This window comes from Rattus norvegicus, chromosome 16 (genome assembly GCF_021556685.1).
Source record: "Rattus norvegicus strain SHRSP/BbbUtx chromosome 16, alternate assembly SHRSP_T2T, whole genome shotgun sequence".
NCBI classification, from domain to species: domain Eukaryota; kingdom Metazoa; phylum Chordata; class Mammalia; order Rodentia; family Muridae; genus Rattus; species Rattus norvegicus.
The window spans coordinates 24,346,918-24,491,096 of NC_141549.1; the positions used below are offsets into that span (position 1 = coordinate 24,346,918).

The 144,179-nt window shown below is 40.4% G+C and overlaps 1 protein-coding gene across 1 annotated transcript; it reads right to left on the bottom strand.

Moving 5' to 3' along the window:
- Nucleotides 1-14,281: 14,281 nt before the first annotated feature.
- LOC134482475 (mucin-16-like) lies at nucleotides 14,282-66,678 on the bottom strand. Its single transcript, XM_087589590.1, has 13 exons — nucleotides 66,284-66,678; nucleotides 61,679-61,793; nucleotides 60,777-60,950; nucleotides 59,660-59,766; nucleotides 57,613-57,665; nucleotides 38,650-38,686; nucleotides 36,422-36,483; nucleotides 33,603-33,636; nucleotides 33,103-33,145; nucleotides 31,250-31,378; nucleotides 15,389-20,328; nucleotides 14,964-15,286; nucleotides 14,282-14,404 (listed from the first exon to the last, which is right to left on the bottom strand). The coding sequence occupies exons 1-13, from the start codon at nucleotides 66,538-66,540 to the stop codon at nucleotides 14,382-14,384; spliced, it is 6,297 nt and encodes a 2,098-aa protein (XP_087445716.1). The 5' UTR covers nucleotides 66,541-66,678; the 3' UTR covers nucleotides 14,282-14,381.
- Between the last annotated feature and the right edge of the window lie 77,501 nt (nucleotides 66,679-144,179).

Sequence of the window (144,179 nt, forward strand, 5' to 3'; positions counted from 1 at the left end):
CTAAAAAGACACAGCCTGACAAGCAGGATGTGAAATTAGGACCAAATCTATGAAAAATAGGAATGGAAGAAGTTTCCCAGAGTAAAGGCACAGAAAATATCCTCAACAACATCATAGAAGAAAACATCCCAAACTTCAAGAAAAAGATGCCTATCTACACACAAGAAGCTTAAAGTACAAATAATACTTTATTGTGCCAGAAAAGAAAATCCTCCAGCTACATAATAACCAAAACATTAAATCCACCAAAAAAGAGAGAAAATTGAAAAGCGGCAAGGAGAAAGAGGCAAGTAACATATTACATATAAAGGCAAACCAATCAGAAATATACCGAACTTCTCAACAGAGAATTAAAAGCCAGAAGTGCCAATGAGATGTCTTCTAGACCCTAAGAGACTACAACTGTCAGCCCAGACTACAACACTTAACAAAATTTTCAAACAACATACATGGAGTAAAAAGATATTTTGTGACAAAACCAAATACAAACTATATCTTTCTACTAATCCATACCTACCAGGGATGCTACAAGCAAAACTCCAAGACAAGTAGAGTAACTGAACTCAACAAAACAGAAGAAATTAATAATCACACAGCAAAACCAATAGAAGAGAAAGACATGCAAACCAACATCAAAATAATAAGTAAAAGCAATCGTTAGTCATTAATACCTCTGAACAGGAACAGATTCACTTGCCAAACAAAAAGACAGGGTCTAAGAGAGCAGATGTATAAACAGAATCTATCGTTCTGTTGCATATCGAAACGGAACTCAGCCACAAAGATAAAAACTACCACAAAATAAAGGGCTGAACAAAAGGACTGAAAAGCAAATGGACCCAAGACACAAGCTGAAGCAGTCAATCTAATAACTTGTAAAATAGACCTTCGATCAGAAATAATCAAAAGAGATGGGAAAGGACACTGCATACAAATCAAAGGAAAATACACCAACATGATGTCTCAATTCTGAACAATGCCTGAGATGCAAGGGCATCCTGCTTCATAAAAGAAACATTTACTAATTTGGCTAAAGCTTAAACCACACCTCAAACCTCACAAATTAAGAGTAGGGGGCATCAACCACATATTATCACTATTATGACCAAAGGACATGTCACCAAAAGAGAAACTAAACTGAAAAATTATGCAACTCATAGATAGCATGGACCAAATGGACCTAACAGATATCTACAGAACCTTTCACACAAATAAAAAATATGTACCGTCTCAGCATCTCATGGAATGTTCTCCAAAATTGAACATATATAGATACAGATCTACATCAACAGATAAAAGAAAAGGGAAAAAAAGAACCAACAACAATCCCCCCAAAAAACTCTTGCATCTAATAAGGTCACCATGGACTAAAGCTGGACTACATCAACAAGAAAACAACAGAAAGCATACAATCTGATAGAAACTGAACAATGCTATGCTTGGTGACCACTGGTGCAAGAAGAAATCGAAGACTTTCTAGAATTCAATGAAAATGAAGGCACAAAACATCCCAACTTAGGGAACACAATAAAAGCAGTGCAAAAGGAAAGTTCATAGCACTATGTCCCTTCATAAAATGGAGCAATTTCATAAAAGCAGCTAAACATCAAATCTGAAATATTGAAAAAAAGAAGCAAACAGGCTCAAGAGAAGATGGTATGAAAATTAAACATAGAAACATGGCAAACAATACAGAGAACAAAACCAAGGGCTGCTTACTCAAACCCACTGACATGTGATTTGACACCCATCACAAAACAAGGTGACAAACTCAAGTGAGAGTAAATGCTGGCAGGATGTGGAGCAAAGGGAAGTCTACTCCATCACTGGTGGGTGTCAACAACAACTGGATATCAATTGGGTGGTTTCTCAGAAAACTGAGAATAGTTCTACCTCCAGGGCCAGCTATAACTCTCCTGGGTGTAGTCAGAAAGATGTCACACGATACCAAAGAACCACATCTTAAACTATGTTCTAGTAGCTTTGCTCATACCAACCAGAAACTGGAAACAACCTAGATGTCCCTCTACTGAACAATGGATAAAGGAAAAGATGTGTACCTACACGATGGCATACTATGCAGCCATTAAGAACAAGGGCAGCATGAATTATACAGTCAAAGCAATGGAACGTGAGAACATCATCCTGAGTCCCAACAGGACATGTGTGGTATGTACTCACTTATAGATGGTTATTGGCCAAAAAGTGCAGGTACCATAGAACTATCCACAGACTCAGAAAAGCTACACAAGAAGGAATGCACAAGTGAGGATGCCTGAATCTCACTTAAATGAGTGTACAAAGCAGTCCTAAGAGGAAGTCGGAGGGAGTGAACTGGATAGAGAAGAGATACAGAGGGGTAGGGAGGGGTTCAGAATCAGGTGTGGGGAAGGAAGAGGAGTGATGGGTGGAAGGTTCTGAAAATGAATGGAAATCTGCAACTGACAAGGGTGAAGAGCAGGGGGCATCTCTGATGAGACAGAGACCTAGAATCATTGAGGCACCCAAGAAAAAACTGGGATGACCTTAGCTGTGACTGACCACGTTGGGGATATGGCACCCATAATTTATTTTGTCTACCAAAAATATTGCAAGTCCAAGGTTAGAGCAGAGACTGAGAGTATGGCCAACCAAGAGCAGCCCAAATTGAGACCAATCTCATGAGCAGGTACCAATCCCTGACATTATTAATGATATTCTTTAATGTTTGCAGGCATGAGCAAGCTGTCATCTGAGAGGCTCCATCCAGCATCTCACTTGGACACATAGATACAGATACCCACAGCCAAACAGTGGAGGGAACATGGGAATCTCTGTGGAAGAATACAGGAAAGTACTGAGTACCCAAAATGGGATAGCAATTCCACAGGAAAACCAACAGAGTAAACTAACCAGGACCCTTGAGGCTCTTAGGCTAGGGACCACCAACCAAAGTACATACGTGGGCTGGGCCTAGGCCTCCCCGACCTACATAGCAGACATGCATCTTGGTCATCATGTGGGTCCAAAGAACTGGAGCGAGGGCTATCCCAAAAGCTATTGCATATCCTTGGGATATGTTGTTCTAACTCGGCTGATTCGTCGGGACTCAATGGGAAAGGAAGCACCTAGCCTTGCAGACACGTCAAGTGCAAGTCTCCTACCCACTCAGGGGAGAAGGAGTGGGAGATGGAGGAAGGATTGTGTAAAAGGAGTGACCAGGAGACAATCGATGAGCTGAATTTAAAGTGAATAAGTAAAGAAAAATTATATTAAGTAAGAATAATAATTTATAGACCTGAGATATGGGTCAGCATTTAAGCACACGTGGTGCTCTTCCAGAGGACTACAGTTCAGTTCTCAGTCCCGTCTCTAAAACTCTTACTCCAACTCTATGAGAATGACTACTTCTGGCTTCATAGGTCACATGTACACATACTTTTTTTTTTTTTATTAACTTGAGTATTTCTTACTTACATTTCGAATGTTATTCCCTTTCCCGGTATCCGGGCCAACATCCCCCTAACCCCTCCTCCTCCCCTTCTTTATGGGTGTTCCCCTCACCATCCTCCCCCCATTGCCGCCCTCCCCCCAACAATCACGTTTACTGGGGGTTCAGTCTTAGCAGAACCCAGGGCTTCCCCTTACACTGGTGATCTTACTAGGATATTCAATGCTACCCATGAGGTCAGAGTCCAGGGTCAGTCCATGTATAGTCTTTAGGTAGTGGCTTTGTCCCTGGAAGCTCTGGTTGCTTGGCATTGTTGTTCATATGGGGTCTCGAGCACCTTCAAGCTCTTCCAGTTCTTTCTCTGATTCCTTCAATGAGGGTCCTATTCTCAGTTCAGTGCTTTGCTGCTGGCATTCGCTTCTGTATTTGCTGTATTCTGGCTGTGTCTCTCAGGAGAGATCTACATCCAGCGCCTGTTGGCCTGCACTTCTTTGCTTCATCCCTCTTGTTTAATTGGGTGGCTGTATATGTATGGGCCACATGTGGGGCAGGCTCTGAATGGGTGTTCCTTCTCTCTCTCTTTTAATCTTTGCCTCTCTATTCCCTGCCAAGGGTATTCTTGTTCCCCTTTTAAAGAAGGAGTGAAGCATTCACATTTTGATCATCCGTCTTGAGTTTCATGTGTTCTAGGCATCTAGGGTAATTCAAGCATTTGGGTTAATAGCCACTTATCAATGAGTGCATACCATGTGTGTTTTTCTGTGATTGGGTTACCTCACTCAGGATGATATTTTCCAGGTCCAACCATTTGCCCCTTGAATTTCATAAAGGCATTGTTTTTGATAGGTAAGTAATATTCCATTGTGTAGATGTACCACATTTTCTGTATCCATTCCTCTGTTGAAGGGCATCTGGGTTCTTTCCAGCTCCTGGCTATTATAAATAAGGCTGCTATGGGCTGGAGAGTTGGCTCAGCAGTTAAGAGCACTGTCTGCTCTTCCAGAGGTCCTGAGTTCGATTCCCAGCAACCACATTGTGGCTCATAACCATCTGAAATGGGATCCGATGCCCTCTTCTGTGTGTCTGAAGACAGCTACAGTGTACTCATATAAATAAAATAAATCTTAAAAAAATAAATTTTTAAAATGAAAAAAGACAATGTGGGATACCATTCACCTACTAAGGACAAAGATAATGAATTTTGCTGGTGAATGAATAGAACTTGAGAGTATCTTCCTGAGTGACATAACCCAGACCCAAAAGACATGGATGGTGTATACTCACTTCTAAGTGGATATTAGCAATAAAGTACAGGATATCACTACTATACTCAGGACCAAAAGAAGATGAGCAAGAAAGAACCAAGAGAGGATTTTGAATCTACTCTAGAACATACTGTAAAATAGTCAGAGGAGGCAGAGGAAGGAAGGAACTAGGTGGGAGTGGGTAAATTTGGGACAATTGAGTGTTTCAGGATCGGGTCTGGGGAGATACAGAGGAGATGGCTTGACAGCCATGAAAATGAATGGATAGCTGCAGCTGGTAGGGGTGGGGTTATGGAAAAATTTTACTTGATCATCCCATTAGATGCTGATAAAGCCATATAAAAACAAACACCCCTTCATGTTAAAAGTCTTAGAGACCTCAGTGATCAAATTTGCATACCTAAACCAGCCAATAGACAATAACAACTTAAATGCAGAGAAACTTAAAACCAGAGAGTAAGCAAAGCTGCCCACATACAAAGGAGACCTCGCAAAATCTACCAAAGTACACCTACACCAAAGGTGATAAACCCTTACAGAAAAGTGTCTGGATACAAGATTAACTCCGAAAACCAGCAGCCCTCCCTCATACAATAGTTAAAAGAGATAAGAAAAAATTCAGCCAAGCAAAACCCTTCACAGTAACCACAGGGAACATTAAATAGCCCAGTACAACTCTAATCAAGCTACTTAAAGTCCTGTCTGTCAAAAACATTATGTCTCTGAAAAAGGAATTAACAGGACATCTGAAGATGGAAAGGTCTCCTATGCTACAGATGGATAGGATTAACAAGGTGAAAATGGCCATCTTATAAAAAGCATCATCACATTCACTGCACTTCCCATCAAAATTGCAAGACAGTTATTTACAGACCTTGAAAGAGCAATTCTTTCAAAAAAAAAAAACCCAAGATCGCTAAGACATAGATAGATAGATAGATAGATAGATAGATAGATAGATAGATAGATAGATAGAGTTAGATATCGATATAGATATAGATCTTGAATAATAAAATAATTCTTGGAGGTATCACCATCCCTGATCTCAAGACATATCACAATGCAATCATAACAAAAGTTGTATAGAATTAGTACAGAAACAAAAAGTTGATAGGTGGAATCAAATCAAAGAAAAGACACACATATCTACCAACACATGATTATGACAAAGAAGGCAAAACCATACAATGGGGGAAAAATGAAAGTATCTTCAACAAATGATGCAGGTGTAACTGGATGTCTGCATGAAGAAGAATGCAAATAGATGAGTATTTTTCACCCTGCACAAAACTCAAGTTCACATGGATGAAAGACCTCAGCATTGAAGCAGAAACATTAATATCCTTGGAACATTAGTACAGTAGACAATTTCCTAAACAGAACACCAATGTCCCAGCCTCTAAGACCAACAACTGATAAATGGGGACTCATGAAACTGAAAACCTTCTGTAAAGCAAAGGAAACCATTAAAGGACAAAACAGAAGCCTACGCATTGGGAAAAGATCTTCACCAGTCCTGCACTTGAAAGAGAAATTATGGTCAAATTATATATAAAAACCCAAGGAGTTAGACACCAATAAACCAATTGGAAAGTGAGGTAAAGTGGTAGATGGAGAATTCTCAACAGAGGAATCTCAGGAGGCAGAGAAATAGTAAATGTTCTTTCTTCAGTCATCACTGAATGCAAATAAAAAGAACTCTTAGATTCCATCCTACCCCAGTCAGAATGGCTAAAATAGAAAACACAAGTGACAGCACATGCTGGCAAGGATATTGAGCAAAGGAAACACTCCTCCATTGTTGGTGGGAGGACACATTTACAACCCCCTTTGAAAAGAAACTTGACAGTTTTTTTTCTAAAAATTAAGAATGGATGGGATTGGCAAACATCATAATGGATGAGGTAACTGAAACCGAGAAGGACAGGCATGGTATGTACTCACTTAAAGGTGAGGACCTTAGCAGCCATAAATTACAGAATAACCAGGCCACAGTGCACAGACCTAAAGAAGCTAAGTAATGAGGGCCCAAGGGAAGATGCGTGAATCTCACTCAGGAGAGAAAATGAAATAGATATCAGGATTCAATTGAGGGAGGGAAATTTGTGGGGGATGGGGAGGGGAACTAAGGTGCAGAGCAGGTGTTGTGTGGGAGCTGGGACAGAAGATACCAGTGGAGAGGCATCTCTGTGGTGAAACAAAGACCAGGAACCATGGGGGCTCTTAGCAGTCTATCTATGGAGCTGAGACTCGCGGAGCCTACTAGCAGCAGGTGATATGCAGCTTTCAGTGGTCATCTTCTGTACACAGGGGAGACTTCCAGGAGAAGGAGGAGAACACCAAAGCACTTAGAAAAACATCAACCCAAAATTTATCCTACCAGCAAGATAGGCAGGTTAAAATGGAACGGACATTAAGGAGATACCAAACCAATAACTGGACCAACTTGAGACCCACCCTGTGGAAGAGAGCCAATCTTTGACTCCATTAATGATATTTTGCTATGCTTGCAGACAGAAACCTTGGCTAATTGTTCTGAGAGTCTTCATCAAGCCCTGGATAGAAACAGATGTGCACACCCACAGCCAAATAAATATCAGGTGGAGGTTGGGGCGTCTTGTGAAAGAGTTGGGTGAAGGATATTGAATTCGAAGGAGGACAGTGCCATTGAAGGTTCAGAAACACAACAAGAAAACCTACAGATTAACCAACAGGGGACCATGAGGGCTCACAGTGACTGAACCACCAATCAAAGAGCACGAAAGGATGCACATAGACCCCATATTCACAGGTAGCAGACGTGCAGCTTCATGTGCTCTTCATGTGGACTCCTGGTTTACTGAACTGAGGGCAGGTTCACATTCTGTTCACATTTGGATTCCTTTCTGCTAGCTGGGCTGCCTTGTGTGGTCACAGTAGGAGAGGAGCTAAAATGTCTGCACTATTTTATCTAGGGTGAATAAGACCAGCTACAATATAGTAAATTTATATATGATATAAAAATCTTACCTTTGTTAAATCTGACATGCTTCACTTTTTTTTTTATGTGCTGGTCTTCTTGCACTGTGGCATAGATTTTAAAGTTATGGTTATCGTACTATTCATAAGAAAAACATTTAGCGAGCATTTGAAGCCCTTTATATTTGAGTCCCCTGTGTCTTAGTTTAGATGTTTACAAACATTCTTTTTTGAAACCGGATCTCACTATGTAGCCATGCTGGTCTGAAACCCACCCCATAGACCATGTTGGACTTAACTCACAAAGGTCTATGTGTCTCCTACCTCCCACAGTCTGGGATGTAATTCATGGAACTACAGGTCTAGGCAAATAATCTTTAATTCATTTTTCAGCAAATGATTATGATTATTGACTGGTATCCTCCCGAATTTCACAAGAGAAAACATGAGGCATGGTTAAGTTTTAAATAGAGCACAAACTAAAAGGCTCGAGAAAGCATACACACAATCTTTCCCTCTTTCCCTCCCTTCCTCCCTCCCTCCCTCCCTCCCTCCCTCCCTCCCTCCCTCCCTTCCTCCCACTTAAAAACTCTAATGACAAGATTTGCCTTGCTCAGGGATGTATGGCAGTAGACTCTTAGGGAACACTAGGAGGAAAGATTCCAGGTCTGCAAGGAGATAAGAACTCCAGAGGACAAACAACAGAGTGAAATAACCTGGACACCTGGGGTTCTCAGAGACTGAACCACCAACCACAGAACATACACGGGCTGGACTCACACCTTCCCACTCATATGTAGCAGAAGAGTAGCTGGATTTTCATATAGGTCCCAGTCAACTGGGATGGGGCCTATCAAAAAGCTGTTCCTTATACATGGGATACCTCCTTCTAGCTGAGCTGCCTTGTCTGACCTTGGAGAGAGAGGAAGTGTCTACCCTTGCAGAGACTTGAAGTGCCTGGGTGTGGGGATATATAGGGGATCCATGACTGCTCAGAGGTGAAGGGGAAGGGGAACCGGAAAGGACTGTAGAATAGGGAGACTGAGACAGGGTCAGTGAGTTTGATGTAAAGTGAATAAGAAAAAATAAAATTAAATATTTCAAAGAGCATTAAAGTTTTGAAATGAGAGTGAGCTCTCTCTAGAAAGGCTCACCTTAAAGCACAGATCTGTTGTCTGGAAATAATGGCTCAACATAAACAATAGGTAAACATGTGTACTAAACAGGGAATTTCAGCATAAACAATTTTATTTCATATGGAAAGGAATATAGCTTTGTAAGATCATTTTGTAGAGCTAAACATTAACAAAGTCTAGGACAAGATTTGTAATTCTACAATACCAGAATATGTGGAAGGAAATGAACTATTTATATATCCACATTGAAAGCTCCATCTGAAATATGACACAAAAATGTCTTGGACTGCAGTATCAAGAACATTGCTGGTTCATTACAGGATGAAAGTTTACAGAAAACCTCCTAGCAAAAGGTAGTTTTCTGCTGCATTGGACATTTCAAAACTCAAACAGATCATTAGGAAACACTATTTATTACCTGTGATTATGTATGTATAATTCTAAACATGTGGCTTATGCTGTCATTTTTAGAGTCAGAAATTATAAAATTTCAGACTCAGGGACTGAGGGTGTTTATTCATGGTAGAACATGTGCCAATGACACACATGACCTTTAATTCAGTGGCAAACTGTGTCAAAATAAAAAATACTGAAGTGGACCAACAGCTGATCTAGCTTATTCTTTGTCTTGGTTCATGACTCACGAACTGAACTACTGAACTATGTAGTAATCCTGGTACTGCTGTTCTTTTGTTGTGTTGGAACAGTCTCCGTATTTCCTGTGTCATAAGCTTTCTAAATATTTGTCTCTGAATTTTTCAAATCATTTAATATCATTTTAATATTCATACTTAAGTAATTGTCACCATCAAAAACAACACTAAGATGGTAGGGAAGGGAGAGGTAGCAATGAATATCCTAGTAAGAGCACCAGTGGAAGGGGAAGCCCTGGGTCCTGCTAAGACTGAACCCCCAGTGAACTAGACTGGTAGGGGGAGGGCGGCAATGGGGGGAAGGTTGGGAGGGGAACACCCATAAGGAAGGGGAGGGGGGAGGGGGATGCTTGCCCGGATACCAGGAAAGGGAATAACACTCGAAATGTATATAAGAAATACTCAAGTTAAAAAAAAAAAAAAAAAAGAACCTATTCTGCATACAGGCAACATCCTTTAGGATAACCCATGCTGTAATTGTTTGGGACTCACACAAAGATCAAGCTGCACATCTCCTACCTATGTGTGTTGAGGCTTAGGACCAGCCTCTGTATGTTCTTTGGTTGGTGGTTCAGTCTCTAAGAGCCCTAAGAGTCCAGGTCAGTTGATTTTGTTAGTCTTCCTGTGGCGTTCTTATCGTCTGAGGGACTGCAATCCTTCCACTTATTTTTCCATGACAGTCTTCAATATCCATCCAATTTTAGCTGGGAGTGTTCATCTAAGTCAGCTTCTGGGTGAACCCTCTCATGGGACAGCCTATGCTAGACTCTGTCTGCAAGCATAACAGGATATCATTAATAGTGTCAGGGACTGTTGCTTGACAATGTGATGGGTTTCAAGTTGGGTAGGCTAGTGGTTGGCTTTTCCCTCAGTCTCTCCTCCAGTGTCCCGCGCGAGCTCGCCAGCAAGAATACATGGGAACACACGAATTCTTACTGCAGCTAAACATTTTTTGAATCTTAAGGAGAGGCCCGGGACGCCGGCAGGGCGCGGCTTATACACACCCTAGCGCGGCACATCCACACCTGATTGGTCGCTTACCCAAGATCTCATTAGGCACGCCCCGGAGTGGGCAAAGACCTGGCATGAAGGCACTCTTGCACATACACACACAGTTAACTTCCTGAAAGGAAGTTGGCTGGCGCGGCGGAGGCCAGCGCCATCTTGTGGTGGCGAATGTTATTGCGGCCCTCTACACTCCAGCCCTGTTCCTTCCTTGACTGTAGACAGGAAAATAATTGGATGTAAAGTTTTGTGGTTGGGTCGATGTTCGAATTGCTCCAGTGGGCTTGCTGTGTAGCTAGAAGAGCCAGTCACCCCAGGTTCTGTATCCCCAAGGCTATGATTCACAACCTCCAGTGATTCTTGTGTGCCTCCCCTATCCCATTCTCTGTCTCTCTCTCTGAGGTTGTACCCTCACTCAACACCCTTACAAGTTACAGATCTCCATGTAAGGTTTGTATGTAAGGTTGTGGACATGACCTGTGGATGATTAACAGACTATGGCAATTTTTTATGCGTGATTGACAGGCTGTGAAAATTTCTTCTGGATGACAGAGAGTTGAGAGTTGCTTGTAGATGACTGACAGGACAAGGAGGTTTCCAGTGGATGATTGACAGGACTTAGGCAATTCTTATTGATGATTGCCAGGCTGTGGGATTTCCCTATGGATAATTGACAGACTATGGAGGGTTTGCGGACAGATTTTTTGATAAGCTGTGTGTCTTGTGGATGAGTGACAGGCTGTGGGTCTTAGGCTGGATGATTGACACAATGTAGACATGACCTACGGATGCAGTTTTCAGACCACGTGTATCTATGTAAATTCTTACCAACAAATGAACAAGGAAACCCCCAGTCACTAGTACTTTGATTTTTTTTTCATTTCCAAATTTCATTTTTTATGCCCAAGAGTAATGTTTCTGTATTTGCTTCCATCAGGATCACAACATGCTTCTTAGGTAATAGATAAAGTATCAATGGTAACACAGGGACTAAAAGGTAGCAAAGCAGGACTTCACGCTTTATGGTAAAATGGTCAGTGTGTGCCTGGACTTACACCAAAATTGGTAAATATCACTATGAGGTGAGAAACAATGGCACCCCAGCTCCTGGATTTTAGATTCAAAATGGTTTAAGCAAAATGAAATGAGGGTCCCAAAGACCAGGGTTCATTTCATAATATTTAAATTTATGAACTGTAAGGATCTTGACTGGCTAAAGAAACAAAAAGGTGTAAGAATGGGACAATCTTGAGAAATAGTAGAATGGGGATTCTACACAGTACATGTGGGAAGTTACATGTGGGGAGTAAATGGACTGACAGAATGAAAAACTCCAGTTCATCAAGTCGGAGTATTTAAAGAATATGTTCAATAAACAGAGGAATATTTTGGAATTAGAATGCATAATTTATTATTTATATGAAACTGCAGCTTAAAGACTAATTAATTAAGCCTTTAGAACTACAAGATGATCAAGAAGCATGTGGACAATGGAATGTCTACTACTGTGCTACTGGTTCTCCTTCCTAAGCTAGTACAGCCTAAAAATAGGAAATAAGGGATAGAGACTGGGGTGCTTGGTAAAACTCAATTGGCAAAACACTTGTCCTAAAAACCTCATTGCAGATGTGGGTATAATGGGGTCCCCAAAACTTACTTTCCTGCAAGTATGAAGATAATTTTGCTCCAAGACAGAAAATCAAACACACTAGGGATTTGAGTGAGTGAACAGTCTCCAAAATGGAGGGACCAGGGGTGGAACGAAAATGAGGGTTGATGGCCTGAATTCAGTCCCTAGAACCCACAGTCTAGCAGAACAGAACTGTCAAGTGGCATTGTCCTTTGGCCCAAACACAGTAATCCACGTGTGGGGGGTAAAGTGAGAGAAAGACAATATCAGTCTCTATCTTTCATATGTGGATCAATGCACAAACAAGATGTACACATGTACACAATGTGAGTACTGGGGTTCAGGGTCATAGATCCAATTCAAAATGTCTTTGACCCATCTGCAAACACAGGTCACATTGGAGTAAAATGTTCTTAGTGAATTTTTTTTTACGTAAACTAGACAGTGTATTGAAATTTCATAAGATTTTATGATAAAATTTACCATGTTGAGATATATATATATATATATATATATATATATATATATATATATATATATATATATATATATCTTTAGAGATGGATGGGCTGTTAAGAGTTCTAGTTTTGATTGTAGAGCTCTCAGTTTTAATTGCTAGCACATTGCTGGTCACTCACAACTATCTGTAACTCCAATTCCAGGGGAACCAGTACTGAATTCTATCACACATACTGCATAGAAAATGCAGTACAGCAAAAAATCTCCTACATATAAATCTAATCAATTTAACGATATAAAAAGAAAACAAAATGCAATTTCTTTAACTTAAACATGTTAAAGTGCTCAATAGATGAGCTCTAAAAGAAACATTGGAAAAGTATTTATGACTTAATTCAATGATTTTGTTTTCTTATAGAAGGCCTAGGATTGGCTTTCTTTAGTTATACAGGCCTCTTATGCCTAGGAGCCCTAAATAGGAATGCAATCCAGTGGGGCTCAGTGAAAAGGAAGGTAAGCATGACCCTTCCCTCTCAGGAGGCAGCCCATAAAATACAGGATGCCCATGATAGACTCTACAGACCCAAGAAGGTAGAAAAAGAAGGGCACAAGAAAGGATATTTGAGAATATAGAATGGTCATGGAAGGCATATGGATGGATGAAAGGAGCTGATTAAGAAAGGAGATAGAAAGGGATAGGGTCAGGCAGGGTTCAGTGTGGGAAGGAGGAGGGAACCATGATAATGAATGGAGATCTGTAACTTGTAAGGGTGTTGAGTGAGGGTACAACCTCAGAGAGAGAGACAGAGAATGGGATAGGGGAGGCACACATGAATCAGTGGAGGTTGTAAATCATAGCCTTGGGGATACAGAGCCTGGGGTGACTGGCTCTTCTAGCTACGCAGGAAGCCCACTGGAGCAATTCGAACATCAACCCAACCACAAAACTTTAAATCCAATTTTTTCCTGTCTACAGTCAATGAAGGAACAGGGCTGGAGGAGAGACTGAGGGAAAAGCCAACCACCAGCCTACCCAACTTGAAACCCATCACATTGTCAAGCAACAGTCCCTGACACTATTAATGATATCCTGTTATGCTTGCAGACAGAGTCTAGCATAGGCTGTCCCATGAGAGGGTTCACCCAGAAGCTGACTTAGATGAACACTCCCAGCTAAAATTGGATGGATATTGAAGACTGTCATGGAAAAATAAGTGGAAGGATTGCAGTCCCTCAGAGGATAAGAACGCCACAGGAAGACTAACAAAATCAACTGACCTGGACTCTTAGGGCTCTTAGAGACTGAACCACCAACCAAAGAACATACAGAGGCTGGTCCTAAGCCTCCACACACATAGGTATGAGATGTGCAGCTTGATCTTTGTGTGAGTCCCAAACAATTACAGCATGGGTTATCCTAAAGGATGTTGCCTGTATGCAGAATAGGTTCTTCTAGCTAGATTGTGTCCTCTGGACTCAGTGGGAGAGGAAGGGATTAGTCTCACAGAGACTTCATGTTCCGGGGTGGGAAGATAACCAAATGGCCCCTACCCACTGAGAGGAGAAGGAGAGTGGGGCACAAGGGAACAATTATGGGAGAGGCTGACAGGGAGGGGGCAGTGAGCAGGATGTAAAGTAAATAAGTAAATATTAAAATTGAAAATAATTGAAAAAAGTTTCCAGGAAGCATCACATGGCACAACTGAGACTCCAATGAAACAATCAATTTTTACTTCAGTCTACAATCAGATTGAACATTTTATTTTAAAATTTATATATATGATCAATTCTCCCACACAGACTGTGTTTTGATATTCCAATCGATTCTGGAGGAGCATCAAGGGTCTAGGGAGCAGGAGCCGCAGCCACTAGAAGAAAAAGAAGAATTATCAACAGTATCATCAGGCACATCACTGGTGATATTGTCATGCCCAGCATCAACAACATCAGTATCATTATCATCTGGATCAATGTAGAGAGAAACAGTGAGAAGGTGGATGCTTCTCTTGTTATTTTTAATCTCAGAAGTTGCTTCTTTTGGAATGTTGCGGTCAAAGGCTATGCTAACTTCAGAAGTCAGAGTTCAGAATGACAGCGATAAATAGACAATAACATTTAACAGGAAGTTTTCCCGGCTTAGTCATTCAGGAAACACATGTTTTCACTGGAAGTGACAATAATCTCCTCATTCTAGAATAGGAAACATCCAAGTAGGAAAAAATATTACCTGGTCAGTTGTATTTCTCTAAACTGGATTTGTTACATTATAAAAATTATTTTCTATAAATTGAGAAAAAATAAATTTTTCAGGTTCTAGGTTATGCGTAAATAGCCCTATAGAAGTATGAAATTTATTAACAAAAGAGACCTAGGTTTCTACTAAATCAATCTTAATCTATTTTAAGCTACTATTTTAGTTTAACTTACCTGGTCCGACTCTCTTGTTAGTGGGAGCTCCTTGGCCATTTTCTTCATGCCATGCTTGTTGAATTTGGATTTTCATCCATGTTATGATGGATAAAAGTGAGGATATAAGCCATATGAAGAGCAAAAAAGTTATGCGTGGTATCTCTGTTGCCCGAAGATATCCACTCTCCCTGAGAAGGTTCAAGCTGTGGTTTATTGGTTCAGCTCGTGCGGAAGCATGAAAAATATCCTCAGCACCCTGAGTAGCAGGCAGACCTTCTTCTACGTCAGGGGTAAAAGAAGATTCCTCATCTGAAGTAGCAGAATCAAATATTTCTTCTTCACTAAGGGATATCAAAAGAGTCAGGTTAGTCATTTGAATGGAGTCAAGGGAATAACAAGTGCAGGAACCAGGAGTGGGCTCTGGGTCAGCATGGGGTTTGTACCTTGTACTCTCCTTGTAAAGAGGTAAATCAACAACATAATCCAATCCAATGTGACTAGCTGGTCCTGAGTCATGACTCTCAACTAACACACTACTGTCAGCAGCACATGTAACAGACAGCCGAGGTTCAAGAGCAGCCAGACAGTCAGCAACAATGGCAGGATCTGTAGGCTCAGCATCAATAGCAGCCATACTGTCAGCAGGGTGGGTGGACATACTGGACTCAGGCTGAACAGCAGGCAGACAGTCAGCAGTACTGGAGCAATTAGTATGTTCAGGCTCAACAGCAGTCAGAATGTCAGCATGGTGGGTGGCCATAGTTGGCTCTGGCTCAGCAGAGTCCAGACAGTCAGCAGCTTTGGTGGAATTAGTCGGCTCAGGCTCAACAGCTGCCAAACTGTCAGCAGGCTGGGTGGACATGGTTGTCTCAGACCCAACAGCAGCCTGACAGTCAGCGGCATTGGTAGAAATAGTCGTATCAGGCTCAAGGTCGTCCAGACAGTCAGCAGCAATGTTGGAATTAGGCAGCTCAGGCTCATCAACTGCCATACTGTCAGCAGGGTGGGTGGATTTGGTTGATTCGGGATCAACAGCACCCAGAAAGTCAGCAGCTTTGGTGGAATTAGTCAGTGAAGGCTCAATAGCTACCAAACTGTCAGCAGGGTGTGGGGACATAGATGACTCAGGCTGAACAGAATCCAGACAGTCAGCAGGGTGGTTTGACTTAGTTAGCTCAGGCTGAACAGTAGCCAGACAATCAGCAGCTTTGGTGGAAAAAGTAGGCTCAGGCTCAACAGATGCCAAAGTGTCAGCAGGCTGGGTGGACATGGTTGGCTCAGCCTTGAGAGAAGCCAGACAGTCAGCAGCTTTATTGGCATGAGACAGCTCATGCTCAAGAGCAGCCAGACTGTCAGAACGGTGGGTGGGCATAGCTGGCTCTTGTTCAATAGAGTCCAGACCGTCAGCAGCATTGGTGGAATTATTATGTTCAGGCTCAACAGCTGCCAAACTGTCAGCAGGCTGGGTGGACTTGGTTGTCTCAGTCCCAACAGAAGCCAGACAATCAGTAGCATTGGTGGAATTAATCAGCTCAGCCTTGAGAGAAGCCAGACAGCCAGCATATTTGTTGGCATGAGACAGCTCATGGTCAAGAGCAGCCAGACTGTCGGCACGGTGGGTGGACATAGCTGGCTCTGGCTCAACATAGGCCAGGCAGTCAGCAGCACTGGAGGATTTAGTCGACTCAGGCTCAAGAGCAGCCAGACAGTAAGCAGCATTGGTGGAATGTGTAGGCTCAAGCTCATCAGTAGCCATATTGTCAGCAGGGTGGGTGGACATAGTTGTCTCAGTCCCAACAGAAGCCAAACAATCAGTAGCATTGGTAGAATCAATTGACTCTGCCTTCTGAGAAGCCAGACAGTCAGCAGTGTTGTTGGAATTAGTCAGCTCATGCTCAAGAGAAGCCAGACTGTCGGCACGGTGGGTGGACATAGCTGGCTCTGGCTCAACATAGGCCAGACAGTCAGCAGCATTGGAGGATTTAGTGGACTCAGGCTCAAGAGCAGCCAGACAGTAAGCAGCGTTGGTCGAATTTGTAGTCTCAAGCTCATCAGTAGCCATATTATCAGCTGGGTGTGTGGACATAGATGACTCAGGCTGAACAGAGTCCAGACAGTCAGCAGGGTGGGTTGACCTAGTTAGCTCTGGCAGAACAGTAGCCAGACAATCAGCAGCTCTGGTGGAAATTGTAGGCTCAGGCTCAACAGCTGCCGAACTGTCAGCAGGCTGGGTGGACATGGTTGGCTCAGCCTTGAGAGAAGCCAGACAGTCAGCAGCTTTGTTGGCATGAGACAGCTCATGCTCAAGAGCAGCCAGACTGTCGGCACGGTGGGTGGACATAGCTGGCTCTGGCTCAACGGAGTCCAGACTGTCAGCAGCATTGGTAGAATCATTATAGTCAGGCTCATGAGCAATAGGAATATCAGCAAGGTGGGTAGACATGGTTGTCTCAGACCCAACAGAAGCCAGAATATCAGCAGCATTGGAGGAATTAGTCGACTGGGGCTCAAGAGCGGCCAGAAAGTAAGCAGCATTGGTGGAATGTGTAGGCTCAAGCTCATCAGTAGCCATATTGTCAGCAGGGTGGGTGGACATAGTTGTCTCAGTCCCAACAGAAGCCAAACAATCAGTAGCATTGGTAGAATCAATTGACTCAGCCTTCTGAGAAGCCAGACAGTCAGCAGTGTTGTTGGAATTAGTCAGCTCATGCTCAAGAGCAGCCAGACTGTCGGCACGGTAAGTGGGCATAGCTGGCTCTTGTTCAACAGAGTCCAGACCGTCAGCAGTATTGGTGGAATTATTATGTTCAGGCTCAACAGCTGCCAAATTGTCAGCAGGCTGGGTGGACATGGTTGTCTCAGTCCCAACAGAAGCCAGACAATCAGTAGCATTGGTGGAATTAATCAGCTCAGCCTTGAGAGAAGCCAGACAGTCAGCATCTTTGTTGGCATGAGACAGCTCATGCTCAAGAGCAGCTAGACTGTGGGCACGGTGGGTGGACATACCTGGCTCTGGCTCAACATAGGCCAGACAGTCAGCAGCATTGGAGGATTTAGTGGACTCAGGCTCAAGAGCAGCCAGACAGTAAGCAGCGTTGGTCGAATTTGTAGTCTCAAGCTCATCAGTAGCCATATTATCAGCTGGGTGTGTGGACATAGATGACTCAGGCTGAACAGAGTCCAGACAGTCAGCAGGGTGGGTTGACCTAGTTAGCTCTGGCAGAACAGTAGCCAGACAATCAGCAGCTCTGGTGGAAATTGTAGGCTCAGGCTCAACAGCTGCCGAACTGTCAGCAGGCTGGGTGGACATGGTTGGCTCAGCCTTGAGAGAAGCCAGACAGTCAGCAGCTTTGTTGGCATGAGACAGCTCATGCTCAAGAGCAGCCAGACTGTCGGCACGGTGGGTGGACATAGCTGGCTCTGGCTCAACGGAGTCCAGACTGTCAGCAGCATTGGTAGAATCATTATAGTCAGGCTCATGAGCAATAGGAATATCAGCAAGGTGGGTAGACATGGTTGTCTCAGACCCAACAGAAGCCAGAATATCAGCAGCATTGGAGGAATTAGTCGACTGGGGCTCAAGAGCGGCCAGAAAGTAAGCAGCATTGGTGGAATGTGTAGGCTCAAGCTCATCAGTAGCCATATTGTCAGCAGGGTGGGTGGACATAGTTGTCTCAGTCCCAACAGAAGCCAAACAATCAGTAGCATTGGTAGAGTCAATTGACTCAGCCTTCTGAGAAGCCAGACAGTCAGCAGTGTTGTTGGAATTAGTCAGCTCATGCTCAAGAGCAGCCAGACTGTCGGCACGGTAAGTGGGCATAGCTGGCTCTTGTTCAACAGAGTCCAGACCGTCAGCAGTATTGGTGGAATTATTATGTTCAGGCTCAACAGCTGCCAAATTGTCAGCAGGCTGGGTGGACATGGTTGTCTCAGTCCCAACAGAAGCCAGACAATCAGTAGCATTGGTGGAATTAATCAGCTCAGCCTTGAGAGAAGCCAGACAGTCAGCATCTTTGTTGGCATGAGACAGCTCATGCTCAAGAGCAGCCAGACTGTCGGCACGGTGGGTGGACATAGCTGGCTCTGGCTCAACATAGGCCAGACAGTCAGCAGCATTGGAGGATTTAGTCGACTCAGGCTCAAGAGCAGCCAGTGTGTCAGCACGGTGATTGGACATATTTGGCTCTGGTTCCACATCAGGCAGACTGTCAGCAGGGTGGGTGGACATGTTTAGCTCAGGCTCAAGGTCAGCCAGACAGTCAGCAGCTTTGGTAGAAGTATTATGTTCAGGCTCGTCAGCAGTCAGAATGTCAGCAGGGTGGGTGGACATAGTCGGCTCAGGCTCAACAGCTGCCATACTGTCAGCAGGGTTGGTGGACATAGAGGGCTCTGGTGCAACAGCAGCCCGACAGTCAGCGGCATTGGTAGAAATAGTCGGATAAGGCTCAAGGTCAGCCAGACAGTCAGCAGTGTTGTTGGAATTAGTCAGTTCAGGCTCAAGAGCAGCCAGAGTGTCAGCAGGGTGGGTGGACATAGTTGGCTCTGGTTCCACATCAGGCAGACAGTCAGCAGGGTGGGTGGACATAGTTGGCTCTGGTGCAACAGCAGCCTGAAAGTCAGCAGCATTGGTAGAAATAGTCGGATCAGGCTCAAGGTCAGCCAGACAGTCAGCAGTGTTGTTGAAATTGGTCAGCTCAGGCTCAAGAGCAGCCAGAGTGTCAGCAGGGTGGGTGGACATAGTTGGCTCTGGTTCCACATCAGGAAGACTATCAGCAGGGTGGGTGGACATGTTTGGCTCAGGCTCAAGGTCAGCCAGACAGTCAGCAGTGTTGTTTGAATTAGTCAGTTCAGGCTCAAGAGCAGCCAGAGTGTCAGCAGGGTGATTGGACATAGTTGGCTCTGGTTCCACATCAGGCAGACTGTCAGCAGGGTGGGTGGACATGTTTGGCTCAGGCTCAAGGTCAGCCAGACAGTCAGCAGTGTTGTTGAAATTAGTCAGCTCAGGCTCAAGAGCAGCCAGAGTGTCAGCAGGGTGGGTGGACATAGTTGGCTCTGGTTCCACATCAGGCAGACAGTCAGCAGGGTGGGTGGACATAGTTGGCTCTGGTGCAACAGCAGCCTGAAAGTCAGCGGCATTGGTAGAAAAAGTCGGATCAGGCTCAAGGTCAGCCAGACAGTCAGCAGTGTTGTTGGAATTAGTCAGCTCACGCTCAAGAGCAGCCAGACAGTCAGTAGCATTTGTAGAATTTGTCGGGTCAGGCTCGGCAGCATCCAGGCTGTCAGCAGTAGAGGTGGAAGCTTCACAATCAACAGTAGCCTTAGGAATAGAATTTCTATGCTCAGAAGACACAGCATAGAAATTATCTGTTTTATATTTTTCATCCTAAAACGAAAATTAGCAGTGATACTTTTGATTGAAAATTTACTGATTTTATTCATTCTATCACCCTTCTGATAATGTCAGAACCTGGATTCATAGTCCCCAAACTATTTGTGTATTCTGTCGAAATTTAGCACTACATTCAGTGACATTCAGTGAAGTCTGCTTCCTGTCTGCTTGAGTAATTGGCCCAGAGTTTTTTAAAGTCTTTACTGTGGATCTCTTTAGGTTTATACTTAGATTTCTTCTGCTCTTTGCTACCTAAAGTCATTTTTCCTTGTAAGATGGAAATATATAAATAGAAAGGACAAAATGTGACTCTTGGCCTCTGATGTTTTGCTCTACTCTTCCTCTAAATAATGATTTTGTAATATTCTCTTTCCTTCATATTCTATGGTTCATTCTGCACTATTTCTCTCTAAAACTCTCCAAGTAAAAAGGCCACCTCCCTCCCTCCGCCCCTCCCTCCCTCCTCTCTCTCTCTCTCTCTCTCTCTCTCTCTCTCTCTCTCTCTCTCTCTCTCTGTCTTTTTGTACTTTCTGCTGCACTACCCCTCAAGTAGCCACTTTTCTTATTTCTTCGTGAGAGAGTTGGGAATATTCTTTATACCAAATCTTTCTCTGGATAATCACCTTCTCTTTCATGCAATTAAGCATCACTTTTAAACGAGGTGCTTCATTCTATAAACTAAGGTTACATTGATTACTTAGCATTAAGGGTGGGTACTAAGGAAATGTCTACATTCCAGTTTGAGAGATTAAAGGGCTGTGCAAAGGCTGAACCACAGCAATTAGTAGAAATTTGTTTATAAGTAAACAACGCAATCTGGGAGGAGGGCACAGTATCGTCAACTATTCTGTAACATCATGACTATTGCTACACTTACAGGATGTATATTAAGACCTCATCCAGCACCTCTGTGGTGGCTTGAATGTCAACAGCCCCATAGGCTCACATTATGCTTGCTGTGCAGAGCGCTGAATTATTTTCAAAAGGAGTAGGTGGTGGGGCTGTTTTGTAGTAAAACTGTTGCCAGGATGAGGTTTAATATTTCAATAGAGAGACAGAGCTGGAAACAGAGTAGAACAACAGTGCTTTCTTTTGGCATCTGAGACACCGCCAGAACCTGAAGGGACCGACCATATAAACAGTTCTCTGCACCCAAATCCCATGGGAGGGAGAGCTAAACCTTCAGAGAGGCAGACATGCCTGGGAAACCAGAAGAGACTGCACTCTGCACACATTACTGACTCCAGAGGAAAACCAAATGCCATCTGGAACCCTGGTGCACAGAAGCTCCCGGAAAGGGCGGCTCAGAACTTCCTGGTGGCTGCCGCCGCGGAGAGCTCATAAGCAACACCCCATGAGCAACCTTGAGCCTCCGGATCACAGGTAAGACCAACTTTTCTGCTCCAAGTGACCTGCCGGGTCAATTCAGGGCACAGGCCCACAGGAACAGCTGAAGACCTGTAGAAAGGAAAAACTACACGCCCCAAAGCAGAACACTCTGTTCCCATAACTGGCTGAAAGAAAACAGGAAAACAGGTCTACAGCACTCCTGAAAAACAGGCATATAGGACAGTCTAGCCACTGTCAGAAATAGCAGAACAAAGTAACACTAGAGATAATCTGATGGCGAGAGGCAAGCACAGGAACCCAAGCAACAGAAACCAAGACTACATGGCATCATCGGAACCCAATTCTCCCACCAAAGCAAACACGGAATATCCAAACACACCAGAAAAGCAAGATCTAGTTTCAAAATCATATTTGATCATGATGCTGGAGAACTTCCAGAAAGACGTGAATAACTACCTTAGAGAACAAGTAGAAGCCAACAGAGAGGAATCGCAAAAATCCCTAAAAGAATTCCAGGAAAACATAAATAAACAAGTAGAAGCCCATAGAGAGGAGTCACAAAAATCCCTGAAAGAATTCCAGGAAAACACAATCAAACAATTGAAGGAATTGAAAATGGAAATAGGAGCAATCAAGAAAGAACACATGGAAACAACCCTGGATATACAAAACCTAAAGAAGAGACAAGGAGCTGTAGATACGAGCTTCACCAACAGAATACAAGATATGGAAGAGAGAATCTCAGGAGCAGAAGATTCCATAGAAATCATCGACTCAACAGTCAAAGATAATGTAAAGCGGAAAAAGATACTGGTCCAAAACATACAGGAAATCCAGGACTCAATGAGAAGATCAAACCTAAGGATAATAGGTATAGAAGAGAGTGAAGACTCCAAGCTCAAAGGACCAGTAAATATCTTCAACAAAATCATAGAAGAAATCTTCCCTAACCTAAAGAAAGAGATACCCATAAGCATACAAAAAGCCTACAGAACTCCAAATAGATTGGACCAGAAAAGAAACACCTCCCGTCACATAATAGTCAAAACACCAAACGCACAAAATAAAGAAAGAATATTAAAAGCAGTAAGGGAAAAAGATCAAGTAACATAAAGGCAGACCTATCAGAATCACACAGACTTTTCGCCAGAAACTATAAAATCCAGAAGATCCTGGACAGATGTCATACAGAACCTAAGAGAACACAAATGCCAGCCCAGATTACTGTATCCTGCAAAACTCTCAATTAACATAGATGAAGAAACCAAGATATTCCAGGACAAAACCAAATTTACACAATATCTTTCTACAAATCCAGCACTACAAAGGATAATAAATGGTAAAGCCCAACATAAGGAGGCAAGAGATACCCTAGAAGAAGCAAGAAACTAATCGTCTTGGCAATAAACAAAGAGAAGAAAAGCACACAAACTTAACCTCATATCCAAATATGAATATAACAGGAAGCAATAATCACTATTCCTTAATATCTCTCAACATCAATGGCCTCAACTCCCCAATGAAAAGACATAGATTAACAAACTGGATACGCAACGAGGACCCTGCATTCTGCGGCCTACAGGAAACACACCTCAGAGAAAAAGACAGACACTACCTCAGAGTGAAAGGCTGGAAAACAACTTTCTAAGCAAATGGTCAGAAGAAGCAAGCTGGAGTAGCCATTCTAATGTCAAATAAAATCAATTTTCAACCAAAAGTCATCAAAAAAGATAAGGAAGGACACTTTATATTCATCAAAGGAAAAATCCACCAAGATGAACTCTCAATCCTAAATATCTATGCCCCAAATACAAGGGCACCTTCATACATAAAAGAAACCTTACTAAAGCTCAAAACACACATTGCACCTCACACAATAATAGTAGGAGATTTCAACACCCCACTCTCATCAATGGACAGATCATGGAAAAAGAAATTAAACAGAGACCTAGACAGATTAAGAGAAGTCATGAGCCAAATGGACTAACGGATATTTATAGAACATTCTATCCTAAAGCAAAAGGATATACCTTCTTCTCAGCTCCTCATGGTACTTTCTCCAAAACTGACCATATAATTGGTCAAAAAACGGGCCTCAACAGGTACAGAAAGATAGAAATAATCCCATGCATCTTATCAGACCACCATGGCCTAAAGTTGGTCTTCAATAACAATAATGGAAAAATGTCCACATATACGTGGAAATTAAACAATGCTCTATTCAATGATAACCAGGTCAAGGAAGAAATAAAGAAAGAAATTAAAGACTGCTTAGAATTTAATGAAAACGAAGGTACAACATACCCAAACTTATGGGACACAATGAAAGCTGTGCTAAGAGGAAAACTCATACCGCTGAGTGCCTGCAGAAAGAAACAGGAAAGAGCATATGTCAGCAGCTTGACAACACACCTAAACGCTCTAGAACAAAAAGAAGCAAACACACCCAGGAGGAGTAGAAGGCAGGAAATAATCAAACTCAGAGCTGAAATCAACCAAGTGGAAACAAAAAGGAACATAGAAAGAATCAACAGAACCAAAAGTTGGTTCTTTGAGAAAATCAACAAGATAGATAAACCCTTAGCCAGACTAACCAGAGGACACAGAGAGCGTGTCCAAATTAACAAAATCAGAAATGAAAAGGGAGACATAACTACAGATTCAGACGAAATTCAAAAAATCATCAGATCTTAGTATAAAAGCCTGTATTCAACAAAACTTGAAAATCTGCAGGTAATGGAAAATTTCCTAGACAGATACCAGGTACCAAAGTTAAATCAGGAACAGATAAACCAGATAAACAACCCCATAACTCCTAAGGAAATAGAAGCAGTCATTAAAGGTCTCCCAACCAAAAAGGGCCCAGGTCCAGACGGATTCAGTGCAGAATTCTGTCAGACCTTCATAGAAGACCTCATACCAATATTCTCCAAACTATTCCACAAAAATGAAATAAATGGAGCACTACCGAATTCCTTCTATGAAGCCACAATTACTCTTATACCTAAACCACACAAAGACCCAACAAAGAAAGAGAACCTCAGAACAATTTCCCTTATGAATATCGACGCAAGAATACTCAATAAATATCTGGCAAACCAAATCCAAGAGCACATCAAAACAATCATCCACCATGATCAAGTAGGCTTCATCCCAGGCATGCAGGGATGGTTTAATATACGGAAAACCATCAACGTGATCCATTATATAAACAAACTGAAAGAACAAAACCACATGATCATTTCATTAGATGCTGAGAAAGCATTTGACAAAATTCAACACCCCTTCATGATAAAAGTCCTGGAAAGAATAGGAATTCAAGGCCCATACCTAAACCTAGTAAAAGCCATATACAGCAAACCAGTTGCTAACATTAAACTATATGGAGAGAAACTTGAAGCAATCCCACTAAAATCAGGGACTAGACAAGGCTGCCCACTCTCTCCCTACTTATTCAATATAGTTCTTGAAATTCTAGCCAGAGCAATCAGACAACAAATGGAGGTCAAGAGGATACAGATTGGAATAGAAGAAGTCAAAATATCACTATTTGCAGATGATATGATAGTACATTTAAGTGATCCCAAAAGTTCCACCAGAGAACTACTAAAGCTGATCAACAACTTCAGCAAAGTGGCTGGGTATAAAATTAACTCAAATAAATCAGTAGCCTTCCTCTACACAAAAGAGAAAAAGCTGTGAAAGAAATTAGGGAAATAACACCCTTCATAATAGATCCAAATAATATAAAGTACCTCGGTGTGACTTTATCCAAGCAAGTAAAAGATCTGTACAATAAGAACTTCAAGACTCTGAAGAAAGAAATTGAAGAAGACCTCAGAAGATGGAAAGATCTTCCATGCTCATGGATTGGCAGGATTAATATCGTAAAAATGGCCATCTTACCAAAAGCGATCTACAGATTCAATGCAATCCCCATCAAAATACCAATCCAGTTCTTCAAAGAGTTAGAAAGAACAATCTGCAAATTCATCAACAAAAATCCCAAGATAGCTAAAACTATCCTCAACAATAAAAGGACTTCAGGAGGAATCACTATCCCTGAACTCAAGCAGTATTACAGAGCAATAATGATAAAAACTGCATGGTATTGGAACAGAGACAGACAGATAGTCCAATGAAACAGAATTGAAGACCCAGAAATGAACCCACACACCTATGGGCACTTGATTTTTGACAAAGGAGCCAAAACCATCCAATGGAAAAAAGATAGCATTTTCAGCAAATGGTGCTGGTTCAACTGGAGGTCAACATGTAGAAGAATGCAGATTGATCCATGCTTATCACCCTGTACAAAGCTTAAGTCCAAGTGCATAAAGGACCTCCACATCAAACCAGATACACTCAAACTAATAGAAGAAAAACTAGGGAAGCATCTGGAACACATGGGCACTGGAAAAAATTTCCTGAACAAAACACCAATGGCTTATGCTCTAAGATCAAGAATCGACAAATGGGATCTCATAAAATTGCAAAGCTTCTGTAAGGCAAAGGACACTGCGGGTAGGACAAAACGGCCACCAACCGATTGGGAAAAGATCTTTACCAATCCTACAACAGATAGAGGCCTTACATCCAAAATATACAAAGAACTCAAGAAGTTAGACCGAAGCGAGACAAATAACCCTATTAAAAAATTAGGTTCTGAGCTAAACAAAGAATTCACAGCTGAGGAAGGCGAAATGGCTGAGAAACACCTAAAGTAATGTTCAACATCTTTAGTCATAATGGAAATGCAAATCAAAACAACCCTGAGATTTCACCTCACACCAGTGAGAATGGGTAAGATCAAAAACTCAGGTGACCACAAATGCTGTCGAGGATGTGGAGAAAGAGGAACACTCCTCCATTGTTGGTGGGAAAGCAGACTGGTGCAACCATTCTGGAAATCAGTCTGGAGGTTCCTCAGAAAATTGGACATTGAACTGCCTGAGGATCCAGCTATACCTCTCTTGGGCACATACCCAAAAGTTGCCCCGACATATAAAAAAGACACGTGCTCCACTATGTTCATAGCAGCCTTATTTATAATAGCCAGAAGCTGGAAAGAACCCAGATGCCCTTCAACAGAGGAATGGATACAGAAAATGTGGTTCATCTACACAATGGAATATTACTCAGCTATCAAAAACAATGACTTTATGAAATTCATAGGCAAATGGTTGGAACTGGAAAATATCATCCTGAGTGAGGCAACCCAATCAGAGAAAAACACACATGGTATGCACTCATTGATAAGCGGCTATTAGCCCAAATGCTTGAATTACCCTAGATGCATAGAACAAATGAAACTCAAGATGGATGATCAAAATGTGAATGCTTCACTCCTTCTTTAAATGGGGAACAAGAATACCCTTGGCAGGGAATAGAGAGGCAAAGATTAAAACAGACACAGAAGGAACACCCATTCAGAGCCTGCCCCACATGTGGCCCATACATATACAGCCACCCAATTAGACAATATGGATAAAGCGATGAAGTGCATGCCGTCAGGATACGGATGTAGATCTCTCCTGAGAGACACAGCCAGAATACAGCAAATACATAGCCGAATGCCAGCAGCAAACCACTGAACTGAGAACGGGACCCCCGTTGAAGGAATCAGAGAAAGAACTCGAAGAGCTCGAAGGAGCTCGAGACCCCATATGAACAACAATGCCAAGCAACCAGAGCTTCCAGGGACTAAGCCACTACCTAAAGACTATACATGGACTGACCCTGGACTCTGGACTCTGACCTCATAGGTAGCAATAAATATTCTAGTAAGATCACCAGTGGAAGGGGAAGCCCTTGGTCCTGCTAAGACTGAACCCCCAGTGAACGTGATTGTTGGGGGGAGGGCAGCAATGGGGGGAGGATGGGGAGGGGAACACCCATAAAGAAGGGGAGGGGGAGGGATTAGGGGGATGTTGGCCTAGAAACCAGGAAAGGGAATAACACTCGAAATGTAAATAAGAAATACTCAAGGTAATAAAAAAAAGATTTCAATAGACTGGTGTCATTTCCACTAAGTTCTCTCTTTCCTGTGTAGGTCAAGATGTGATCTCTCAGCTGCTGCTTCATCGTCATGCTTGTCTGCCTGAATCATGATGGTGATTTCTGTATCCAATTTAACCAAGAGACCCACTTCACACCATCTCTTTCTTCTAAACATTTTCTTTCCCATGATATTTTTTACAACTATAGAAAGTGACTAACATAAGCATCAGCTAGTTACAATAAGAGTGTATTTAACAGAGTCTGAAGGATTCATTCAAAGCTGTGAAGTGGTGTTACCCAGGGGATTTGGTCACAAAATGTGTTATCAAATTCCATAAAGCTAGCTTAGATAGGATGCCCGGAACACTTGTTGATTTAAATAGATAAATTCAGGAAGTTGGGCTTGTGAATGGGTTTGATGCTGCATTGTAAATGGGAAGCCTCATTGACTCATACTGCATAAGAAATAAGATCTTCACATGTTTGTTCTTCCTTACACCTCAGGGAAACCCATAACATGGCAGTCTACTTTTGACTTTCAGTGCCAGGTTTGAGGATGATTTACGTTTCTTACTTGCAAAACTGACACGTCAAACATTCTCTGCATCAACAAGCAATATATCACAGAGAAGATTCAACAGAACAGGTGAAGGAGGACTGTTGATCAAAGAATAATGTTGAAGAAGCATGCATTTCCTCTTAGTGTTCACACTATTCAAATGGATCATGAGAGAATTTAAGTTCCTTGGATTTCCTGAGAAAGACAGACTTGAATATAGCAAACCATGGGGTATGTTACACACATAGTCATGTTTTCATATGCAATGTGTTACCAGACTGCTTATCACTACCCCATTGAACCATCTGGCTGGCAAATATGCATATACACATGTGTGTGCACTTATACGCATGTATGTATTTCTAACTACATATGTGTACGTGAGAAGATGTGTATACATGCATATATATGCAAGTATATGTATATATGTATATATATGTATATATATTTACTGCTTTTAAAATAAAAGGAGAGAGATTGGTGTATAGCCGTTTAGAATAAAAATGAAATGTAGTAAGTGTGAATTTCTCATTCATGTGATCTTTTTCTTTCAGCCAAACTAGGCATCACCTTTGAAATGTGCCTGTGTCATTGTAAATCCTGCTGGCTGTACTTGTTTATAATGACTTATACCTGGTATTCCGCTAGCATGGGGTAGAGAACTGGTATTAACTAGCTAAGGTCTTTCATTTTTTTATTTTATACTCATTACACCGCATTTGCCATGTAGTCTTGTGGGAAGTCTTGTGTTCATTTGGTTTTATTCAAATTTAACATCAGAAATGATGTATAGTTTTACTTCAGTGACATTTATTCCTTGGAAGAATGGAAACTACCTTTGTCTTAGTTGTCTCTGTAAGATCCCACTGCTGTAATGATATTGTGGATTGTATTCTAATCATGGGCATATAAAATTTAGTTACTATATTTATCACCATTATTTGTACATTCCATAGCATCATAAAATTCTAGTTAGGATAAAATGTGTTTGCATTAGAAATTTTACTTTAGAAAATTCTAATGACTTTTCACTGCAATAGAAGGTGATTGCCGAGTGAATTTCTGTTTATTAAAGTACCTGAGTTCTATGTCTTTGCTAAGGTCTTCCTAGAATAAAAATTACTCAGGTTCATCACCTGTAGTAGTTAATTGGAAACCAAATTGATCTAGGCATAAACGAAGAGCATTTGAGTTAGGTTTCTGTAAATTACAGTTTCTAATGATTCCATTATGTGTAATAATTATATCTGAACTTCCTCTTTCCTAATGATGAAATTAGAGGTCTAGAGGAAGGTAGTTAGCTACGTGTTGACAGTATGCAGTGGAGTAAGGAGTAAGTAGTGTGTGTAAGATCAGCAGACACACCCTTCTGCTTGCTTTGTAACTTCTGAAAGGGGATTTAAACAGGAAAGATGGCTGTTACTTTTGAATTTGTTTCTGTACTTTCTGTGACAAAATATCTGATGGGGAAAACCAGTCACTTATTTCAAGGAAGGAACAGGGAGGCCTGACTTTTGGCAGTACATTGTTGGTTCTCACATGCTGGTAGACCGGGAAGCAGATAACACAGTACTGGTACCACAAGTAGTCATAGCCATTAAAATCTACCACTGAAAACCTTCTGCTAGCAAGGCCAGACCCCAAAAGTTAAACAATCTCCCATCAGTGGCCAAGTGTTCAATCACATGAACTCCCATCTCTTTCTCTGATCCTCCCATGCACTGCTTAGCATTTGTGTTAATGTTAAATAACCCCCCCACACACACACATGCAGAGTTTATCTACTGTTTGTCTGTTAATGCTAACCAAAGCGTAAATCATACTACCAATGTGATAAACCTACTTGGCAGCCTGACTGATAACTTGAATTTGATACCTGAGACTGGAAACAGAGGAAGGGAAAGATTGATTCATACAAGTTATCTTTGGATACCCACAATTCAACTTACATTCTCCTACTCCCCAAATCAATTAAGAACAGGACGTCCTTGAACTGACAGAGACCACCCTGCCTGCTTTATGAGTTCGTGAATTAACTGTGTACACCAACATACCCAGCCACCTGTTGTGGGCACCCTGCCTATAAGTACTTTGGACTTCAATGGGTAAAACTAGAATGCTGAGGTCCTGTCCAGGAAGTTAAGAAATATCAGAAGACTGACTTCTTATTTCCCCTGATGATAATTTTAATCTTTTTGCCTATCAAACATATTAAATCTGTGTGCTGGAAAAGGGGCTGAGGAGTTTAAAACATTCATTGCTCCTCCAGGACACCTGGCTTTGCTTTGTAAAACACATAATATTGGCTGACAAAGTTCTGGAACAACAAGAACAAAGGATGAAATGACCTCTTCTGATTTTTGTGGGAAGCACACGCACATGGTATACAGACAGAATACACGCAAAACATTCACACACCTAAAGTCAGTCAATCCAAAGTAAATGAAGCACAACTATGGTGGTCGCTTTCAAGTTTACTGTACCTATTTCCAGGAGCATGTACTATTTGGTTTCTGTATTTTTATGAGTTCTCCTCAGTGAGTTAAAAACATGCTCATTTTCTGTTTTTTCTTCTGTTTCCATAGTCTAATTTACTATTATTACATTTTATGACAGTGATTCTCAACCTGTCTGTCATACCCTATTGGAGGAGGGCATAGAACAGTCTCACACAGGTTGGCAAAGACCTTCTGAAAATACCAATACGACATTACAGTTGATGATATTATCAATCTGACACTGATGCAGTAGCAACAAAACAGTTGTATGGTTGGGAATCACCACAGCATGAGGAACTGTATTAAAGGTCACAGCATTAGGAAGGTTGAGAAGCACTGCCTAATGCAGTGACTGGCAAGGAGTGAGGATATGGAGAGTGTGAAGGGAATGCTCAAGGCTGATCTTTCTCTACTCGTTCACTACTTGCACTAGAAAGGCATAGGCACAAACACCCATCACTCCCCTTCACAAAAGGAAATAGGTTACTTCTCAAATGAGGGGAATTACCATTATGGATTTTTTTGCTTTCCATACATCAGGTACTGGCTCTCCTCGAGAACACACATAAACTCCAGATTTTCTAAAAATGTTCTGGATCTTCTTAGGTATTATATGGAATTTTCTTCCCGATTCTCCCTGCAATGCAGAGAAGAGAGTTTACTTTTTATTTGGTCTCGAAATTAACTCTATTCTTTTAGGATGCATGCTTTCAAATCAACAATGTTCTTTAGGAATTACAGGATATTGACACATGAAAATCAAAATTATTAAATATACAATATCTTCTTATATGAATATTTACAACTTAATAGGATACCATCAAGAAGTTAAAATATTTATGCTAGCCTAGATTAAGAGAAAATCATTAACTGACAAACTTGACCTTGTTCTTGTTGAGACTAAGCTTAATTCATTATCAGTCAATTATTCTGCTTCTAGTTTAAGATGATTATTAATATTAATGAGGCCCCTTCTAACAGTCTTACTCTTCCATTGTGGGGAATCACAAAATGCACATTTTTCATTTACAAATAAATGGCAATTTAATTGCTAGCACTGTCCATACCATAGAACCGGTGAAACTGCTTTATAGAAACACATTGGTCCACTGAGTCACATTCAAAAATCATTAAATTGCCACTCTTCATTCACACAGCCCCTCACTATAGGGCTATAGGTTATATAGAAACAGGTTTCTTAACCTTGAGCAGCTCACAGTGATAAAGCAGCCTCAGACTGAATATGGAAATATCTAAGTAAAGCACTACAATATTTTAACTGTTTGAATGTGGCCCAAAGAATATAAGTTTATATTATTTTAAAATCCATAAAGAAGAACTTAAATGGAAATATACAGTAATTGACTCCCTGCATCTAAAAATGCTGGATAATTGGGAAAAACACTTGTTGTTTTTCTAGATGAAGAGCTTTCAACATACCCTCATAGAATCAAATAGAAAATGCTCTATTCTCATAAGACAAATTTGATGAACATATTACAAACTGCTACATAGCCACAATTTCTCCTTAGTGTAAATACACATGAAATAGAGAAACCAAGGAGATGCTCTCATACAGAATCCTAAAATAGCAGTGTCCAAAGGTAGATAAAAATTGCATGCATTTTCCTGAGGGTAAAGTCACTTAGGAGATTCATGGATTATAGAAATGTCTGGACTTACTAAGAAGTACTTATTATATATAAGTATACAGTAGCTATCTTCAGACACACCAGGAGAGATCATCAGATCTCATTATAGATGGTCGTCAGTCAACATGTGGTTGCTGGGAATTGGATTCATCAAGACCTCTGGAAGATCAGTCAGTGCTCTTTTTTTTTTTTGTTTTTTTGTTTTTTTTTTTGGTTCTTTCAGTCAGTGCTTTTAACCACTGAGCCATCTCTCCAGCCCAGGAAAACCGATATGGGAGAGGGTGAGGGGGAAGGGATGGGGGCTCATGGACCGGAAACCAGGAAGGGGAAAAACATTGGAAAAGTAAGTAAAGAAATATATCTAATAAAAATTTTTTAAAAAAGAAATATTATGGTCTAGTAACAGTCACATTTTAAAATCAGTCGAACATGTACTCATTTCTGCAAACAATACTTGTCAAACGTCAGACATCTTCTATTGTACGAGGACTGTGCTCAGTCTTCCACTCACTATGTCTTTTGAGTCCATTCTCTTATTGGCCACCACTACCCACAAGGACTTACTGCTCACTTGCAGTTTGTAGAAATCTCCACATCTACAATGTGGACTCCCTTGAGCAATCTTTCCATATAAAACTGGGATAGTTACACTATTGCTGAATTGTAACAAAATTCATAAGAAAATTAAACTCACAAAGAAGAATTTTACCTTCACAGAGGAGGTAGAGCTGACATTATCCACATTCAGACACCTAGGAACAAGAAAGGAGGGCTTGTCAGGGAGCCTTTAGAATAACAGCATGCAACATTCTTCCAACCTTGGTTTTGTGGCTCAATCCCTTCTTCATGAATAAGAAACCCAGGCAAACTAGCCAGTAAACTTCAGGCGATTCTCTCTCACCACCTCCTGCCTCACCATAAGTGCCCCAGGATTCAGATGCACATGAGATCCTCAAGACCTCATGTGGATTCTGAGAATCCAAACTTCCATTCTCACAGACTCATGGCAAGCACTTTATCCACTGAATCATCTCCCTTCCTAAGGATGTTTGTCCATAACTCATGCTGTGTGGGAGATAATTGTTCAGCTTGTGATTATAGAAGAAATAAAGAAGCTGAAATCGTAGTACACAGAGGCAAAGAGAATGTCAGGTTCTGAACATTATACTTTTTACAGATTAATTTATTGTAAAATGCACAGATTCTTACCATGGTGATGTTCCTGTAAGTCTCTTACCAGCTTCTAAAGAGGGAAGCAAAATTTGTCACAAAACAACTACAGGAAACATGACAATAAGTACAAAGGCTAATATTTGTGACCCTATATCCTTTGGCACCATTTATGAAAAGCCTTTAAAGTGAATAATTATTGGTAAATAATAAATATATGCAAAAACCTTTCTTCCCATTTCCTAGTATATTTTAAAGACAAAGAGAAAATTTCATCAAAAGTTACTACTTATAAAAATTGTTGTGCAAATTACCTATGATCCTGATCACTATCAGACACAGAAATTATCATCTTAGCCTGAACTGTTGTCCCATAGTGAAGGGTTAAAAGGACAGCGTCATGTTGCCACTGCTGCTTTTTGCCTCTGGACTAGGGATGTTTGCAGCACTCTAGGTGAGCATGCTCATCTCCTACAGTAGTGAAAGGGGCTGCTACAAAGGTCGACTTGAACTTCCTTCACTGTAGGGGAACATTCATTGCTACCACCGGGAAGCACAGTCTCTGGTGACTGTCGTTGCAGCATAGTCAAATATAGGAGACCCAAAGACCTTTACAAAGTATTTCCAGCTGCAAGTGTGACAAAGCTCTTGAGAGATCAGTGTGTTACTGTAGTCGAGATCTTCTGAAGAAGATGTTAAGGGCCCTCAGATCTAGCATTGACCCCTAGCTCATTTCCAGCAAAAAGAAGTTCAACATCAACTTCCATTGCCGGCCATGGCAAGAGCAACTGGAAAGACTTCCTTAGTAGTTATGCAACATGAATTATTACTCCAGAGAGAAGCATGAAAGAAACTTGCAGATAGAGCAGCAATCTCACATAAAACATTTTAAAAATATATTTCCATATATAAACCGTAGAGTGTCTCAAGTTTCACTCTCTGGATAAAGCCTGTCCTTGAAACATGCTTCAGAGAATGAACAACCCTAGTTCATTTCCTTTACAGTATGTAAAACTCCACTGCACACCCCTTGGCATTGCCCATGACCAGAGCAAGTTTTTGTCCTATCAACAAATGGGCTGAGAAAATGTCTCTATGGTGGACCGTATGCTCAGCATGTGTGGGGCCTCTTTCAGTCCTCGACAACACAAACAAAACTCCAGTGCTGAAATACATTTTTAAAAAAGACACCCACATTATGATAATTCTGTTTCCCTCAGGGTTATGTGAAGAGGGTCATTTAGGTTCCTCTACACTATTCTCTGGCTGGCTCTCTCCAAAGTAGGTATGAGAGATGCTGTGGTGTAGGTTGCTGAAAGGATAAATTCTGTGGTGCTTCTCCCACTGTTGGAATCTAATCTTATTCAGACTCACTCAATGGATCATTCAGTGCTGTGTACTGGAGAATGATGTGGTTTTTCAACCTTCCATCTACTGTGCCAATGTTTTTTTTTTTTTACTGGAAATTATGTCTTGCAGCATATAAAACAAGTATCACTATATCTTTTGCTAATTAATAGAACTACAGGGAAAAGGTGCTGTCAGAGTAGCCCATATGGAGGCTGCTTTCATTGAATGCTAAGAATATCAGTTTTCATTCCCCAGCACTACCTACAAATCTCACACACCATTCACTTCTCCAAAGGTTCCTGAGTGAGCCAGATATTTATAATATCAAGATATTCACATTAAATGGAAGACAACTAAAAATAACTATAAGATAATCTGTGAATTATAAAATAAGTATGATTGAAATATTATGGAGAGAAAAATTCCAGATTATGCTAATGATATTTAGTCTCCAAAACATAATGAAATTAATTGAATACTGTTTTTGGTTTGCTTTTTAATATGATCATATTTTCACACACTGACTCCTATGACATGTAGCAATAATCATATATATAGTATATATGCTAAAACCTGAAATAAAAATGTATTTTATATCAAAGTCAACTTGCTGCTATGTGTCTAGAGAGGACACAAATCATGGAATAGTTTTTTTTTTTTTATCAAAGGTCACTACATGCATCAGTAGTTCGATTTGAATATAGTAGCATTGCAGATGATATAATTTGAATTTGAAATTTCTTAGAAGCTCTGGTTGGTTGGCATTGTTGTTCATATGGGGTCTCAAGCCCCTTCAAGCTCCTTCAGTCCTTTCTCTGATTCCTTCAACAGGGATCCCATCCTCAGTTCAGTGGTTTAATGATGGCATTTGCCTATGTATTTTCTGTAGTCTGGCTTTGCCTCTCAGGAGAGATCTACATCCGGTTCCTGTCGGCCTGCACTTCTTTGCTTCATCCATCTTATCTAGTTTGGTGGTTGTATAAATTTTTAAAAATCCCATAAAAGAAAAAAGGAAAAAAAGAAAAAAAAGAAATACAGGGTAAAAAATGGAGCAGAGAGGAAAGGAAAGGCTGTCCAGTGACCGGCCCAACTTGGGATCTATCCCATGCATAGGCACCAAACCCTGACACTATTACTGATGCCATGTTGTGCTGGCAAACAGGAGCCTAGCATGGCTGTCCGCTAAGAGGCTCTACCAGAAGCTGACTAAGACAGACGCAGAGACAGCCAACCACTGGATTGATGTCTAGAATGCCTATGGAAAAGTTGTGTAAAGAAATAAACTGTAATTCAATAAAAAGAATGCAAATACATAAAACAACTTTAAAAGAAAAAAAGAAATTTCTTAGAAACAATATCTTAAGTAAATCTGAATTCTAAAAATGGTTGCCAGGAAGTGAAGAATGGATATAAATATATTCATATTTGATTTCCTTACTTTCCTAGCACAAACAAAGTTCTTTCTATAGTTAGGGTAGAATCAGTAGAGGACTTACACTTAATCTTACCTGAATTATGCCGGTTAGAGTTTTTCAAAATGGATTTTAGCTGTCCTGGTGGTCTTACTCCACTGTGGTGTATTTTAAGAATGTTATGTTAATATTCATACTAAACATTAATCCAATGCATTGGATTACTTCTTGCTTGATTTTCTAACTTATATTACATTATAAATTGTTTTAAAAAGCTATTCATTTGTTCTTTAACCAGTTGAATATGTCTGGGAATACTTTACTTCCAACTTTTCCCCATGTAGAAGAAAGGGAAGGAAATTAGGCCCAAAAATCAGCCCAATGAAACCATTATACAGATACATATATACACACAACCACCTCTCTAGCTTTTGCTCTCATAGCTATACCGAGTGATATTTTTAATCTATAGATGCAATGGAATTAATCCCCTGACTACATTAATCATAACAGTCTTTGCCCCTGATGCAGTAAGGCACCTATTCCCATGATACTTTGTGAATATTTCACTATCTATGATGGTACCACCCAAGTGGTTTGCTTGTCGAACATCAAATAGATTTCTGTTGCTGCTAGAGCTCTTCAAAACCCACCACTGCATTTGTAATGTTCAAGCTGCTCCTTCTTAACACACGCATGAAGAATCCCGAAGTCACAATCTGCCTGTTTCTGTGCCATTTATCCATTTTTATGAACATAATAAGGTAATAACAGAAACAAAGAACAATAAGACTAATTGCATTGAGACTGTGAAACTGTTTGCACTTCCAAGTATAAGTTAACATGCGTATTTTGCAAGGAGTCTTTGAACAGTTTTAGTATGGAAAAGTTTGAATCTTGATTTTGACATTAGCTTGTATGATTTAGGGAATCTTAAACATGGAGGGAATAAGTCATGTGATAGTATTTATAAAATGATTTCCTGATGCAGAGCCCAAATAAAGAGAACAACATAATTGTCCTCTCTTGTGGAGGTAATTAATCCTAATGAGCACAGAATGAGCTTGAAATACACCTTTTAATTTTCTACCAAACCAGTGTCTAACCTAGCATCCTGGACAGGAATGGATGGGCCTTCACCTGTATGTTCATGTCCAACTGATATGGAAGGCAAAAACCTCCTTTATAGAGAGATAAATAATAGTCACATGGTCACTTAGTTCTATACATTCAGCTAATCTATTGAGATTCAAAGGATCCATTACTGTGGAAAACTGATCATATGAATGGATATTTGATGGGTGGAACTTTCAGGAAGACATGGGTCTTGTGGAATAATTAAAAGGTGAATGACTGGTTCCCATGAGTTCCCATGCCAGGTGCAATCACATGCTCTAGATGTTTCTCTGTCATCCATTTTCACACACTGTCTCCATAGCGGGTTGTTCTGTGGGCCATGCTAGTGTGGCCACATGCCAAGCTAGCCCCAAGCATTCCATAGCCTAGCACCGCTTCCTGTCACAGACTCTTCTCACACTCCCAACAATCCAGTGAAGTCATGACTCAACAAACTGTAACCCAGCAACTGTAACCCAGCAACTGTAACCCAGAGTCATATGTTAATTACTTAATGAACAATACATTTGCACAATCAACTTACAACCAATTGATAAGGACATAAACCACCCACTTAGGTAAGATATAGTTAGTTCATCTAGACACACACAAACCAGTATATATCCATCCCTTAAGAATAGCCATAACAACCTATAAATGTAAAGTGAGAAATGTTAATATCCACCTTCATGGAATCTCAGCCTTTCATTGGATGGACTGCAACTCATGGGTTTCTTCTAAGATATATGATATATGCTACACCTGACAAAAAGTTCCTTTGCCTTCATAGCTGGTGTCAAAGGAGGAAAGAAATGGTTGCCATCTTGTAGTAATGACTGACAACTGAGAATCATCCCACATTATGTACCGTGTCAGAGAGATGAATGCCTGAAATGATAACTATGAGTGTGGGTCTTAGTCCACAAATACAATTTAGTAAGGCTTTGAAAAGCTGAAGAATCTTAAGTGGACATTAACTTGCAGAGTTAATCCTAGCAGGCTCTTTTTAAAAACTGCATAGTTTTTTCTTGGAAATGGCGTGTGAGCATACTTTTCACATTCATATAAAGTACACTGAACAAATTTTAGGCTAAAATTATATTCAGAATACTGTGGGACCTGTAAGACACAAGTCTCAAAGTATACCCAAAAAGAATTTGCTTTTTATCTTTGCACTCCTCTAGTACTAATGTACTGTTAAGCCTTACCAGGACAAAGGCCTTTCATCTTTAAAAAACAAGACTTCTGAAAATAAAAACAAAATGTGTATTATTACAAGTATAGAAGAATATTACAAATAAAATTATGAAACTCATTTTTAGTATCAATGTCTATGAGAACAATCTATTGAGTACTCTAGAGTAAATATTCATTTGTAGCCAATTACGTCACTTAGAACCAATCCATTCCCTGTATATTGCAAATCAAAGATGGCAGTAATTTATCAAACATCAATGTCTAGAAATAAATACCCGTGAACAATTGTGATGATCCTAACTGAACTCTCTCAGAATGACAGAAAACCCCATCCCTACCAGTATAAAAACAATCAACTGTGATTCTTTTTACTCTGGGCTAATGATTCTTGAAAGAATAACAGATTGGGTCTGGTGGCGCACAACATGAATCCCAACACTGAGGAAGCAAAAGCATATGGATCACTGTGATTCCTTAGACAAAGAGAGCTACAATTTAGTGAGACCATATCTTAACCTAACCACTATAAAGAGAAAAACCCAGAGCCCACTTCATGACTCTTGCACCAGTAAACACCCATGGATAAAGAGTTGGCTAAAGGCCAGCATGAGAATACACTCAACAAGAACAAAACAATATAACACACCTAGAGCCCAGCTATCCTACTACATCAAGACCTGGATATGCTAACAAAATCAAAACACAATAAAATGACATTGAATCCAATCTTATGAATATGATAGAGGAATTTAAAGGAGAAATTATCAAATCCCTTAAAATATACAGGAAAATACAATCAAACAGGTGAGCAAAATGAATAAAATATGTCAACACCTGCAAATGATTAAAGAAGCAATAAAGGAAACCCAAAATGATGGAACCTTGGAGACAGAAATACTCCAAAAGAGAACAAGAACAGAAGCACAGCCAACACAATAAAAGAATTGGAAGAGATGATCTCAGGCATACATGATATACTCAAAGAAATTAATACATCAACCAAAGAAAATATCACCTAAAAAGTTACTGACTCAAAATATTCAGGTAGTCTGAGACACTGTGAAATTTTGTACTAAGGATAATAGGAATTGTTCAAAAGTGAAGAGAGTACCAGCTCCAAAGATGAGAACATATGTTCAACAAAATCATAGAAGGAAATTTATACAACATAAAGGAAGAATGCCTATAAACTTAGAGGAACCTTACAGAACGCCAAATTGATTGGTGTTAACAAAAATAAATAATAATCACTCATTCACAAAATGAGAATGGCAGGAATTAACACTCATTTGTTGTTAATATCTCTCAATATCAGTGAACTCATCTTCCCCATTAAAAAGGCACAGCCTGATAGGCTGGATGTGGAATCAGGGCCAAACTTAAGAAAAATAGGAACAGGAGAAGAAGATTCCCAGATTAAAGGCCCAGAAAATATCTTCAACAACATCATAGAAGAAAACATCCCAAACCTCAAGAAAAAGATGCCTACATACACACAAGAAGCTTACACTACAAATAAGAGTTTACTGTGTCAGAAAATAAATCCTCCAGCTACATAATAACCAAAACATTAAATCCCCAAAGCAAAGAGAGAAAATTAAAAAGCCACAAGGAGAAAGAGGCAAGTAACATATTACATATAAAGACAGAACAATCAGAATTATACCAAACTTCTCAACAGAGAATTAAAAGCCAGAAGAGCCAGAGAGATGTCTTACAGACCCTAAGAGACTATAGCTGTCAGCCCAGACTACAATACTTAGCAAAATTTTCAATCAATTTTACTCAAGATGGAGTAAAAAGCTATTCTGTGACAAAACCAAACGCAAACTATATCTTTCTACTAACCCATCACTAATCAGGATGCTACAAGCAAAACTCCAAGACAAGGAGAGTAACTGAACTCAATGAAACACGAGAAACTAATAATCGCATAGTAAAACCAACCAAGAGAAACACATGCAAACCAAAATCAAAATACCAAGTAAAAGCAATCATTAATTATTAATATCTCTGAACAGGAACAGATTCACTTACCAAATAAAAAGACATAGTCTAAGAGAGTAGATGCATAAACAGAATCTATACTTCTGTTGCATATAGAAATGCAACTCAGCCACAAAGATAAACACTGCCACAGAATAAAGGACTGGACAAAACGTCTGTAAAGCAAATGGACCCAAGAGTCAAGCTGCAGCAGCCAATCTAATATCTGGTAAAATAGACTTTCAATGAGAAATAATTAAAAGAGATGGGAAAGGACACTGCATATAAATCAAAGGAAAATCCAACAAGATGATGCTTCAATTCTAAACATCAATGCTTGCGATACAAGTGCATCCTCCTTTACAAAAGAAACATTTACTAATTTTGTTAAAGCTTAAACCACACCTCCAATTCCACACATTAATAGTAGGGGACATCACCTACATATTATCACGTTAATGACCAACAGGCATGTCACCAAAAGAGAAACTAAACTGAAATGTAATGCAACTAGTAGATGGCATGAATCAAATGGACCTAACAGATATCTGTGGTGGTTTGCCCTGAAGTTTCTGTATTTTGATGCTAATTCCACTGCCCCAAGGACAGCTGCCTAGTCTCAGACTCAGAACTCAGATGACTTCACCAGAACCACCTCCCCATTGAATTTGTAAAATACAGGTGAGGGGCAGGTACAGGATAGTAGGAGACCTGACATTGGAGGAGAAGCAAGGATGGGCAGGAGAGAAGCTTGAAGGAAGAGAAGGGGATTAACACAGAGAAGAGGAGAGAGAGGGGGGAGGAGCCATGGCAGGTGATGTTAAGATTCTGCTCTGTGTATTTACAGGTTGTTATCAATCTTCCTAAGGGATGGATGGTACCAGGCCTTGTATGTTTAAGTGGCAACTATACCTTACCAATTGGATCAAAGATTATTGTGTTGTGTGTTCTTTTATGTGAGGGTTTGAGTGTAGGAAAATGTGCGGCTGGGCTGTGTTTCCGCCAAGATATCTAGCAGATATCTTGGGGCACCGAGGTGCGGACCTAGCGGGGTAAAAGACAACTTTTAGTTTTTTATTTTAATATTTTTACAACAACAGATATCTATAGAAGCTGTCACTCAAATAAAAAAATATGTATCTTCTCAGCACCTCATGGAACCTTCTCCAAAATTGAACATGTACAGATACAGATCTACAACAGATACAAGAAAATACAAAAACAACAACAACAACAAAAGAACACCAAAATGCTTTTGTGTCTGATAAGGTCACCATGGACTAAAGTTGGACTATGTCAACAACAAAAACAATGGAAAGCCTACAATCTCATGGAAACTGAACAACTCTATGCTAAGTGACCACTGTTGAAAGAAGAAATCAAAGTCTTTCTAGAATTCAATGAAAGTGAAGGCACAAATCATACAAACTTAGGGAACACAATAAAAGCAGTGCAAAAGGAAAGTTCATAACACTATGTCCCTTCAAAAGAAATGGAGAGATTTCATAATAGCAGCTAATCAGCACATATGCAATATTAAAAATAAAAACAGAAGCTTACACGCTCAAGAGAAGATGGTATGAAAATTAAACATAGAAACATGGGAAACAATACAAAGAATGAACAAAACCAAGAGCTGCTTACTCAAAACCACTCTGACATGTCATTTGACACCCATCACAAAAGCAAAGATGAAAAACTCAAGTGAGAGTGAATGCTGGCAGGTTGTGGAGCAAAGGGAACACTAATCCATCACTGATGGACGTGAAACTTTGAACAACAACTTTGGAAATCAATTGGGTGGTTTCTCACAAAACTGAGAGAAAAAAACTGTTCTACCTCAAGGGCCAGCTATAACGCTCCTGGGTGTGTAGTCATAAAGATGTCACACTGTACCAAAGAAACACTTGTCAAACTATGTTCATAGTAGCTTTGTTCATACTAACCAGAATCTGGAAACAACCTGGATGTCCCTCTACTGAACAATGAATAAAGAAAGTGATGTATGGCTCCCAAACCCCGTGGAAGAACCGGACACTTCCGGTTTTTAGCGGGAGTCCGAATCTCGTGCTCACTGCCTCCAGCTCACTGCTCCCAAACCCCGTGGGAGAGAGAGCTCACCGCCCGGACAGGTGGGCACTCCTGAGACTGCAGAGCAGAAGAGACCACCAACACTGTCCACCCCTGCCCATATACCTGGCCCAAGAGGAACGGTCTCTGGGTTCCCGTAGATAAGGGCACAGGAGCAGCAGGTCCGCTGCATCTGAGACACCGCAGGAACCTGAAGAGACCAGCCAGATAAACGGTTCTCTGCACCCAAATCCTGGGAGAGGGAGAGCTAAACCGTCAGAGAGGCAGACATGCCTGGAAGACCAGAAAAGACTACACTCTGCCCACATCTCTGACTCCAGAGGAAAACACCAAATGCCATCTGGGACTCTGGTGCACGGGGGGCTCCCAGAAAGGGCGGCGCAGGTTCTCCTGGTTGCTGCCCCATGAGCAACACCCCACGAGCAATCTTGAGCCTCGGGACCACAGATAAGACCAACTTTTCTGCTCCAAGTGACCTGCCTGGTGAATTCAGGGCACAGGCCCACAGGAACAGCTGAAGACCTGTAGAGAGGAAAAACTACACGCCCCAAAGCAGAACACTCTGTTCCCATAACTGGCTGAAAGAAAACAGGAAAACAGGTCTACAGCACTCCTGACACACAGGCTTATAGGACAGTCTAGCCACTGTCAGAAATAGCAGAAGAAAGAAACACTAGAGATAATCTGATGGCAAGAGGCAAGCACAGTAACCCTAGCAACAGAAACCAAGACTACATGACATCATCGGATCCCAATTCTCCAACCAAAGCAAACACGGAATATCCAAACATACCAGAAAAGCAAGATCTATTTTCAAAATCATATTTGATCGATACTGGAGGACTTCAAGAAAGACATGAAGAACTCCCTTAGAGAAATGCAGGAAAACATAAATAAACAAGTAGAAGCCTACAGAGAGGAATCACAAAAATCCCTGAAAGGATTCCAGGAAAACACAAACACTTGAAGGAATTAAAAATGGAAATAGAAGCAATCAAGAAAGAACACATGGAAACAACCCTGAATATAGAAAACCAAAAGAAGAGACAAGGAGCTGTAGATACGAGCTTCACCAACAGAATACAAGAGATAGAAGAGAGAATCTCAGGAGCAGAAGATTCTATAGAAAACTATCGACTCAACTGTGAAAGATAATGTAAAGCAGAAAAAGCTACTGGTCCAAAACATACAGGAAATCGAGGACTCAATGAGAAGATCAAACCTAAGGATATAGCTATAGAAGAGAGTGAAGACTCCTAGATCAAAGGACCAGTAAATATTTTCAACAAAATCATAGAAGAAAACGTCCCTAACCTAAAGGAAGAGATACCCATAAGCATACACGAAGCCTACAGAACTCCAAATAGATTGGACCAGAAAAGAAACAGCTCCCGTCACATAATAGTCAAAACACCAAACGCACAAAATAAAGAATATTAAAAGCAGTAAGGGAAAAAGATCAAGTAACATAAAGGCAGACCTATCAGAATCACACCAGAAACTGTGAAAGCCAAAAGATCCTGGACAGATGTCATACAGACCCTAAGAGAACACAAATGCCAGCCCAGGTTACTTTATCCTGCAAAACTCTCAATTAACATAGATGGAGAAACCAAGATATTCCATGACAAAACCAAATTTACACAATATCTTTCTACAAATCCAGCAATACAAAGGATAATAAATGGTAAAGCCCAACATAAGGAGGCAAGCTACACCCTAGAAAAAGCAAGAAACAAATCGTCTTGGCAACAAAACAAAGAGAAGAAAAGTACACAAACATAACCTCACATCCAAATATGAACATAACAGGAAGCAATAATCACTATTCCTGAATATCTCTCAACATCAATGGCCTCAACTCCCCAATAAAAAGACATAGATTAACACACTGGATATGCAATGAGGACCCTGCATTCCCTACAGGAAACACACCTCAGAGACAAAGACAGACTCTACCTCAGAGTAAAAGGCTGGAAATCAACTTTCCAAGCAAATGGTCTGAAGAAGCAAGCTGGAGTAGCCATTCTAATATCAAATAAAATCAATTTCCAACTAAACGTCATCAAAAAAGATAAGGAAGGACACTTCATATTCATCAAAGGAAAAATCCACCAAGATGAACTCTCAATCCTAAATATCTATGCCCCAAATACAAGGGCATCTACATACATAAAAGAAACCTTACTAAAGCTCAAAACACACATTGCACCTCACACAATAATAGTAGGAGATTTCAACACCCCACTCTCATCAATGGACAGATCATGGAAACACTAATTAAACAGAGACGTAGACAGACTAAGAGAAATCATGAACCAAATAGACTTAACAGTTATTTATAGAACATTCTATCCTAAAGCAAAAGGATATACCTTCTTCTCAAGTCCTCATGGTACTTTCTCCAAAATTGACCATATAATTGGTCAAAAAACAGGCCTCAATAGGTACAGAAAGATAGAAATAATCCCATGGGTGCTATCAGACCACCACGGCCTAAATCTGGTCTTCAATAACAATAATGGAAGAATGCCTACTTATACGTGGAAGTTGAACAATGCTCTACTCAATGATAACCTGGTCAAGGAAGAAATAAAGAAAGAAATTAAAGACTTCTTAGATTTAATGAAATCGAAGGTACAACATACCCAAACTTATGGGACACAATGAAAGCTGTGCTAAGAAGAAAACCCATAGCTCTGAGTGCCTGCAGAAAGAAACAGGAAACAGCATATGTCACCAGCTTGACAGCACACCTAAAAGCTCTAGAACAAAAAGAAGTAAATACACCCAGGAGGTGTAGACGGCAGGAAATAATCAAACTCAGAGCTGAAATCAGCCAAGTAGAAACAAATGGACACTAGAAAGAATCAACAGAACCAAAAGATGGTTCTTTGAGACAATCAATAAGATAGATAAACCCTTAGCCAGACTAACTAGAGGACACAGAGAGTGTTTCCAAATTCCAAAATCGGAAATGAAAAGGGAGACATAACTACAGATTCGGACAAAATTAAAAAAATCATCAGATCTTACTATAAAAGCCTATGTTCAACAAAACTTGAAAATCTGCAGGAAATGGACAATTTCATAGACAGATACCAGGTACCGAAGTTAAATCAGGAACAGATAAACCAGTTAAACAACCCCATAACTCCTAAGGAAATAGTAGCAGTCATTAAAGGTCTCCCAACCAAAAAGAGCCCAGGTCCAGACGGGTTCAGTGCAGAATTCTATCAGACCTTCATAGAAGACCTCATACCAATACTATCCAAACTATTCCACAAAATTAAAACAGATGGATCACTACCAAATTCCTTCTATGAAGCCACAATTACTCAAACCACACACAGACCCAACACAGAAAGAGAACTTAGACCAATTTCCCTTATGAATATACACGCAAAAATACTCAATAAAATTCTGGCAAACCGAATCCAAGAGCACATCAAAACAATCATCCACTATGATCAAGTAGGCTTCATCCCAGGCATGCAGGGATGGTTTAATATACGGAAAACCATCAATGTGATCCATTATATAAACAAACTGAAAGAACAAAACCACAAGATCATTTCATTAGACGCTGAGAAAGCATTTGACAAAATTCAAGACCCCTTCATGATAAAAGTCCGGGAAAGAATAGGAATTCAAGGCCCATATACCTAAACATAGTAAAAGCCATATACAGCAAACCAATTGCTAACATTAAACTAAGTGGAGAGAAACTTGAAGCAATCCCACTAAAATCAGGGACTAGACAAGGCTGCCCACTCTCTCCCTACTTATTCAATACAGTTCTTGAAGTTCTAGCCAGAGCAATCAGACAACAAAAGGAGGTCAAGGGGATACAGATTGGAATAGAAGAAGTCAAAATATCACTATTTGCAGATGATATGATAGTACGTTTAAGTGATCCCAAAAGTTCCACCAGAGAACTACTAAAGCTGATAAACAACTTCAGTAAAGTGCCTGGGTATAAAATTAACTCAAATAAATCAGCAGCCTTCCTCTACACAAAAGAGAAACAAGCCGAGAAAGAAATTAGGGAAACGACACCCTTCATAATAGACCCAAATAATATAAAGTACCTCGGCGTGACTTTAACCAAGCAAGTAAAAGATCTGTACAAGAAGAACTTCAAGACTCTGAAGAAAGAAATTGAAGAAGACCTCAGAAGATGGAAAGATCTCCCATGCTCATGGATTGGCAGGATTAATATAGTAAAAATGGTCATCTTACCAAAAGCGATCTACAGATTCAATGCAATCCCCATCAAAATACCAATCCAATTCTTCAAAGAGTTAGACAGAACAATTTGAAAATTCATCTGGAATAACCAAAAACCCAGGATAGCTAAAACTATCCTCAACAATAAAAGGACTTCAGGGGGAATCACTATCCCTGAACTCAAGCAGTATTACAGAGCAATAGTGATAAAAACTGCATGGTATTGGTACAGAGACAGACAGATAGACCAATGGAACAGAACTGAAGACCCAGAAATGAACCCACACACCTAAGGGCACTTGATTTTTGACAAAGGAGCCAAAACCATCCAATGTAAAAAAGATAGCATTTTCAGCAAATGGTGCTGGTTCAACTGGAGGTCAACATGTAGAGGAATGCAGATCAATCCATGCTTATCACCCTGTACAAAGCTTAAGTCCAAGTGGATCAAGGACCTACACATCAAACCAGATACACTCAAACTAATAGAAGAAAAACTAGGGCAGCATCTGGAACACGTGGGCACTGGAAAAAATTTCCTGAACAAAACACCAATGGCTTATGCTCTAAGATCAAGAATCGACAAATGGGATCTCATAAAACTGCAAACCTTCTGTAAGGCAAAGGACACTGTGGTTAGGGCAAAACGGCAACCAACAGAGTGGGAAAAGATCTTTACCAATCCTACAACAGATAGAGGTCTTATATTCAAAATATACAAAGAACGCAAGAAGTTAGACTGCAGGGAGACCAATAACCCTATTAAAAAATGGGGTTCAGAGCTAAACAAAGAATTCACAGCTGAGGAATGTCGAACGGCTGAGAAACACCTAAAGAAATGTTCAACATCTTTAATCATAAGGGAAATGCAAATCAAAACAACCCTCAGATTTCACCTCATACAAGTAAGAGCGGCTAAGATCAAAAACTCAGGTGACAGCAAATGCTGGCGAGGATGTGGAGAGAGAGGAACACTCCTCCATTGTTGGTGGGAAAGCAGACTGGTACAACCATTCTGGAAATCAGTCTGGAGGTTCCTCAGAAAATTGGACATTGACCTGCCTGAGGATCCAGCTATACCTCTCTTGCGCATATACCCAAACGATGCCCCAACATATAAAAAAGACATGTGCTCCACTATGTTCATAGCAGCCTTATTTATAATAGCCAGAAGCTGGAAAGAACCCAGATGCCCTTCAACAGAGGAATGGATACAGAAAATGTGGTACATCTACACAATGGAATATTACTCAGCTATCAAAAACAATACCTTTGTGAAATTCATAGGCAATGGTTGGAACTGGAAAATATCATCTTGAGTGAGCTAGCCCAATCACAGAAAAACACATATGGTATGCACTCATTGATAAGTGGATATTAGCCCAAATGCTTGAATTACCCTAGATGCATAGAACACATGAAACTCAAGATGGATGATCAAAATGTGAATATTTCACTCCTTCTTTAAAAGGGGAACAAGAATACCCTTGGCAGGGAATAGAGAGGCAAGGATTAAAACAGAGACTGAAGGAACACCTATTCAGAGCCTGCCCCACATGTGGCCTATACATATACAGCCACCCAATTAGACAAGATGGAGGAGCAAAGAAGTGTAGGCAGACTGGAGCCGGATGTAGATCTCTCCTGAGAGACACAGCCAGAATCCAGCAAATGCATAGGTGAATGCCAGCACTGAATTGAGAATAGGACCCCCATTGAAGGAATCAGAGAAAGGACTGGAAGAGCTTGAAGGGGCTCGAGACCCCATATGAACAACAATGCCAAGCAACCAGAGCTTCCAGGGACTAAGCCACTACCTAAAGACTATACATGGACTGACCCTGGACTCTGACCTCATAGGTAGCAATGAATAGGCTAGTAAGAGCACCAGTGGAAGGGCAAGTCCTGGGTCCTGCCAAGACTGAATCCCCAGTGAAAGTGATTGTTGGGGGGAGGGCGGCAATGGGGGAGGATGGGGAGGGGAACACCCATAAAGAAGGGAAGTGGGAGGGGTTAGGGGGATTTTGGCCTGGAAACTGGGAAATGGAATAACACTTGAAATGTAAATAAGAAATACATAAGTTAATAAAAAAAAGAAAGTGATGTATACTCTCTTTTTTTTTTCAATTCTATACATTGACCAATGTGTCATTATTTCAATAATATGCTTTTTTTTATTAATGTAAGCTTTTTAATAAAACTTGAAATCTGGGAAAAAAAGTTTAAATCCACTGTAATGACATGTATTCTGTGTTTTTCTACAGTTTACCATACAAAGTTATCCCTTCAACCATTTCCATGGACATAAATATCAATAATTTATCAATTAAATTCAAATTCATTCATTTAATCAATTTCAGGTTAGTTTACCAAATCAACTGCAAGACCTCAACTCAAATATGAGGGATGATTCTACTACAAAAATCATAACTTTTAACAACTTATGGCATCTATAATTTATTATTTGAGTATGTGCTTAGACAATATCCCCTGTAAACTTAGCTTGGCTTAAAACTCATGAACAATATAATGTAGCAGTTTGATCCAGTTCTTCCACACAGCGCCATGCTCCAAGAACTAAGACTCAGACTCAAGATATATTTACAAATACCTTGAGTATATAGTGAGGCTCTTCTCTAACTAGATCACAATTTAGAATAACTGACTATTTTAACCTACATTCTGTAACATGCCCACTTAACCATGTTCAGGTACTATGTGTCTCTCTCCTCACGTCTTCCAAGGTGAATCTCCTGCCGCATTCTATCTCAGAATTATGATTTCTCCCAGATTTTCCACTTCTTATTTACCACCTAAATAATAAGCCATCAGATTTATTATTAACAAGTGCCATAGTCATATCGATATTAGATAATCTCTCAATAATCCCCCTTTGAAGTACAATAAATGTCTCTTTTTCAAATATAAATTGAATAAAATTATAAAAATTATAATAGTTATAAGGTGTGATATATATTTACAATGTCAAGTCCATAGTATGTGGTAATTTAAAAAAATGTCCTATTATCTATCCTATCCTGGTGAGTTCAGAGTTCTGGATCTAAATCACATTTTATCCTAACTTGCATTAACAACCTAACACCATCTTTTTAGGTCTAATAAATCTTCTTAAAAATACCAACTTAAGCTTTTATTGAGACTATGATTATCTTGTATTCAACCCCAAAAGACAACTAAGTAGAAATATTTCCTGATTAAGTAGGAAGTGCAGACAAACACTTTCAAAGTTTTTTTTTTTTTTTTTTTGGAATTGCAAGCTACTTATATTCTAGGTTAAATAGAAAAAGTCATCATTCTTTGGGAAATTTAATAGTTTAACCTCTGGTGATGTTATAAAATGGCATCGATGGTCATTTTTTTTTTCATGGTGGCAGATGCCTTTTTTTTTTGTTTAATTTAGAAAATACTTTATTAGTTTTTTTAATCAAACCCACGTATATAAGACCTTACATATTTAATACAGTGTGTTACCCCTGTACAAATGGAAAAAACTTAAGTTCAACATTTCTAGACCAATATGGCTGTTAATTTCTGTACAGTGCCAACTCAACACAGTAAACGGGGATACTTTTTTCGAAAGTTGACAGCACAGGTAAAGTTTCAAAAAATTCAAATTATATATCTGTATATATATATATATATTTATATTTATATAAAAAGACCAATAATAGCAGTGTGTTATGCATCAACAGCAGCAACAGCTTTTCCAGGTTCTGCAGTCATCTGAACAAAACTGTAGAGACATCCAGCACACTCCATTAAAAAAAAAAAGTAAAAAAACAAAACCCGAGAAAACAGCACAGTTCTGTTACTCTTGTGGTACCTGGCACCATTTTTTTTAAATTAGCTTCTCAATCATCATCTGGAAAGAAAACATTCTGAGCAACATCATTAAAAACAGCTCTGATAAAGCACGGTCACTACTACGTATCATAAAGCAGGTACAAGCTATTTTACATCCACAGAGGTATGATACAGTACTGTCCTACATCTATAATACTAGAGGATACAATTTAAAAGGCATTATTTGAGACTTGATTCTACTTTTTCAGCAGAGGGCCCAAAGGATGGTGTGACACAGCTTTGTAAAGAAACATACTCTAGACAGGATTTCCTTTCACTAGTGGCACACTTCTAAGGATTCATTCTCTCCATGAATGTCAGCTAAAACCGTTATTAAAAAAATGAAATATCCCTAGAACAAAACCGTATAACCACCGGATTCACATGAAGATGACCTAGTGGAGACAAGCTGGACCTCACCTTACCAACAAGCTATCAAATCTGTTATGTTTAAACAGTGAGACCTCCAAGGAAGGAGATGCCAAGTAGTGCTTCAAAGCTTTGGACCACAATCAATCACAGCATCCTTTTCAACAGAAGCAGAAGCTCATCTGAATATGCTCATGGATGCTGACATCCACATTTAATCATCTCCTCACTCATCCAGGAAGAGGGGGAGATCAGTTACTACTGTAATTTATTGTGTTCAACCAAATCACCATGTTACAAAAATAGCAAGCTGCCATAATAAAAAATAAGGCTCCTCTATCCAGCACCAGATAGCATCATTTTACTTTCAAGCCTAGAAATTGCACACTTGTATATAAACCAATCGAAGATGAGGATTGAGAGTTCATCTTGGTGGATTTTTCCTTTGATGAATATGAAGTGTCCTTCCTTATCTTTTTTGATGACTTTTAATTGAAAATTGATTTTATTTGATATTAGAATGGCTACTCCAGCTTGCTTCTCCTGACCATTTGCTTGGAAAGTTCTTTTCCAGCCTTTCACTCTGAGGTAGTGTCTGTCTTTGTCTCTGAGGTGTGTTTCCTGTAGGCAGCAGAATGCAGGGTCCTCATTGCGTATCCAGTTTGTTAATCTATGTCTTTTTATTGGGGAGTTGAGGCCATTGATGTTGAGAGATATTCAGGAATAGTGATTATTGCTTCCTGTTATGTTCATATTTGGATGTGAGGTTATGTTTGTGTGCTTTCATTCTCTTTGTTTTGTTGCCAAGACGATTAGTTTCTTGCTTCTTCTAGGGTATAGCTTGCCTCCTTATGTTGGGCTTTACCCTTTATTATCCTTTGTATTGCTGGATTTGTAGAAAGATATTGTGTAAATTTGGTTTTGTCATGGAATATCTTGGTTTCTCCATCTATGTTAATTGAGAGTTTTGGAGGATACAGTAACCTGGGCTGGCATTGGTGTTCTCTTAGGGTCTGTATGACATCTGTCCAGGATCTTCTGGCCTTCATAGTTTCTGGCGAAAAGTCTGGTGTGATTCTGATAGGTCTGCCTTTATATGTTACTTGACCTTTTTCCCTTACTGCTTTTAATATTCTTTCTTTATTTTGTGCGTTTGGTGTTTTGACAATTATGTGACGGGAGGTGTTTCTTTTCTGGTCCAATCTATTTGGAGTTCTGTAGGCTTCTTGTATGCCTATAGGTATCTCTTGTTTTAGGTTAGGGAAGTTTTCTTCTATGATTTTGTTGAAGATATTTACTCGTCCTTTGAGCTGGGAGTCTTCACTCTCTTCTATACCTATTATCCTTAGGTTTGATCTTCTCATTGAGTCCTGGATTTCCTGTATGTTTTGGACCAGTAGCTTTTTCCGCTTTACATTATCTTTGACAGTTGAGTCAATGATTTCTATGGAATCTTCTGCTCCCGAGATTCTCTCTTCCATCTCTTGTATTCTGTTGGTGAAGCTTGTATCTACAGCTCCTTGTCTTTTCTTTTCATTTTCTATGTCCAGGGTTGTTTCCATGTGTTCTTTCTTGATTGCTTCTATTTCCATTTTTAATTCCTTCAACGGTTTGATTTTGTTTTCCTGGAATGCTTTCAGGGATTTTTGCGATTCCTCTCTGTAGGCTTCTACTTGTTCTCTAAGGGAGTTCTTTATGTCTTTCTTGAAGTCCTCCAGCATCATGATCAAATATGATTTTGAAACTAGATCTTGCTTTTCTGGTGTGTTTGGATATTCCGTGTTTGCTTTGGTGGGAGAATTGGGCTCCGATGATGCCATGTAGTCTTGGTTTCTGTTGCTTGGGTTCCTGCGCTTGCCTCTCGCTATCAGATTATCTCTAGTGTTACTTTGTTCTGCTATTTCTGATCGTGGCTAGACTGTCCTATAAGCCTGTGTGTCAGGAGTGCTGTAGACCTGTTTTCCTGTTTTCTTTCAGCCAGTTATGGGGACAGAGTGTTCTGCTTTCGGGCGTGTAGTTTTTCCTCTCTACAGGTCTTCAGCTGTTCCTGTGGGCCTGTGTCTTGAGTTCACCAGGCAGGTTTCTTGCAGGGGAAAAGTTGGTCCTACCTGCGGTTCCAAGGCTCAAGTTTGCTCGTGGGGTACTGCCTAAGTCCTCTCCGAGGCGGCAGCAACCGGGAACATCTGCGCCGCTCTTTCCGGGAGCCTCCGTGCACCAGGGTTCCAGATGGCGTTTGGTGTTTTCCTCTGGCATCTGGATGTGCACAGAGTGCAGTCTCTTCTGGTTTCCCAGGCGTGTACGCCTCTCTGAAGGTTTAGCTCTCCCTCCCACGGGATTTGGGTGCAGAGAACTGTTTATCCGGTCTGTTTCCTTCAGGTTCCGGCGGTGTCTCAGGCGCAGGGGTCCTGCCGCTCCTGGGCCCTCCCCTATGGGAACCCAGAGGCCTTATACAGTTGCCTCTTGGGCCAGGGATGTGGGCAGGGGTGGGCAGTGTTGGTGGTCTCCTCCGCTCTGCAGCCTCAGGAGTGCCCACCTGATCAGGCCTGATGTATACTTTCAAAATGGCATATTATCCCACTATTACAAACAAAGGCAGAATGAATTTTGCAGGTAAATCAATGGAACTTGAGAATATCCTCCAGAGTCCAAACAGGACATGTGTGTTATGTACTCACTTATAGATGGTTATTGGCCAAAAATACAGACACCATGCTATTATCCACAGACTCAGAAAAGCTACACAAGAAGGAATGCACAAGTGAGGATGCCTGAATCTCACTTAAAGGAGTGCATAAAGCAGTCCTAAGAGGAAGACGGAGGGAGTGAACTGAATAGAGAAGAGATACAGAGGGCTATGGGATGGGTTCGGAATCAGGTGTGGGTAAGGAAGAGGAGAGATGGATGGATGGTCCTGAAAGTGAATGGAAATCTGCAACTGACAAGGGTGAAGTTTTTTTTTTAATGAAAAAAGACAATGTGGGATACTATTCACCTACTAAAGACAAAGACATAATGACCTTTGCAGGTGAATGAATAGAACTTGAGAATATCTTCCTGAGTGACATAACCCAGACCCAAAAGACATGGATGGCGTATACCCACTTCTAAGTGGATATTAGCAATAAAGTACAGGATATCAATACTATACTCAGGACCAAAAGAAGATGAAGAAGAAAGGACCAAGAGAGGATTTTGAATCTAACTTAGAACATACCGGAAAATACTCAGAGGAGGCAGAGGAAGGAAGGAACTAGGTGGGAGTGGGTAGTTTTGAGACAACTGAGTGTTTCAGGATCGGGTCTGGGGAGATACAGGGGAGATGGCTTGACAGCCATGAAAATGAATGGATAGCTGCAGCTGGCAGGGGTGGAGATGTCAAAAAAATTCACTTGGTCATCACATTAGATGCTGATAAAGCCGTTGATAAAATCAAGCACCCCTTCATGTTAAAAGTCTTAGAGACCTCAGTGATCAAATTTGCATACCTGAACCAGCCAATAAACACTAACAACTTATATGCAGAGAAACTTAAAACCAGAGAGTAAGCAAAGCTGCCCACATACAAAAGAGACCTCACAAAATCTACCAAAGTACACCTACACCAAAGGTGATAAACCCTTACAGAAAAGTGTCTGAATACAAGATTAACTCAAAAAACCAGCAGCCCTTCCTCATGCAACAGTTAAAAGGGATAAGAAAAATTTAGTCAAGCAAAACCCTTTACAGTAACCACAGATAACATTAAATAGCCCAGTACAACTCTAATCAAGCTACTTAAAGACCTGCCTGTCAAAAACTTTATGTCTCTGAAAAAGGAATTAACAGGACATCTGAAGATGGAAAGGTCTCCTATACTACAGATGGATAGGATTAACAAGGTGAAAATGGCCATCTTACAAAAAGCATCTTCACAGTCAATGCATTTCTCTTCAAAATTGCAAGACCATTATTTACAGACCTTGAAAGAGCAATTCTTTAAAAAACAAAAAACCCATGATAGCTGATAGATACATAGATGATAGATAGATAGATGATAGATACATAGATAGATAGATAGATAGATAGATAGATAGATGATAGATAGATAGATATCTTGAATAATTAAATAATTTTTGGAGGTATCATCATCCCTGATATCAAGACATATCACAGAGCAATCATAACAAAAGCTGTATAGAATTAGTATAGAAACAAAAAGTTGACCGATGGAATCAAATCAAAGAAAAAACACACATACCTACCAACACATGATTTTGACAAAGGCAAAACCACACAATGGGGAAAATAGGAAAGTTTCTTCAACAAATGGTGCAGGTGTAACTGTATGTCTGCATGAAGAAGAATGCAAATAGATCTGTATTTCTCAACCTGCACAAAACTCAAGTTCATGTGGATGAAAGACCTTGACATTGAAACAGAAACTTCAATATACTGAGGACATCGGTACAGTAGACAATTTCCTGAACAGCACACCACTGTCCCAGCCTCTGAGATCAATGATTGATAAATGGGGACTCACAAAACTTAAAAACCTCTGTAAAGCAAAGGACACCATCAAAAGGACAAAAGAGAAGCCTACATTTTGGGACAAGATCGTCATCAGTCTTACACTTCACAGAGAAATAATGGTTAAAATATATAAAAAGCCCAAAAAGTTAGACAGCAATAAACCAATCTGAATATGGTGTACAGTGGTAAACGAAGCATTCCCAGCCGAGGATGCTCAGGAGTCCGAGAGACATCAAATGCTCATCTTCAGTCATCACTGAATGCAGATCAGAAGGACCCTGAGTCCATCCTACACCAGTCAGAGCAGCCAGAATCAAAACCTCAAGTGACAGCCATGCTGACAAGGATATTGAGCAAAGGGAACATTCCTCCATTGTTGGTGGGAGAGACATTAAAATCCGTTTTCTTTTTTTTTTCTTTTTCTTTTTTTCAGAGCTGGGGACCGAACCCAGGGCCTTGCGCTTGCTAGGCAAGTGCTCTACCGCTGAGCTAAATCTCCAACCCCTAAAATCCCTTTTGAAAAGCAATTTGGCGGGTTTTTTTTCCAAAAATTTTGAAATAGTTTTTACCTTAAGACACAACTATGTCAATCATGGGCATATACCCCAAACTTGCTCCACCATACCACCCAAGCACACTTGCTTAACTATGTTCATAAAACCTCTCCTTGTAATAGCCATGGACAGGAGACAACTGAAAAACTGATTAAGGAAATGTGGTATATTTGCACAATGAAATAATACTCGGCTATGAAAAACATGGAATTTGAGAAAATTGCAGGCAAATGGATGGGATTGGCAAACATCATATTGGATGAGGTAACTGAAACCGAGAAGGACAGGCATGGTATGTACTCACTTAAAGGTGAGGACCTTAGCAGCCATAAATTACAGAATAACCAGGCCACAGTGCACAGACCTAAAGAAGCTAAGTAATGAGGGCCCAAGGGAAGATGCGTGAATCTCACTCAGGAGGGAAAATGAAATAGATATCAGGATTCGATTGAGGGAGGGAAATTTGTAGGATGGGGAGGGGAACTAAGGTGCAGAGCAGGTGTGGTGTGGGAGCTGGGACAGAAGATACCAGTGGAGAGGCATCTCTGTGGTGAAACAAAGACCAGGAACCATGGGGGCTCTTAGCAGTCTATCTGTGGAGCTGAGACTTGCAGATCCTACTAGCAGCAGGTGATATGCAGTTTTCTGTGGTCATCTTCTGTACCAGGGGAGACTTCCAGGAGAAGGAGGAGAACACCAAAGCACTCAGAAAAACATCAACCCAAAATTTATCCTACCACCAAGATATGCAGGTTAAAATGGAACGGACATTAAGGAGATACCAAACCAATAACTGGACCAACTTGAGACCCACCCTGTGGGAGAGAGCCAGTCTTTGACTCCATTAATGATATTTTGCTATGCTTGCAGACAGAAGCTTTGGATAATTCTTCTGAGAGTCTTCATCAAGCCCTGGATAGAAACAGATGTACACACCCACAGCCAAATAAATATCAGGTGGGGGTTGGGGCGTCTTGTGAAAGAGTTGGGGGAAGGATATTGAATTCAAAGGAGGACAGTGCCATTGAAGGTTCAGAAACACAACAAGAAAACCTACAGATTAACCAACAGGGGCCCATGAGGGCTCACAGGGACTGAACCACCTATCAAAGAGCACGTCAGTGCTGCACATAGACCCCATATTCAGAGGTAGCAGACGTGCAGCTTCACGTGCTCTTCATGTGGACTCCTGGTTTACTGAAGTGAGGGCAGGTTCTCATTCTGTTGCCTGCATTTGGATTCCTTTCTGCTAGCTGGGCTGCCTTGTGTGGTCACAGTAGGAGAGGAGCTAAAATGTCCGCACTATTTTATCTAGGGTGAATAAGACCAGCTACAATATAGTAAATTTATATATGATATAAAAAATCTTACCTTCCAAAAATCTTACATGCTTCACTTCTTTTTTATGTGCTGGTGTTCTTGCACTGTGGCATAGATTTATAAGTTATGGTTATTGTACTATTCATAAGAAAAACATTTAGCGAGCATTTGAAGACCTTTATATTTCAGTCCCCAGTATCTTAGTTTAGATGTACACAAACAATGTTTTTTGAAACCGGATCTCACTATGTAGCCATGCTGGTCTGAAACCCACGCCATAGACCATGTTGTACTTAACTCACAAAGGTCTGTGTGTCTCCTACCTCCCACAGTCTGGGATGTAATTCATGGAACTACAGGTCTAGTCAAACAATTTTGAATTTATTTTTCAGCAATTCACTATGACTGTTGACTGGTATCCTTGCGACTTTCTCAAGAGAAAACATGAGGCATGGTTAGCTTTTAAATAGAACACAAACTAAAAGGCTCAAGCATGCATACACACAATCAATCAATCAATCTCTCTCTCTCTGACTCTCTCTCTCTCTGTCTCTCTCTCTGTCTCTCTCTTTCTGTCTCTCTCTCTGTCTCTCTCTGTCTCTCTCTGTCTCTCTCTGTCTCTCTGTCTCTCTCTCTGTCTCTCTCTCTCTCTCTCTCTCTCTCTCTCTCTCTCTCTCTCTCCTCCCTCCCTCTTAAAAACTCTAAAGAGAATATTTGCCTTGCTCAGGGATGTATGGCAGTAGACTCTTAGGGAACACTAGGAGGAAAGATTCCAGGTCTGCAAGGAGATAAGAACTCCAGAGGACAAACAACAGAGTGAAATAACCTGGACGCCTGGGGCTCTCAGAGACTGAACCACCAACCACAGAACATACACGGGCTGGACTCACACCTTCCCACTCATATGTAGCAGAAGAGCAGCTGGATTTTCATATAGGTCCCAGTCAACTGGGATGGGGCCTATCAAAAAGCTGTTCCTTATACATGGGATACCTCCTTCTAGCTGAGCTGCCTTGTCTGACCTTGGAGAGAGAGGAAGTGTCTACCCTTGCAGAGACTTGAAGTGCCAGGGTGTGGGGATACATAGGGGATCCATGACTGCTCAGAGGTGAAGGGGAAGGGGAACCAGAAAGGACTGTGGAATAGGGAGACTGAGACAGGGTCAGTGAGTTTGATGTAAAATGAATAAGAAAAAATAAAATTAAATATTTCAAAGAGCATTAAGTTTTGAAAGGAGAGTGAGCTCTCTCTAGAAAGGCTCACCTTAAAGCACAGATCTGTTGTCTGGAAATAATGGCTCAACATAAACATTAGGTAAACATGTGTACTAAACAGGGAATTTCAGCATAATAATTTTATTTCATATGGAAGGGAATATAGCTTTGTAAGATCAATTTATTTAGAGCTAAACATTCACAAAATCTAGGAGAAGATTTATAATTCTAAAATACCAGAATATGTGGAAGGAAATGAACTATTTATATATCCACATTAAAAGCTCCATCTGAAATGTGACACAAAAATGTCTTGGACTGCAATATCACCAACATTGCTAGTTAATTACAGGATGAAAGTTTACCGAACACCTCCTAGCAAAAGGTAGTTTTCTACTGCATTGGACATTTCAAACAGATCATTAGGAAACACTATTTATTACCTGTGATTATGTAACATATAATTCTAAAGATATGGCTTATACTGTCATTTTTAAGGTCAGAAATTATAAAATTTCAGACTCAGGGACTGGGGGTGTTTATTCATGGTAGAACATTTGCCAATGACACACATGACCTTTAATTCAGTGGCAAACTGTGTCAAAATAAAAAATACTGAAGTGGACCAACAGCTGATCTAGCTTATTCTTTGTCTTGGTTCATGACTCACGAACTGAACTACTGAGCTATGTAGTACTCCTGGTACTGCTGTTCTTTTGTTGTGTTGGAACAGTCTCTTTTCTAGCTCATATTTCGTGTGTAATAAGCTTTCTAAATATTTCTCTGAGTTTTTCAAATCATTTAATATCATATTAATATTCCTGACTTAAGCAATTCTCACCATCAAGAACAACACTAAGATTGTAGAAGAGAAGAAACTGTACCTGTTTGACACTTGCACGGCCTGTGCATCTGCACTCATTGATTCTAAGAAGTTTATCATTTCAGTCTGATTTTCATATGTTGCAAGTTGCAGTGGTGTCAAGCCATACTGTAAAGAAAACAATATTACATTTTATAAAACAACTTGTTTCTCAACTGAAAGTTCATCACAGATTTTGTGAACATAAACACACACTGTACTGAGTCACAAGGCACCATTTTTCCTACAACACCTGCTGTGCTTTCCACACACAGCTCTCTTCTTCCCTTTGACACATCTTTTGTCTACACAACACTGCATATGAACACCAATCCCTTCCAGAATTTTCCCCAAACACTCAATGGTTCCAATCTTCTTAGCTCCAAAAACTAGGACCTCCATGGACACAACCCCAAAATATAAAGTTTGGTATGCCCCTGTTGAAGGAGTGTGCTCAAGAGGTATCTGGAGTAGAGTTTCTCAATCTGCACTCCAAATATATTTCTTTTCTAAACTAAGAATTATCTCCCAAGGGCAATAGCATCTTCTATGAATACCAAAACTTTTGAAAATCATAAAAATGTTTTGTATATTTTCTCAATGATCAGATTTTCTAATTTGCCTGACACCTCTCTCCTTTCCCAGTCTGCCCTCATCCCTGAGCCAAACACACATCAATACCTTCTTAGCAGCAACCCAGTTCTATATATTCTACAATCATTAAACTTGAAATGTATTTCTTTTCCTTGTTGGTGTAGATGTGATGTGATGTGTGTGTGTATGTGTGTATGTGTGTGTGTGTGTCTGTGTGTGTCTGTGTGTGTGTGTGTGTGTGTAATCCTAAAGCCTATAATCTTGAATTTCAAACTTAAAGTCAACGCTGAGACAAAATATGCTATTCTGTGGGTTTTTTGGCACTAATTATAAATACACACACACACAGACACACACACACACACAGACACACACACACACACACACACACACACACACACATATATATATATTTAAAGAGAAAAAGCGTTCCTCTGAACACATTCAGTGACAATGCTTGAGGTTCTGCATGTAGAAAATAGGTCTGAGTGTCCCAGCTAGAAGTAGCTAGAAGTGCATTGGGAATGAAGTTGAATGACCTTTACCTCTGTTTTGGCTTCAATATCTACGTTGTACTCCAGGAGCATCTTTACAATTGCTATGCTGCCCCTGGAAATGGCATGGTGAAAGGCTGTATTCCCACTGTAATCCATCAAATTTGGATTAGCATTGTGCCTGAGCAATACACAAACACAATGTGTGTTGTCCCGCTGCGCAGCCTGTGGAAATTGTACAAAGAAATACATCTTCACTTCAAGGAAGCCAAGGGAAACATTTCTACAATGGCACTGAATAGTTTCTCTGAAATCAGACAGAGTTTTAGTTATTCATATTTTCCCTCCATTTTGACACAAGGTCTTCTTAAATACTCCAGGCTTGACTCATTTAATGATCTCCCCACCACATCTTTTTCCAAGTGGTAGAATTAAGGGGTTCTACCAACCCACCTAGATGTCCTAAGCACTCAGGTCTGTGCTGGTTGGCTGTCACAATGCAGAGATTGCTTGTTTGCTTAGATTTTGTTCTTTTTGCCAATGTGATACATGCTTAATACACCTGGAAAGATCCTCACTTGAGGAATTGGACTGGCCTCTGGGGCACTGTGTGGAACTATTTTTTTTATTTAGACAGAAGTAGGAAAGCCCAAAGTCTTGTGGTAGGGGCATGCCTGAGTTCAAAGTTGTATAAAAAAAAAAGCTGAGCAAACCTGGGTAAAAGCCATGGAAAGCTGCATTCTCCCCTGATCTCTAGTTTAGTTCTTCCCCCCAGTTCCTGATTTGAGTTCCTGACCAGGTTTCCCATGAGGATCAACTGGGATGAATAAATGTAAGCTAAATAACTTTTTCCTCTCCTGAGTAAGTTTTGGTCTGTGTTTTCTCACAACAACAGAAACCAAACAAGGACACCTCTAATCCATTTCATACCAAAACAGATGGCCAATAGCTACCTTAATCAACGGTGTGCAGCCTTCATCATCCTGGATGTTAATGTTGGACTTATTTTCTAATAACAGTGTCACTACATCTGGATGGTTGTGGGCACTCGCATAATGCAGCGATGTCCTGCAAATTGAAAACACATTTAGCAACATCTCTGAATTCCCAGTAAGACTATCATCACCTGTAAGTACTACATAATATGAAGGTGATTTCTATCTGATGGAAGAAAGTAACTACAATGTTCTTATTTATTGAGGTCTACTCGAATGTTCATTTACTGTGCTAGGGATATGGTACATGACTCTTCCTATTTAAGGCAGGTGTTCTATCCTGACCTTCTTCGCTGCTCAAAGCAGCCTGTCTGAATCCTAGAAAAGTTCCCAAATTGATCTCAGCTTGATTTTAAGTCATACTCTAATATCTGGAACTTACTAGTTACTCCTCGGTATTTTCAGGAGCTCCATGACTCCATGTCCCCATCCAAGGGATGAACATTAAACATATCTTAATAGGGGCTACTCTGATGTTTCAGTTCGAATGGGGAAGAAATCTGCTACAACACTACAAGCATTTCCAGCTCCTGAGAGCTCAGCATTTCCTGATCATGGTAATGATTTCTCTTCCTAGTGATAACAAACAGAACTATTCTGTGAGAGAAAAACAGGATTTTATCAGCAGTACACATAAAAAAATTCATATAAAAGAAGTTTACATTTCTTAATCCTCCTATCTTATCCATTGTGGTTACCTTCATTTTCATTCACATTTTACCCTCTCTAAGAATGGAAGGTCATTTATCCTTTTTATTATTTTACAACTATAATTAGCAATACTTTTAGCACTTTACAAAATTAAAGGTAATTATCATGCAACCCATTGTGGCGTACATTAAACAAAATATGTCACAATCGACAGGTAAGTGGCAATTTTACCGGTCACTTGCATCTATGTACATTTTTAACAGTGAACAAAAATGTAAGCCCTCAGTCCTCAATACTTTCTTTTATTTTTATTTTCACATTTCATTTTTTATGCCCATATGTAACACTTCTATACTCGGTATAGAAACCAGGACCTCATGCTTTGCCGTATATTGATCAATGTGCCCATGGACTCACACCAAAATCAGGTAAATATTGCTACAAGGTAATAACTTATGGTGGCATAGCTGCCTTGCTTGAGATTCATAGAGTTTCAGTAAAATGAAAGGAGGGTTCCAAAGAGTAATGTTCATTTCATGTTATATTTAAATTTATACAATGTAAGGAAGCTTGACTGGGCAGAGAAATGAAGTTTTACAAATGGGAAGATCTTGAGAGATATTAGAATGTGTATTCTACACAGGGGATATCTAAGTTACATGTGGGGAATAAATGGACTGACAGAATGAAAAATTACCATTGGACAATTCAGTGTTTTTAAAGAAAATATTCAATGAACAGAAGAATATTTTAAAACTAAACTTCATTCTTGTATTCTTTATATGAAGCTCCACCTTAAAGACTAATTAACATCTTAGAATAACAAAATGATCAAGAAGCATGTGAACTAGGGAAAATATGCTGGTGTGTCATCGATTCCCCTTCAACCATAAAGACAGGATATAAGAATGAGGTGCTAACCTTTAAAAGTCTTGGAAAAATCAGGAATTCAAAGCTTACTATAAACATAGGAAAAGCAATATACAGCAAACCAATAGCCTACATCCAACTAAATTGAGAGAAAGTTGAAGGAATACCACTAAAATCAGGGAGTAGTCAAGGATGCCCCCTTAAACAAATTCAGCAAAGTGGCTGGATACAAAATTAACTCAAACAAATCAGTAGCCTTTCTCTATTCAAAGGATGAATAGGCTAAGAAAGGAATTAGGGAAACAACACCTTCAGAATAATCACAAATAAAATAAAATAACCCAGTGTGACTCTAACCAAGCAAGTGAAAATCCTGTTCGGTAAGAACTTCAAGTCTCTGAAGAAAGAATAGAAGATCTCATAAGATGGAAAGATCTCCCATTCTCACAGATTGGCAGGATTAACATTATAAAATTGGCCATCTGTCCAAAAGCAATCTACTGATTCGACGCAATCTCCATCAAAATTCTAACTCCATTCCCCATGGAGGTAGAAAGAGCGATTTGGAAATTCACTTGCATTAACAAAAAAACAGGATCCTGAGAACTATACTCAACAAGAAAAAAAAAATTCTGGGGGAATCACCCTCCCTAACCTTAAGCTGTATTACAGAGCAATAGTGATAAAAATGTTATGATACTGGTACAGCGATAGGCAAGTAGATCAATGGAATAGAATAGGAGACCCAGAAATGAACCCATACACCTACCTATGGTCACTTGATTTTTAACAAAAGAACTAAAACCATCTAGTGGGTAAAAGATAGCTTTTTCAACAACTGGTGCTGAATCAACTGGCACTCAGCATGTAGACTGCAAATCAAACCTTTCTTATCACCCTGTACACAGTTAAAATCCAAGCAAATCAAGGATCTCCACATAAAACCAGATATACTCAACTTAAAAGAAGAAAACATGGGGAAGAGCCTAGAATACATGAGCCTGGAATACTTGGGAAAATTTCCTGAACAGAACAGCAATAGTTTATTCTCCAAGATCAAGAATCAACAAATGGGACCTCATCAAATTGCAAAGCTTCTGTAAGGCAAAGAGTACTGTCATTAGAAAACAATGGCTACTAACAGATTGGAAAAGATTTTTATGAATCCTACATCTGATAGAAGGCTTACATCCAATATACACATAGAATTCAAGTAGTTGGACTCCAGAGAATCAAATTACTTTATTACAAAAAGGGGAGCAGAGATAAACAAAGAATTCTCAATTGAGGAATATCAAATGGCCAAAAAGAACCTAAAGGACTGGTCAACATCTTTAGTCATCAGAGAAAATGCAAATCAGTACCACCCTGTGATTCAACGCCACACCAGTCACAGTGGCTAAGATCAAAACTCAGGCAACAGAGGTAGGCGAGGATTTGGAGAAGGAGGAACACTCCTCCTTTGTAGGTGGGAGAGCAAGCTGGGACGACTCTGGAAATCTGTTTGGAGGACCCAGCTTTACACACTCCTGTGCATATACACAAAAAGGGCTCCAACATAAAACAAAGAAACATATTCCATTACATTCACAACAGCCTTATTTACAATAGCCAGGAGCTGGAGAGAACCCAGATGTCCGTTCATCTAAAGAGTTCACATGGAAAGACCCCTGGCTTCAACTGCATATGTAGCAGAGGATGGCCTTGTTGGGCACCAATAAGAGGAGAAGCCCGTGGTCCTGCCAAGGCTCTAGCCCCAGTGGAACGGAATGCTAAGGCAGGGAATCCGGAAGGAGTGGGCAAACGGGTGGGGGTGAACCCTCATATAAGAGGAGGAGGGACGATGAGCAAGGAGGTTCATGGTAAGAACCCACACACACACAGAGAAAAAGGAATGAGGGGCTGGGGTAGTTGTTAAAACTCAATTGGTAAAGCATTTGTCCTGAAAACCTGACTGCTGATCTTGGGATAAGGGGATCCGCAAAGCTCATTTGCCTACAAGTGTGAGCATCAGTGTGCTCCAAGACAGTAAATAAAGCACACCATGGACTTGCTTGAGTGGAGTCTCCAGAACAGAGGGACGATGGGCTGGAACCCACAGGGAGGCCTGCTTGCCTGAGCTCAGGCCTTAGAACCCCATGGTGGTACAACATAACTAGCAGTCGACATTGTCTCTGACCACCACACCCTAAGCTCCACACGTGTGGGGCACAGGAAGTGAGATGAGGACAATCTCTGTCCTTCACATGTGTATCGATGTAAAAACAACAGTACAGAAGGTGATTACATGGGAGCATGGTCACAGTTCCAGTTCTAAATGTCTTTGATCCATTATTATTTTATACTATATTATTATATTGTATCATATACATTATATTATATTATACATTATTATATTACATCATATTATGTATTAAGAAAGTCGTCATAGAATCAGGGGGAGTGGGAAGTGGGATGGAAGAGGCAGGACAGGACATAACATTGAAATGTAAATGTATGAACTATCTAATAAAAATGAAAAAACAGAAAACAACAACAACAACAAAGAAGAAAGAAAATCTAGATAGGGGTCTTGGCAATAACAGCTCTAGTTTTGTTTAGTAGAGAACTCAGTTTGATTACTAAGACACACAGGGCAGCTCACAACTGTCTATAGCTGCAGTTCCAGGGGATCCTGCACCAGGTTCTATCACAATGGTACACAGAAAATACACAGAGGCAAAACAACGGTATTTATGTGTGTGAGTGTGTGTGTCTTTTTGTATGTTTACAAAATGTAAGGGTTAACATAAGAATAAAATTATGTAGTTTCATTAAGGCCTAGGAGCTGCTGTTCCACAGTGTGGAGGTCTCATACGACTAAGAGCATTTAGCAGGTATAAAACCCAGGGGTCCCCAGTGAAAATGAGCCTATGTATGACCACTCTCTACCCTCAGATTGTAGCCCTGGAAGTTGATTTGTCTTCCTCCTTAGCCCTGAGTGTCCCTAGCAGTTCCTACCCTCCTCCTTTTACTCCCCTCATCAATTTGAAGCCCCATTACCTGCCCCTCCAATCAGATTCATCCACATGATGATGACACTCATGGATCATACTTTCAATTTTCTCCATGTCCCCAACACAGGCCGCTCTTTGTAATCGACCCACGGGATCATACCCGATCAGATAGAGGGGAAATTTCGTCGTTTTCTTTTGACGCAGGCATCCAAAACCAGGACAGGAGCGCCACAGACGGGTGTACCAGCGTCCCCTTCTGGGGAACTTCAATGCCAGAGCATCATATTCAAAATCTTCCTCCATTATGGAGCTCTAGGGCCGCCCAGGTCCTTCTTACCCTCTCTTCCCTCCCATTTAGCTAATCTCCACCTCCCAAATTATACGATAAGAGTTTGCTAAAATCACCAATTCTTGCCAAAGAAATGTAGGCAAGACCTGCTCGTTCAGGGTTAACTGAACTATACTTCATCACCTAGCAACACAGCTGCACTGGCACCACCATAGTGACATGCTCTGAGCTCACAATGGAGCTGGCTTACGGACTGTACCCTATGCTTATGCTCCATGTGTGCCCCCCTCAGACTCCACTGTTAGGAGCCCAGCCCCCTCAGTGCTTGTTCAAAGCTCTGTCAATGTTGACGCTGAAGTAGATCTATTTGCATGGCCTTCAAAGGGAGTACTGAGGGCAGTTAGGGCAGCCATTGCAATCTGTAACCCTAAGACTGGCCTGATGGACCTAAAAAAATCATCCTGATTTAGCAAACCCAGACCCAAAACAACAAACATTTCATGTGTCTGCTGTTAAGGATGTTAGGTTTTAAGTATCTGATATGAGAACTACAATCTGGATAACCACACAGGATTCCTGACTATCTACTAGGGAACTAGGGGGCAGAAGAATATCTGCCCAGGAAGAGGAAGGAGTGTATAGTGTTGGGAAGAGATAAAGAAAAGCTAGAATAGGAGGGGTTAATGAGAGGGAACCAGGAGAAATGGGTAGAGCCAAAGGGTACACACTTCTACCTCCCTCGCATTTTTCAAGCCCCATTACCCTCCTTTCATATTCATCAACATGATGTTGACTGGAGTTGATCACTCTCTCCAGTGTATCCAGGTCACCTGCAGGCTGCATGTTGGAATGGGCACACAGATTCATACTTGATAAGGAAGAGGGTCAGTTTCTTTTTCTTAACCAAGCACCCACTGCCCTGGCATGCAAGCCTAGGTAAAGTAGGAAATAAGGGGAGGGACAACAAACACTAAAGTCCCTTTGAAAAAATTAAATGGAAATCTGCTACTCTATTAGCTTCCTATATGTATGGAATACATATGGAGCCAAAAACTAACATGACACGAGGCTCCACCTAGACATGTTGTGCCACCAAGTTACAAATCCAGCAACAGGAATGGGTGGCAACCTGTTGAGTCATTACCCAAAGGGTCCTATAGAAAACCTTGACCATCACAAGCCAGTGCCAAGACTATTGGTTGCTCTATACAATCTGATGTTCAGGACTGACTTCTGAAGATAACATTTCTGTCATCACAGGGGGGGATAGGTTGAGCCAGGGTCTAACTAGACTCTTCACACTACTAACCAGAGTTCATAATACTGGAAGGTAACCTGTCTGCTACTGGAGGGCAAAGGTAATCCTCAATATCAGTCAGCTTCAAACCCTGAAACCTACAGTAACACCTACAAAGAAGCTCAAAGGCATCTTCAAATCTAATTATAGGCGATCTAGAACCCTCATATCTTCACAGGCCCAGACATACATATAGTGCACACACAGACACATAGGCAAAACATTCATACATGTGAAAGAAGCATAATCTTTCAATAATAACATGTTTACAGGTATGTAATACACTTATGCAGCAAATTCATCTTTTTCAAGTATATAATCTAGGAGTGCATTCTTACTATGTCATTAAAATTATGCATCCCTTATACTATTGGTTTTAAAAATATTTTAAGTTTGAGAAAACTCTGTGGCCATTAGAAGGTACTCTTTATTCCTCCAGATCCTACCCCCTATCAACTTGTTAGGCACCAGCTCAGCCTATCCCTCTTTAATGACAGAAGTGTTACTTTAAGTATAGGAACTTAAGATCAGGATGTGTAGAGCACACCATAGCCCATGGTGTGCCTGGGTTTCACGGATGCTTTGAGTTAATGAGTAAAGTGGCTGCAATCCAATCTAACATTTGGTCTCATTCGGTTGGTTTTTGGTGTAGATGTTGTCGTCGTTGTTGTTGTTGTCATTGTTGTTGTTGTTGTTGTTGTTGTTGCTGCTGCTGCTGTTGCTTCTGACATTGTTTGATAGATTGATTGGTTTTTTGGTGTCTGTTTTTTTGAGGTTTTTGTTTGTTTAATTGATTCCTTGTGTGAGTGATTGGTTGATTTTCAAGAAAGTTTGTCTCTGCCCACCCCCTTTCTCTCTCTCTCTCTCTCTCTCTCTCTCTCTCTCTCTCTCTCTCTCTCTCTCTCTCTCTCTCTCTCTCTCTGTGTGTGTGTGTGTGTGCTTGAGTGTGTGTAGCTCTGGCTTTCCTGAATCTACCTCTGTAGACCAGGCTGGCCCCAAACTCGTGAAAATCTACATGCCTCTGCCTCCTGAGTGCTGGGATAAAGTTCTATGCCCTCACCGACCAGGTCATTTTGCAAATTTAACATAAATGAAGTCATCTAATATAGAAATATCCCCTTTCTTGGTCATTAAATAATAGCTTCTTTTATCATAAGATAGTGTCAATGCCTCTGTCCATCTCTAGAGACATTGTATCAATATGATAAACTCTGTTTACCCGTTCATCATGCTGGACCATTTGGGGTTCTCTCTTTTGTCTTTTACACTTAGCAGAGCAATTATACATCAATCACAATAAAATGAGCTTCAGACTTGCCCTCAGGACAATGTGATGGAGAAAATACCTCTACTGTGATTCACTTTTCCCAGATTATATCCACATTTTGTAGAGTTGCTTAAACTCAACCAGCATCCTAGCCTCCAAGGCTCCAGTGCTGCTGTTGAGCAGAGTCAGAGAGGATGGAAGAGTGAATTTTGGGGGCATTCCTGTAAAACTAGGTCTTCTGGATGGAACAAATGCTAGCAGTCATGAGTCCAATACAGGGGCCTTTGCTGAAAACACCCCACACATAATGGGGCATCCTAATTCCATCAGGTACTGGAAGGAGCTCCTGAAGTTTTAAAGGGTACCAGTTGAAGACTGGTTTTCACTTGAAAAATACACTAAAAAGCTACTGATGTAATAAAGAGTATAGAAACTTGTGGCTTTCACTTAAAACATTTTAATGGGAAACTCTTTTTTTTTTTATTAACTTGAGTATTTCTTATATACATTTCAAGTGTTATTCCCTTTCCTGGTTTCTGGGTAAACATCCCCCTAATCCCTCCCCCTCCTCTTCTTTATGGGTGTTCCCCTCCCCATCCTCCCCCCCATTGCTGCCCTCCCCCCAACAATATTAGTTCACTGGGGGTTCAGTCTTAGCAGGACCCAGGGCTTCCCCTTCCACTGGTGCTCTTACTAGGATATTCTTAATGGGAAACTCTTAATTAAAAGGCAAACAGTTTAGGTCAACACTCATAGGATGAGTCACTAGGACTAGCAGCAGAGTCCTTGACAAGAGGGAGTCCTACTTAGCAATGTCATGATAAACCCTCACAAATCAGAGGCCCACTGCTCTCCTTGGACTGTTTTACTAACAGTGCTGTGCTGGCTTTCTTTTACAACTTTACAGCGTACGCAGACCAGACTCCATAAATTGTCATGTCTGCAAACGTCATCTTCTGTTCGTGACGTCACTTTATCTCTGAAAAAAACTGAGCTTCACTAAGGATCACCTTGGACATGGATACATCTACTGTCATGGTATTGGCCTGCTGCCTGCCCGATGGCAAAGAAGGACAAATGAGTCACCTCCAGGACACTGCACTCACAGAGACATGGATTCTCCTTGATCAAGGTTCCAATCTCCTGGATTGTGTCATCTGGTAAGTGCGTGAGAAGTATTTGTTCTTTTCACACATAAAATCCTGTTCACCAAAATCAGTGAGTGCACAGTGCACCCTTCAGGTGCAGACCTGACCTATTAGACTGAGAATAAATTTTAACAAACATCCATGCTCAGTGGAATCCAAACATCACATCTGTCTTCCCAAGTGGAGGATATTTATACTCATTAAATTGCAGATATTACTAAAATAGCTAAATACTAAAGGGAAACACAGGGTGGCTGGTGCCATTGTGCCGTCCTTAGGTGATGCTCCCACAGGTCCTCTGAATGCACGAAAGGGAAAGTACTGACCTCTACCTTCATCCACTCAGCAATTCCTTGTTTGAATCCTATTGACTTCTTAGTATTACTTCTCAGATTCCATGTTGTTTTTTCTTCTCTTTTACTAGGGACTTGGTATTATGTCGGTAAGTCACTCACTACAGTAATCTATCACCCCAATCTCTTAGAATCTCTACGTTTATTTGCTATAGAGATAATGAAGTCTTGAGGGAGAGACGTAAAGGAGTCATCCCATTTAAAATGGAGTTACCACCGTCTCTGTACACTTTCCAGGTTGGGGTCTCTGTGTTAGTGTCTATAGCCTACAAGAAGATGATGCTTTTCTAATGAGGGTTCCAAACACAGATCTATAGCTATGACAGTCATTTCATTGATACGGATAAGAGTACTGAGTTTTCCTCTTGGCTCAGGACATACCTACTCTTAGGATTTTGGCTGCTTTAGCAGTTTCAGGCCTGGCTTCCATCACATAGAGTGTGTCTGAAATAGAATCAGGAAAGAGAATTATTTCCATAATATGTGTTCCACTACTGTACCAGAACATCCAAGAGCCAGTAACTGGTTTACTTTGCAGTATTTGTAGCTTTGGGATAACCATGTTTGCATTTCTGTTCTGAAATCATGCAGACTACTTTACGTATCATGAATGCTACTTGGTAGGTGTGAAGCTTAATAGATAAGGTTTTTCTTGTGTTTATAGAGTAAATATACTTATTTTTTATAGGAATCTATTAAGATTTTTACGAATGGTAGAGGCATCATTTTCAGCTAAATGATGATGATCATTGATTTATGCCATGTTTTAAATTTCAGGAGGTATGATTTATGAATGGATGTTTTTATTCTCTGTGCTATAGGAGTAATGTTCAGGAAGTACCATTCTGCACAGCGAAGTCAAACATATTTCCTATTTTCTCATCTGCCACATCTGTGGTATGAAGTCTTATGTTTTGTTCCATGATGCATGTGGCATTGACTTTTGTGCTTGTTCTGTGTAATGGACCAAGTTTCTGTCTTCTCCATGAAGCTGTCTCTATTCATCAGTATAATTTGTTAACGTGCTGTCAATTCCCCATATACCATGGATTTATTTTTAATTTTTATTTTTTAATTAATTAGTTAATTAATATGTACTTTCCTTCAATCTCTTCTCCAAATTTTGGCTTCATATTTCCTGCTATAAATATTTTTGTTTCCCCTTCTAAGAAATACTGACACATAGACATTTTGGTTGTCCTTCTTCTTGAGCTTTATGTGATCTGTGGATTGCACCTTGGCTCATCTGAGCTTCAGGGCTACTATTCACTTATCAGTGAGTGCACACCATCTGTGTTATTTTCTGGGGTCACCTCACTCAAGATGATATTTTCTAGTTCCATCCTTTTGCCTATGAATTTCATGAAGTCATTTCTTTTTAATAGCTGAGTAGTACTGCGTTTGTGTAATTGTACCACATTCTCTGTATCCATTCTTTTGTTGATGGACTTCTGGGGTCTTTCCAGCTTCTAGCTATTAAAAATAAGGCTGCCATGGACTTACTGGAGCATGTTTGTCTGTTATATGTTGGAGCATCTATTGGCTCTATGCCCAGAAATGGGTATACCTGGGTCCTCAGGTAGTACTATGTCCAATTTTCTGAGGAAACCCCCAGCTGAATACCAGAGCAGTTGTACCAGCTCGCTATCCAAGTAACAGTGGAGGAGTGTTCTGCTTTCTCCACATTCTTGTCAGAATCTGTGGTCACCTGAGTTTTGTTCCTAGCCACTCTGAGGGGTGTGATGTAGAATCTCAGCATTGTTTTGATTTGCATTCCCCTAATGACTAAGGTTGTTGAAGAACATTTCTACAGGTACTTTTCAGTTATTCGATATTCCTCAGCTGAGATTTCTCTGTTTAGTTCTATATCCATTTCTCTAATAGGATTATTTGGCTCTCTGGAGTCTAAGTTCTTGAGTTCTTAGTACATATTGGATATTAGACCTCTATTGAATGTAGGAGAGGTGAAGACCTTTTCCCAATCTCTTGGTTGCCGTTTTGTCCTAAAGACAGTATCCTTTGCCTTGGAGAAGCTTTGCAATATTATGAGGTCCCATTTGAAAGTCCTTGAGCAGAAGCCATTGGTGTTTCTTTTCAGGAAAATTTCCGCAGAGTCCCTACGTTCGAGGCTTTTCTCCACAGTTTCCCCTATGGCTTTGAGTGTTTTCTTTTTATGTGGATGTCCTTGATCCACTTGCCCTTGAGCTTTGCACTAGGGAAGAAGATCAATTTGCATTCTTCTGGGTGCGAACTTCCAGTTGATCCAGCAACAATTATTGAAAAAGCTATCTTTTTTCTACTGTAAGGTTATATTTCATTTGTCAAACATCAAGGGACCATAGGAGTATTTGTTCATTTCTGTGTCCTCAATTCTATTACATTGATCTACCTGCTTGTCTCTGTTTTAATACCATACAGTTTTAAAACTATTGCTCTGTAATACAGCTTGAGGTCAAGGATGGTGATTCTATCTTTTATTGTTATTATTTCTTTATGTTGAGGATAGTTTTCTCTATCCTTGTTTTTTTTTTTTTGTTGTTATTCCAAGTGAATTTCCAAATTCATCTTTCTGACTCTATGAAGGATTGAATTGGAATTTTGATAGATTGTATTGAATCAGTAGATTGCTATCAGCAAGATAGCCATTTTTTATTTATTTACTTTTATACTTCAGATTTCATTCCCCTCCCAATCCACCCCCTGACAGTCCCACATCTCAATATTGCATACCTCCTCCCCCTACCCCTTGTCTCCTCCACAAGGATATCCCCAGCCCAGCAACTCCACCATATGTATAAGCTTCCTGGAGCCTCTAGTCTCTTGAAGGGTAGACATCTGCTTTACCTGAACCCAGACAGGGGTGTTCAATGACTCATGGCTGTCTGTGTACAAATTTATGGACAGATGTTTAATTATGTTTCCCAACCTATGAGCCTTTGAATATTGTTGCAGATTTCATTATTGCTTTACCGCTATGGTGTAATAACTCCAAATCTGTGCCGGTGAGGGCTCAAGCTGCGCTAATGTTGATAACTGTGCTGACCTACATGGCTCCTTTATATTGACCTGTTAAATTAATGATGGATTTCTAAATGTCTTTAAAGAATCGTGTTAGTATTCTTAGGGGGTTGCACAGATTATCTAGATAAATTTTTGTGTTATGGCCACTGTCTTACGTAGGACTTTAGTTGTGTGAACAGACACCATGGCCAAGGCAACTCTTAAAAGGACACCATTTCATTAGGGCTGGTTTACAGCCTCAGAGGTTCAGACCTGTTATCATCACAGCAGGATCACTGCAGCCACCAATCAGACATGGTGAAGGAGGATCTGAGAGCTGTAGATCTTCATCTGGATGACCCTGCAGAATACTGCCTTCTAGGCAGCTAGGGTGAGTGTGTTAAACCCCTTACACACAGTCACACACCTACTCCAACAGGGCCACACCTACTCCAACAGACCATGCTTCTAATAGTGCCACCTCTGAGCCAAGGAAATATAAACCATCACATCCAACTCCACCATATTAATCCTTCTGACCTAGGAGCATGGGGCCTTTCCATGTTACTGTATCTTCTTCTGTTAATTTACATTACGTTTAGAGTTTTTACTGTACAAGTCATTCAATTCCTTGGTTATATTTAATCTATAATATCTGTGAGAATCTGTTAGTTTGCTTATTTGCAGAGTGTGCTGGGTATTTGGATTTAAGAAACTAACTTGGTTTGATGCATTCCTTTTCCTCTAATACAATGCTGAACAATTGAATAGCTGCAGGGGAATTTTGGTGGAGGCTTTAGAGACTTTTGTGTATATCAACCACCCAGGCCTAAATAAAGTGACATTGGCTTCATTCTTTCAAGGGTGTACATCTATCTCATTCACTTGTGCTCTTATTCTAGCTAAGACTTCAATGATTTTATTGAACAGGGGAAGATCAAATATATTTTTCACATTTCTGATTTCGGATTTAGTGTGAATGCTTGGGCATATATATTTTAGAATGATATTTGCTGTGTACCATTCTTATCTTGTCTTTATTATATTGAACTGTATCCTGGGTCTGATGGTTTATATGTGTGAAGCCCAGGGAATAGCAATATTAGAAGTTGTGACCCTGTTGGAATAGGCATGTCACTGTGGGTGTGGGCTTTAAGACCCTGATCTTAGCTGCATGGCTGTCAGTCTTAAACTAACAGCCTTCACGTAAACATGTAGACTACTCAGCTATCAAAAAACAATGACTTTATGAAATTCAAAGGCAAGTGGATGGAACTGGAAAATATCCTGAGTGAGGTAACCCAATCACAGAAAAACACACATGGTATGTATGCACTCATTGATAAGTAGATATTAGCCCAAATGCTTGAATTACCCTAGATGCATAGAACACATGAAATTCAAGAGGGATGACCAAAATGTGAATGCTTCACTCCTTCTTTAAAAGGGGAACAAGAATACCCTTGGGAGGGAATAGGGATGCAAAGTTTAGAACAGAGGCTGAAGGAACACCCATTCAGAGCCTGCCCCACATGTGGCCCATATGTATACAGCCACCAAACGAGATAAGATGGATGAAGCAAAGAGGTGCAGGCCGACAGGAACCGGACGTAGGTCTCTCCTGAGAGACACAGCCAGAATACGGCAAATACATAGGTGAATACCAGCAGCAAATCACTAAACTGAGAATGTAACCCCCGTTGAAGGAATCAGAGAAAGGACTGAAAGAGATTGAAGGGGATGAGACCCCATATGAACAGCAATGCCAACCAACCAGAGCTTCCAGGGACTAAGCCACTACCCAAAGACTATACATGGACTGATTCTGAGCTCCAACTGCATAGGTAGCAATGAATAGCCTAGTAAGAGCACCAGTGGAAGGGGAAGCCCTTGGTCCTGCCATGACTGAACCCCCAGTGAACATGACTATTGGGGGGAGGGCAGTAAAAGGGGAAGATGGGGAGGGTAACACCCATATAGTAGCGGAAGGGGAGTGGTTGGGGGATTTGGCCCAGAAACCGGCAAAGGGAATAACAGTTGAAATTTAAATAAGAAATACCCAAGTTAATAAAGATGGAGGAAAAATACTGAATAAAAAAAAGAAATGTAAACCATTGAGGCACGTTGTAAACCTGTCACTAGAATTCATTAATTAAATATTAATTCTATGTGCATATTGTTTAAACATCGGTGTTTCTTTCAATGGTAAACTGTGATCATATTCAAAATAAGGCATTTTTATCATTTTTCTGACGTTTCTTTTTGCTATTGTCAATATAATTGAAATAAGGTGAGGTTAGACTCTTGAATGGACACACACTTCCTGCCTTGTTTTCCTATTATACAATCTTCTGCTTTATCAGGAGCTCTGAAGAATTAGCTACCGTATGCAGAAAAACCGTGGACTAAACCCTTCTGAAAATGTGCTGTCAACAGAAACAAAATCCTGCGCTTCCTTCACTACATGATTTTTATAAAGCTATTAGAATAAATTGATGAAGTTCATCATCACAAACATCTCCCCATTTCATTTCAAGCAGGCATGGTAACAGGATCGGCTCTGCATGGCAAACCTGAGGCCTGAATGATGTAGGAGGAGGAGCCTGAGGCAGAGATGAATCTTTGCTCTCGGCATGATTTATTGTGTGCTGTCTCCCAGGTTTATCATGTCCCTATTTATGATATCAGTGTGTGAGGGTGGCGGATTTTGGAAATTTTTCTGTTTAATCTTAATTGAATACTGTTGGATAATTGAAAGACTGTGTGAATTTTCTCTTGATAACTGACAGACTGTTGGAGATTCCTATGCATGATTTACTGGTTGTGTTCATTTCCTTTGTATGCATGACAGGCACTTAGCTTTTCCTATGGATGACTCTCACGCAATGTATGTGATCTGTGGATGACTGACAGACTGTGTGTATTTCTAATAGATGACTGAGAGGCTGTTGACTTTACTGTGGCTGTTTGATAGGATATGGAAATTTCTTATAAATGGTTCTAAGGCTATGGGCAATTCCTATGGGTTATTGATAGGATGTAAATTTTTCCCCCAGATGATTACCAAGTTGGGGGTGTGCCATGTAGCTGACAAACAGGCAACTCTTTCCTACAGATGATTGACAGGTTGTTGGTTTTTCCTATGAATGCCTTACAGGTTGTGGGTACTTTCTATGGATGATTTCATGTAGCACTCATTTACCATGGAGGACTGACTGAAAGTCTGTGCATATTTGTTATGCATACTGAACAATGGTAGATACATACTATGTATGGTTGACAGGCTTTGGCTATTTCTTAACAATGATGGACAGGGTGTAGGTATTTCCTGTGAATGACAGATAGAGTGTGGGCTTGTCCTGTGGACAAGTGACAAAGTTGGTATATGTTTCCTGGGGTTGAGTGATAGGCTGTTGACACTACCTATGAATAATCCACAGGCTTTGAGATATGTTGTGAAAGACTGACAGGCTGTGGGTCTCTCCATTGAATGACTGGCTATGGGAGTTTCTAATGTATGACTGACCGGCTCTGAGAGGTTTGTATATAAGTTAGTCGCCATGTCCTGTGGGTGATTAACAGACTATGGCCATTTGTTATGTCTGACTGACAGACAGAGATAATTTCTTCTGGATGGCTGACAGGTTTTGTGAGTTGCTGGTAGATGATTGACAGGATGAGGGGGTTTCCAGTGGATGACTGGCAGGACATGGGCAATTCTTATGGATGGTTGCCAGGCTGTGGGCTTTTCCTTTGGATGATTAACAGGCTGTGTAGGTGTTGGGGACAGATTTTTGATAAGCTGTATGACTTGTGGGTGACTGACATGTTGTGCTTCTTAAGCTAGATGATTGATACATCATAGGCATGACCTACAGATGCAGATCTACAGACTACTTGTTTCACTGTAAATTTTATAAACAAATGAAAATTGAAATCCCCAGTCACCAATACTTTGACTTTTTCAATCCAAATTTCATTTTTTATGCCCACGATTAAGCTTTCTATATTTGCTACCATTAGGATCACAACATATTGCTTAGGTAATAAATAAAGTATCCATGTTAACGTGGGAGCAAAAAGTTAGCAAAGCAGGACCTTGCATTTTGTTTTAAAATGGTCAATGTGTTCCTGGACTTACACTAAATTTGGTAAATATAAGTAGAAGGAGATAAACTATGGCATCCAATCTCCTATATATGAGATTCAAAAAGGTTTCAGCAAAATGAAATGAGAGTTCCAAAAAGCAAGGTTCATTTCATGCTTTATTTACATTTATATGATGTAAGGAAGCTTGACTGGGCAGAGAAACATAAAGGTTTAAGAATGGGAAGACCTTAAGATATATTTTTTTTCGGAGCTGGGGACCGAACCCAGGACCTTGTGCTTGCTAGGCAAGGGCTCTACCACTGAGCCAAATCCCCAACCCGACCTTGAGATATATTAAAATGTGTATTATACACAATAGACATTTAATTACATGTGAGGAATAAATGGACTGACAGAATGAAAAACTATAGTTGGACAAATCAGAGTTTGAAGAAAATATTCAATAAACATAAGAATATTTTCAAACTATAATTCATTCTTGTATTATTTATATGAAGCTCTACCTTAACAACTAATAAACACCTTAAAATAACAAAATGATTAAGAAGCATGTGGACTTCGGAAAATATGCTGGTGTGCTATCAATTCCCCTTCAAGCAAAAAAATATGAAATACGAATGAGGGCCTAGCCCATCACACTGCTCCCTGATCTCAAATCCCATGGAGAAGAGAGCTAAACACCAAGAAGTATGGAACATCCTGAGACCACAGGACAGACAGACACATCTGTCCACTTTCAACACCACATTCTCATCAATGGACAGATAAGAGAAACAGAAATTAAACAGCGACATAGAGAAACTAACAGAAGTTATATACTAAATGGATTTAACAAATATTTATAGAACATTAAATAATAAAACAAAAGGATTTACATTCTTCTCAGCACCTCATAGTACCTCCTCGAAAATTGACCATATAATTGTCAAAAAAATTAGGCATCAATAGATACAGGAAGATAGAAATAATTCTATTTGTCCTATCAGATCACCATGGACAAAGGCTGGTCTTCAATAAAAACAATAATGACAGAATGCCCTCAGATACATTGAAGTTTAACAACACACTACTCAATGAAAACTTGGTCAAGGAAGAATTAATGATAGAAATTAAAGATTTCTTAGCACTTCCTTCGGATGCAAGTTACTAGATGACTGCTTCTCGGCCTCACCAGGAAACTAGTAAGTTCCTCTGGGATCAAATAGAATTTTATAAGAACATAATGGATGGAGAGGAGAAAACCTATGGTGGCTGTGAAGGCCCTGATGCCATGTATGTGAAATTAATATCTTCTGATGGTCATGAATTTATTGTAAAAAGAGAACATGCATTAACATCAGGAACAATAAAGGCCATGTTGAGTGGTCCAGGTCAGTTTGCGGAGAATGAAACCAATGAGGTCAACTTTAGAGAGATCCCTTCACATGTGCTATCGAAAGTGTGCATGTATTTTACCTACAAGGTCTGCTATACTAACAGCTCCACTGAAATTCCTGAATTCCCAATTGCACCTAAAATTGCACTGGAACTGCTGATGGCCGTGAACTTCTTAGATTGTTAAATAAGATAAATTATAATAAACTGTTAATTGTTTTTCAGTATTTAATACCTGTAGTTCAGTTAGTAATTTTTTCACATATAGCATGTTGCCTTTATGAAATTGAACTCTAAAGTTAATTGCTGAGCAGATTTCTTCTGTCATTTGCATAGCAGAGTTGAAATTTGTTTGCTACATCAACAAATAAAGGAAGTTTCACAAGCCAAAAAATAAATAAATAATGCCAGTTTAAAAAAAGATTTCTTAGAATTTAATGAAAATGAAGATACAACACACCCAAACATTTAGGACACAGTGAGAGCAGTACTAAAAGGAAAAATCATAGCTCTGAGTGCCGCCAAAAGAAACAGGAGAGCGCATACTCAGCAGCTTGACAACACATCTACAAAGTCTAGAGCCAAAAGAAGTAAATACACACAAGAGGAATAGAAGGGAAGAAATAATAAAACTAAGAGCTAAAATCATCCAAGTTTTAAAAAAAGGAGTACACAAAGAATCAACAAAAGCAGGAGCTGGTTCTTCGACAAAATCAACAAGATAGATAAACCCTTAGCAAGAATACCCAGAGTGTATCCAAATTAACAAAATCAGAAGGGAAAAGGGAGACATAACAAAAAAATCTGAGGAAATTAAAAATATCAAAAGATCCCACTACAAAAGCATATATTCAACAAAACTGGAAAATCTGGAGGAAATAGACAATTTTCTAGACAAATACAAGGTACTAAAGTTAAATCAGAAACAGATAAACATCTAAACAACACCATAATTCCTAAAGAAGTAGAAGCAGTTATTAAGAGTCTCCCAACCAAAGAGAACCCAGGAATCCATGAATTTACTGCAGAATTCTATCAGGCCTTCATAGAAGACCTCATATCAATACTGTCCAGATTAGTTCCCAAACAGAAATAGGCAGAGCACTACCAAATTCCTTCTTTGAAACCACAGTTACTGTTATAACTAAACCACACAAAAATCCAACAAAGAAAGAGAACTTGAGACCATTTACCCTTATGATTATTGATGTAAAAATACTCAATAAAAATCTTGCAAAGTGAATGCAAGAACACATCAAAATAATCACCCATCATGATCAGTTAGGCTTCAGCCCAGGGATGAAAGGATGGTCCAATATACTAAACGATAACCTGGGCAAGGAAGAAATAAAGAAAGAAATTAAAGACTTCTTAGAATTTAATGAAAATGAAGGTACGACATACCCACACATACGGGACCCAATTAAAGTTGTGCTAAGAGGAAAACTCATAGTTCTTAGTGCCTGCAGAAAGAAACAGGAGAGAGCATATATCAGCAGCTTGACAGCACACCTGAAAGCTCTAGAACAAAAAGAAGCAAATACACCCAGGAGGAGTAGAAGGCAGGAAATAATCAAACTCAGAGCTGAAATCAACCAAGTAGAAAAAAAGAGGACCATAGAAAGAATCAACAGAACCAAAAGTTGGTTCTTTGAGAAAATCAACGGGACAGATAAACCCTTAGCCAGACTAAGGAGAGGACACAGAGAGTGTGTCCAAATTAACAAAGTCAGAAATGAAAAGGGAGACATAACTATAGATTCAGAGGAAATTAAAAAAATCATCAGATCTTATTATAAAAGCCTATATTCAACAAAACTTGAAAATCTGCAGGTAATGGAAAATTTCCTAGACAGATACCAGGTACCGAAGTTAAATCAGGAACAGATAAACCAGTTAAACAACCCCATAACTCCTAAGGAAATAGAAGCAGTCATTAAAGGTCTCCCAACCAAAAAGAGCCCAGGTCCAGAAAGGTTTAGTGCAGAATTCTATCAGACCTTCATAGAAGACCTCATACCAATATTATCCAAACTATTCCACAAAATTGAAACAGATGGAGCACTACCAAATTCCTTCTATGAAGCCACAATTACTCTTGTAACAACCACACAAAGACCCAACAAAGAAAGAGAAATTCAGACCAATTTCCCTTATGAATATAGACGCAAAAATACTCAATAAAATTCTGGCAAACCGAATCTAAGAGCACATCAAAACAATCATCCACCATGATCAGGTAGGCTTCATCCCAGGCATGCAGGGATGGCTTAATATATGGAAAACCATCAACGTGATCCATTATATAAACAAACTGAAAGAACAAAACCACATGATCATTTCATTAGAGGCTGAGAAAGCATTTGACCAAATTCAACACCCCTTCATGATAAAAGTCCTGGAAAGAATAGGAATTCAAGGCCCATACCTAAACATAGTAAAAGCCATATACAGCAAACCAGTTACTAACATTAAACTAAATGGAGAGAAACTTGAAGCAATCCCACTAAAATCAGGGACGAGACAAGGCTGCCCACTCTCTCCCTACTTATTCAATACAGTTCTTGAAGTTCTAGACAGAGCAATCAGACAACAAAAGGAGGCAAAAGGGATACAGATTGGAAAAGAAGAAGTCAAAATATCACTATTTGCAGATGATATGGTAGTACATTTAAGTGATCCCAAAAGTTCCACCAGAGAACTACTAAAGCTGATAAACAACTTAAGCAAAGTGGCTGGGTATAAAATTAACTCAAATAAATCAGTAGCCTTCCTCTACACAAAAGAGAAACAAGCCGAGAAAGAAATTAGGGAAATGACACCCTTCATAATAGACCCAAATAATATAAAGTACCTCGGTGTGACTTTAACCAAGCAAGTAAAAGATCTGTACAATAAGAACTTCAAGACTCTGAAGAAAGAAATTGAAGAAGACCTCAGAAGATGGAAAGATCTCCCATGCTCATGGATTGGCAGGATTAATATAGTAAAAAAGGACATTTTACCAAAAGCGATCTACAGATTCAATGCAATCCCCATCAAAATACCAATTCAATTCTTCAAAGAGTTAGAACAATTTGCAAATTCATCTGGAATAACAAAAAACCCAGGATAGCTAAATCTATCCTCAACAATAAAAGGTCTTCAGGGGGAATCACTATCCCTGAACTCAAGCAGTATTACAGAGCAATAGTGATAAAAACTGCATGGTATTGGTACAGAGACAGACAGATAGACCAGTGGAAGACAATTGAAAACCCGGAAATGAACCAACACACCTATGGGCACTTGATTTTTGACAAAGGAGCCAAAATCATCCAATGAAAAAAAGATAGCATTTTCAGCAAATGGTGCTGGTTCAACTGGAGGTAATCATGTAGAAGAATGCAGGGGAAGCTCTGGGTCCTGCTAAGACTGAACCCCCAGTGAACGTGATTGTTGGGAGGAGGGCGGCAATGGGGGGAGGATGGGGAGGGGAACACCCATAACGAAGGGGAGGGGGAGGGATTAGGGCGATGTTTGCCCGGAAACCGGGAAAGGAAATAACACTCGAAATGTAAATAAGAAATACTCAAATTAATAAAAAAAATTTGACTTCAACAAGTTTCTAACCCCAGGACCATTTCTAAAATTCAAAGATTGTTTTCTCTACTATAAAGTATATGTGTATTTAATGGTTTTATCTTATAATTAGTATATAACTTCTATCCATTATATGATAATGAACTCATCTTTTTCAGTAGCACATACATTTTATACTTTATTATGTAAAAGGTATGGCTCAGGTACAATATTTCATTGAATAAATGTTATATTTTGTAATAAAGAGAAAACAACAACAAAAAAAAGTCCTGGAAAGATCAGGAAATCAAAACCCATAACTAGACATAGTAAAAACAATATACAGTGAACCAGTAACTAACATCAAACTAAATGGAGAGGAACTTGATGAAATCCCACTAAAATCAGGGACTAGATAAGGCTGCCTGCACTGTAACTACTTATTCAATACAGCCCTGGAATTCCGAGCCAGAGCAGTCAGACAACAAAAGGAGGTCAAGGGATACAAAGTGGGAGGGAAGATGTCAAAATATGGCTATTTGCCAACGATAGGATATTATATTTAAGTGACGCCAAAAGGTCCACCAGAAATTACACAACCTGATATTAACTTCAGCAAATTTTTGGGTACAAAATAACTCAAAAAAATTAGTAGCCTTCCTCCACTCAAAGGAAAAACAGGCTGAGTAAAATTAGGGAAATGACACCCTTCACAATAGTCGCAATAATATAAAATACCTCAGTGTGACTTTAACGAAATAAGTGAAAGATCTGTATAACAAGAACTTCAAGTCTCTGAAAAGACATTGAAGAAGATACCAGAAGATGGAACGGCCTCACATTCTCATGGATTAACAGGATTAATATAGTAAAAGTGGCCATTTTGCCAAAAGCAATCTACAGATTCACTGCAATCCCCATCAAAAATCCAACTTGATTCTTCAGAGATAGGAAGAGCAATTTACTAATTCATTTGGAATAAAAAAAAAAGACCAGGATAGCAAAACCTATACTCAACGATAAAAGAACTTCTGGGGAAATCATCATTCCTGACCTCAAGCAGTATTACAGAGCAATAGTGGAAAAAAAGCTGTATGGCTTAGTAACATAGACAGCTAGACAGATCAGTGAAATATAATTGAAGACCCAGACCTGAACCCACCCACCTTTGGTCAATTGATCTTTGACAAAGAGCAAAAACCATCCATTTGTAAAAAGATAGCATTTTCAATAAATGGTGCTCATTCAATCCTTTAGCATGTAAAAGATACAAATCAAACAATTCTTATCTCCCTGTACAAAGCTTAAGTCCAAGTGGATCAAGAACATCAACATTAAAACATATACACTGGAACTAATAGAAGAAAAACTGGAGAATAGACTCACACACATGGGCACTGGGGAAATTTTCCTAAACAAAACAACAATGGCTTATGTGCTAAGGTCAAAAATTGACAAATGGAACCTCATAAAACTGCAAAGCTTCTGTAATGCAATGGATACTTTTCATTAGAACAGAACAGCAACCAACAGATTTGGAAAAGATCTTTACCAATATTACATCTGATGCAGGGCTAATATCGAAAATATACAAAAAAAAAAAAACAAACAAAAAAAAAAAAACAAAACCAAGAACTTAGAGTCCAGAGAGCCAAATAACCCTATTAAAATTTGGGTTCAGAGCTAAACAAAGAATTCTAAGCTGAGGAATATCAAATGGCTGAGAAGCACCTATAGAAATGTTTAGCATACTTAGTCATCAGGGGTGTACAAATCAAAAAACCCTGAGATTCCACTCACACCAGTAAGAATGGCTACGATAAAAAAACTCAGGTGACAGCAGATGCTGGCCAGGATGTGGATAAAGAGGAAAACTCTTCCATTGTTGGTAGGATTGCAGACTGGTACAACCACTCTGGAAATCAGCCAGGAGGTTCCTGAGAAAATTCCACTACCTGAGGACCCAGCCACACCTCTCCTGGGCATATACCCAATAGATGCCCCAACAAACAACCAGGAAACACGCTCCACTATGTTCATAGCAGCCTTATTTATAATAGCCAGAAGCTGGAAAGAACCCAGATGCCCTTCAACAGGGGAGTGGATTCAGAAAATAAGGTACATCTACACAATGGAGTACTACTCAGCAATCAAAAACAATGACTTCATGAAATTCATAGGCAAATGGAATGAACTAGAAAATATCATCCTGAGTGAAGTAACCCAATCACAGAAAAACACACATGGTATGCACTCATTCATAAGTGGATATTAGCCGAAAACCTCGAATTACTCTAGATGCAATCCACAGACCACATGAAGCTCATGACAAAGGATGAATAAAATACAGATGCTTCCACTCCTTCTGAAATGGGATAACAAAAATATCCATAGGAGGGAAATAGAGGCAAAGTTTAGAGCAGAGCCTGAAGGAACAGCCATTCAGAGCCTGCCCCACATGTGGCCCATACATATACAGCCACCAAAACTACATTTGACTGATGAAGCTAAGAAATGTGTGATGACACGGACCGGATATAGACGTCTCCTGAGAGACACAACCAGAGCATGTCAAATGCAGAGGTGAACACTAACAGCAAACTACTGAACTTAGAACAGGACTCCCTTTTGGGGAATTAGAGAAAGGATTGAAAGAGCTGAAGGTGCTTGCAACCCGATAAGAACAACAATGTCAGAGATGCCCAGGGACTAAACCACTACCCAAAGAGTATACATGGACCCAGGGCTCCAACTGCATATGTATCAGAGAATAGACTTGTTGAACACTAGTGGAAGGGGAAACCCTTGTTCCTACCCTGGGTGGACCCACAGTGCAGGGGAATATAGGGGTAGGTTGTAAAGGGTGTGGGTTTGGGGGGAGAATAACCTTAAAGGGAAGGGGGAGGGGATGGGGGCATATGGAGAGGAAAGTAGGAAAGGGAATAAAGCAGCAGCAGCAGCAGCCTGAGGAGGAGGAGGAGGAGGAGGAGGAAGAGGAGGAGGAGGAGGAGGAGGAGGAGGAAGAGGAGGAGGAGGAAACAGACTGGAGGAGCTGAAGGGGTTTCAACACCACAGGAAGAACAACACTATCAACCAACCAGAATCGCAGAGTCCCCAGAGACTAAAACACCAACCAAAGAGTAGCTTGATACTTATGTATTGCTTTTCTAGGTATCACATTATCTATTTACTGACTAACTGATTTATGGGATTTTGCCTTTCGTGGTTTGTTTTAGATACGGGCACTGTAGAATAGGATAGAAGCCTCCAAAAGGGCTTTTATCTGTCCCTCTTGAGACACTAATCCTGTCTAGCTCCAGATGGCTCCAGGCATTTAGAGAACATTAATTAGCTCAGTAATGCCACTGTGTGCTCACAGAAAGGGATTGATTCAAAATTGCCAACATTATCTCTGGAGCTAGTTAAGTTTGCCACAGTCAAAACAAATCTAAATAAACTTGTATCTAATAAAAGCTATAATATATTTAAAGTAAAAAAAAAAGAATGAAGGCTAGCCTTCATTTTAAAAGTCTTGGAAAGATCAGGAATTCAAGTCCCAAATCTAAACATAGTAAAAACAATATACAGCAAACCAGTAGCCAACATCAAACTAAATGGAGATAAACTTGAAGAAATACCACTAAAATCAGTAGCCTTCCTCTATTCAAAGGATAAACAGGCTCAAAAGGAAATTAGGGAAATAATGCACTTCACAATAGTAACAGATGTTAAAAAAATACCTCGGTGTTACTCTAACCAAGCAAGTGAATGATCTCTTTGACAAGACCTTCAAGTTTCTGAAGAAAGAATTTGAAAAAGATCTCATAAGATGGGAAGATCTCCCATGCTCCTGGATTGACGGGAATAAAAATGTAAAATGGCCATCTGACCAAAGGGAATTTACAAATTCAATGTAATCCCCATGAAAATTTCAACTCTATTCTTCATGGAGGTAGAAAGAGCAATTTGCAAATTCGTTTGGAATGACAAGAAATCCAGGATAGTGAAAACTATCTTCAACTATAAAAGAATTTCTGGGAGAATCACCATCCCAGGCCTCAAGCTGTATTATATAGCAATAGTGATAAAACCTTTATGGTTTTGGTACAGATTCAGACAGGCAGATCAATGGAATAGAAGTGGAGACCCAGAAATGAGCCCACACACCTTTGGTCCCTTGATGTTTGACAAAGGACCTAAAACCATCCACTGGAAAAAATATAGCATTTTGAACAAATGTTGCTGGATCAACCAGCAGTCAGCATGGACAATGCAAATCAAATGTTTCTTATCACCCCGTACACAGCTAAAATCCAAGCGAATTGAGGATCTCCACATAGAAGAAGATACACTCCAAATAATAAAAGGAAAATTGGGGAAGACCCTGGAACACGTGGGCACTAGGGAAAATTTCCTGAATAGAACACCAATAGCTTATGCTTTAAGATCAAGATTCAACAAATGGGACCTCAAAAAATTGCAAAGATTATGCAAGGAAAAAGACACTGTCATTAGGACAAAATGGAAAACAACAGATTGGGAAAAGATCTTTACCAATCCTATATCTGATAGAAGGGCAATATGTAATATATATATATATATATATATATATATATATATATATATATATATATGAAGAAATCTAGAAGTTTAGACTGCAGAAAATCAAATAACTCTACTACAAAATGAGGTAAAGAGCTAAACAAAGAATTCTAAGCTGAGGAATATCAAATGGCCCTGAAGCTCCTAAGGAACTATTAAACATCCTTAATCATCAGCAAAAATCAAACCAAGAAAATGCTGAGATTTGACCTCACACCACTCAGAATGACTAAGGACAAAATCTAAGGTGACAACAAATGTTGATGGGGATGTGGAGAAAGAGGAACACTCCTCCACTGTATGTGGGAGAGCAAGCTGGCAAAATAATTCTGGAAATTAGTTTGTAAGTTCCTCAGAAAATTGGACATAGTACTACCTGAGGACCCAGCTATACCCTCTAGTGGGCATATACCCAAAAGGGGCTCCAAAATATAGCAAGGAAACATGCTCCATTATGTTCATAGAACCCTTATTTGTAAATGCCAGGCGCTGGAAAGAATTCAGATGTCCCTCCATCTACAGAGTACACATTGGCTGACCCATGGCCTCAGGTACATATGTAGCAGAGGATGGCCTTATTGGGAACTAATTGGAGGAGAAGCCCTTGGTCTTGCCAAGGCTCTATCCCCCAGTGTAAGAAAATGCTAAAGCAGTGAGGTGGGAAGAGGTGAGTAGATGGGTGGGGGAAAACCCACATAGAAATTGGGAAGGGGCGATGTGATAGGCTGTACATGGATGGGAAACCAGGAAAGGAGATAACATTTGAAATGGAAATAAAAAAATATCAAACAACCCCCTCCCAAAAAAATGAAGGGCTGTGGTGGCAGGTAAAACTCACTTGGTAAAACATTTGCCCTGAGAAACTGACTGTAGATGTGGGGATAAGGGGAACCCCAAAGCTTACTTGCCTGCAAGTGTGAGTATCAATGTGCTCCAAGATAGTAAATCAATAACACCAGGAACGTGGGAGAGTAAAGTTTGTCTCCAGAACAGAGGGACTAGAGGTGGAACCCACAGGGCGGCCTGATGGCCTGAGTTCAGTCCTCAGAAGCCACAATGTGGTAGAACAGAACCGTCAGTTGGCTCTGCCCTCTGACCACTACACACTTAGCTCCACGTGTGTGGAAAGTGAGAGGAAGTCAATGGCAATCTCTGACCGTCACATGTATATCAGTGCAAAATCAACAGTACACAAGGTCCTCACTCACCTTCTGTGAGGGGGCATGGTCACAGTTCCTGTTCAAAATGTCTTTTATCCATTAGCAAACAGGTAATATTGATCTAATATTCATTATTGATATTTTGTCCCAAAGTTGACAATTTGTCTTATGATTAATTTTCCAGTATTGTCTATTAACATTAATGCTCTATATATTAAGAAAGTCTTCATAGAATCAGGGGTTGTGGAGAGGAATGGGAGAGGCAAAGAAGGGGATAACATTTGAAATGTAAATACATAAAATACACAAACACCTCCAGCAAAGTGGCTGGGTATGAAATTAACTCAAATAAATCAGTAGCCTTCCTCTATACAAAAAAGAAACAAGCCGAGAAAGAAATTAGGGAAATGACACCCTTCATAATAGTCCCAATTGATATAAAATAACTCGGTGTGACTTTAACCAAGCAAGAGAAAGATCTGTATGATAAGAACTTCAAGCTTCTGAAGAAAGAATTTAAAGATGAGCAATGCTCTACTCAATGATATCCTAGAAAAGGAAGAAATAAAGAAATTAAAGACTTCTTAGAATTTAATGAAAATGAGGGTACAACATACCCAAACTTATGGGACAAAACGAAAGTTGTGCTAAGAGGAAAACTCATAGCTCTGAGTGCCTGCAGAAAGACACAGGAGAGAGCATAGGTCAACAGCTTGACAGCACACCTAAAAGCTCTAGAACAAAAAGGAGCAAATACACCCAGGAGGAGTAGAACGCAGGAAATAATGAAACTCAGAGCTGAAATCAGCCAAGTAGAAACAAAAAGGACTATACAAAGAATCAACAGAGCCAAAAGCTGGTTCTTTGAGAAAATGAACAAGATAGATAAACCCTTAGCCACACTAACAAGCGCTACCGAATTCCTTCTGTGAAGACAGAATTACTATTATACCTAAACCACACAAAGACCCAACATAGAAAGAGAACTTCAGATCAATTTCCCTTACGAATATCGACGCAAAGATACTTAATAAAATTCTTGAAAATCAAATCCAAGAGCACATCAAAACAATCATCCATTATGATCAAATCAGCTTCATCACAGAAATGCAGGGATAGGTTTAATATACGAAAAACCATCACCGTAATCCACTATATAAACAAATTGAAAGATAAAAACCACATGATCATTTCATTAGATGTTGAGAAAGAATTTGACAAAATTCAACACCCCTTCATGATAAGAGACCTGGAAAGAACAGAAATTCAAGGCCCATATCTAAACATAGTAAAATTCATATACACCAAACCAGTAGCTAATATTAAACTAAACGGAAATAAACATGAAGCAATCCCACTAAAATCAGGGACTAGACAAGGCTGGCCACTCTTTCCCTACTTCTTCAATATAGTTCTTGAAGTTCTACCCAGAGCAATCAGACAAGAAAATAATATAAACGGGATACGGATTGGAAAGGAAGAAGTCAAAATATCACTATTTGCACACGATAAGATTGTATATTTAAGTGATCCCAAAAGTTCAACGAGACAACTACTAAACCTAATAAACACCTTCAGAAAAGTGACTGGGTATAAATTTAACTCGAATAAATCAATAGCCTTGCTCTAACACAAAAGAGATACAAGCCAAGAAAGAAATTAGGGAAATGACACCCTTCAAAATAGTCCCAAATGATATAAAATAACTTGGTGTGACTTTAACCAAGCAAGTGAAAAACCTGTATGATAAAAACTTCTAGCCTCTGAAGAAAGGAATTGAAGAAGTTCTCAGAAGATGGAAAGATCTCCCAGGCTCATGGATTGGCAGGATTAATATAGTAAAAATGGCCATTTTACTAAAAGCAATCTACAGATTCAATGCAATCCCCATTAAAATACCAATCCAATTCTTCAGAGAGTTAGACAGAACAATTTGCAAATTCATCTGGAATTACAAAAAACCCAGGATAGCTAAAACTATCCTCAACAATAAAAGAACTTCCAGGGGAATCACTTTCGTGAACTCAAGCAGTATTACAGAGCAATAATGATAAAAACTGTATAGTATTGGTACAGAGACAGACAGATAGACCAGAGGAATAGAATTGAAGACCCAGAAATGAAGCCACACACATATGGTCACTTGATTTTTGACAAAGGAGCCAAAACCATCCAATGGAAAAAAGCATTTTTCAGCTAATGGTACAGGTTCAACTGGACGTCAGCATGTAGAAGAATGCAGATCAATCCATGCTAATCACCCTGTACAAAGCTTAAGTCCAAGTGGATCAAGGACCTCCACATCAAACCAAATACACTCAAACTAATAGAAGAAAAAGTGGGGAAGCGTCTTGAACACATGGGCACTGGAGAAGATTTCCTGAACAAAACACCAATGGCTTATACTCTAAGATCAAGAATGGACAAATGGGATCTCATAAAACTACAAAAACTCAATAAAACTCTTGCAAACTAAATCTAAGAAAACATCCATCATCATCAAGTAGGCTTCATCCCAGGCATGCAGGGATGGTTTAATATACGGAAAACCATCAATGTAACCCACTATATAAACAAATTCAAAGATAAGAAGCACATGGTCATTTCATTAAATACTGAGAAAGCATTTGACAAAATTCCACACTCCTTCATTATAAAAGTCCTGGAAAGATCAGGAATTCAAGGCCCATATCTAAACATACTAAAAGCAACATACAGCAAACCAGTAGCTAACATCAAACTAAATGGAGAGAAACTTGAAGCCATCCCACTAAAATCAGGGACTACACAAGGCTGCCCATGCTCTCACTACTTATTCTATATAGTACCGGAAATCCTAGTCAGAGCAATCAGACAGCAAAAGCAGGTCAAAGGGATACAAATTGGAAAAGAAGAAATCAAAATATCACTATTTGCAGATGATATGATAGTGTACTTAAGCGAACACAAAAGATCCACCAGAGAACTCCTTAACCTGATAAACAACTTCAGCAAAGTGCCGGGGTGTAAAATTAACTCAAACAAATCAGTAGCCTTACTCTACCCAAAGGATAAACAGGCTGAGAGAGAAATTAGGGAATGGCTCCCTTAACAATAGTCCCAAATAACATAAAATGCCTTGGTGTGATGTTAACCAAGCAAGTGAGAGATCTGTATGACAAGAATTTCAAATCTCTGAAGAAATTGAAGAAGATCTCAGAAGATGACAAGATCTTCCATGCTCAAGGATTAGCAGGATTAATATGCTAAAGATGGCCATTTTGCCAAAATCAATCTACAGGTCAATGCAATCCCCATCAAATTTCCTGCTCAATTCTTTATAGAGATAGAGAGAGCAATTTGCAAATTCATTTGGAATAACAAAACCCCAGGATGGCGAAAACTATACTCAACAATAAAAGAAATTCTGGGGGAATCACCATCCCTGACTTCAAGCAGTATTACAGAGCAATAATCTTCAAAACTTTATGGTATTGGTACAGAGACAGGCAGGTAGATCAGTGCAACAGAATTGACGATCCAGCAATGAACCACACACCTGTAGCCTCTTGATCTTTGACAAAGGAGCTAAAACTGTCCAATGGAAGAAAGATAGCATTTTCAACAGATAGTGCTGGTTCAACTGGAGGTCAGCATATAGAAGAATGGAAATGGATCCATTCTTATCACCCTGTACAAAGCTTAAATCCAAGTGGATCAAGAACCTCCACATCAAACCAGATACACTCGAATTGATAGAAGAAAAATTGGAGAAGAGTCTCAAACACATGGGCACTGGGGAAAATTTCCTGAACAAAACAAAAATGGCTTCTGCTCTAAGATCAAGAATCAACAAATGGGACCTCATAAAACTACAAAGCTTTTGTAAAGCAAAAGACAATGTCATTAGGACAAAACAGCAACCAGCAGATTGGGAAAAGATCTTTACCAATCCTACATCTGATAGAGAGCTATTATTAATCCAAAATATACAAAGAACTCAGGAGGTAGACTCCAGAGAGCCAAATCACTCTATCAAAAAATAGGGTACAGAGCTAAAGAAAACATTCTCAGCTGAGGATTATCAAATGGCCAAAAAGCATCTAAAGAAATGTTCAACATCCTTAGTCATCACGTGAATGCAAATCAAACAGCCCTGAGATAAAAAAAAAAAAAACCTCAGGTGACAGCAAACACTGGTGAGGATGTGGAGAAAGAGGAACACTCCTCCATTGTTGGGGGATTACAAACTTCTACAACCTCTCTGGAAATCAGGCTGGAGGTTCCTCAGAAAATTGGACATTACACTACCTCAGGACCCAGCTCTACCACCCTTGGGCACATACCCAAAAGATGCTCAAACATACAACAAAGACACATGCTCCACTATGTTCATAGCAGCCTTATTTATAATAGCCAGGAGCTGGAAAGAACCCAGAGGCCCTTCAACAGAAGAAAGGATTCAAAAAATGTGGTAAATCTACACAATGAAGTATTACTCAGCTATCAAAAACAATGACTTCATGAAATTCATAGGCAAATGGAATGAACTAGAAAATATCATGCTGAGTGAGGTTACTCAATGACAAAAAACACACTTGGTATGCACTCATTGATAAGTGGATATTAGTCAAAAACCCAATTTCCCAAGACACAATCTACAGACCACAGGAAGCTCAAGAAGAAGGATGACCAAATTGCAGATGCTCCTACATTTTCTTAAAATTGGGGAAAATATTCATGTGATGGGATGTGGAAGCGAAGTTTAGAGCAGCGACTCAAGAAATGGCTGTTCAGAGCCTGACACACATATGGCCCATGTATATACAACCACCAAAACTAGATAAGATTGATGAAGCTAAAAAGGGACCGGATATAGATCTCTCCTGAGAGACAATCCAGAGCATGTCTAATACAGAGGTCAATGCTAGCAGCAAACCACCAAACTGAGAAGAGGACCCTGTTGGGCAGAATTAGAGGAAGTATTGAAAGATTTGAAGGAGCTTGCAACCCCATAAAAACAAGAATGCCAACCAACCAGAGCCTCCAGGGACTAAACCATCACCTAAAGACTATACATGGACTGACCCAGGTCTCCAGCTGCATATGTAGCAGAGAATAGCCTTGTTGGGGCACCAGTGGAAGGGAAAGCCCTTGGTCTTTCCACGGTTGGACCGCCAGTTCAGGGGAATATGGGGGAGGACAATGAGGGGGATGTATAGGAGGAATACCTGTATAGGGGAGAAGGAGGGGAAGGAATGTGGGCTTATGGACAGGAAACCAGGAAGGGGAATAACCTTTGAAATGTAAGTAAAGAAACATATAATAAAAAATTAAAAATAAATAAATTTAAAAATAAGTAAATAAATAAATAAATAAATAAATAAGGCTGCTATGGAACATAGTGGATCATGTGTCCTTGTTAAATGTTGGGGAATCTTTGTAGGTATATGCCCAGGGTTATATATCTGGTTCTGAGGCACGGTGTCCAGTTTTCTGAAGAACCTCCAGCCTGATTTCCAGAGTGATTGAACAAGCCTGCAATGCTACCAGCAATGGAGGGCTGTTCCTCTTTTTCCACATGTTGGCCAGCATATGCTGTCACATGAGTTTTTACTCTTTGCCATTCAGACTGATATGAGGTAGAATCTCATGGTCATTTTGAGTTTCATTTCCCTCATGACTAAGGATTTTGAACACTTCTTTAGATGCTTCTTGGACATTTGAAATTCATCAGTTGAGAATTCTTTACCTCTGTACCCCATTTTTAATAGGGTTATTTTTCTCTCAGGAGTTTAACTTCTGGGAATTCCATGAAGTCACAGTTATGTTGACAACTAAACCACACAAAGACTCAAAAAAGAAAGAGAATTTCAGACCAATTTTTCCTATGAATATTGAGGCAAAAATACTCAATAAATTTCTAACAAACCTATTTCAAGAACGCTTTAAAATAACCATTCATCATGATAAAGCAGAGTTCTGCCCAGAGACGCAGGGATGGTTCAATATATGAATATCAATCAACATAATCTACTATATAAACAAACTAAAAAATACATTATCATTAAAAGCCTTGGGCAAAATACACCACCCCTTAATGTTAAAAGTCTTGAATAATCAGGAATTCACGGCCCAAATCCAAACATAATAAAAGCAAGGAACAGCAAACCAATGTGCAATATCAAACTGACAGAACGTTCACATATTCATGGAAGTTGAACAACTCTATCCTCAATGACAACTTGGTCAAGGAAGAATTAAAGAAATAAAGACTTCTTAGAATTTAATGAATATGAAGATACAACATATCGAAATATAAGGGACACAATGAAAGCAGTGCTAAGAGTAAAACTCATAGCTCTGAGTGCTTGCAAAAGAAACAGGAGAGAGCATACTCAGCTACTTGACAGCACACCTAAAAGCTCTAGAACAAAAGAAACAAATACACCCAAGTGGTGTATTTGTAGAAGGCAGCAAATAATCAAACTCCAGGCTAAAATTAAGCAAGTAGAAACAAAAAGGATTACATAAAGATTCAACAAAACCTGGAGCTGTTTCTTTGAGAAATCAACAAGATAGATAAACACTTAGACAGACTAATCAGAGACCACAGAGAAGTGTAGCCAAATCAAAAAAATCATAAATGAAAAGAGAGACATAGCAAAATCTGAGTAAATTAAAAAAAATCATTAGATCATCCAACAAAAGCCTATATTCAGCATAACTGGAAAATCTGGAGGAAATGGACAATTTTCTAGACAAATACCATTTACCAATGTTAAATGAGGAACACATAAACCATCTAAACAATCCTGTAACTCCTAAAGAAATAGAAGAAGTGATTAAGAGTCGCCTAACCAAAAAGAGCCCAGGACGAGATGGATTTAGTGCAGAATTCTATCAGAATAGAAGATATCACAGCAATACTATCCCGATTATTCCCCCAAAAAGAAACAGATGGAGCACTCCCAAATTCCTTCTATGAAGCTACAATTACTCTTATACAGAAACCACACAAAGACCCCATGAAGAAAGAGAAGTTCAGACCAATTTCTTTTATGAATATTGACACAAAAATACTCAATAAAATTCTTGTAAATGGCAAACAGAATCAAAGAACACATCAAAACCATCATCCATCATGATCAAGTAGGCTTCATCCCCGGCATGAAGGGATGGTTTAATATACAGAAAACCATCAACATAATCCACTATATAAACAAACCGAAAGAACAAAACAACATGATCATTTCATTAGATACTGAGAAAGCATTTGACAAAATTTCAACACCCCTTCATAATCAAAGTTCTGGAAAGAATAGGAATTGAAGGCCCATACCTAAACATAGTAAAAGCCATATACAGCAAACCAGTTGCTAACATTAAACTAAATAGACAGTAACTTGAAGCAATCCCACGAAAATCAGGGACTACACAAGGTTACCCACTCTCTCCCTACTTATTCAATATAGTTCTTGAAGTTCTGGCCAGAGCAATCAGACAACAAAAGGAGATCGAAGGGATAAAGATTGGAAAAGAGGAAGTCAAAATATCACTATTTGCAGATGATATGATAGTATATCTAAGTGAACCCAAAAGTCCCACCAGAGAACTACTAAAACTGATAAACACCTTATGCAAAGTGGCTGGGTCTAAAATTACTCAAATAAATCAGTAGCCTTCCTCTACACAAAAGAGAAACAAGCCAAGAAAGAAATAGGGAAATGACACCCTTCCTAATAGTCCCAAATAATAAAAAATACCTCGGTGTGACTCTAGCCAAGCAAGTGAAAGATCTGTATGATAATAACTTTAAGCCTCTGAAGAAAGAAATTGAAGAAGACCTCAGAAGATGGAAAGATCTCCCATGCTCATGGATTGGCAGGATTAATATAGTAAAAATGGCCATTTTACCAAAAGCGATCTACAGATTCAATGCAATCCCCATCAAAATACCAATCCAATTCTCCAGAGAGTTAGACAGAACAATTTGCAAATTCATCTGGAATAACAAAAAACCCAGGATAGCTAAAACTATCCTCAAAAATGAAATCACTTCCAGGGGAATCACTATCCCTGAACTCAAGCAGTAATACAGAGCAATAGTGATAAAAAAAAAAAACTGCATGGTATTGGTACACAGACAGACAGATAGACAAGTGGAATAGAAGTGAAGACGCAGAAATGAACCCATACACCTATGGTCACTTGATTTTTGACAAAGGAGCCAAAACCATCCAATGGAAAAAAGAGCATTTTCAGCAAATGGTGCTGGTTCAACTGGTGGTCAGCCTGTAGAAGAATGCAGATCGATCCATTTTTTTTTATTAACTTGAGTATTTCTTATATACATTTCAAGTGTAATTCCCTTTCCCGGTATCCGGGCAAACATCCCCCTCCCCCCTCCCCTTCCTTATGGTTGTTCCCCTCCCAACCCTCCCCGCATTGCCGCCCTCCCCCCACCAGTCTAGTTCACTGGGGGTTCAGTCTTAGCAGGACCCAGGGCTTCCCTTCCACTGGTGCTCTTACTAGGATATTCATTGCTACCTATGAGGTCAGAGTCCAGGGTCAGTCCATGTATAGTCTTTAGGTAGTGGCTTAGTCCCTGGAAGCTCTGGTTGCTTGGCATTGTTGTACATATGGGGTCTGGAGCCCCTTCACGCTCTTCCAGTTCTTTCTCTGATTCCTTCAATGGGGGTCCTATTCTCAGTTCAGTGGTTTGCTGCTGGCATTCGCCTCTGTATTTGCTGTATTCTGGCTGTGTCTCTCAGGAGCGATCTACATCCGGCTCCTGTCGGTCTGCACTTCTTTGCTTCATCCATCTTGTCTAATTCGGTGGCTGTATATGTATGGGCCACATGTGGGGCAGGATCTGAATGGGTGTTCCTTCAGTCTCTGTTTTAATCTTTGCCTCTCTCTTCCCTGCCAAGGGTATTCTTGGTCCCCTTTTAAAGAAGGAGTGAAGCATTCACATTTTGATCATCCGTCTTGAGTTTCATTTGTTCTAGGCATCTAGGGTAATTCAAGCATTTGGGCTAATAGCCACTTATCAATGAGTACATACCATGTATGTCTTTCTGTGATTAGGTTAGCTCACTCAGGATGATATTTTCCAGTTCCAACCATTTGCCTACGAATTTCATAAAATCGTTGTTTTTGATAGCTGAGTAATATTCCATTGTGTAGATGTACCACATTTTCTGTATCCATTCCTCTGTTGAAGGGCATCCGGGTTCTTTCCAGCTTCTGGCTATTATAAATAAGGCTGCAATGAACATAGTGGAGCACATGTCTTTTTTATATGTTGGGGCATCTTTTGGGTATATGCCCAAGAGAGGTATAGCTGGATCCTCAGGCAGTTCAATGTCCAATTTTCTGAGGATCCTCCAGACTGATTTCCAGAATGGTTGTACCAGTCTGCAATCCCACCAACAATGGAGGAGTGTTCCTCTTTCTCCACATCCTCGCCAGCATCTGCTGTCACCTGAGTTTTTGATCTTAGCCATTCTCACTGGTGTGAGGTGAAATCTCAGGGTTGTTTTGATTTGCATTTCCCTTATGGCTAAAGATGTTGAACATTTCTTTAGGTGTTTCTCAGCCATTCGGCATTCCTCAGCTGTGAATTCTTTGTTTAGCTCTGAACCCCATTTTTAATAGGCTTATTTGTTTCCCTGTGGTCTAACTTCTTGAGTTCTTTGTATATTTTGGATATAAGGCCTCTATCTGTTGTAGGATTGGTTAAGATCTTTTCCCAATCTGTTGGTTGCCGTTTTGTCCTAACCACAGTGTCCTTTGCCTTACAGAAGCTTGGCAGTTTTATGAGATCCCATTTGTCGATTCTTGATCTTAGATCGATCCATTCTTATCACCCTGTACAAAGCTTAAGTCCACATGGATCAAGGACCACCACATCAAACCACATACACTGGAAGTTATAGAATAAATAGTGGGGAACTGTGTCAAACATGTAGGGACTGAGAAAAATTTCCTGAAAAAAATGCCAATTGCTTATGCTCTAAGATCAAGAATCAAGACATGGGACCTTATAAAACTGCAAAGCTTCTGTAAGGCAATGTACACTGTCATTAGGACAAAACAGCAACCTATAAATTGGGAAAAAATCTTTACCAATACTACATCCGATACAAAGCTAGTATCAAAAATAGATGAACTCAAGAACTTAGGCTCCAGAGAGCCAAATAACACTATTTAAAAATGTGGGGCAGGCTCTGAACGGCCATTCCTTGAGTGTCTGTTGTAAAGATTGCCTCCATATCCCCTCCTATGAATACTTTTTTCCCCCCATTTTAAGAAGGATTGCAAGCGTCTGCATTTTGGTCATCCTTCTTCTTGAGCTTCATGGGGTCTGGGGATTGCATCTTGGGTAATTTGAGCTTTTGGGCTAACATACAATAATCACTGAGTGTAGAACATGTGTGTTTTCCTGTGAATGGGTTAACTCACTCAGGTTGATATTTTCTAGTTCTTTCCATTTGCCTCCGAGTTTCATGAAGTCATTGTTTTTGATAGTTGAGTAGCACTCCATTGTGTCGATGTACCACATTTTCTGAATCAATTTCTCTGTTGAAGGCATCTGAATCCTTTCCAGTTTCTGGCTATTATAAATAAGGTTGCTATGAAAATAATGGAGCATGTTTTCTTGTTGCATGTTGGAGCATCATTTGGGTCTACGCCCAGGAGAGGTATAGCTGGGTCTTTAGGTAATGCAATGTCCAATTTTCTGAGGAACCTCCAGAATGATTTCCAAAGTGGTTATACCAGTTTGCAATTCCACCAAAAATGGAGGAGTGTTCCTCTTTCTCCACATCCTCACCAGCATCTGCTGTCACCTGAGATTTTTATCCTAGCCTTTCTGACTCGTGTGAGGTGGAATCTCAGGGATTTTTTGATTTGCATTTCCCTGATGTCTAAGAATATTGAACTAAGAATATTTCCTAAGGTGCTTCTCGCCCATTCGATATTCCTCACCTTTTAATTTGTGTGTGTGTGTGTGTGTGTGTGTGTGTGTGTGTGTGTGTGTATCCACCAAAACTAGGTAAGATTGATGAAGCTAAGAAGAGCATGCTGACAGGAACCAGATATAGGTCTCTCCTACAGACACAACCAGAACATGTCAAATACATAGGTAAACACTAGCACCAACCCACTCAACTGAGAACGGGACTCCCTTGGGGAAATTCCAGAAGGAATTGAAAGATCTGAAGGTTCTTGCCACCCCATAAGAATACCAAGGCCTACCATCCAGAGCTTCCAGGGACTAAACCACTACCCAAAGACCATACATGGACTGACCCAGGACTCCAAATGCATATGTTGCAGAGTTGGAATATCATTTCTTAGGCACCAGTGGAAGGGGAAGTCCTTGGTCCTGCCAAGGTTGGACCCCAGAGCGGGGGAATGACTGGGGGTGTAGAAAGGGAGAATGAATGGGAGGGCCTCAGTTATGGTGAAGGAGGAGGGGATAGGAGGCTTATGGATAGAAAATGGGAAAGGAATGTACATCTGAAATTTAAATGAAGAAATATATCCCATCAAAAAAAGAGAAGAAGAAGAAGAAGAAGAAGAAGAAGAAGAAGAAGAGGAGGAGGAGGAGGAGGAGGAGGAGGAGGAGGAGGAGGAGGAAGAGGAGGAGGAAGAGGAGGAGGAGGAGGAGGAAGAGGAGGAGGAGGAGGAGGAGGAGAACGGACTGGAGGAGCTGAAGGGGTTTCAACCCCATAAGATTAATTACAACATCAACCATTCAGACCCTCCACAGCTCCCAGAGACTAAACCAGCAACCAAAGAGAAGCTTGACACCCGTGTGTTGCTTTTCTAGGTATCACACTATTTATTTACTGACTAACTCATTTATGAGATTTTGCTTTCTTTGTTTGTTTTGAATACGGGCACTGTAGGATAGGCTGGAAGCCTCCAACAGGGCTTCTAGCTAACCCTCTTGACACACTAAACCTGTCTAGCTCCACATGGCTCCTGGCACTTAGAGAACTTTAATTAGTCCAGTAATGCCACTGTGTGCTCACAGTTAGTGAATGATTCGAAATTGACAACAATGACTGTGGAGCCTGTTAAATTACAACAATCAACACAAATCTAAGTAATCTTCCATCCAATAAAAACTATAATGTATGTAAAGTAAAAAGTGAGGGCTAGCCTTCATTTTAAAATTCTTGGATTGATCAGGAATTCAAGGCCCATACCTAAACATAGTAAAAACAATATACAGCAAACCAGTGGCCAATATCAAATTAAATGGAGAAAACCTTGAAGAATTAGCACTAAAGTCCACGGCCTTCCTCTATTCAAAGGATAAACAGGCTCAGAAAGGAATTAGGGAAATGACACCCTTCACAACAGTAACAAATGATATAAAATACCTCGCTGTGACTCTAATCAAACAAGTGAATGATCTCTTTGACAAGAACTTTAAATTTCTAAAGAAAGAACTTGAACAAGATCTCATAAGATGGAAAGATTTCCCATGCTCACATATTGGCAGGATTAAAATTGTAAAAATGGAAATCTGACCAAAAGCAATCTAAGATTCAATGTAATTCCCATGAAAGTTCCAACTCTATTCCTCATTTAGGTAGAAAAAGGAATGTGCAAATTTATTTGGAATAATAAAAAATCCAGGGTAGTGAGAACTGTCCTCAAAAATGAAAGAACTTCTGGGAGACTCACCATCCCAGGCGTCAGGCTGTATTACATATCAATAGTGATAAAAACTGCATGGTTTGGTACACAGACAGGCAGGTTGATCAAGGGAGTGGAATTGGAGACAGAGAAATGAACCCACACAACTTTGGTCACTTGATGTTTGACAAAGACACTGAAGTCATTCAGTGGAAAAAAGACAGCATTTCCAGCAAATGCTGTTGAATCAACTGGCAGTCAGCATGTAGAATGCAAATCAAACTTTTCTTGTCACCCTGTACACAGCTAAAGTCCACATGAATTGAGGATCTCCACATAGAAGCAGATACACTCAAAATAATAAAAGGAAAATTGGGGAAGAGCCTGGACCACATGGGCACTGGGGAAATTTTCCTGAATAGAACACCAATAGCTTAGGCTCCAATTTCAAGTATCGAAAAATGAGACCTCAAAAAATTGCAAAGATTATGCAAGGAAAAGGACACTGTCATTAGGACAAAATGGAAACTAACAGATTAGAAAAAGATCTTTACGACTCCTACATCTGATAGAAGGCTAATATGCAACGTATACAAAGAAATCTATGTTTAGACTCCAGAGAATCAAATAGCTCTATTACAAAATGAGGAGGTGCAAACTTAAATAAAGAATTCTAAACTGAGGAATATCAAATGTCCCAGAAACTCCTAAGGAACTATTGAACATCCTTAATCATCAGGGAAATGTAAATCAAGAAAATGAAGAGATTCCACCTCACACCAGTAGAATGACTAAGAACAAAATCTCAGGTGACAACAGATGTTGGTGAGGATGTGGAGAAAGAGGAACACTCCTCCTTGTAGGTGGGAGAGCAAGCTGGTACAACTCTAGAAATTACTTAGGATGTTCCTCAGAAAATTGGGCATAGTACTACCTGAGGACCCAGCTATACCCCATCCTGGGCATATACCTAAAAGGGGCTCCAACATATAACAAAGACACATGCTCAAATTATGATCATAGCACCCTTTTTGTAATTGCCTGGAGCTGGAAAGAACCCAGATGTCCCTCCATGTACAAAGTACACATTGACACACTCATGTCTTCAGGTCATATGTAGCAGAGGATGACCTTTTTGGGAACCAATGAGAGGAGAAGCCCTTGGTCTTGCCAAGGCTCCACCTCCCAGTGTAAGGGAATGCTAAGACAGGGAGGTGGGAAGGGGTGAGTGAATGGGTGGGAAAACACCCTAATAGAAGAGGGGGAGGGGCAATGTGATAGGCGGTTCATGGATGGGAAACTAGGAAAGGGGATAACATTTGAAATGGGAACAAAAAATATCAAATAAAAATCCCCCCACCCCCAGAATAGGGAGGCTAAGTTTAGAATAGACGTAGAAGGAACACCCATTCAGAGCCTGCCCCACATGTGGCCCATACATATACAGCCACCAAACTAGATAAGATGGATGAAGCAAAGAAGTGCAGGCTGACAGGAACCAGATGTAGATCTCTCCTGAGAAACACAGCCAGAATACAGCAAATACATAAGTGGATGCCAGCAGCGAACCACTGAACTGAGAACGGGACCCCCGTTGAAGGAATCAGAGAAAGGATTGAAAGAGCTTGAAGGGACTTGAGACCCCATATGAACAACAATGCCAAGCAACCAGAGCTTCCAGGGACTAAGCCACTACCTAAAGACTATACATGGACTGACCCTGGACTCCAACTGCATAGGTAGCAATGAATAGCCTAGTAAGGTCATTAGTGGAAGGGGAAGCCATTGGTCCTGCCAAGGCTGGACCCTTAAATAATGGGATTCTTGGGGTGAGGTAATGGGGGGAGAATGGGGAGGGGAACACCCATATAGAAGAGGAGGAGGAGGGGTTCGGGGGATGTTGGCCTGGAAACCGGGAAAGGGAATAACAATTGAAATGTAAATAAGATACATCCAATTTAATATTGACCGGGAAAATAAAAGAAAAGGAAAAAATCGCCCCCCCGCAGAAAAATAATGAAGCGCTTTTGCGGTTGGTAAACCTCACTTGGTAAAACATTTGCCCTGAAAACCTGACTGTAGATGTGGGGATAAGGGGAGCCCCAAGGCTTACTTGCCTGCAAGTGTGAATATCAATGTGCTCCAAGATAGTAAATCAATCACACGAGGGATGTGGCTGGGTGAGGTTTGTCTCTAGAACAGAGGGACCAGGGGTGGAACCCACAGGGAGGCCTGATGGCCTGAGTTCAGTCCTCAGAAGCCAGAACAGAACCGTCAGTTGGCTCTGTCCTCTGACCACTACACACTTAGCTCCACATGTGTGGGGCACTGGAAAGTGAGAGAAAGACAATGGCAATCTCTAACCTTCACATGTATATCAGTGCAAAATCAACAGAACAGAAGGTCCTCACTCACCTTCTGTGAGGGGGACATGGTCACAGTTCCTGTTCAAAATGTCTTTTATCCATTAGCAAACAGGTAATGTTGATCTAATATTCATTATTGATATTGCCCTAAAGTTGACAATTTGTCTTATGATAAATTTTCGAGTGCTGTCTATTATAATTAATGCTCTATATATTAATAAAGTCTTCATAGAATCAGGGGTTATGGAGGGGGGATGGGGATAACATTTGTAATGTAAATACATAAAATATCTAAGAAAAAAGAAAAAAGAACAAAAAGAACAAAAACAGGAAAAACAAAAAGAAAATCTACATGGGGGCATGGCAGTGACCAGCTCTAGTTTTGGTTTGAATAACACTCAGTTCTGATTGCTAGGACACACAGGGCAGCTCACAACTGTTTATAGCTGCAGCCCCAGGGGAACCAGCACCAGGTTCTACCACATATGGTACACAGAAAATACACAGAGGTAAAACGATTGTGTGTGTGTGTGTGTGTGTGTGTGTGTGTGTGTGTGTGTGTGTGTGTGTTTGCCCGCGTGCATGTGTGTCTGTATCTGTGTGCCTTTTTGGATGTTTACACAACTTAAGTTATACATAAAAATAAAATGAGGTAGTTTCATTAAGGCCTAGGACCTGCTGTCACACAGGGTGGAGGTCTCATATGACTAAGAGCTTTCACCAGGTATAGACTCAGGAGTCCCCAGGCTTGGGCTCTGTCTTCAAATCATGGGTCACCTGGTACCCATCATGAAAAGGATGCTTAGGGATCCTGAAGAAAGACAAGCAGCTAGGGAGAGCAGCAGAACGCCTTGACTTGCTGTTTGGCAAATGGTGCTGCAGAGACTTGTGAGATTGCCTGGGCTCTGTTAATGTTTTTGGGGTTTTGCTTTGGTTTGGTGTTTTGAGCCAGGGTTTCTCTGTAGACCAGGCTGCCCACAAAGTGAGATTCTATCTCAGAAGTAGTAAGTTACCTTGCCAGAGACGGTGTCATCTGCTTCAGATGTCTTCTGTGAGCCCTTGTAGAAAGGTTGCTGACTGATTTATGTGATGCCACAGAGCTGTTTGTAATGAGGCAGGAAAACAGGGACGTATGTGAGGGCTGCCTTTGCTCCTTGTGTATCACAGCCCAAATCCTTCCTTCCTAAACTCCAGACTTGCGCGCTGCCCCTTTACCTCTTGAGCAGATGAACTCCTTGTGGAGATGACCGCAGCTCCATCCTGCAGTTGTTGGTTCTGACAGACAGCCCCGAGAGACCACAAAGCCTTTAAGGATAGGGCATGTTCTGGAAGTCCGCTGATGTGGGGTTCACCCACACTGGACAGCCTAGACGGAGCAAGTCTCACATCCGCCATCTTGGTGAAGGCCCACAACAGCTCCAGGAAGCGGAAGTACATGGATGGGGGTAGGAGTCCTCCAGCACTGGTTAGAATGGACAGTCTCAAAACGGCCAGGGAGGTAAATGCCCCAAGCATGTCCAGGATCGAGGCCACTTCTCTTTTCATCACCGAGAGGTCTCTGTGACCTCTGTCTCAGTACTTTTCTCCCTGACATGATTTATTAATACATGTATGTTATTTTGGGGTTATTTATTTTTCCACTACTGTCAATGCCAGTCACCTTAAAAGGCAATCATTCACCTTTTCCAAAAACATTGTGGGTTTATTCTACATTTCTCTCAGCGAACAAAAGCAAAAGTGCCAAGTATAACAGTTTAATATTTGTCACCAAGTTAAAAAAACAAATGAAAAAAATACATATATAAATACATATATATACACATATATATTTTTATATATATATGCATGCATGCGCCAAGGGAATAGATACGGAGCCAAAAACTAACAGAGGACACAAGGCTCCACCTAGACATCTTGTGTCACACAATTTCACCTCCAGTAACAGGAATGGGTAACAAACTGCTGAGTCATTAACCATAGGGTCCTATAGGAAGCCTCAACTGTCACAGGCTTGTGTCAAGACTATTGATTGGTCTACACAATCTGATGTTCAGGACTGATTTCTGATGGTAACACTTCTGTCATCACAGTGGGAGAGGTTGAGCCGGGGTCTAGCTAGACTCTTCACCCTACTAACCAGAATTCATAATACTGGAAGGTACCCTGTCTGCTACTGGAGGGCAAAGGTAATCCTCAATATCTGTCACCTACAAACCCTGCAACCTACAATGACACCTACGTGGAAGCCCAAAAGCATCTTCAAATCTAATTCCAGGTGATCTAGACCCCTCTTATATCTTCACAGGCCCAGACATGCATGTAGTGCACCGACAGACACATAGGCAAAACTTTCACACATAAGAAATAAGCATAATGTTTCAATAATAATAGGTTCACAGGTATGTAGTAAACTTATGTGCTAAGTTCATTACTTACAAGCATACAATGTAGTAGTGGTTTCTTAGTACTTTATTAAAGTCATGCTCCCATCACCCTATTGTTTTAAAAACATTCTCATCTTTGACAGGAAACCCTGGGCCATTACAAGTTACTCTTTTTTACTCCACAGCCTACCCCCTATCAACTTTTTAGGCACCAGTTCCAACTATCCCTCTTTGATGATAGAAGTATGACCTTCAAATATAGAACCTTAAAACCAGGTTGTGTACAGCTCCAATGCCATTGCAATAGCCCATAATATGAATGGTTTTCTGAGGGGCCCTTTGATTAATGAGGAAACAAGCTGGTACCCAATCTAACTTCTGCTTTACGTTTCTCATTGTGTTAGTGTTTGTTGTTGCTGTTGCTGCTGCTGCTGCTGCTGCAGTTGTTGTGTTTAATTGATTGATTTCTTTTTGTTGTCTTGTTTTTGAGGTTTTTGTTTGATTGATTGATTGATTGATTGTGTGAGTGCGTGTATGTCCGTGTGTGTGTGTGTGTGTGTGTGTGTGTGTGTGTGTGTGCGTAGCATCCCTGGCTGTCCGATACCTAACTCTGTAGACCAGGCTGGCTTTAAACTCATGGAGAACTACATGTCTCAGCCTCTTGAGTGCTGGGATTAAAGGCATATGTCACCACCAACCAGTTCATTCTAGGTATTTAATAGAAATTAATGATCTAATATAAAAATAAAGCTTTTTGGTCATTAAAAATGCTATTTTCACTGAGTTTACGGATTGTAATGTGTTTTCATGTTTTAGGATTATTATGAATACCTCTTGTCATTGCTAGATACTAGTCCATTGTATTGATATGCCACACTTTGTTTACCTATTCATCATGCTATACTTCTTGGGGTTCCTCCCTTTTGTCATTTGTAAGTTCTGTGCACATTCAGCTGCTTGAGGCTGAACCATTTTATATTTATAGTTCCAACAGTAATATAGAAGGTTGCTATTTCTCAGTTCCTTTACAGTCTCACATGTGCCATACAAGTGCTCCACCACTGACCTACACACTCAGCATATGAATATATATATATATATCATTTTATTATACTATATGTTATATATAAATGAGAAACTTATAAGAGTATTTATGAAATGTATGTGTCAACTACACTCCAGTGCTCTGTGAACTGAGCTATCGAAGTCTCTTCAAAACAACTACAGAAAATACTTGCAAAGTAGGTTTTATACCAGGAAAGCAGGGATGGTTCAGTTACAAACACTCAACAAGTCATCTGCCATATAAACAAACTGAAAGAAAAAATCAGCAATTGATGACAGAGTGGAGACTGAGGGATACTAGCCAAACTTGATACCCATCCGTGGGCAAGCACCAATCCTTGACATTTCATAATACTCTATAACAGAGTATTTTATAACAATTATAACAATTACAGACAAGTGTTTAGCATGGCTGTCCTCTGAGAGGCTCCACTGAACAGCTTACTCAGACAGATGCAGACATCCACAGCTAAATACTGGGTAGAACTTAAGGACTCATATACAAGATTCAGAAGAAGGATTGCAGCCCTCAAGGGGAATGAAACTCCATAGGCCATCCAGCAGAGTTAACTAAACTTGACACTTTGGACTCTCAGCATCTGAACCACCAGCAAAAGAACATACAGGGGTTGGAGACAGGCCTCCCAGTACATGTGTGGCAGATATGCAGCTCGATATTCATGTGTGGCCTGAGCAACTGGAGCAGGGGCTGGACCAAAAGTTGTTGCTTTTCTGGTTGGTATGTTCTTCTAGCTAGGTATCTAGCTGGAAATCTCTGGAGAAAGGTCTTGAAATCCATTGCCCATGCTGACCTTTTACTGTTGAGATTTTAGACATCTTTATATATTTTGGACAAAAAATTGCTATAAGCCTATACCTTTACATAAACTTCTGGAAATATTTCAAATAGCAGGAAAAACACACTGACTTCTTCTGGACACAAATGAATTAAAAAAATCAGGAACTTGAGTGTCAGGCCCTGGTGTCTTATACAATTATTTATTGTACTAAAAATTATTTACTTCCCTTAAAATGTTGTGCTTGTCTTCACAGTTCGAGAGCTGCCTTCCATGTGTGAAACAAACTCGCACTGCCTCTAAAGTACTTGCACATCCTTACGTGTTCCTTAATATTGTCTAAGATTTGATGTACTTAGAAAGTGACAGAAATATTAGAAATGCTTCTGCTTTTTAAATGAAAAGAATGTCAATGGGAAGAAATTTGTAGAAAAGCAACCATTGAGATGACACAGCACCTAAGATCATTTTCCATTCAAGCCTGATGACCTGCAATCTTGGTAGGAGGATCAAACCAATTCTAAGACATTGCACTCTCACCTCTACATATGGACTTTGTCACTTACAAACACACACACACACACACACACATACACACACACACAGAGAGAGAGAGAGAGAGAGAGAGAGAGAGAGAGAGAGAGAGTGGGGAGGGGCAGAGATTACTGCCTTGTTCACATGATTTGCTCAACCTGTTTTCTTTTTTTTTTTTTTTTTTTTTTCCGGAGCTGGGGACCGAACCCAGGGCCTTGCGCTTCCTAGGCAAGCGCTCTACCACTGAGCTAAATCCCCAGCCCCTCAACCTGTTTTCTTATACAACTGAGGCCAATCCACCCAGAAGTACCAACATCTAGTATCACCACCTACAATTACAGGGGACACTCTACATTAACCACAGAAAATTACCCACAGACTTCCTTCAAGACAATGTGATGGAGAAGATTCCTCTACTCTGATTCAGTCTTCCCAGATTATATGTAGATTTATGGAAAGTTCATTAAAATCAAACAGCACAACATCCTCCAAGGCTCAGGTACTGTTGTGGAAGAGGGAGTCAGAAAAGATATAAGGACAAAATGTGGGGAGACGTGCTGTGAAACTAGGTCTTCTGGATGTGACAAAGTAATGACAGTCATGAATATAATAAGGGTGTTTTCCTCAAAACGCCCTACACGAGAATGGAGCATCACCATCATCTCAGGTATTTGGAATGGCTCATAAAGTCACCATTAATGGCCACTTGTGGAGGGAGCAGAATAAACGTTTTACAAAAATAAAGAAAGAAAAAAAGGAAAGAAAGGAGGAAGGAAAGGAAAGAAAGAAAATTCAGAGAAGCCACATTTCAACTGTCTTCTCTTTGCCAACTAATAACACATGACTTGATAATATGAGAAGTAAGAGTAGGGTTAAAGATTGTTTTCCCTTGAAAATACACTAAAAAAGCTACTGATGCAATAAAAATTTTAAAATGCAAGACTTTCACTTTGAACATTTTAATGGGAAACTCTTACAATTAAGAGGCAAGCAGTTTAATTCAAAACTCATACGCTAAGTCCCTTGGACAAACAATACAGTCTGTGACACCAAGGTGTTCTATTTAGCAACTTTATGATATATCCTCACAAATCAGAGGGACAGGCAATGTACACTCCCTTCACATATTAAGTGCATGTAGTATATATCGGGAAGGGATTTAACTGAAAGACGGAGTTAGAGGTCAGTGTTTGGTCAAACTATAGGCTCTATGGTGGAGGGTTACAGTGAAGACAGCACAAACCAGAAACCTAGAAGCACTACATACAAACAGCTAAAGGCAAGAAGGCACATGTGTGATGGGAAGCTACAAAGGAGTGGACTGAGAGTCTCTGAGAGATTAAAATGAATACTGAACAGTGGCCTGATTGATAAGGTTGGCTTAGTGCAGGCTGTGGACACTGACAACTAACCTAAAGGAAGGGCTAAGTCCTGAGGAAGCAGTGCATGAGCCTAAGTGGCATCTGATTTTTGTGCAAAGGGGGACAGAGCTGCCATCTCAACAATGCAACACATTGACCTCTGTTGAAACCCTGGGCAGATAGCTACAGGGTTACACATCTGGGTCCATTGATCTCCTTGGACTGTTTTTCTCACAATGCTCTGCTGCCTTTCCTTTACAACTTTATAACATGTGAAGACCTGACTCCATAACTTACCATTTCTCCAATTGTCATCTGCTGTTCATGATGTCACTTATTTCTGAAAAAATTTAATTCAATTGGATATATATATTCATTCTTGTTACTGGCCTGCTACCTGCCTAATCACGAAAAAGAAGAAGAAATGAGTCATTTTCAGGACACTGCAGTCACAGAGACATGGATTCTCCTTGATCAAGGTTCCAATCTCCTGGATTGCATCATCTGGTAAGTGCGTGAGAAGTATTTGTTCTTTTCACACATAAAATCCTGTTCACCAAAATCAGTGAGTGCACAGTGCACCCTTCAGGTGCAGACCTGACCTATTAGACTGAGAATAAATTTTAACAAACATCCATGCTCAGTGGAATCCAAACATCACATCTGTCTTCCCAAGTGGAGGATATTTATACTCATTAAATTGCAGATATTACTAAAATACCTAAATACTGAAGGGAAACACAGGGTGGCTGGTGCCATTGTGCCGTCCTTAGGTGATGCTCCCACAGGTCCTCTGAATGCACGAAAGGGAAAGTACTGACCTCTACCTTCATCCACTCAGCAATTCCTTGTTTGAATCCTATTGACTTCTTAGTATTACTTCTCAGATTCCATGTTGTTTTTTCTTCTCTTTTACTAGGGACTTGGTATTATGTCGGTAAGTCACTCACTACAGTAATCTATCACCCCAATCTCTTAGAATCTCTACGTTTATTTGCTATAGAGATAATGAAGTCTTGAGGGAGAGACGTAAAGGAGTCATCCCATTTAAAATGGACTTACCACCTTCTCTGTACACTTTCCAGGTTGGGGTCTCTGTGTTAGTGTTTGTAGCCTACAAGAAGATGATGCTTTTCTAATGAGGGTTCCAAACACAGATCTATAGCTATGACAGTCATTTCATTGATACGGATAAGAGTACTGAGTTTTCCTCTTGGCTCGGGACATATCTACTCTTAGGGTTTTGGCTGCATTAGCAGTTTCAGGCCTGGCTTCCATCACATAGAGTGTGTCTGAAATAGAATCAGGAAATAGAATTATTTCCATAATATGTGTTCCACTACTGTACCAGAACATCTTACGAGCCAGTAACTGGTTTACTTTGCAGGATTTGTAGCTTTGGGATAACCATGTTTGCATTTCTGTTCTGAAATCATGCAGACTACTTTACGTATCATGAATGCTACTTGGTAGGTGTGAAGCTTAATAGATAAGGTTTTTCTTGTGTTTATAGAGTAAATACACTTATTTTTTATAGGAATCTATTAAGATTTTTACGAATGGTAGAGGCATCATTTTCAGCTAAATGATGATGATCATTGATTTATGCCATGTTTTAAATTTCAGGAGGTATGATTTATGAATGGATGTTTTTATTCTCTATGCTATAGGAGTAATGTTCAGGAAGTACCATTCTGCACAACGAAGTCAAACATATTTCCTATTTTCTCATCTCCCACATCTGTGGTATGAAGTCTTATGTTTTGTTCCATGATGCATGTGGCATTGACTTTTGTGCTTGTTCTGTGTAATGGACCAAGTTTCTGTCTTCTCCATGAAGCTGTCTCTATTCATCAGTATAATTTGTTAACGTGCTGTCAATTCCCCATATACCATGGATTTATTTTTAATTTTTATTTTTTAATTAATTAGTCAATTAATATATACTTTCCTTCAATCTCTTCTCTAAATTTTGGCTTCATATTTCCTGCTATAAATATTTTTGTTTCCCCTTCTAAGAAATACTGACACATACACATTTTGGTTGTCCTTCTTCTTGAGCTTTATGTGATCTGTGGATTGCACCTTGGCTCATCTGAGCTTTGGGGCTACTATTCACTTATCAGTGAGTGCACACCATCTGTGTTATTTTCTGATAGGGTCACCTCACTCAAGATATTTTCTAGTTCCATCCTTTTGCCTATGAATTTCATGAAGTCATTGTCTTTTTAATAGCTGAGTAGTACTGCGTTTGTGTAATTGAACCACATTTTCTGTATCCATTCTTTTGTTGATGGACTTCTGGGTTCTTTCCAGATTCTAGCTATTAAAAATAAGGCTTCTATGGACTTACTGGAGCATGTTTGTCTGTTATATGTTGGAGCATCTATTGATTCTATGCCCAGGAATGAGTATACCTGGGTCCTCAGGTAGTACTATGTCCAATTTTCTGAGGAAACTCTCAACTGATTTCCAGAGCAGTTGTACTGGCTTGCTATCCAAGTAACAGTGGAGGAGTGTTCCTCTTTCTCCACATCCTTGCCAGCATCTGTCATCACCGGAGTTTTTGTTCTTAGCCATGCTGAGGGGTGTGAGGAGGAATCTCAGCATTGTTTTGATTTCCATTCCCCTGATGACTAAGGTTGTTGAACATTTCTATAGGTACTTCACAGCCATTCAATATTCCTCAGCTTAGGACTTTAGTTGTGTGAACAGACACCATGGCCAAGGCAACTCTTAAAAGGACACCATTTCATTAGGGCTGGTTTACAGCTTCAGAGGTTCAGACCTGTTATCATCACAGCAGGATCACTGCAGCCACCAATCAGACATGGTGAAGGCGGGTCTGAGAGCTGTAGATCTTCATCTGGATGGTCCTACAGAATACTGCCTTCTAGGCAGCTAGGATGAGTGTGTTAAACCCCTTACACACAGTCGCACACCTACTCCAACAGGGCCACACCTACTCCAACAGGACCATGCTTCTAATAGTGCCACCCCTGAGCCAAGGAAATATAAACCATCACATCCAACTCCACCATATTAATCCTTCTGACCTAGGAGCGTGGGGCCTTTCCATGTTACTGTATCTTCTTCTGTTAATTTACATTAAGTTTAGAGTCTTTAACTGTACAAGTCATTCAATTCCTTGGTTATATTTAATCTATAATATCTGTGAGAATCTGTTAGTTTGCTTATTTGCAGAGTGTGCTGGGTATTTGGATTTAAGAAACTAACTTGGTTTGATGCATTGCTTTTCCTCTAATACAATGCTGAACAATTGAATAGCTGCAGGGGAATTTTGGTGGAGGCTTTAGAGTCTTTTGTGTATATCAACCACCCAGGCCTAAATAAAGTGACATTGGCTTCATTCTTTCAAGGGTGTACATCTATCTCATTCACTTGTGCTCTTATTCTAGCTAAGACTTCAATGATTTTATTGAACAGGGGAAGATCAAATATACTTTTCACATTTCTGATTTCTGATTTAGTGTGAATGCTTGGGCATATATATTTTAGAATGATATTTGCTGTGTACCATTCTTATCTTGTCTTTATTATATTGAACTGTATCCTGGGTCTGATGGTTTATATGTGTGAAGCCCAGGGAATAGCAATATTCCAAGTTGTGACCATGTTGGAATGTGTGTCACTGAGGTGTGGGCTTTAGGACCCTGATCCTAGCTGCATGGGAGTCAGTCTTAAACTAACAGCCTTCACATAAAGATGTAGTCTCTCAGCTCCTCCTGCACCATGTCTCCCTGGATGCCACCATACCCCTACCTTGATGATAATCAAGTGAACCTCTGAACACATAAACCAGCCCCAATTAAACGTTGTCCTTCATAAGATTTGTCTTGGTCATGGTGTCTATTCACAGCAGTAATACCCTAACTAGGACACTGGGTATCCCTATTCTCTCAAGGATGTCTTTCAATACTAACGTTGAATAATTTCAAAACCATTTTACCTCTCCTCAGTTGGTCATGTAGACTCTGACTTTAATAATGCAATAAATAATATTTAATCCTCTAAATAGACAAGATCTTATCTGCATCTCTAGGATCATGAGAGCTTTATAATGGTGAATTATCATTTTGATGTAGATATGAATAATTTCTTAAAGGGTTATACTGACAATTTTACATCTACAAAGATCCAAAGAATTTTTAATTAGTAAATAAATTAATCAATTTTACACTCTAGATATTATTCCCCTCCTGGCCCATTCCCCAAGAATTCTGGATCCCATAACCCCCTGCCAATTCTACTGGGGATATCCACACCCACAAAACGTCTAAACTTCCTGGGGCCTCCAATCTCTTGAGGATTAGTGGCATCTTCTGTGACAGAAGCCTGACCAAGGGGTCCTCTGCTATATATTACATATACTTTTGTTTTATTTTTTATATTTTTATTCACTTTATATCTCAATCATTGCCCCCTCTGAGACCATCCTAACACCATTCTTCCTTCCATCCCACCTCTCCTCCTCCTCTAAGAGGTTGAACTCCCCAGCCCCGTGAGTATTCCCGCACCTTGCCACATCAAGAAACAGCAGGATTACGTTCATCCACTCCTACTGAGTCTAGAAAAAGTATCAGATTTCACAGACAAGAAAAGGCTTTAAAAAGAGCTCCCACCCCACTTTTAGCACTGGAAATAAAGAGTGAGCTGCACATCTTCAACAAATGTGTGTCAGACAAGGTCTGCTTCATGTACTACATTGTTCAGTCTCTGAGAGGTCCCAAAGGTTCAGTTTAGATGACTCTGTTGGTATTCTGTGTAGTTGATGTTCTGTTCCAGGCCCTCACTCATTCCCCTAACTCTCCCATAAGAGTCTGTAGGCATGATACAATGTTTCACTATGGGTTTCTGAATCTGTTTCAGTCAGCTGCTAGGTAGAATCTGTCAGCGGAGGGTTAAGTGATTCCTTTGTCTTCTAGTATAACAAAGTATCATTAATATTGTCAGGAACTTTTACTTGCCTGTGGATGGGTCTAAATTTAGGACCTTTATAGGTTGTCCATTCCCATAGTCTCTGCTCCACATTTCTCTCTGCATTTCTTGTAGGAAGGATAAACTTGGGGTCAAAAGTTTTGTGTCTTCTTGTGGGTTGTTGTCCTTATATTCCCACTGGAGTTCCTGTGTGGCTACAGAAGTGGCATCTTCAGTTTCCATATCCCCACTGCCAGGAGTATCAGCTAATGTCACCACTATTTACCGTGGGAAATGTCCCACTCCAGGTGTCTGGTACATCCTCAAGATGTTCCCACCTTTCGCACCCCCCAACTCTGTCTCTCTCTGCCTCTGTCTGTCTCTCTCTGTCTCTCTGTCTCTGTCTCTGTCTCTGTCTCTCTCTCTCTCTCTCTCTCTCTCTCTCTCTCTCTCTCTCTCTCTCTTATTCTCTCTCTCTCTCTCCCTCTCTCCAGCTATAGGTTTTCATTTACACTTCTGGTTCTCCAGCCCTCTCTTCTGTCTCTCCTCAAACTTCATACTCAACTCATTCCCTATTCCTCTTCCTATCCCTCTCTCACTCAGTTCTCTCCCTACATATTTCTCCTATGACTATTTTATTCCTCCTCCTAAGTGAGAATCAGGTATTTTATATTGAGCTTTCCTTCATATTCAGTATCTTTCTGTATATACGGTATATTATGATTACACTATAATTTTGACTAATAAGCACTTATAAGTCAGTACATTCAATGCATGTTTTTGGGTGTGGGTTACCTAACTCAGGATGATATTCTCAATTTCCACCTATTTGCTTGCAAAATTCAAGATGTCTTTGTTTTTCATAGGTGAATAGTATTCTACAGTGCAAATGTACCACATTATTTTTTATCCATCCTTGTTTTAGGGGCAATTGAATTGTTTCTAGTTTATGGGTATTATGAACAAAGCTACTATGATCATAGTTGAGCAAGTGTCCCTGTTGTATAGTAGGTAACTGTTTGTGAAAATGCCTAGGAGTGGTATAGCTAGGTCTTGAGGTAAAATTATTTTGAGTATTCAGAGAAAACGCCAAACTAATTTTCCAAATTGATTGTACAAATTTCTACTCCAGCAACAATGAAAAAATCTTTTCTGTGCTCCACATCCTTACCAGCATGTACTATCACTTGAAATTATGGACTTAGCCTTTCTAACAGTGTATATGAAATCTCAGCATCATTTTGATTCTCATTTCAAAGATGGATAAGGACTTTGAAGATTTCTTTAAGTGCTTCTTGGCCATTTGAAATTCCTTTGTTGAGAATTCTCTGCTTATCTTTGTACCCCAATTTTAATTGATAAACCCAGGGACCCGAAAGCCTGACCTGGGAGGGCTTAAGAAGTAGTGCTCTCTTGAAGAGCTCCAACTGCCATGGACAAAAACAAAGCAAAATTACACCATAAAATAGGGAAAATCAATGTGGGGCTTAGAGGAATGACTCAATGTTGATAAGGGTTGGTTGCATTTTCCAACAACCTATTTCTATTCTCAGAATCATCCAGTGCCTAAGAGCACTTACATCTCTGGGACCTGAACCTCTCTTCTGGACACTATAGGTGCAACATAGGTGGTAAAAACAGACACCCATGGGTATGTATGTATTATTTTGATATTTGACCTGTATAGATACTTAGCATGTATTTCTGTGCACCAAATGAATGTAGTGTCTGTAGCATCCAGAATAGAATTCCACATCCCCTTCAAACTGTAGTTACACACAGTTGAAGGCCAAAATTTACAGCTGCATATTAGACTCAGGTCTCCTGGAAGTGCAGTTAGCCACTGCTCTTAACGACTGAGCCATATCTCTAGACCTAAAAATATTACAAACGATAAAATACTATAGAATCAATTTTTAAAGTGCACTGAAAATCTCAGAGTTGCAACAGAGTGTAGGGGGATGCAATTGTTGCAACCAAAGTAACAACAAAGAAGTTCTAGACTCATAAACAGTGAATTTAGAAGGAGAGAACTATTTTCTTGATCAGTAAGCATGAAAGAGTAGGAATTAGGTGGACCTTGCTCTCCTACAGGATTAAGAATGGAAAAAGAGTCAGTTTTAGAATTCAGAAGACAAAATTCTCTTCAACATAGAACATGGAATGTTTTGAGGTCACTTACCATCTTCTAAATTTCCACAGACATCTTCTTCTTTAAACTGCCCTCAGAAAATATTTAGCTCCATTGATTTCCAGTTTTTATAGGAATAGCCCTCTACTCTTTTTCATTTCATTCGTAAGATTTTTTATTTACATATGAAATGATTCCCCTCCAGAAAACCTCAGCCCATCACATCACCCCACACCATGCCTCCATAAGGGCACTCCCCACACTCCCACCCACTCCCACCTGCTTCCCTGTCCTGGCATTCTCCTTCACTGGGGCACTGTGTCTTCACAGGACCACAGGCCTCCCTTCCCATTGATGCCCAACAAGGTCCATCTTCTGCTCCATATTCTGCTGGAGCCAGGGGTTGCTCCATGTGTATGCTTTACTTGGAGCTTTAGTCCCTGGAAGCTCTGCGGTATCTGGTTGGTTGACATTGTTTTTCTTCCTATGGGGTCCTTTCTCTAACTCCTCCATTGTGGTCCCACTTCTCAGTCCAATGGTTTGTTGAGAACATTGCCTCTAAATTTCTCAGGCTCTGGCAGAGCCTGTCAGATGACACCTATATCAGGCTCCTGTCAGCATGCACCTCTTGGCATCCCCAAGAGTGCCTGAGTTTGGTGACTGCATGTGGGATGGATCCCCTTATGTTGCACTCTCTGGATGGCCTTTCCTTCAGTCTCTGCTTCACACTTTGTATTCCCTCCTATGACTATTTTATACTCCCTTTGTGTAGGTGTGTGTGTGTGTGTGTGTGTGTGTGTGTGTGTGTCTTTCATTCAGGAATGTAAACAATTGAGGCACGCTGTAAACCTCTCACTGGGATTTATTAAATAAATATTAATTCTATGTTCATATTGTGTAAACAGTTGTGTTTATATCCTTGGTAAACTGTGATCATATTCACAATGAGGCATTTCCTTTCATTTTTCTGACGTTTCTTGTTGCTATTGTCAATATAATTGAAATAAGGTGAGGTTGGACTCTTGAATGGACACACAAGGCAAGGCCTTGTTTTCACACTCTTCTGCTTTATCAGGAGCTCTGAAGAATTAGCTACCGTATGCAGAAAAACCGTGGACTAAACCCTTCTGAAAATGTGCTGTCAACAGAAACAAAATCCTGCGCTTCCTTCACTACATGATTTTTATAAAGCTATTAGAATAAATTGATGAAGTTCATCATCACAAACATCTCCCCATTTGATTTCAAGCAGGCATGGTAACAGGATCGGCTCTGCATGGCAAACCTGAGGTCTGAATGATGTAGGAGAGGAGCCGGAGGCAGAGATGGATCTTTGGTATCAGCATGATTTATTGTGTGCTGTCTCCCAGGTTTATCATGTCCCTGTTTATGTTGTGAGTGTGTGGGGGTTGTGGGTTTTTGAACATTTCTATGTTTAATATTTAATTGAATACTGTTGATATTTACTTTGTATAATTGACAGACTGTGTGAATCTTCTCTTGATAACTGACAGACTATTGGAAATTCCTATGCACAATTGGCTTGCTGTGGTCATTTCCTATGCATGCATGGCATGCACTTAGTTTTTCCTATGGATGACTCTCAAGCAATGTGTGTGTCCTCTAGATGACTAACAGACTGTGTGTGTTTCCAATAGATAACTGAAAGGCTGTTGACTTTCTCTGTGGATTTTCAGAGGATATGGGCATTTTTTAGAAATGGTTCTAAGGCTGTGGGCAATTCCTATGGGTGTTTGATAGGCTGCAGGTTTTTCCCGCAGATGGTTGCCAGGTTGGGGGTCTGCCATGTAGGTGACAATCAGGCTGTATCTCCTTCCTACGGATGATTGACATGTTGTAGGTGTTTCCTATGAATGCCTGACAGGTTGTGGGTACTTTCTATGGATGATTTGCAGGTAGCAGTCAGCTAATATGGATGACTGACTGGAAGGCTGTGCATGTTTGCTATGCATATTGAACAATTGTAGATGTGTACTATGTATGGTTGACAGGCGTTGGGTGTTCCTTATGAATGATGGACAGGGTGTGGGTATTTCCTGTGAATGACTGACATAGTGTGGGCTTGTACTTTGGACAAGTGACAAAGTTGGTATGTGTTTCCTACGGTTGAGAGACAGGCTGTTGACTCTACCTATGAATATTTGACATGCTCTAAGATATGGTATGAAAGACTGACAAGCTGTGGGTCTCTCCATTGAATGAGAGGCTATGGGAGTTTCTAATGAATGACTAACAGGCTCTGAGGGGTTTGTATATAACTTTGTGGGCATGTCCTGTGGGTGATTAATAGACTATGGCCATTTGTTAGGTCTGATTGACAGACTGTGATAATTTCTTCTGGGTGACTGACAGGTTTTGTGAGTTGCTGATAGATGATTGACAGGATGAGGGGGTTTCCAGTGGATGACTGACAGGACATGGGCAATTCTTATGGATGGTTGCCAGGCTGTGGGCTTTTCCTTTGGATAATTAACAGGCTATGTAGGTTTTAGGGACAGATTTTTGATAACCTGTATGACTTGTGGGTGACTGACATGTTGTGGGTCTTATGCTAGAAGACTGACACAACATAGGCATGACCTACAGATGCAGATCTACAGACTATTTGTATCTCCATAAATTTTAGCAACAAATGAAAAATTGAAACCCCCAGTCACCAATACTTTGACTCTTTTCATTTCCAAATTTCATTTTTTTACACCCACGATTAAGGTTTCCATATTTGCTGCCATTAGGATCACCACATACTGCTTAGGTAATAGATAAAGTATCCATGGTAACACAGGGGCTAAAAGGTAGTAAAGCAGGACCTCAGGCTTTGTGGTAAAATGGTCGATGTGTCCCTGAACTTACAACAAATTGGGTAAATATAAATACAAGGAGATAACCTATGGCATCCAATCTCCTATACATGAGAGTCCAAAAGGTTTCAGCAAAAAGAAACGAGGTTTCCAAATAGCAAAGTTCATTTCATGTTATATTTACATTCATATAATGTTAGGAAGCTTGACTGGGCAGAGGAATGTAAAGGTTGAGGAATGGGAAGATCTTGAGATATATTAGAATGTGTATTATACACAATAGATATTTAAGTTACATGTGGGGAATAAATGGACTGACAGAATGAAAAAGTAAAGTTGGACAAGTCAGAGTTTTAAAGAAAATATTCAATAAGCAAAAGAATATTTTCAAAATATAATTCATTCTTGCATTATTTACATGAAGCTCTACCTTAACAACTAATTAACACCCTAAAATAACAAAATGATCAAGAAGCATGTGGACTTCAGAAAATATGCTGGTGTATCATCAATTCTCCTTCAAGCAAAAAAATAGGAAATGAGAATGAGAGTGTAGATCCCTAATCTCAAATCCCGTGGGGAAGAGAGCTGAAAACTGAGAAGTGCAGAACATCCTGAAACCGCAGGACACTTCTGCTCACCTCTGCCCACATCCCTGGTCAGACAGGAAACTGCATAGTTCCTCTGGACACAGTAATATAGAAACTGTTAGCAGCAGGTACCTGCAGTTCTAGTCGGTGCCCAGAACTGAACTGAATGAGTCAAACAGCTCCCTGCTCCCAAATCCTGTGGGGGAGAGAGCTGGACCCTCAGAAGTGAGGACACTCCTGAGAAATCAAAGGAGACTACCCTCTGCCCACATTCCCAGCCCAAGAGGGAATGGTCTAGTGTCATCTCTGCCTGCTGGGTGCAGGGACATAGGAGCAATCGGGGGTGGGGGATCCTTCCAATTCCTACCTGTGCCAAGAGCTCAAAGACAGTCACCAGGAGCACCTCCATACCTGAGAGCAGAGCACCTCTTCCCAGAAATGGCTGAAAGAAAACAGGAAAACAATTCCACCTGAGTGCTGACACTGAGGCCCGTTGAAAGAACAAAAAAACAAGAATAGCAAAAACTATACTCAACAATGAAAGAACTTCCTGGGGAATCACCATCCCTCACCACAAACAGTATTACAGAGCAATAGTCATAAAAACTGTATGGTATTGGTACAGAGACCTGCAGATAGATCAGCGAAATAAAACTGAAAATCCAGAAATGTTTCCACACACCGTTGGTCACTTAATCTTTGAAAAAGGAGCTAAAATTATCCAATGGAAAAAAAGCGTTTTCAACATGTGGTTCTAGATCAATGGAGGACAGCATGTAGAAGAATGCAAATAGTTACGTTCTTTTTTATTAATCTTTTATTAGATATGTTTCTTTATTTACATTTTAAAAGTTATTCCCCTTCCCAGTTTCCGGTCCATCTGCCCCCATCCCCTCCAATATCCTCCCCCATATGGGTATTACCCCATACATTCCCCTTACTGCCCCCCCACATACCCCTGCACTGGGAGTCCAACCTTCGGAGGACCAAGGGCTTTGGGTCCATTCTTATCTCCCTATACAAACCTTAAGTCCACATGGATCAAGGACCTCCAAATCAAACCACATGCACTGAAAGTAACAGAAGAAAAAGTAGGGAACTGTCTCAAACACGTGAGAACTGGGAAAAATTTCCTGAACAAAACACCAATGGTTTATGCTCTAAGATCAAGAATCAACAAATGGGATTTCATAAAACTACAAAGCTTCTATGAGGCAAAGGACACTGTTGTTAGGACAAAATAGAAATCGACAAATTGGGAAAAGATCTTTACCAATACTACATCTGATACAGGGCTAATATCAAAAATATAGAAAGAACTCAAGAACTTATGTTCCAGAGAGCCAAATAACACTATCAAAAACTGGGGTACAGAGCTAAACAAAAATTCAAAGGTGAGGAATATCGAATGGGTGAGAAGCACCTTAGGAAATGTTCAACATCCTTAGTCATCAGGGCAATGCAAATCAAAACAACCCTACAATTTCACCTCACACTAGTCAGAATGGCTAGGATAAAATCTCAGGTGACAGTAGATGCTGGTGAGGATGTGGACAAAGAGGAACACTCCTCCATTGTTGGTAGGATTGCAAACTGGTACAACGAATTTGGAAATCAGTCTGGAGGTTCCTCAGAAAATTGAACATTCCACTACCTGAGGACCCAGCTACCCCTCTCCTGGGCAAAGACCCAAATGGTGCTCCACATATAACAAAGACACATGCTCCACTATGTTCATAGCAGACTTATTTATAATAGCCAGAAGCTGGAAAGAACCCAGATGCCCTTCAACAGAGGAATGGATACAGAAAATGTGGTACATCTACACAACGGAGTACTACTCAACTATATGATTTCATGAAATTCAGAGGCAAATGGATGGAACTGGAAAATATCAACCTGAGTGAGGGAACCCATTCACAGGAAAACACACATGGTCTACACTCAGTGATAATTGTATGTTAGCCCAAAAGATCAAATTACCCAAGATGCAATCCCCACACTCCATGAAGTTCAAGAAGGATGACCAAAATTCAGATGCTTGCAATCCTTCTTAAAATGGGGAACAAAAATATTCATAGGAAGGTATATGGAGGCAAACTTTACAGCAGACACTCAAGAAACGGCCATTCCGAGCCTGCCCAACATGTGCCCCATATATATATATATATATATATATATATATATATATATATATATATATATAGAAATACACACACACAGAGAGAGACAGAGAGAGAGAGACAGAGAGAGAGAGAGAGAGAGAGAGAGAGCCACCAAAACTAGGTGAGACTGATGAAGCTAAGAAGAGCATGATGACAGGAACCGGATATAGGTCTCTCCTGAGAGACACGAGCTGAGCATGTCAAATACATAGGTAAACAATAGCAGCAACCTACTCAACTGAGAATGGGGCACCCTTGGGAAAATTACAGAAGGGACTGAAAGATCTGAAGGTTCTTGAAACCTCATAACAATACCAAGGCCTACCATCCAGAGCTTCCAGGGACTAAATCACTACCCAAAGACTTTACATAGACAGTCCCAGGACTCCAACTGCATATGTTGCAGAGTTGGAATATCATTTTTGGGCACCAGTGGAAGGGGAAGTCCTTGGTCCTGCCAAGGATGGACCCCAGAGCGGGGAAATGTCGAAGGCATAGAAAGGGGGAGTGAATGGGATGGCCACAGTTATGATGAAGGAGGAGGGGATAGGAGGCTTACAAACAGGAAAATGGGAAAGGAATGTACATTTGAACATAAATAAATATATCCAATTAAAAAGAAGAAAAAGAAAACGGACTGAAGGAGCTGAAGGGGCTTTCAATCCCATAGGAATAACAACAACATCAACCATCCAGACCCTCCAGAGTTCCCAGAGACTAAACCATCAACCACTAAGCCACTACCCAAAGACTATATACATGGACTGACCCTGGTCTCCAACTGCATAGGTAGCAATGAATAGCCTAGTAGGGCACCGGTGGAAGGGGAAGCCCTTGGTGCTGCCAAGACCTAATGCCCAGGGAACAGGATTGTTGTGGGGAGGGTTGTAAGGAGAGGAGGATGGAAAGGGAAACACCCATATAGAAGGGGAGGGGAAGGGGTTAGGGGGATGTTTGCTTGGAAACCAGGAAAGGTAATAACAATTGAAATGTAAATAAGAAATACTCAAGTTGAGGAAACAGACCAGATAAACAGTTCTCTGCACCCAAATCCTGAGGGAGGGAAAGCTAAAACTACAGAGAGGCAGACACGCCCGGGAAACCAGAAGAGACTGCACTCTGCACACATCCAGACGCCAGAGGAAAACACCAAACGCCATCTGGAACCCTGGTGCACAAGGGCTCCCGGAAAGAGCGGCGCAGATCTCCTCGGTTGCTGCCGCCGCGGAGAGGACTTAGGCAGTACCCCACGAGCACACTTGAGCCTCGGAACCTCAGGTAGGACCAACTTTTCCCCTGCAAGTGACCTGCCTGCTGAACTCAAGACACAGGCCCACAGGAACAGCTGAAGACCTATAGAGAGGAAAAACTACACGCCGGAAAGCAGAACACTCTGTCCCCATAACTGGCTGAAAGAAAATAGGAAAACCGGTCTACAGCACTCCTGACACACAGGCTTATAGGACAGTCTAGCCACTGTCAGAAATAGCAGAACAAAGTAACACTAGAGATAATCTGATGGCGGGAGGCAAGCACAGGAACCCAAGCAACAGAAACCAAGACTACATGGCATCATCGGAGCCCAATTCTCCCACCAAAATAAACATGGAATATCCAAACACACCAGAAAAGCAAGATCTAGTTTCAAAATCATATTTGATCATGATGCTGGAGGACTTCAAGAAAGACGTGAAGAACTCCCTTAGAGAACAAGTAGAAGCCTACAGAGAGGAATCGCAAAAATGCCTGAAAGAATTCCAGGAAAACACAATCAAACAGTTGAAGGAATTAAAAATGGAAATAGAAGCAATCAAGAAAGAACACATGGAAACAACCCTGGATATAGAAAATCAAAAAAAGAGACAAGGAGCTGTAGATAGAAGCCTCGCCAACAGAATACAAGAGATGGAAGAGAGAATCTTGGGAGCAGAAGATTCCCTAGAAATCATTGACCCAACTGTCAAAGATAATGTAAAGAGGAAAAAGCTACTGGTCCAAAACATACAGGAAATCCAGGACTCGATGAGAAGATCAAACCTAAGGATAATAGGTATAGAAGAGAGTGAAGGCTCCCAGCTCAAAGGACCAGTAAATATCTTCAACAAAATCATAGAAGAAAACTTCCCTAACCTAAAAAAAGAGATACCCATAGGCATACAACAAGCCTACAGAACTCCAAATAGATTGGACCAGAAAAGAAACACCTCCTATCACATAATAGTCAAAACACCAAACGCACAAAATAAAGAAAGAATATTAAAAGCAGTAAGGGGAGAAGGTCAAGTAACATATAAAGTCAGACCTATCAGAATCACACCAGACTTTTCGCCAGAAACTATGAAGGCCAGAAGATCCTGGACAGATGTCATACAGACCCTAAGAGAACACAAGTGCCAGCCCAGGTTACTGTATCCTGCAAAACTCTCAATTAACATAGATGGAGAAACCAAGATAATCCATGACAAAACCAAATTTACACAATATCTTTCTACAAATCCAGCACTACAAAGGATAATCAAGGGTAAAGCCCAACATAAGGAGGCAAGCTATACTCTGGAAGAAGCAAGAAACTAATCGTCTTGGCAACAAAACAAAGAGAAGAAAAGCACACAAACATAACCTCACATCCAAATATGAATATAACAGGAAGCAATAATCACTATTCCTTAGTATCTCTCAACATCAATGGCCTCAACTCCCCAATAAAAAGATATAGATTAACAAACTGGATACGCAACGAGGACCCTGTATTCTGCTGCCTACAGGAAACACACCTCAGAGAAAAAGACAGACACTACCTCAGAGTGAAAGGCTGGAAAACAACTTTCTAAGCAAATGGTCAGAAGAAGCAAGCTGGAGTAGCCATTCTAATATCAAATAAAATCAATTTTCAACTAAAATTCATCAAAAAAGATAAGGAAGGACACTTCATATTCATCAAAGGAAAAAACCACCAAGATGAACTCTCAATCCTAAATATCTATGCCCCAAATACAAGGGCACCTACATACGTAAAAGAAACCTTACTAAAGCTCAAAACACACATTGCACCTCACACAATAATAGTAGGAGATTTCAACACCCCACTCTCATCAATGGACAGATCATGGAAACAGAAATTACACAGAGACGTAGACAGACTAAGAGAAGTCATGAGCCAAATGGACTTAACAGATATTTATAGAACATTCTATCCTAAAGCAAAAGGATATACCTTCTTCTCAGCTCCTCATGGTACTTTCTCCAAATTGACCATATAGTTGGTCAAAAAACGGGCCTCAACAGGTACAGAAAGATAGAAATAATCCCATCCGTGCTATCGGACCCCCACGGCCTAAAACTGGTCTTCAATAACAATAAGGGAAGAATGCCCACATATACGTGGAAATTGAACAATGCTCTACTCAATGATAACCTAGTCAAGGAAGAAATAAAGAAAGAAATTAAAAACTTTTTAGAATTTAATGAAAATGAAGGTACAACATACCCAAACTTATGGGACACAATGAGGGTTGTGCTAATAGGAAAACTCATAGCGCTGAGTGCCTGCAGAAAGAAACAGGAAAGAGCATATGTCAGCAGCTTGACAGCACACCTAAAAGCTCTAGAGCAAAAAGAAGCAAATACACCCAGGAGGAGTAGAAGGCAAGAAATAATCAAACTCAGAGCTGAAATCAACCAAGTAGAAACAAAAAGGACCATAGAAAGTATCAACAGAACCGAAAGTTGGTTCTTTGAGAAAATCAACAAAATAGATAAACCCTTAGCCAGACTAATGAGAGGACCCAGAGAGTGTGTCCAAATTAACAAAATCCGAAATGAAAAGGGAGACATAACTACAGATTCAGAGGAAATTCAAAAAATCATCAGATCTTACTATAAAAGCCAATATTCAACAAAACTTGAAAATCTACAGGAAATGGACAAGTTCCTAGACAAATATCAGGTACCGAAGTTAAATCAGGAACAGATAAACCAGTTAAACAACCCCATAACTCCAAAGGAAATAGAAGCAGTCATTAAAGGTCTCCCAACCAAAAACAGCCCAGGTCCAGATGGGTTTAGTGCAGAATTCTATCAAACCTTCATAGAAGACCTCATACCAATATTATCCAAACTATTCCACAAAATTGAAACAGATGGATCACTCCCGAATTCCTTCTATGAAGCCACAATTACTCTTATACCTAAACCACACAAAGACCCAACAAAGAAAGAGAACTTCAGACCAATTTCCCTTATGAATATCAACGCAAAAATACTCAATAAAATTCTGAAAAACGGAATCCAAGAGCACATCAAAACAATCATCCACCATGATCATGTAGGCTTCATCCCAGGCATGCAGGGATGGTTTAATATACGGAAAACCATCAATGTGATCCATTATATAAACAAACTGAAAGAACAAAACCACATGATCATTTCATTAGACGCTGAGAAAGCATTTGACAAAATTCAACACCCCTTCATATTAAAAGTCATGGAAAGAATACGAATTCAAGGCCCATACCTGAACATAGTAAAAGCCATATGCAGCAAACCAGTTGCTAACATTAAACTAAATGGAGAGAAACTTGAAGCAATCCCACTAGAATCAGGGACTAGACAAGGCTGCCCACTCTCTCCCTACTTATTCAATATAGTTCTTGAAGTTCTAGCCAGAGCAATCAGACAACAAAAGGAGGTCAAGGGGATAGAGATGGGAAAAGAAGAAGTCAAAATATCACTATTTGCAGATGATATGATAGTATATTTAAGTGATCCCAAAAGTTATACCAGAGAACTACTAAAGCTGATAAACAACTTCAGCAAAGTGGCTGGGTATAAAATTAACTCAAATAAATCAGTTGCCTTCCTCTATACAAAAGAGAAACAAGCCGAAAAAGAAATTAGGGAAACGACACCCTTCATAATAGACCCAAATAATATAAAGTACCTCGGAGTGACTTTAACAAAGCAAGTAAAAGATCTGTACAATAAGAACTTCAAGACACTGAAGAAGGAAATTGAAGAAGACCTCTGAAGATGGAAAGATATCCCATGCTCATGGATTGGCAGGATTAATATAGTAAAAATGGCCATTTTACCAAAAGCGATCTACAGATTCAATGCAATCCCCATCAAAATACCAATCCAATTCTTCAAAGAGTTAGACAGAACAATTTGCAAATTCATCTGGAATAACAAAAAAACCAGGATAGCTAAAGTTATCCTCAACAATAAAAGGACTTCAGGGGGAATCACTATCCCTGAACTCAAGCAGTATTACAGAGCAATAGTGATAAAAAACTGCATGGTATTGGTACAGAGACAGACAGATAGACCAATGGAATAGAATTGAAAACCCAGAAATGAACCCACACACCTATGGTCACTTGATTTTCGACAAAGGAGCCAAAACCATCCAATGGAAAAAAGATAGCATTTTCAGCAAATGGTGCTGGTTCAACTGGAGGTCAACATATAGAAGAATGCAGATCAATCCATGCTTATCACCCTGTACAAAGCTTAAGTCCAAGTGGATCAAGGACCTCCACATCAAAGCAGACACACTCAAACTAATAGAAGAAAAACTAGGGAAGCATCTGGAACACATGGGCATTGGAAAAAATTTCCTGAACAAAATACCAATGGCTTACGCTCTAAGATCAAGAATCGACAAATGGGATCTCATAAAACTGCAAAGCTTCTATATGGCAAAGGACACTGTGGTTAGGACAAAACGGCAACCAACAGATTGGGAAAAGATCTTTACCAATCCTACAACAGATAGAGGCCCTATATCCAAAATATACAAAGAACTCAAGAAGTTAGACCGCAGGGAAACAAATAACCCTTTTAAAAAATGGGGCTCAGAGCTAAACAAAGAATTCACAGCTGAGGAATGCCGAATGGTGGAGAAACACCTAAAGAAATGTTCCACATCTTTAGTCATAAGGGAAATGCAAATCAAAACAACCCTGAGATTTCACCTCACACCAGTGAGAATAGCTAAGATCAAAAACTCAGGGGACAACAGATGCTGGCGAGGATGTGGAGAAAGAGGAACACTCCTCCATTGTTGGTGGGATTGCCAACTGGTACAACCATTCTGGAAATCAGTCTGGAGGATCCTCAGAAAATTGGACATTGAACTGCCTGAGGATCCAGCTATACCTCTCTTGGGCATATACCCAAAAGATGCCCCAACATATAACAAAGACACTTGCTCCACTATGTTCATTGCAGCCTTATTTATAATAGCCAGAAGCTGGGAAGAACCCAGATGCCCTTCAACAGAGGAATGGATACAGAAAATGTGGTACATCTACACAATGGAATATTACTCAGCTATAAAAAACAACGACTTTACGAAATTCGTAGGCAAATGGTTGGAACTGGAAAATATCATCCTGAGTGAGCTTACCCAAACACAGAAAGACATACATGGTATGCACTCACTGTTAAGTGGCTATTAGCCCAAATGCTTGAATTACCTTAGATGCCTAAAACAAATGAAACTCAAGACAGATGATCAAAATGTGAATGCTTCACTCCTTCTTTAAAAGGGGAACAAGAATACACTTGGCAGGGAATAGAGAGGCAAAGATTAAAACAGACACAGAAGGAACACCATTCAGAGCCTGCCCCACATGTGGCCCATACATATACAGCCATCCAATTAGACAAGACGAATGCAGCAAAGAAGTGCAGGCCGACAGGAGCCGGATGTATATCGCTCCTGAGAGACACAGCCAGAATACAGCAAATACAGGGGCGAATGCCAGCAGCAAACCACTGAACTGAGAACGGGACCCCTGTTGAAGGAATCAGAGAAAGAACTCGAAGAGCTTGAAGGAGCTCGATACCCCTTATGAACAACAATGCCAATCAACCAGAGCTTCCAGGGACTAAGCCACTACCTAAAGACTATACATGGACTGACCCTGGACTCTGACCTCATAGGTAGCAATGAATATTCTAGTAAGATCACCAGTGGAAGGGGAAGCCCTTGGTCCTGCTAAGACTGAACCCCCAGTGAACGTGATTGTTGGGGGGAGGGCAGTAATGGGGGGAGGGTGGGGAGGGGAACACCCATAAAGAAGGGGAGGGGGAGGGATTAGGGGGATGTTTGCCTGGAAACCGGGAAAGGGAATAACACTCGAAATGTAAATAAGAAACACTCAAGTTAATAAAAAAAAAAAAGAAAAAAAAATTACAACAGAAAAAAAAAACAAAAAAACAAAAAAAAACGTTGACTAATCGAAAAAAAAAGAAATACTCAAGTTAATAAAGATGAAAAAATTATTAAAAAATTCCAAAAAAAGGAAATAAGAAATAACCAATTTAATAAAGATGGAGAAAAGGAACAAAAACACACACGATCATTTCCTTATATGCTGAGAAAATATTTGAAATAATTAATCAACCTTGATTATAAATGTCCTGGAAATGTCAGCAATCAAGGTCCATAACTAAACATAGTAAAACCATGTACAGCAAACCAGTAACTAACACCAAACTAAATGGAAAGGAACTTGAAGCAATCCCACCAAAATCAGGGACTAGATAAGGCTGTCTACTCTCTAACTACTTATTCAATATAGTACTGGAAGTCCTAGCCAAAGCAATCAGACAACAAAAGGAGGTCAAAGGGATACAAATTGGAAGGGAAGAAGTCAAAATATCACTATTTGCAGATGATATGATAGTATATTTAAGTGACCCCAAAAGTTCCACCAGAGAACTACTAAACCTGACAACAACTTTAGCAAAGTGTTGGGTATAAAAATAATTCGAACGAATCAGTAGCCTTCCTCCACTCAAAGGATAAACAGGCTGAGAAAAAAAATTAGGGAAATGACACCCTTCAAAATAGTCCCAAATAATATAAACTAACTTGGTGTGACTTTAATGAAATAAATGAAAGATCTGTATGACAAGAACTTCAAGTCTCTGAAAAGACATTGAAGAAGATACCAGAAGATGGAACGGCCTCCCATTCTCATGGATTGGCCAGATTAATAGAGTAAAAATGGCCATTTTGCCAAAAGCAATCTACAGATTCACTGCAATCCCCATCAAAAATCCAACTTGATTCTTCAGAGATAGAAAGAGCAATTTACTAATTCATTTGGAATAAAAAAAAAAAAAACCAGGATAGCAAAACCTATACTCAACGATAAAAGAACTTCTGGGGGAATCATAATTCCTGACCTCAAGCAGTATTACAGAGCAATAGTGAAAAAAAGCTGTATTGTATAGTTACAGAGACAGTCAGACAGATCAGTGAAATATAATTGAAGACCCAGATCTGGACCCACACACCTTTGGTCACTTGATCTTTGACAAAGAGCAAAAACCATCCAATGGAAAAAAGATAGCATTTTCAACAAATGGTGCTGGTTCAATAGGTTAGCATGTAGAAGATACAAAAAAAATTCTTATCTCCCTGTACAAAGCTTAAGTCCAAGTGGATCACGAACATCAACTTCAAACCACATACACTGTAACTAATAGAAGAAAATGTGGGGAAGAGGCTCAAACACATGGACATTGGGGAAAATTTCCTGACAAAACAACAATGGTGTATGCTCTAAGATCAAGAATTGACAAATGGAACCTCATAAAACTGCAAAGCTTCTGCAATACAAACGACACTTTCAATAGGACAGAACAGCAACCAACAGATTTGCAAAAGATCTTTATCAATACTACATCTGATACAGGGCTAATATCCAAAATATACAAAAAAACCCCTAATAACTTAGACTCCAGAGAGACAAATAAATTTATTAAACAATAGGGTGCAGATGTAAACAAAGAATTCCCAGCTGAAGAATACTGAATGGCTGAGAATCACCTAAAGAAATGTTCAGCATACTTAGTCATCAGGGAAATGCAAATCAAAAAACACCCTGAGATTTCCACCTCACACTAGTCAGAATGGCTAAGATAAAAAACTCAGATGCTGGCCAGGATTTGGAAGGATTGCAGAATGGTACAACCACTCTGGAAATCAGTCTGGAGGTTCCTGAGAAAATTGGCATTGCATTACCTGAGAACCCAGCTATACCTCTCTTGGGCATATACCCAAAAGATGCCCTAAATATAACAAAGACACGTGCTCCACTATGTTCATAGCAGCCTTCTTTATAATAGCTAGAAGCTGGAAAGAACCCAGATGCCCTTCAACAGAGGAATAGATACAGAAAATGTGGTACATCTACACAATGGAATATTACTCAGCAATCAAAAACAATGACTTCATGAAATTTATAGGCAAATGGTTGGAACTGGAAAATATCATCCTGAGTGAGGTAACCCAATCACAGAAAAACACACATGGCATGCACTCATTGATAAGTGGCTATTAGAACAAAACCTTGAATTACTCTAGATGCAATCCACAGACCACATGAAGCTAAAAAAAAAACAATGAATAAAATACAGATGCTTCCATTCCTTCTTAAAATGGGATAACAAAAATATCCATAGGAGGAGGCAAAGTTTAGAGCAGAGACTGAAGGAACAGCCATTCAGAGCCTGGCCCACATGTGGCCCATACATATACAGCCACCAAAACTAGATTAGACTGATGAAGCTAAGAAGTGTGTGATGACAGGATATAGATGTCACCCTGAGAGACACAACCAGAGCATGTGAAATGCAGAGGTGAACACTAGCAGCAAACTACTGAATTGAGAACAGGACCCCCTTTCAGGAATTAGAGAAAGGACTGAAAGAGCTGAACGTGCTTGCAACCCCATAAGAACAACAATGCCAGAGATTCCAGGGACTAAACCACTACCCAAAGACTATATATGGACCCAGGGCTCCAACTGTATATGTATCAGAGAATACACTTGTTGGTCACCAGTGGAAGGGGAAGCCCTTGGTCCTAACCTGGTTGGACCCCCAGCTCAGGGGAATGTAGGGGTGGGTTGTAAGGGGGTGGATTCGTGGAGGGAGACCCTTACAGGGAAGGGGGAGGGCATTGGGTGTTTATGGACAGGAAACTGGGAAAGGGAATAACATTTTAAATGTTAAATAAAGAAATATATCCAATATAAAAGAAGAAGAAAAATAAGAAAAAGTTAAAGGAGGGGGAGGAGGAGCAGGAGGAGGAGCAGCAGTAGCAGCAGCAGCAGGAGCAACCTAAGCAGAAGCAGAAGATGCAGCCAAAGCAGCACTTGATGCAGCAGGCCAAGCCACAGCCGAAGAAATCGACACCGAAGCTGTCGATGCGGCTGAAGCCGCCGAAGCCAACGAAGTCGATGCTGAAACCACCGAAGCCGAAGCTGACCAAGAAGCCAACGCCGAAGCCAAAGCCGAAGCCGAAGCCGAAGCCGAAGCCAAAGCCGAGGCTGAGGCCGAGGCCGAAGCCGAAGACAAAGCCGAGGCAGAGGCCGAGGCCGAGGCCGAAGCCGAAGACAAAGCCGACGCCGAAGCCGAAGACAAAGCCGAGGCAGAGGCCGAAGACAAAGCCGAGGCAGAGGCCGAGGCCGAGGCCGAAGCCGAAGACAAAGCCGATGCCGAAGCCGAAGACAAAGCCTAAGCTGAAGGCGAGGCCGAGGCTGCCAAAGAAGCTGTCGAAGCTGATGGGGCCTACGCTGATGTGCCGGAAGTCGATGCCAACCAAGCCAGTGCCCACGAAGCCGATGCCGCTGAAGCCGATGGGGCCGAAGCTGCCTAAGTCGAAGCCGAAACTGAAGCTGAAGCCGAAGAAGAAGGGAAAGAAGAAGTGAAAGAAGAAGGCGAAGACAAAGCCAAGAAGAAGGGAAAGAAGCAAAAGAAGCCGAAGCCAAGGAGCCAACAAAGCCTAAGAAGCCGACGAAGCCGACAACTTCTAGGAAGAAGACGAAGACAAAGAAGACTGAGGAGGAGTAGGAGGAGGAGGAAGATTAGGAGGACGAGGATCACAGGAAGCGGGGGGAGGGGGGAGAGGGGAGGGTGAAGAGGAGAAGGAGGGGTAGGAAGAGACGACAACGATGAAGACAACGAAGACAACGACTAAGAAGAAGGTGAAGGAGAAGACAGAGTATAGAAGGCTAATATGCAATGTGTACAAAGAAACTCAGAAGTTTTGACTGCAGAGAATCAAATAACTCTAGTACAAAATGAGGTGCAGAGCTAAACAAAGAATTCTAAACTGAGGAATATCAAATGGCCCTGAAGTACCTAAGGAACTATTAAACATCCTTAATCATCAGCAAAAATCAAACTAAGAAAATGCTGAGATTTGACCCCACACCAGTCAGAATGGCTAAGAACAAAATCTAAGGTGACAACAAATGTTGACGAGGATGAGGAGAAAGAGGAACACTCCTCCACTGTAGGTGGGATTGCAACTCTGGAAATTACTTTGTAAGTTCCTCAGAATTCGGACATAGTACTACCTGAGGACCTAGCTATACAGCCTCCTGGGCATATACCCAAAAGGGGCGCCAACATATAACAAGGACACATACTCAGTTACATTCATAGCACCCTTACTTGTAATTGCCAGGGCTGGAAAGAACCCAGATGTCCCGCCATCTACAGAGTACACTGACAGACCCATGTCTTCAGGTGCATATGTAGCAGAGGACGGCCTTGTTGAGCACCAATGGGAGAAGAAGCCCTTGGTCTTGCCAAGGCTCTATCCTCTCCACAATGTAAGGGAATGCTAAGACAGGGAGGTAGGAAGGGGTGAGTATATGGGTGGGGGAAAACCCTCAGGGGGAGGGGCGATGAAATAGGGGTTCATGGATGGCAAACTAGGAAAGGGGATAACATTTGAAATGGAAATGAAAAATATCAAATAAAAATCCCCCCCAAGAAAATAATGAAGGGCTGTGGTGGTTGGTAAAGCTCAATTGGTAAAACTTTTGCCTTGAAAACCCGACTGTAGATGTGGGGATAAGGGGATCCCCAAAGCTACTTGCCTGCAAGTGTGAATATCAGTGCACTCCAAAGTAGTAAATCAATCACACCAGGGATGTGGGTGAGTGAGGTTTGTCTCCAGAACAGAGGGACCAGGGGTGGAACCCACAGGGAGGCCTGATGACCTGAGTTCAGGCCTCAGAAGCCACAATGTGGCAGAACAGAACTGTAAGTTGGCTCTGTCCTCTGACCAGTACACACTTAGCTCCACATGTGTGGGGGACAAGAAACTGAGAGGAAGACAATGGGAATCTCTGACCTTCACATGTATATCAGTGCAAAATCAAAGAACAGAAGGTCCTCACTCCCCTTCTGTGAGGGGAACATGGTCACAGTTCCTGTTCAATATGTCTTTTATCCATTAGCAAACAGGTAATGTTAATCTAATATTCATTATTGATATTGCCCTAAAGTTGACAATTTGTCTTATGATTAATTTTCCAGTGCTGTCTATTAACATTAATGCTCTATATATTAAGAAAGTCTTCATAGAATCAGGGGTTGTGGAGGGGGGATGGGAGAGGCAAGAAAGGGGATAACATTTGAAATGTAAATACATAAAATATCCAATAAAAAAGAAAAAAGAACAAAAATAACAAAAACAGGAAAAACAAAAAAAAATCTAGATAGGGGGCTTGGCAGTGACCAGCTCTAGTTTTGGTTTGAATAACACTCAGTTCTGATTGCTAAGACACACAGGGCAGCTCACAACTGTATATAGCTGCAGTCCCAGGGGAACCAGCACCAGGTTCTACCACACATGGTACACAGAAAATACACAGAGGCAAAACAATTGTGTGTGTGTGTGTGTGTGTGTGTGTGTGTGTGTGTGTGTGTGTGTTTGCCCACGTGCATGTGTGTGTCTGTATCTGTGTACCTTTTTGTATGTTTACACAACTTAAGTTATACATAAAAATAAAATTAGGTAGTTTCATTAAGGCGTAGGAGCTGCTGTCCCACAGGGTGGAGGTCTCATATGACTAAGAGCATTCAGCAGGTATAGACTCAGGAGTCCCCAGGCTTGGGCTCTGTCTTCAAATCATGGGTCACCTGGTATCCATCATGAAAAGGATGCTTAGGGATCCTGAAGAGAGACAAGCAGCTAGGGAGAGCAGCAGAACGCCTTGACTTGCTGTTTGGCAAATGGTGCTGCAGAGACTTGTGAGATTGCCTGGGCTCTGTTAATGTTTTGGGGTTTTGCTTTGGTTTGGTGTTTTGAGCCAGGGTTTCTCTGTAGACCAGGCTGCCCACAAAGTGAGATTCTATCTCAGAAGTAGTAAGTTACCTTCCCAGAGACGGTGTCATCTGCTTCAGATGTCTTCTGTGAGCCCTTGTAGAAAGGTTGCTGACTGATTTATGTGATGCTCCAGAGCTGTTTGTAATGAGGCAGGAAAACAGGGGACGTATGTGAGGGCTGCCTTTGCTCCTTGTGTATCACAGGCCAAATCCTTCCTTCCTAAACTCCAGACTTGCGCGCTGCCCCTTTACCTCTTGAGCAGATGAAGTCCTTGTGGAGATGACCGCAGCTCCATCCTGCAGTTGCTGGTTCTGACAGACAGCCCCGTGAGACCACAAAGCCCTTAAGGATCGGGCTTGTTCTGGAAGTCCGCTAATGTGGGGTCCACCCACACTGGACAGACTAGACGGAGCAAGTCTCACAACCGCCATCTTGGTGAATGCCCGCATCAGCTCCAGGAAGCGGAAGTACATGGATGGGGGGAGGAGTCCTCCAGCACTGGTTAGAATGGACAGTCTCAAAACGCCCAAGCATGTCCAGGCCACTTCTCTTTACATTTCCATGTGGACTTTGTGACCTCTGTCTCAATAGTTTTCTCCTAGGCATGATTTTTAATACATGTATGTTATTTTATACTTATCTATTTTCCCACTACTGTCACTACCAGTCACCTTAAAAGGCAATAATACACATATTCCAAAAACCCTGTAGGTTTCTTCTACACTTCTCTCAGCCAACAAAAGCATGAATGCCCAGTTTAACAGTTTAACATTGTGGCCAAATTATAAAAAATGAAAATAATAATATATATGAATATATAAATATATATATGAATATATGAATATATAAATATATATATAAATCTGTGTCTGTGTGTGTGTGTGTGTGCGCGCGCGCGCAGAGGGAATACATATGGAGCCAAACTAACAGAGGACACAAGGCTCCACCTAGATATCTTGTGCCACACAATTTCACCTCCAGTAACAGGAATGGGTAACAAACTGCTGAGTCCTTAACCATAGGGTCCTATAGGAAGCCTCAACTGTCACAGGCTTGTGTCAAGACTATTGGTTGGTCTACACAATCTGATGTTCAGGACTGATTTCTGATGGTAACACTTCTGTCATCACAGTGGGAGAGGTTGAGCCTGGGTCTAACTAGACTCTTCACCCTACTAACCAGAGTTCATAATACTGGAAGGTGCCCTGTCTGCTACTGGAGGGCAAACGTAATCCTCAATATCTGTCACCTACAAACCCTGCAACTACAATGACACCTACGTGGAAGCCCAAAAGCATCTTCAAATCTAATTCCACGTGATCTAGACCCCTCTTATGTCTTCACAGGCCTGGACATGCACACAGTGCACACACATATACATAGGCAAATCATTCACACATAGGAAATAACCATAATGTTTCAATAATAATAGTTTCACATGTATGTAGTAAACTTATGTGCTAAGTTCATTACTTACAAGCATACAATCTATTAGTGCTTTCTTAGTATTTTATTAAAATTATGCCTCTATCACCCTATTGGTTTTAAAAAAAAATTTATCTTTCACCAAAAAACCTGTGGCCATTACAAGCTACTCTTTATTCCTCCACAGCCTACCCCCTATTAAATTTTTAGGTACCACTTCCAACTATTGATGATAGAAGTATGACCTTCAAATATATAACCTTAAAACCAGGTTGTGTACAGCACCAGTGCCTTTGCAATAGCCCATAATATAAATGGTTTTCTGAGGGGCCCTTTGATTAATGAGGAAACAGACTGGAACCCAATCTAACTTCTACTTCAGGTTTCTCATTCTGCTAGCGTTTGTTGTTGCTGCTAATGTCTTATTGATTGATTGATTTTTTTTGTGTCTGGTTTTTGAGGTATTTGTTGGATTTGATTGAATGAGTGAGTGAGAGAGAGAGGGTGAGTGAGTTATTTCCAGAATGAATGTGCGTGTGTGCATGTGCGTGTGCGTGCTTGTTTGTGTGTGTGTGTGTGTGTGTGTGTGTGTGTGTGTGTGTGTAGCAGCATTGGCTGTCCTGAATCTAGCTCTGTAGACCAGACTGGCCTTAAACTCATGGAGAACTGCATGCCTCGGCTGCCTGAGTGATGCGATTAAAGGCATATGTCACCACTAACCACTTCATTCTAGGTATTTAATAGAAATGAAATCATCTAATATAACATTAACCCCTTTTTGGTCATTAGAATTTCTTCTTTCACAGAGTTTAATGTTTGTCATTTTTATTAATGTTTTAGGATTAGTATCAATAAGTCTTGTCATTGCTAGATACTAGTCCATTGTATTGATATGCCACACTTTGTTTACTTATTCATCACACTGTACTTCTTCGGGTTCCTCCCTTTTGTCATTTATAAGTTCTGTGCACATTCAGGTGCTTAAGACTGAACCATTTTATATTTATACTTCAAACAGTAATATAGAAGGTTGCTATTTCTCAGTTCCTTTACAGTCTCACATGTGCTCTTGCACTTTTAGACACTACACAAGTGCTCTACCACTGACCTACACACTCAGCATATAAATATATATGAATATATATTGTTATATTATACTATATGTTACATAAATGATAAACAAATAAATATATTTCTCAACTGCACTCCCCTGCTCTATGAACTGAGCTACCAAACTCTCTACAAAACAACTAGATAGAATACTTGGAAAATAGGCTTTATACCAGGGAAGCAGCAATGTTCAGTTTACAAACACTCATCAAATTTATCTGCCATATAAAGAAACTGATAGAAAAAAATCAGGAATTGATGACAGAGTAGAGACTGAGGGAATGGCCAGCTAATTACTAGCCAAACTTGATACCCATCCGTGGGCAAGCACCAATCCTTGACATTTCATAATACTCTGTAACAGAGTATTTTATAACAATTGTAACAACTGCAGACAAGTGTTTAACATGGCTGTCCTCTGAGAGGCTCCACTGAACAGCTTACTCAGACTGATGCAGATATCCACAGCTAAACAGTGGGTAGAAGTTAAGGACTCATATACAAGATTCAGAAGAAGGATTGCAGCCCTCAAGGGGAATGAAACTTCATAGGCCATACAGCAGAGTTAACTAGACTTGACACTTTGGGCTCTCAGTGTCTGAACCATCAGCAAAAGAACACACAGGGGCTGGAGACAGGCCTCCCAGTACATGTGTGGCAGATGTGCAGCTCGATATTCATGTGTGTCCTGAACAACTGGAACCGGGGCTGGACCAAAAGCTGTTGCTTTTCTGGTTGCTATGTTCTTCTAACTGGGCATCTTCGAATATATAAATGAAGTACTTGGAAATCTCTGGAGAAGTGTCTTGAAATCCATTGTCCACGCTGTCCTTTTACTGTTGAGTTATTAGACATCTTCATATATTCTGGACAAAGATTGCTACATCTATACCTTTACATAAACTTCTGGAAATATTTCAAACAGCAGGAAAAACACACTGGCTTCTTCTGGACACAAATGAATAAAGACATCAGGCCCTGGTGTCTTATACAATTATTGATTGTACTAAAAATTATTTACTTGTCTTAAAATATTGTGCTTGTCTTCACTGTTAGAGAGCTGCCTTCCATGTGTGAAGCAAACTCACACTACCTCTAAAGTACATGCACAGCCTTATGTGTTCCTTAATACTTTCTAATGTTTGATGTATTTAGAAAGGGACAGAAATATTAAAAACACTTATGTTTTTGAATGAAAAGAATGTTAATGAGAAGAAATTCGTAAAAAAGCATCCATTTAGATGATGCAGCACATAAGATCATTTTCCATCCAAGCCTGATGACCCTCAATCTTGGTAGGAGGATCAAACCTACTCTAAGACATTGCAGTCTCACCTCTACATATATGCATCATCACTTACACACACACACACGCACATTCACACATGCACACACACACACACACACACTCAGAGAGAGAGAGAGAGAGAGAGAGAGAGAGAGAGAGAGAGAGAGAAGTGGGAGGGGCAGTGCTTGCTCCCATGGTTTGCTGAACCTGTTTTCTTATACAACTGAGGCCCATCCACCCTGGAGTACCAACATCTAGGACCACCACCTACAATTACAGGGGACATTCTACATTAATCACAAGAAGATGACCCACAGACTTCCTTCAAGACAATGTGATGGAGAAGATACCTCTACTCTGATTCAGTCTTCCCAGATTATATGTAGATTTATGGAAAGTTCATTAAATTCAACCAGCACAACATCCTCCAAGGCTCAGGTACTGTTGTTGAAGAGGGAGTCAGAAATGATATAAGAACAAAATTTGGGGAGACGTGCTGTGAAACTAGGTCTTCTGGATGTGACAAAGTAATGACAGTCATGAATCCAATACAGGTGTTTTCCTGAAAACACCCTACACAAGAATGGGGCATCATGGGGCTGGGGATTTAGCTCAGTGGTAGAGCGCTTGCCTAGCAAGCACAAGGCCCTGGGTTTGGTCCCCTGCTCTGAAAAAAAAAAAGAATGGGGCATCACCATCATCTCAGGTATTTGGAGTGGTTCATAAAGCCCCCATTAATGGCCACTTCTTGAGGGAGCAGGATAAAAGTATTACAAAGGAAAGAAAGAAAAAAAGAAAGAAAGAAAGAAAGGGAGAGAGAGAGGGAGGGAGAGAGAGAGAGAGAGAGAGAGAGAGAGAGAGAGAGAGAGAGGAAGAAAGTTAGTTCAGAAAAGCCAGGTTTCAACTGTCTTTTCTCTTTGGCAACTAATAACACATGACTTGGTAATATGAGTAGTTTTTCAGAGTAGGGTTAAAGAGAGATTGTAGGGCGCCCTCCTGTGGTGAACAACGGTACTGCGCATGCGCAGGTTTTGCACCTGGAGTCAGTTGGCCGGGACGGTACCATGCTAGTGAGGTGATTCATTCTCCGCCAATCCCTGAAGGACAATTAGCCACAGCCTGTTGTGTATATAAGGCGAGTGCTTTGCCACTCGAGGTCCCCGTATCAGCAAAGAGGTGGTCCTGCAATAAAGGTTGTTGAGAAGAATCCGACCGTGTTGCGTCTTCCTTGCTGGCCGAGGCAGGCAAGACAATTGGTGGCCTCTGCGGTGACCCGAGGACAATCTCGTGGATTCAGAACTCTTCAAATTCAGGACTGTGACATCGGTAAATTCCCGGATAAGGGACCATAAGGTTCTCTGGAGGTAAGCAGAGAAGATGAAAGCCTTGCTATAGAAACCGAAAGGTTTGTAAACTATGGCAATGTTGTTTCCAATGGATCCTTTGTGGGTAGGGCTTGTACCTCTTTTTGTTTCCTTTTTTCTTTGTGTGGGATAGAGAAGCCACAGAGGGCAAGCTTAAGCCCTGACCAAAACCTCTTTGGCGAATGGTCCGTGCCTGCTTAGAGGATAAACGACGTGAGGAAGCCGTTAGAGCCATTAGGACAGGTCAGAGGGTCCTTGCAGAGCAACAAGAAAGTATGTCGGAGGGAGAAAAGTTCTCGAAAGAAAAAAAGAAAAGAAAAGGAGATAAAAGGAACAGAGAGAAGGTAGAGATAAAAAAAAAGAGGATAATCAGAACCAGGAAACAAATAAGATATATTCTTCTTTAAAAGCCTTGACCTTAGAAATGTCAGATGATTCAGAGCTTAGTGAGGATGATGAGGCTGATCTCGAGGAAGAGTCTGCTCAGTGTGAGAGGGAGAGATATGATCCAGACTGACCACACGCTAGTGCCACATGGCAACAAGGCGGACAATTAGACAAGAAAGCGGTTATACCAACAGCACCTCCGTATAACCCTCAATATAAAAGCATGGTGAAGCCTACAAAAGCTACTTCCTTTTGCCCAGAGGTGTGGAAAGAGATGGGATTAAGTTTTCCAGTGTTTCTGGATGCTAACGGGCATTGATATCATGAACGTGTTGACTTTAATACTATAAAGAAATTGGCAGAATCGGTCAGAACCTATGGGGTGAGTGCAGCTTTTGTTGTGGCTCAAGTTGAGGCTATTGCTAGGTATTGCCTCACCTCTTGGGATTGGAGGAGTCTGGCTAAAGCCTGCCTCTCCTCAGGTCAATACTTAGATTGGAAATCTTATCTTTTTGAATATGCTAATACTCAGGCCACCATTAATCTAGCCTCAGGAGTAGACCCTCAGAGACATTGGGATGCTGACATTGCTATTGGGTCTAGGGAGATTCACTCTGCACCAGACTGGTTATCCAGAACAAGTCTATAGTCAAATTAATGAAATAGCCATCAAGGCATGGAAAGCACTGCCTAATAGGGGTGCAGTCTTCGGGAACCTTACCAAGGTTCTGCAAGGACCCACAGAGCTGTTTTCAGACTTTGTAGCCTGCATGGTAGAGGCTGCTACCAAGATCTTCGGAGACACTGATACAGCCATGCCTCTCATTAAGCAGCTAGTGTATGAGCAATGTACAAAAGAATGTAGGACTGCTATAAACCCATACTAACACAAAGGTTTAGAAATTTGGATGAAAGTCTGCAGGGAACTGGGAGGACCATTGACTAATGCTGGCCTAGCGGCAGCTGTGATACAGTTAGGAAAAACTGCCACCACGGATACCTGTTTCAAATGTGGCCATAAAGGGCATTATCGAAGACAGTGTCCTGAAAGGAATAAGGGGAGAATTAGTGATAGACCTAAGCAGCCTGGACTATGTCCACAGTGTAAGAAGGGAAGTCATTGGGCAAATGAGTGTAGATCTGTGAAGGACTTGGATGGCCGACCCCTAGCGACAGGATATGGTGGTGCACGGCCAAAAAACAGACAACGGGGCCCACGTCCCCAGGGCCCTCAAATATATGGGGCTCTGCAGGGCGACAGACAGGGACAGGACAATCAGAGGCCTTGGCCTTTCCTTCGCCACCCAAAGGACCGAGGAGAGCCACTAAAGGCTCCGCAGGACTGGACCTTCACTCCACCACCAGACTCGTACTAACCCCCCAAATGGGAGTGCAGCCTGTAGACACAGATTTTAGAGGACCCCTCCCTAAAGATACAGTTGGGCTATTGTTGGGATGCTCCTCCTCTGCCCTGAAGGGTTTACAGATTGTGCCCGGAGTAATTGACCCTGATTATTTAGGCACAGTAAAAGTCCTGGTAGCCTCCCCCTAGGGAATTACTGCAATTTCCCCTGGAGACAGAATCGCTCAAATGCTGCTTCCGCCTAGCTTGCATAAGTGCTTTCCTGCTGAAAATAGAATCAGAGGGGACAGGGGCTTAGGATCTACAGGCTCCCGATTTGCCTTTATCTCATTGGAACTGGGTGATCATCCAATGTTAACATTGACTGTAGAGAGACAATCATTCCTTGGCCTGTTGGACACTGGAGCAGATCATAGTATTATCTCTGCTCATGAATGGCCACCTAGGTGGCCTACACAAACATCATCTCAGGCCCTACGTGGTCTAGTGTATGAAATGGCTCCTTTTATAAGCTCCAAAGAATTGACATGGAAGGATACAGAAGGGAGATCAGGAAAGATTACTCCCTATGTTATAGACATTCCCGTGACACTGTGGGGCAGAGATGTTTTGATAAATCTAGACATGAGACTGACTAATGCTTACTCCCTGCAAGTTAAGGATATAATGGCGAAAATAGGCTACATGCCTAGAAAAGGTCTGGGAAAAAATTACAAGGACGAGTTGACCCAGTACTGTCAAAACAAAAACAAAACAGGACGGGTCTGGGTTTTTCCTAGGGGCCATTGAGGGAGGAATACCCATTACGTGGAAAACAGAGGAGCCTGTATGTGTTCCTCAATGGCCTCTATCCTCTGAAAAATTAATTGCTGCTGCCGAATTAGTATTTGAACAATTGCAATTAGGACATATTAAACCATCCAGATCACCTTGGAATACACCCATATTTGTTATTAAGAAAAAGTCAGGAAAATGGCGATTATTGCAGGATTTAAGAGCTATCAATTCTCAGATGCAAACAATGGGTCCCATACAGAGAGGTTTGCCATTACTCTCCAGCATCCCTGCCGATTGGCCTATTATTATTATTGATATTAAAGATTGTTTTTTTCCATCCCTCTTGCTCCACAAGATAGCCTGCTATTTGCCTACTGAGTCTAGAAAAGGGCTGCTGATTCCACAGATAGGCAACAGCTTTAAGAACAGCTCCCACTCCATGTTTGGGGCCCATAATGAAGACTGAGCTACATATCTGCAGCATATGTGTGGGGGCCTAGGACTACTTCATGTATGATCTTAGGTAGGTAGTTCAGTCTCTGAGAGGTTCAGTTTACTTGATTCCTGGTATTCCTGTGTAGTTGCTATCCTCTTCTGGCCCTCAGTCATTCTGCCAAGTGTCCCATAAGAGCCTCTGAACACAATATTTGGCTGTAGGTTTCTAAATCTGCTTCAGTCAGTGCTTGGTGGAACCTATCAGAGGAAAGTTAAGCTATTCTCCTGTCTCCAAGCATAACGAATTATCGTTAATGGTGTCAGAGACTTGTACTTGCCTGTGAGATGGGTCTAAAGTTGGGCCTCTTGTTGGATGCCCATTCTCTCAGTCTCTGTTCCATCTTGTCCCTGCCTTTCTTGCAGGAAGGATAAATTTGGGGTCACAAATTTGTGTCCTCTTGTGTGTTGGTGTCCTTATTCTTCTACTGGAGTTTCTACCTGACTATAGAAGGCAGCTTCTTCATCTTCCATATCCCCACTGCTATGAGTATCAGGTAATGTCACCACCGTTTGTCCTGAGAACTTTTCCACCCCAGGTGTCTGATACATCCTCAGGAGGACCTCATTCAGCAAACACACACACACACAGAGACACACACACACACACACACACACACACACACACAGGCTCACACACAC

What these genes read in the sequence shown, in the direction of transcription:
- LOC134482475 (XM_087589590.1), bottom strand. Translation starts at nt 66,540, where the DNA reads ATGGAGGAAGATTTTGAATATGATGCTCTGGCATTGAAGTTCCCCAGA. An exon ending in GAATCTGATTGGAGGGGCAG is followed by an intron (nt 61,794 to 66,283) that starts GTAATGGGGCTT and finishes TTCAATTTGCAG; the next exon opens with GACATCGCTGCATTATGCGA. An exon ending in GCTCTACCTCCTCTGTGAAG is followed by an intron (nt 31,379 to 33,102) that starts GTAAAATTCTTC and finishes TCTGCATTGCAG; the next exon opens with GGAGAATCGGGAAGAAAATT.